We start from the raw sequence: 132,726 nt of genomic DNA on the forward strand, positions 1-132,726 counted from the left end.
AAATGTATGTCCAGAATCAAAAAAAAAAAAAAACAAATCATTAAAGTAATCATTGCAATTATGTTCATAAGTACTTAGTACTTATTTAATAGAGACATCATTGAAATAATTTGGGCAGGTCCAAGGTTATCAATAAACCATGAAAATTGGAGTATATTATTATTATTTATTATTATTATGTTTTTAATGATATTAATATAATAGGTGTAATAAAAATAATAATAATCTATTTTTTAGCAAACTAAAAAATTCAAATCATGATTACATTTTAAGTTGCAGATTACAGTGTTATAATAAATCTATCATTTAATCTAATGTTAAAATAAAAATATATATCAGTGATGAATTATATTGGATAGGTCATATTACATGTTTATGTTTGGTTGCGTCTGATTAAAAACAATATTCGTATAGTTTTTTATCATTTGAGCTTTAACTAGGAGAAGTACCGTAGCTAGACTACTTGAGGCCTGTGTGCAAACTAAAATCTAAAGACCCTATTTGGCCGTATTATACATTTTTTGAAAGCCTTCAATATAGTATGAGGCCTATGGTTCGTGTGCGGTACACACTCTGCACACCTGGTTTTTACTTCACTGACTAATAAAAGACTCTCCCTTGCTCAGTTTATTCGCCATCCCACTTGAATGTGTTTTTCGTGAGCTGAAAGTTTAAGACAGTACAACAAATCTGAATGAAAAAGAATAAGAATATAAATTATTAACATTAAATAAAATGTATAGGTAATACACAATATTGTAATGTCACGTCGAAAACAATATTTTCAATTGATTTTTCTTCACATTTTCACTCAATTCTGATTCTCTCATCAGCCAGGACTTTTATAAAATTATTTAGGAATTTTAATTTAATTTAAAAATAGGTATTAAAAATTACTTGAATACCTTATAACTTTTATATAGTTAATATTTGATATCTGCTTTTTGTATTATGCGCTAATATTTGAACATTTGAATATTACCTAAATGCGTTTGATTATTATATGTGGTCGATTTTTATTAAACTTTCAAAATTTTGTTAACACGTATTATTTATTGATTGGTAACATTTTTGGTTTACAATATTAATTTAAAGTTTGCTGATAACGATTTTTAAGAAAATATACAATACAGTATTATTTAAATTGTTTTGTAATGTGCTATAAACAAACACTTTAATACTGAATCCTCTTTCAATTCATCACAAAATTTTCAAAATAAGTATAATATTGGTTGCCACCGTAATTATTCGTAAAAACTATTGCTTAAAACTTTTTTGTTTAATCAAGAGAAACTATTTTATGAACTATTTTCTAATGTCTGAGTATTTTATAATTTAAAGTAACACCCAAATTTACATTAAAATAACCTACTTTTACTACAAACCTACTTTACTCGTACAACGTAAAGTGACTTAGTGGTGTTGGTGAATGATAATTTCAAAGGCAATTTTCTCCGAGATTTTTTTTTAAATAGGGGAATGGGTGGTGGTCCTGAGTATTATAATAATTTATGGCTGATAATAAATTGATTTATTTTTTTCTATTTATTTTATTTTAATTTAATAAAAAAAATTTTAAAATAAAAATAATCCAGTGTGGTTTAAAAATATTGTAGAGACATTCCGCCTCAGAGTTCAAAATTCTCAGTTTATAGCCAATGGCATGTAATTGTTTTTTTTAAGCTCGAATTTCAACTATTATTAATGAGACGAACATATTATATTATGTTTACTCAAAAAAATATCTTTATAAGTATCGAAAGTACTAGACAATATGTTATTTTATAGAGTTTATGTACCTTATATGTATAATAGTTCAGCTCAATATAGCTAGTTTTACTTTTTCCTAAAAAAAAATAATAATAACCATGATTTTAGTGTTATATTAATATTTGTATTTTATACAATCATACATCGGCAATACGTATATATTAATTATTTAACTCAATTTTACAGACAAAGATGTAGTGATATCTGGTGTTTGTAGCTGAACATAAATACTCAGTATATTCATGACGTTACCTACCCCTATTGGTAATCGTAAAATTACATTATTGTATCTAGTTATCTACTTATAATTGTTATGATGAGTCAGCGAGTCATTTATACAGTATGTAAACTTAGAAAGTATTTTATATTTAAACAGCTTAATATTATGAACTGAGTTTTTTATATTATTACCTGTTTCATCTTAATCAATATTTCAAGTATGAAAATTCAACGAGGAAACCAGGAAGCAGTGATATAAGAGTGAGAATAATTGAAGTAGTGCATGTAAAGATACACGGTATGCTATTATACTTGGCCCGGCGCACTATTATACACTCAAATATCTGTGGTTTTATTCCTTTTGTTTGGAATACCGTTTATAATATCAACCAACTCGATGGTAAAAATAAAAGTGGGATCTATGATATAGAGGTGATGATGATGCAGACAGTAAAATTTACGTTTCCATGCTTCATATCGACTATAAATATCATAATATTATTTATTTTTAATACAAAAAAAACACATACGTCGAATGTGAAGAATGTCTACGATATGCAGGGATTCATGCGATTAATTTAAGAAAAATTAAAAAGTACACAAATAATTAAGTCACAGTTTTCCAAATTAAATTTGAAATATGGACATAATATTATTGTTCTCAGGGGAATTGTCAATTATAATATTAATTATTTAGCCATTATTATCAATATCATAAATCGTTAATTTGTACCTATTATATTATAATATAGTACAATATAAATAATATTATATTGCTGTATATAATGTATACAAACTTGACCCATCTACATATAATTATTAAGAACAATATTTAAAAAGCAATTCATAAGAATTATCAAATTCATTATCGATGTTTGGAAGTGAACAGATCTAGCATAAAATAAAAATACGAAAGGGTAACTTCATGTGGTTTTCAACAATTTTTTGAATTAATACAAATCGTATTGGTGTATACAATCTGCCTTGTAGACACATCTATAAATTAATTAATTTTACTTTAATAATTTAGGTATTACATTAATAATACATAATTATTATTATTATCATTAATCAATAATCATTATATTTTTTTGGTTAAAGTACGGTACAAATTAAAAACCTATTTAAATTAAAAGTTTTTATTAATAATTTTTCACTATTGAGATTTATAAGTAAATATTTATTAATTTATTGATACTTACACAATTATTAAAATTGCATTTTATGTGTGTATATCTAGTGGTATAAATAAAATAAATAAATTAAATTAAATTTTCATTTTCATTGGAATTTTATAGTAAATTTAATAATTATTTATGATAAAATAACTTAAATTATTGAACTAAAATCAAATAATGTCAAATAATATTATAATATTAATATGTTGGATATTTGACAGTATTTAAAAAAATAGAATCCTTTTGTTAAAAGTTTTGAAGTTTTGTAATTTTAGTATCAATTTTGCAGGTACATATACAATTTATTAGCCAAAAATTTACAACTGTATTGAATTTTCTAACCTAACCTAACCTGTTGGAAGTTTTAATATTTAAATCAAAATATTCAGCAATGGAATAATAAAAAATATATTGTGTATTTTCCTTTTAGATGTGAGTTTAAAATGTTGTGGTAAAACATAACAAGAATTTGAAATTAATTGATAGTTGGTAAATTTTAACATCCACTAAGTGTCTACCACAGATCCACAGTTATTATACCTAAGAATAGTATACAGTGATATAAATAGTGTATTAATATCTATGTTCTATCATATAAATTAAATTCGTAACACCCAGCTACCTTCTATCATACAAATTAAATATGTAAGACCTAAGTCCCAATACATTATGATGTGGGCAGAATTTCTGACAGATAAATTTTCGTAACGTCTAGTTAAAGATTAATAATACTAAATTTATACTATAAAACGATTACTACCTAATATTATTCTATTTTATCCACCCAATATTTTCAAATGTGATGTTTCCAGCAAAAATTAACTTAACCAACTGTATTATGAATAGTAAAATAAATTGCTTTACCTAATAATTAATAACAATATAAAAAAACATAATATGAATCATATTGAGTGATATAGGCAGAAAGACTATGTCCATTAAGAATCGTATTTTATGTGAAATAATATATCATAGATTTCTAATTTAACCCGACCATTATCCATCACATTTAATTAACATTTATTAATTTAATTTATAGATTAATATTTATTTCAGCATACGGTATCGGTTGCTTTAAATAATTAATCAATTTTTTAAATATAATTTTAACATAAAATTATAAATTATCTATTATTAGAGAAAAAATGACATACAAATATACTTCTTAATTGCTTGTATTCCAGAAAATTATTTCGTTTAGGTAACATTATCGTGATTTTCTAGAGGACTGGAGGGAACGATACACAAAATTTCTAAGAGTTCTAATTCTAAATAAAATGCATAATATAAATCACAATGACTTACTATATAAAATAATGTTTCAAAATTATGAAATTTTAGTTTCAACTAATTTTAATTTTAAATGAATATTAAAACTTGAATACAATAATATACAATAAGCACATGTAACCAATAATAATTCATAAACATTAGTATATAGGCGATTATGTTTTGTGGTAATATTAATAAAAATGTATCAAATCAATAAACATTTTGAATTAATTATTAAACGCAACAAAAAATCCTAAACAAAATAGTAGGTTAGAATAAACTATAAACAGCTTAATACAACTAACAATTAACTTTAATTAAGTAAATTTGTAAAACCCAATGTCTTATTAAAATATCTCTGTTCGTTTAGTTATGTTGACCTAAATTTTTGGTTATGTTGTTAGTCGATTGATTATATTCAATATGAGTGCATTCAATCTTTCGAATGATTAAAACACTTCAACGCTCATTAAAAAATAAACTGATAATATACTATAGTGACTGTACGAATATACCATTTCTTTTAGAATAAAAATTCCAAGTGAGTGTATATTCTAGAATTATTATCTTAGTCACACTAACATGTAGGTGCAGTTGCAAAACGAATAGAGTGATATTTTCTTAGCCCAGTGGACGCTGCTATAAGACTTACAGAATAAGGTTCATTCGCTTATGAACCTCAAAATCGCCTAGAACAATCAGGACGTGTCCAAATACAGAAAAAGAATTTAAGAATCAAATATATCGGTACTTAACTAACTAAAATAGTAAATTAGTTTATAAAAATTAGTTGTATTTAAGTGATTTCAATTCATATCTTTTATAAAATATAGATAATATATGCATCTATACTGCTCAATAATTCATCATTATCGAATTTCGCATTTATCACAGTATTATCATTATTGTAATAAATTGTTTTCGTATTTTATTATTTTGTATGATAAAAACGTAAATTCAATATAATACTTCATTCATACACTTCTTATAAGGTCTACATCAAAACATCAAAAAATGGAAATTTGCAGTCCGTGATGGTCTGGAACCAGACAATTTGGAAAAAACTAGACTACCAAAAATATTTAAGTTTAATATTAAATTATATATATAGAAATTTGTATTTTAGATTCTTCATTCGTAGCAAGTAGAAATCAATGATTGTAAAATTTTAGTTTCTAATTGTTTATTAAATTGAATCATCTATCATAAAACATTGCATTTTTAATAAATAAAAATAAAAAATATTGGCATACGGGTATCACTTTGCTGTACAGTAAATTTAGAGTGGTTCACTTCTGTGATGGATCATGGATAAATTAAATTAGAAATCAATGATATATTATTCCACAATAAATACGATTCTTAATGGACATGGTCTTTCTGCCTATATCATTCAGTATGATTCGTATTATGTTTTTGATATTGTTATTACTTATTAGGTAAAGTAATTTATTTTACTATTCATAATATTATAATAAAGTTGGTTAAGTTAATTTTTGCTGGAAACATTACATTTTAAAATATTGAGTGGATAAAATAGAATAATATTAGGTTGTAAAAGTTGTATGACCCGACAAACAATGTTTTTGAACTATAACAAAATAATTAATATCCTTATTCATAGTTTGAATATGTAATTTTAATGAAATTTAAATTTTAAACATCTAAAACAAAAAGAAAACATGCTTTTGGTTATTTAGGTATAAGTATGAACTACTTATGGGAAACTTTGTATTAAATTTTCAAGATTTTTAGAAAAAAATATTCATCCACATTTAAAGAAATAAAACTAAAAAAATGTAATAATTCAAAAAAAGTCTAAATAATTTCAAAAATCTATGATAAGTAAAAAATGATCATGTAAACATTTAGTGAAAATTTAAAGTATCTGGTTATTCGTTTTTCAATTACAACAAAATAACAAAAACCGTTTGAGAATAAAAGTTATTTTACGGATGAATAAATATAATGTCAAAAAACTTAAAGCATTCATAAAAAATTAATTTGACTTTTTTAATATAGGTTTAAAAACTTATAAAGAATCTTCTATTACATTTTCTATCTCAGATAAAAAAAAAAAATTTGAATTTCTAACCAAAAAATAATTCTAATAATGTTATATTTTCAAAATGTATCATTATTAGATGACATTAAATGATATTATTTAATAAGTATAGTTTTTTTTTTATATAAAAATTAAATTGTAATAATGGTAATCAAAAAAGTCTCCCGTGAATTGTATTGTTATAACATATTTTATTTACAACTATATAATAGCACAATAATATATGTCAGGTACCGAGCCCACACAGAGAGATGATGTGGAAACTTGAAAAGGGAAATCTGCAGTCTGATTATTATACAATTAGTGCTGTTCCAAATCTTCCTCTCATCGTTCGATTATATGATGACAAATTGACAAAGTCCGTTGGTAGTCAAAATTATATGACATAACATGCAGTTAGTAACATTATATTATGCAGTTTTTTTTGTATCCATGTAATACGTAACATCAATATATTGTACATAATGTAAAAAATTGCCTTACATAAATGATAAAAATAACTTCCAATGTGCAAAGAACAATATACAGAATCGTATATCATATAAAAAATATCTAAAATTATATTGTGGGCGTATTGTATAATAATTAAAATATCTATCATAAATAAATGTTTTGTTATTTAATCCAAAATTTTTAATAAAAGGAACGTTTATGTATACATATTTTATTTTTTTATCAAAAAATTCAGCATCACATAATAATACAATGTTAACCTATATTAACTCAAATTAAATTTTTATTTTATTTAGCTCGTTTATTATTTAATTAAATATTGTAATAATAACCACAATAAATATAGGTAATTTATTATTATATAATGTGCCTATTTATAAGGACAATTAACACTCGCAGTATGTAATTCTTTAAAACCATGCGTGCAAATTCTACAGTAAAAATATAATACATGCATTTCAAACTAAAATCTAAAAACATATTGCCTATATAGCATTATGGCTATATATTTAAGAATATGTAAATAAATAATACTTTAATACATTTCACAGAATATGGTAGAGTAGTAGAATTCCTGTGAATCTTTTGTCAGTATACACAGTTTATATCATCGCATTATACCCATCGGTATTTAATATGGATTTTATTATAAAGTTTTGTAATCAATTTCACACACGACACTATTAAAATATACCCCATGTACAATATATAGTATATATGTATTAAATACAAATTACTTCTTTAGAGAGTTGCAGGATTTATGTAGTAAATTTACTAAATTTTAATAATCTATTTTAACAAGGTTAATTTACTACACAATTTGGTTATGCAGTAATTTCTAAACAAAAATTAACAAATATATTATAGTGAATATATTCATGATCAAATAAATATAATAGAAAATAACAAATCATTTATAAACAATTCTTTGGCATTCATTCAAAATTTGTATACCGTACAAAATATATTTTAGTAATCGATTGAACTTGACGAAATGTTACGTATTTGATATTTATACATACTGTCATACGTTGTAAGATTATTCTGTTTTTTATTTTTTTTATTGAAATAAGAGTAAAATATCTTTCTAACTACAATTTCTAACAAACAAATAAATTATTTGAATCGTAAAATATAATTATAGGTGTTGTTTTATACAAGGACAATAATTCAATAATTTTACTTAGGTATATTATTAAATCATTTAAAAATATTGTTACTATTTAATTTAAAAAAAAAATTAAAAACACCAAAAACTTATTTCGAATTGAATGTATTTTTTTAACATAATATGAGTATATAAGCTACGTGGAATATTTATAAATTCATTGTGATTAATAAACATACCGTTTATCGTTTAAGATCTTTGTAAGTAGCCTGCCCTAACTGTACCTATTATATTTATATAACTAATTTTTTGAAGTTAAATCAATTTTTTTAGTTTTATATTTCAACAACTTTAATATATGTAATCTTACGTAAGTATTTTGTTTGATTATAGCATGAAATATTGAATTGTAAGTATATGCACTGATGTATTTTATTACCACAACTGATTATGCATTCGCGGCATCTATGACAATGCATTTTTATATCAAGCTAATTGGGCAACAATTGATTCAGCAGATTATTCGCATATTCAATATAATAAACGTAATTGATATATCTTGATAAATCATGTAACGCGTACCAGTGTAACATCACTGAATTGAGAAACATTTCTCGAACTCGTACAGTCTTATAACACTTAAAAATTTGGTAATGAAATAATACTTTTTTAAAAACATATTGTTCTCAATTTTTTTATATGATGAGATGCATATTAAAAAACTTTAAGCTTTGGCGTTTAAATTATTAAAATATTAAAATTCAACTCTAAGTAGGTTTTTATACAAAGTATTATGTATTATTTAGTAGCTAGGGTATGAAACGTAGAAACATATATTATACATTACCAATCTTACAATTAATAATTTTTATTAATTGATTCTAAATTTCTAAAATATTCTCTGTAAAGTTCAAATATTTTCATGCATAAAAAAAGCTTAAAATTGGAATTAAAATTACTATGATTTGTAGTTAAACAGCTGAGTTTGGTAAAATATCTACGAAACCATGCTATAGAGTATAGACGTTATGGTTAACTTAAAAAATGTTGATGGTTTTCGGTATGGTTATTTTTCTTACACATTCTCGAGAACAATCATAAAATTAACTCTTAAAAGTACCTATTATAACGCAGTCTAGATTACAGCCAATCTTTAAAGGTGCCAGATAAAACTTTTTGAATACTCAAATAACTATTCTAGAAAAAAGTGATAAAATAAAAATACCACAACAAACAAATACATTCTTGAAATTTCTCAGAATCTGAAACTTAATATACAATATAATACATATTATCCACAACTATTTATAAGTAGAATATATACACCTAATACTTTTAAATAATAATAATATATTTCTTTAATATTACACTTAATCGAGTTAATACATTATAAGGGGGTTCTAAGCGATTAAATTTAATTATAGAAGTTTTATTCATAGTATTCGTATCTAAAAAGAAGAAAAAAAATCTATTTGAATTTTTTTTTATTATTAAACTTAAACATACATCAACAATTAGAAGTGTGCTAAATTTCTAAATATTGTACATTTAAAATGTATAATTTGATAAAACATTCGTAATTATAAATATTTAAATTAACATTTATTATATTTTTCTATTGGATAACAAACTGTCTTAAATCATAAGTCTATAATAGCACTAAAATAATAATAGAAAAAACATTTTAATTTGCAATACAAGAATTAAGTAGACATATATCTTTAATTTATAATAATTTTATTCAATTGGTTAAAATACAATTCTCCTCCTAAAAATAGGTCTACCAATATTATATGTGTTAAACTGTTAACGATATAAAATCAATAGTTTCCGTGCTTCATTTAAAACTTTTTAATACAAAAGTAATGTCACCTGACAGATTAAATTAATAATTTTCTGGTTTAAGTTTATTTTAGACATCTCTGTGTGTTATTTGGAGTTGTGTGGGACGACAATGGATTAATAAGCGGATTTTTGTGATAGGTTAACTTTAAATAAAATTATATGTAGTATGATTTGTTTATTTATGAGTTGACATTTTTAAGTCATTGAAGATATTATTATTTCAAGGTTTCATAAAATAAATCAACTAGAAAACCTGAATCCTCCTTAGGTTGGAAGGTTGAGCAGAGTCCCATATCAGAATGCCATAGAAGCAGTAGAGTACACTAGTCTGATGAATGATGATAGATTAACAAAATAAGAATTTATTTGAACAGATATGGTCTAGACCATGACTTGTACAAATGTACAATGATTAAATTATGTTAAGATGATTATGGGAATACTCTCTAGAGGTTACTTTTTGGTGTTATCAAACATATCTCAGCGTATTATCGAAAAAAAAACAAAGTATATAAAAGGAAATATGTTGCATCCTTAAGGGACTATTATAGCTATTGTTGGAAAATGTACTGAACGTCTGAAAAACTTATCTTAACTCGAATTGAAAAATTATAATTTTTAAGGACAGGCTTGCGAATATGGAATACGAGGGATTTTTTTGTAAGTTTAAAAATGGGCCTTTTGTGACTTATGATAGATTATATCAAAAGTTTGAGCTACATTGAAGACTACTACTGCATAATATTGCTTTATTTCCATTCTTAAAATTGATAGACTAGTGTGAAGGATTTTGTATACACTGATTGTTGGCTTGTGGAATCGTGGATTCATGGAGACCTAAATCTAAATTGTTAATTTGGAATTATGTTGGATTTGTCTAGAAATGATACCTAATAGTTTTTTAAGGACAACAAATTTACGTTTCTCATTTTCAAACCTTAGTTGAGTGTTTCCTCTTTTCAAAAGTTAATATATTATATATTATTAATATTTATTTTAATGATATTTTTAAATGCGTTTAATTTAAATTGTAAACTATCTCTGCATATTTCACATAATATTATATATATATATTCAATATAAAGAGCGATTATTTTGTAATTTATTTTTATATTTAACCCTTACAATTTAAGTTATTATAGATAAAAATATCAACCTATCGCAGTTAAAAAAAAATTGATTCATTTTTCATTTGCGCTTTATTATGACTGTGCTACATTCAATTTGTGTAAATACCTAATTAACTATTATATACAAAATATACTTGGTATAATATTCCTTCTTATTAAATATTTTAGTATTCAAGACAGTTATTTATTTGGAATCCACTAAGTTATTAAACAAAGAAATCTACTGTCTACAGCGTGATTAGATTAAACAAAAATATACATTTTTTAAAATTTTAATCACTGTTATAGATTTGTATAAAAATTATTTTAACTTATTTCTAAACAATTATTTTTCAAATTAACAAAATAAAAGATTAAATTATTACAATTGTTATTTAATCTTACTAATTTATTAAGCTAATTAAACCATTAACTAACTATAGTTAAATGAAAAGTCTATACTAAATTAGTCTGTCGAAACTCGGAAAAACTTCAATTATTAGTTCAAACACATTAGCTATAATAAGCTCATAATTTATTTTCACTTTTGAATATTTGAGATTTTAGAAATTGTTCTTTTTATAGTTGAAAATGTTCGTTATAATTTATATAATAATATGTATTATGATTAGCTATTTACTAAATTTTATCTTTCTTTAATAATAATCTTAATATAATATTCTCATGTTAATTTTATTCACTATTTTCTTAGAAGGAAGAATTAAATATTTTAAAACTACCTCAAAGATTTTAAACGTAGTCTTTATATTGAAATTATTTGCTTATAATCATCTTAGTAGATAAATAAATAGTAAAAATTAAATATAATATTTACGAGTTTAAAAACAAATAAGAATTTTTTAAATCAGATCAATTTGACTGTGAAAAAAGATTAATAACTTATAACACTATATTATAAAAAGTTTACTATGTATATAATAATATATATATTTCATTTTAAACAACTTTAAAACATTTTAACCACATTAACTGAAAGTAGGTATATAGTCTTAAGTTATTACCCACAATAGTCAATAGAATAGAGCAATTTATTAGTCGGAACCACTTGAAAATACCATAAATATATGAACTAAATACACAAAGAGATAATGTATTGGTTACTCATAAAAGTATCTAAAAAATAATATAAAATTGTATATATACATTATACATAGGTAATACATATATAATATAATAATGTAAACCTCTATAAAGATTTCTGTTTAGTAGTAGACAATTTAAGACTTAATAAGTTTGTAAATTCATTAAATTATGTTATTTTAATAAGCTTTTAAAACATGAAGACTGCAAGTACTTTAAGACTAAAATTATAAAATCTTAATAAATTTATAGGAATGTATTTCTAATGAAATACACTCAATAGAATATAATTAATTTCAATTTTGTGAAAATAATTAAATTCTATGTAGATATTATTGAGTTAGAATTATTTAATTTATGTACTTTACAATTGTATAGTATTCAAGTCGAGATTGACTTAACAGTGTATCTAAAGACTATAATGATTGAAAGCTGGACAACGTTCAATAAAAATTGTTAAATTATAAACAAGATTTAAATTGAATATCCATTGTAAACGTTATAACTACCTATATGAACCATGAACCTGTTGCATCGCAACCTGGTTTAGTTTCCTTAGCGAAGCAAAGAGGTATTTCGGGCATCAAGTTTTTGGATAGATTGTTACGAGATAATATTGGCTCACCTGAATTACTTTTATTAATATGTTTTAAAGTACCTTAATGTTCGCTCAGTAGTTATTTTTTATGTTCTCCTTGCCACCAACAATTCTTTAAAAATTAACCTATCAGACGTATTGTGATCAATGACAATGTGAAACCTACGTGTTTTTTTAATCTTTTTTTATAATACTATTTAACTATTAATACATTTATGTTATAATTTTTGTAAATAATACAAACGTAAAATAAGAAACAATACAAATTATAAATATTGTTCTTATCAACCACGAACATCAAAATAAATCTAATTATTTATACAATTATCGTATTATTATACCTTTATAATTTAGATATTTTTATTATGATATCATCGGTAATATACTATTTATGGAATATTTATACATAGTTTTTATTAAACTTCTAGAATTTAAAGTAAATACTTATCATCTATGATAATCTACTGTTTGCATAAATATATTTTATATTTTTAATATAATATTTAGTGTTAGCATGTATATCTGTATATTTTTTAATACACAGGTCTCTTGTCTCTTAAATATACGAATACTTAATCATTCTTAAGTCAAAATTCTTGATTAATTATGTTTTATTTTAAATACAATACTTATATTTGCATTTTCCACTTTTTACATATACAATTTTTAATCATCAAGTCAAATAAATATCATAAATATTTATAACAGTTTATTATTTTTCAACATATTGCAGGGTTGTATATGGTATCAATTAAGTATTAACCAAGTAACCAACAAGAACAAGTCAGATGTTAATTAAAACATTTAAAACTGATAACAACTATTATAGTCTATAGATTTAATTTAGTTGGTTCATAAAAAAATTTACCACTACAATGGTTAATCGTAAGTACCCTTAAATAACATAAACAAAGTACACAGAAATTTAAATGTATTTTATTTACAAATACTATTTAAAAAAACAGAGCAAGCAATGTTTTTAACTGATGTAAAATATGAATTCATGTATACATTCACTTTACTAGAATTGCGCGTGTTTCTTTACGGGGGACCGAAATGGTAAAAGAATATATTACTCTTGGCTTTGACCATTAAACTTGGTAATAAAATGTATGTAACGTATCCAGTCATCCAGACGAAGATTATTTGTACCAAAGGAAAATGTCAAATACGTACATAACAATGAAATACTTATACGAAAATAAGATGATAATAATTTCTGGAATTATACACTCGTCTTGCTCGCTAACCTCGGCCAAGGTTTGGTAGTGTCATAGGAATTATATTCTGGAAGATGATCACTTGAATAGATATGATATTTTTAAATTAAAAACTTACATTTTTTAAAAAACTGTTTGATCAATAACTTAACAAAAATCATATTAATTTGTCCCCGAATATATATTTATTGAAACTTTGTAATGTTGTCAAATCCATCAATATAATAATATAATATAATGTACAATAATTCATTCAATACAAATATGTAGTTAACTTATTATTTCCAATCAATTACGCATTACAGAAATGCATCTTATTACGGCTCGTTTATACGACGATTGGTTCACTACACAAGATCTAAACCTAAACCTAAAATCCGTTTAATTAGTATTATCAATTTTGCGAATAAAATTAAAATAAAAACACTATAGATGTATAAGTATAACGTTTTATGATTTTTCTGAGAAAGAGTAGATAAAGAATAGAGATATTTTTGGATTTTTTTCTATTCCCGTGATAGGCATAACTCGAACGTTACTTAACAACGACATTTTATCGGTCGTATATTAATATTATGATCGGTACGAGTTGTCCAAGAAATTATTCGGTCGAACCAACGGTCGACGGACACGCCGCGACGATCGGCGACTGACGATAATATTATTGTCTGGACGGTGGCGCGGCGAAAGAAAATATAGAAATATTGTTCATAGATACACGTCAGAAGTACATGGTGTATTACGCGAGCTGCGTACGGAATAATTGGCGCGCGTGTAAGGTAGGCTGCGGGGGTCCGGACCCCTCTCCCGGCCAACGCGTCGGCGGCGGCGACGGTTACCGCCGACGCCGCCGCGTCACCGGCAATCCGTTCACGAGCTAGTAGGGTCCAGCCACCCAGTCGTCAGTCGATCGTTTCGCCGATACGTCGCGTGTCGGTTCGTTCGCGCTTCCTTCCTGCGTGTTATTTATTCGTTTACCGTCGATTTTTCTACGCGTCTTTTTCTCGCGTATAGTAACGACTAACTATAATTTATTTCTGACTGTTCGATAGTATTTTCGGTTTTTTTTTTTCAATCGATTAGATTTATTATTATTTTTTAATTTGTCCGTTTAGATCGTCAAATAAATTGTCACAGAAATTAATACTAATTAATATACGTCGTTCGGATCGCGCGATCTTACCGAACAATTACAACGAGTGTTTTTTTTTTCGATCACCCATACGGAGTATAATACACTTACGCTGCGTATGCGATTCGTTTAGAAAACAGCGATAGTAGATATTAATATTAATATTATATTTAAATAACAATGAGGACTCGTATCATGTTCGCGATATTGTTGCTGTGTTTTGGTAGCGCATTATCCCAGTCCACAGGTGAGTGTCTAATATTATAATAATATTATATATCATGTACACTAATTATAATCTTGTATGCGTGCCAATAAAAATTGATTTTATGATATCATAATATTTGTATCCGTGTTTTACCTACCACATATTATAAGCATTTCGGTTTGGTTATACCACTGCACGGCGGCATTCGGTCTTCAAAAGATTCTTATTGAGCAATAATAATTTGAGTGCATAAAATTGCTTGATTGGTCTTCATCGAATGCTTAAAATATGTCCACGGTTGACAGTACGTTTGCATAGATACTTACTTATGTATAGGTATGAAAAATCAAAACAATATTTTAATAACACTTTAAAAACGATTTATACTAGGGCAGACAATGTATAATTCTCTAACGAACGCGATGACCATCGTATATATAGTCAAAAATATATTATCAACCAAACCGGAAACATAATTATTAATCAAATAGTCAATGAGACATTGACCATTTTTTTCTAATAGCCGCATTAAAATGCATTGCAGGTAGTGTACATGTAATGTGATTACTCATTAACAAAATGTTATTGGTACACTTATGGTTTTTATTTCATCTTACAACAATAGTACGTTAATATTCTATCTTAATGTTTTGAAACATTTTTGGTGAGAATACAAACGCATTACTAAGCACTTGGCTATATTGGGTTTTACGATATATGTATATACGATATAGTTATTGACACGTGCGTTTGTCGTTTTCCCGCGGTTTTTGAGAGTGCTTTATTATTATCATTATTATTATTATTGTAGTTATTTAAATTATTTTTTTCTAAATACCTAACTTAAAAAGAATAACATGTTTTCTTGAGTATCTATTGCAATTTTTTTATCTAATAGGCATGCAGTTTTAATAAATGTATACATATACGGTCTATTCCTTATTAGCTATTATTACACATATTATTTACCCACGAATATTAACCTACATCTATAGATTTCGAGTAAACTCAGGGAACGTTAGATGGTGTAATTTTGCTGCAGTAGAGCGGTGGTAGGTTAGGTAAAATACCCAAAGGCTGTCTAATGGGGCAAAACAGCGGAACTCGGGATTTGGCGTGTGCGGCGTGGGTGAAATTGATGGTTCCCTATAATATATTATATACACTTCAGGTATATATACACCACAAGTATTATATATGTATACGATATTATGTATTATATATGAGAAGAGGTTAGATTAACGCCTCTCGACTACAGATGCGGAATTCAAATTTTATCCGCTACCGTCTTAGATAGTCACATCAGCGGGTGATGAATTGGCGTGGGCATGCCAAAACGAGTCAAAAAATTACTTACACCGCACTCATTACATATTATCGAATAATAATAATAATGCGTGAACTGAAATTCACTGTTGAAATATATCACGTTGTCTAACAGAATTTTCTAAAATATCTTATCCGATTAAATTCTTTCTGTTTTTTTTTTTTTTAGTAAGGATAGGATACTATAGTCATAATACATACGGTTCACCAGCATGCACCTATATAAATATTTTAAAATAATTGTAACAGACTAATAAAGTACATATAAAGTGCCAAATATTTTGAAATACTTTTCATTAGTTAGTGAAATTTCAAAATATTTATTTATAATAATATAATGTTTAGGTATCTCAATGTTTAACTCATCAAAAACCACCTTAAAAAGTAAATTTTATAGCCCTGATTTTTCTTATTTATTTCGGTTACCAATTATAGTATAAGATTTCATTATTAGGATGCATGCATACTTTCGAATTAATAGTTCTAATTCGAAAAAAAATACTTTGAGAGTACAGTGGTTAATGATTTAAGTCATAAATAATACCTTAGTAAATACTTAGTAAACATGTTGAACATTTTGTTTGTCGGTTCAAAAGGATATGATATATTATGATTTTCATAGGATGATCATTTATACGTAGGTACTGAGCTAATTATTCATCGAGTTCTAACTACCGATGACAAATATACAGTATGCGTTTAGCAAATGACAGGGGACTCGCGTCCCCACTCACTTGACATAATATATTGGAATTCCGTGATATTATATTACCTTAATATGATTATTACATGTCGACTTATTGAATATAATATGTGCTGGATATTCTTCTCTATATGTGGTCAATTTCCTAGTAAGTTATGACTTTGAAAAGTTTACCGATATCGAGTCTTATATCTTTTGGTGTATAAATAAAATATAAAATACATCTATCTGTTTTATATTGTAATCAAAATGGTCGAAATGTTTTGTCACGAGGTCGGCTATAAAGGGGGTGACATACCGAAGTATCAGGGAGTTTTGACACATTTACCATTAACCGTGACCCAGGTATATGTGAATACCTATTTATTTTGTTTTCTTCTTATATCGTAATATACCTATATAAGATACACGCACCCTGCACAGGCACAGATCATCGGTAAGTACTTCATCAATCACCGTCTTAACTCGACAGCTTCCTCAACATCATATACCTACCTCAGCCTGCAATATCGACGTGGTGAGGAAAAAACCGCTTGGGAAATACATCAATAATTAATGTACAATTTCTTTCTTGAACCCTCTCGTCTTTTGTCCATCCAGTAGAAATTTTTATTTCAGGAACTTTTAGTGTGAAGGGAGGAGAAGAATAGTACAATGAATTAAACGTGGTGATGCACATTTCCGACATCCTTTAAACACACTTTGTCTGTGTTCCGGTTAGGCTATTCCGTTTATATGCAAATTCCGTTTATTCAATTTTCAATTTTAAGTCTGTTATTAATGCATTATATCCAATCACATACTTATTATAAACCATCAACCTATATTCTGGGTATCAAAAAGGTACACATCGTGTCAATAAAAAAATGATTTTTTCAAACAGTATACGCAAATAGTTTTAAATATATTTTTTTAATTATTCAATGTATATGTATTGTAATACACATATAAAAATATATTAAGTGTTTTAAAAACTGAAAATATAAACAAGAATTAAAAATAGTTGTTTTTATACTACAATAGTACATAATATTCGAATATTCCTAAAATGTTTCTAAATAATGATAACTTACAATTAATATTCTCGATTTTTTTAATGCTTTATTGAAATATACAAATTATTCATCCGTAGTCACTAAATAGTGCTATAGTCTAGCACTAACTGACGTTGCTAGCTTTTGGATGAGTAACCGTCTGGATTTTAGCGACGAAGCTATGTCCTATACGAACGGAAACGTGTTCTAAAAACCTCCAGTACCACCTACAGTAACAAACATAGTACATACAAATCCAATAACTAATTGCCCGAGTTGCCAAAACTTAATTGAAATATATATATAAAATTGTAAGTTATTTTTCGACACAACTATTTTACGTTTAATGTTGTTTTTGATTTTATTATTATTAAAAAAAAAAAAAAATTTAAATCGTTGAAATTTGATTAAACAGTTTTTTTTTTTTTTGATTGTTGATAATTTTATTTCAACTCGAATTCCGATGAATAATAAAAACGATTACTTTGTGTAAAATTCATATTATATACCTATATATTATATGTGAACATTTGATACCTATGTATTTTACAAACTATTTTAGTATTATATTTTGATATTAATGACACATTTTACTAAACTAAATATTTTATTTTGACATAACGAAATCTAATACGTTACCTAGCTATTTTGACGTTAATAATATTTGGACTTGTGCCCCGAAGGGAGTGCGAATAATATTTACGTTTAAATGCGCCTTTGAATAAACCCATTATGATGTCTATCATACGAAATCTCAATCTTGACGATGGTAAAATATTATAAAATAAAAGTTGTTGACGTAATTTATTATTGTCTGTAATACTAGCTTTTTCAATAATATTTCTGATCAGCAAATTTTATACTTCAATAATGTGAATCGGTAATCTTAATATTAATTAAGAACAGTTTCCATTTAATAAAAAAATTAAAAATGAATAATTCATTGTAATCGATAAATTTTAGAAAACTAGTTGTTTTTTTCAACATATAACAACTATAAAAAGAGTGAAATGGAGGTGAGAGGGAATTTATCCTAGAAAAATACATAAAATAACTATAACTTTTTTATTATTTAACGGAAATAAATAATTTATTTTTTAATTATTACAATGACATGATAGGATTAAAGTAATTTCAAAATCTACAACTCAAAAAATCAAGAAATGGATTAAGGTTGGTTTTTTGGTTTAAAGTTTAATCACTACTTGTAATGACTACTTCGTCGCATAAGTCGTATAATGAAAAAATAATTTATAATATATAGGTACGTATTTATGTATTATATATAAATAATAGTATATATAATATTATTTCACTAATGTAGTTCATAAGTATAGTTAGTCGAAATCCGTTATAATATTATGTAGCTAAATAAACTTGAGTTTAAAACAAAAAATGATTAATACCGATTTAAAAGAGTTCTTTATCAAAAGCACAAAAATATTAACATCATTAAAAAATATATATAATCGTAATATGTAAAGACTATATTAGACTATAATATTATAGTAAATAATTATTTTCTTTCATTCACTTGTCTTATGATATGATAAATAATGTATATTCATTTTTTTTTTATTATTATGATCTATTGGGTTAACCATAATAAAATGTTCACCGTTTTGTGAAAAATTAGTTTAGATATAATAAAAACATACGTGTGAACATATAAAACAGGAATGATTTATTAAGTATTAAATATTTTTAATTAATTTACAATGTTGGTTGTATAATATTATGTCATGAACAGATATTATATAATTATTTATATGTAGGTAGATTTATATTTATTTACACAGATATAATGTATATCTATAGATACAATATATATAACTATGTGAGTATCAAGTAGTTTATAATTGTTATTTAGCAAATATCACATACCTAAAAACTATGTAATATATAATATCAACAAAAAATACTATTTTTGGCTAAATACAATATTTGAAAAACACTGTCTTTACGACCCGACTTTTTGATATAAATGATAGAAAACAAAATATTTTTAATACCTTATATATTTAAACATAAAGAAGAATCTTTAATGACTTAGAAATTTTAGTATTTTTGGTATGTCTTTTTTTCTAAACAATCAACAGAGATAAAATCGAATTCCGAAGGAAAAACCTTTGATTAAATCGGTGAAGGTGTCGTCGAATGTCGTTTGCTTCCTGCCCACGGGAAAAAGATTGCCACCACCGTTGACTACGCACAGCTTTTGGTGAATTACATTTTAATGCGGTTAAAACTTTCGCAGTGTACGTTGAACTTTCCCTTGTTCACGCGCGGAAAATCCGATTACTTATTTGGTGGATTTTATTTTGAGTCTGCTGCTTTTCCTTTAAATTTTTAAAAATATTTTTATAGGGACACATGTTTAAAATGAGTAGAATGAAATCCATTATTAGTGCTGATCTTTTGTTTTCGTGAAAATCACATATCGCCCATAAAACGGTTTTAATTGACTAGTGTTGAAATTAATTTGCAGTCATGGTCCCGTTTTAACAGAAATATTATGCAAAAAAATATGTCTATTCAACATTTCAACTTGATGGTATCAATGAAATTAATAAACATGAACATAAAACAATCATTTTTTTTTTTATTATTTACGTATAAGATCATCATTTAAGATGATATTATATATATAATATATATTATATATTATATTGTATATTATATATTATTATATTATATTATATTATATTATATTATAGTCTATTTTTACCATACATTAATGTATAAAATTAATTTTATAAACTTTATAAAACTGCTTATATGGTGATCTTTAATATTTTGTAAACATTTCAGGTACAATATTAATAAATTAACTTTCTCGGAAAATACTATATACCTTCTTGTAGTGGCTAACATTGCTAAAAATTAATAAAATATCTAAACTAATCATCGAATACAGCAGTGAGTTGAGTTTTAAATAACATTTTATTTTTTAAATTTCCTTGATTAATTAGTAATATACGATGAAATCACGCAAAGATAATAAGGATAATGCAATTCCAAATATGTTATAATTTATCAAAGATTCAAGTTTAAAAATAATTGATTTATGGTATATTTTTATTTAAATTTAAATTGAAATAATAATTTATAAACTTGCAAAATCATAATCATTTAAGTAACAAAACATTCTAAATAGAATCCTTTTAAAATAGATTTGCATTTTTGTAGATTTTTAGAAAAAATTGACGCCATAAATTAATAGAAATTAGTAAATTGGTTTGACTTTTTTAATATTTTTTTTTCTAATAATACAATATTTATGCTCCATGTTGTTTATTCGTCTATTTTTGTGTTGTCTATAACCACGTTATCACTAAATCTGATAAAAAATTACGCGTTTCTTTTAAGTGCCAAAAAAACGCAGGTCACTAAAAATATTTGTCATACATGTCACAACAGAAAACTTAAATATTAAAATAGAACTTTCTATTGATTGTTTCTAGCATAACATGAATAGATATGTGGGTATAATTTATAAAAATGTTTTATATTATTCTACGTTAACATTAATATATTGTAATCGAATCAACAAAATATAATCATGGTTTATATCATTATAAATTTTAATATTATAATTACCTTTTATAATTCATGGTCATAATTAATATTTTAAAAGACCATTGCCAAATTCTATATTAAATTTTTTGTTTTTATTTTTAATAATAATATTTTAAAAACAACTTTGAAGACTTTGTGGTTAGTATTGTGATTTATGTTTCTGTTATCTATAGGAAGTGTCTTACATGATTGTTTTAAAGCTACCTATATAATGGTGTCAAACTGTGTCTATTGTTAATTTCCTATTAATGTGTATATACTTTAATCAATTCCAAGTAGAAGTTTAATAAAGGTATACAAACTATTGGTAAGAATCATTAATAGTATCTATTATGAAAACTTACTTAAACGAACAAATCATTTTTATTGATCATATATATCTAGGTAATTAAATTTATTATATCTAGTATAGACTTCAGTGATATGTTTACTTATTTGTATACAATGGTAAATAAAAAATTAATTACCCAAATAGAATAATTATTTTGTTTTACATTCATTCTAAAAATAATTTTCACAACAGACTAATATTATTATATTATGCAATACATATACTAAACAATATGTAAAATATGTTTAACAAATGCATTATGTATGCATACTGTATAAAATGTATAATTATATGACTAAAAATCATACTCATTCAACAAGTATAATTTTTGCAGTCAAATGTATAAAATTATAAGAATGTCAGAAAATTTCTTAAGATTTTTATTTTTTTTTGCCTCACTAAATATAAAATCACGGAAGCTAAAACTTCAAATGCATTAGTATCTCCTAAGTTGTTATCCTTCAATAATATAACTTAGTAGTTTAAATTATATATAATAAAACATTATATTAATTTGTTTTAACTGTACTAAATAATTATTATGGATGGAAACACTAGCCAATATCTATGTATTAAATGTAAAAAAACATCAAAAGCATTTTTATTTATTTATTTAAATATGATAATATTATATAATTTAGGCATATAAATATATTAGTACACCAAAGTTTTCTCGTTATATATTACTTACAAATCATCTGTATATTTTCTGTGATACAATAATTATTTTATTGTAGGTACCTACATAACTTTTATTTTTTAACAACTGTGCTTATATTATGTAGCTATTTACTTGTTCTTATTCTTATTGCAATACTTATTTTGAAATGTTTAATCGTCAACTTGATGCCTTTAGGCTTTAATTTTAGGCTTTAATTCTATTAGGAATTTGGTAAATTTAACTTATTATATAGTAAAATTAAAATTTTAGGAGCTTAAAAATAATAAAAAAATTAAATATATTTTATTTATTTATATTATATTAGTATAGTTGTTGTAGTAATTACATGTATAATTTCATCTTAAAATAACACATAAATGGTGTAGTCCTTCGCCAAATATTAGTACTTACCTAGATGGATTTTTTTTTTTTTTTTGATGTAATAATTTATGTATCAATTTTCAACCAAATTATTATGTTTTTCATAATTATTTGATTTTGAGCATTATAATTTCAATTTTAGCATATTACTTCCTATCAACATAATTTGTTTAACAATAATCCGTACTAAAAATTTAGTAAATAAATTAAACATAACAAACATTGACTTTAAATATTTGGTTATTTTTAACTTATTTTTTTAAGTGTTATGTGTGGTGTGATCCACTGCTGAACATTCTAGTTAATAATATTTAGAAAAACATGTTAAAAATAAATAAGTTAATTTAAGAAATTCCTGTTATACTCTTTCGAATGAATACAATAATATCAAAATACGACGTAAGTAACTTATTACTTCTTATCTAATGTCTGTTAGGAAAATGTTAGTTTTCACCCATTATAGTCATTATACAATGTACAAAAAAATATGCTATATGAACCATCCACCAACCAAAAGAATGTTACATTTATAAAACTATATACACTTACTAATACACCGCTAAAAAACAAATGTCTTTTCGTTTCGTTTAATTTCGTTTAAAATATACATTTTGAAATAGGTGATGCTGATTGAGTTTGATTTCTCATTGGACTAAATAATATAGTAAGTAGTATATTAATATACTAATAACAATAACATAGTGGGATGCCAGAGACTTTGTAACTTTATAGTTTATATTAAATAACTAATTCATATTTGATCAAATTTCAAGAACACAATACTCGATGGCTAAATTAAGTTCCTCTACTATGTGTATAAGACGAAACTTATGCTTAATGCCCCTCTTATAATATTTTTTCTCTGTTTATTGTCGTTGTACATGTTATCATACGACTTACGTTCATAAAATACCGTCGGTCTTGGGGATGAAATTGCGTCTCAGGGGATGATTAATTCGTTCTGACATTTCGAACAGTTATTCGTCGTCGCTGCCGTTTCTCGCAAGTTTCTCCGAGAAATGATTCATCGTTCCTCCACTTATAGTTTATCCAATTTTTATCCCGCCAAAATATTTTTATTCTCGAAGAAACCGCCTCCATCCTTACAGCTTGCAAACGATTAATGGTCAGAAGAGATGGTTTTAATTAAATTATACTGTCTAGTTATTTCTATGAAGGCAAGGATTTCTCTACATTCTGTCAAAAGTTACACTAGCTACTATATGTAACTTAACCAATATCATAGTGTTAAACGTTCCACCGTTATCGTCATTATACTAGATTAATACTCGTAAAATGTTTTATTTAATATCTGTCAATTTAAGTTGACTTTTAGTAATTAAATGTATTTTGCCTCACTTAATATATTTTTTTATATTTTATATTTACAAATATGTACATAATATTATAGTAAGTTCTTCAAAACTTATGAACAAAATCAAGAAAGTAGCAATACATTTTGGCTTTAGTCTTTACATTTAGAGTTTTTATTGTGTTACAGTTTTATTTTTAGATAATGTTGTATTAGGTATTCAAATTAATTCATTCTACAACGCATAAGCCTGTATAATTTATATAATTTTATAAGTATGTATATAATACAACCATAACCATGTATACACTTTACACTCCAAGGAATACATAATAATACATTCATATTTTTTGTACATGTATCTCATATCAATGTATTATAATAGTATTACGTCAATGATCTTATCAAATCTCGTGATAACCTAAAAATTGTTATGGTTACTGACAGATTCTTCCTGTTAGAAATATAGAATTGCAATAATTAATGATGATTAAATTAGCAAAGACGTATAATAATGATAATCTTTAAATATAAATAGTTTAATGATTATATGCATAATTGTTTTGAATTTTTTTATATAATATTTACCTACATAATAATTTAAAAAATGTTTATATTATTTAATAAACTTAAATACATTTGATACTAGATAGATATATATCCAAAATATAAATAACTTAACATTTTAATATTTTTAGTATAATAGGTATATAACAATTAGTTATTCTTTATTTTTTATATTTTTGTCTTTAAATGATTTGTGTTAAATAATAATAATTAGTCACTCTAATGTAGTGTCTGGATATAGTTCCAAGTACTTGTCCAACATGAGAGCTACATTAATCGTTTTATCTGCATTTCTAAATTGATTAGCCAAATCTCCTAGTAGTTCAGTTATTGCTACGTTTTTTAAATTTCCAAACGTTGACATAAACAAACTTAACTTCATAGGTTCTAAATTTCCCTCAATTTTCATTTTTAGTAACATATGACTATAATAAAAATAAATACATTAAAGTAACTCAACTAATCAATTTAATATTATAAATTAATATTTTACTCATTATTTATTTTCCAAAATACTTAGCCTTTATGGGTAAGTTATAAATACCAAAGTGCAACTATATTAAATTGTATTGGGTAATATTTTATGAAAGATTATTATCATTGAGATTGAATGAATTATTACGTTAATATTGAAATATTTATAAGTGTATTACGAGTTTTAACTAAGAATTTAAGATAATATATGAAAATTAACTAAATTAAATATAGTTATTATGTTAAGAAACGTAGTTAATATTGTGTAAAACTAACCCAATATCTATTTTTTGATTTTTTTTTTTTGGTTTAGTAACACCCAAAAAGTGAATTCTTTCTAGGTACAATGTTTTCATATCGACTTCAGGATCAGTTTTTATGCCCGTATAAACAGCCACTTTAACATTACAATTTGATACTCGTGATTGAGCTTTTGATATTGCCTATATTTAGCATATAATTTTTAAAAATATTTTCAAATCATACGAATTTATTTTAACTTTATTACTTTTTCAATGTGTTCATTCACAAATACATGTTGTATCCACAAACTCCTTAATGAAGTAGGATTCACTATACCATTCAATATATCAACAATATCTTCGTCTGTTAACGGATTGTTGCTCAGATCTAAATGTTCTAATCTGGTTGTTTGATTTATTCCTTGACCTAATATTTTACCAACATCACTGAAACTATACAACAATTTTAATTGCAACTTTGTATGTAATTTTTAAAATAATGCATTGTAATTCGTATTAATTAAACTCATCGTTAGAACTGTGTTATGCTTTTCAATATTCACTTATTCCAACTTAGATCCAATATTTTTAAGTTTTTCGATCTAATCATAAGGTTTTTAATTATGTTTGTACAAATTTCACCAGATATGCCATTCCATTGCAATCTTAACACTTCTAAGGATTCGTTTAAATTTCCTATAGTTTTCGTAAGAGCTGACAAAGCTTTAAGAAAACAAAAATTCTTTTATAACTAATAAGATAATATAACCATTAGGTTTAATATTATTGAATAATGTTTATCAAACCAATTTCATTATTCAAAAAATTTCCAGACAAATTTAATTTTTTTATCCTATTGTTGGACTCTAAAAAAGAAATCATGTTTTTGACATATTCACCTCTTATGTTGTTGTTACTTAGATTCAAATCCTAATAATAAATTTAATGTTTAACACTTTTATTTGTATATGAAATGCAATTAATAACCTCAATGTATGTATATTTTGGTGCATTTATTTCTAATGCTTTCAATATATTTTGAAGACAAGCACTATCCACAATATCAATAAAGCTTAGATTTATATTTCTTGGTTTTGTGATACCATATTCTTGGACACTAATTTTGTCGATAGATGAATCTGTTAAATAAAAATAAATTATACAAAGAAACTAGTACTTGAGTTATTAGTTATACTCCGTTATAATTATTCTACTTATGGTTTAATGCGAAATTGTATCTTAAAATGAATATATTATATTAAATGAGTGTTTTTTATCAATAAACATTTCAATTTATTGTTCAAAATTAAAATCAATTCAATGAAAACAATCGGACTTAAAGTATATGACAAATATTTTATAAGTATTTACCAAATTTAATATTAGCAGCGACACTAATATCATGATCTTTTAGTTTTGTAAACATGTCGTCTCCATATTCTGCTATTTCCTGATCATCATTATCTGCAATAATGGTTTTAAAACTATTGATTTGTATAATTGTATTATGAGACTCGTTCATATTAAAATTTCAATTTCAATTTCAAAATTTATTAGATTGTTTAAAATTAAGCTAACCAAAAATTACAAAATATAATAATTTAAATATCGCTATTATTGCGGTTGTTATAGATACACACCGACGTCGTCAATTATCCCTAAATCCTAATGCTTCTATATGTATATGTATTATAGATTTAAACTTAAGCAAACTTCTAAAAATTTCTTTTTGAAGAATTTAATGAATTTTTGCAATCAGCATTTAAAAATTATTAAAAAGAAAATGTATTGTAATTATATTATTGTTTTTCATTCATAATAATATTGATAACTTTATAAATAATAATAAAACAAAAAAGGAAATATTGTATATCTTGACCATAACGGGTAATATCTCACATGGTGATTATCATAATTTTTACGATCAAAATAACTGGCAGGGGTAGTAGAACTCAATAGTGTAGTATTCAGTATTGTAGTATTGGAGGACACTCGGGAATTGTTGTCGCCAAATTACGTTTGAGTGATACTCAAACCTCGGCTAACACTACTGGGTAAAAAGAGGAAAAAACAATTGAACATGAACAATTTTTATTTTTATTTTTTTAGTTATTTGCAAAACTTTTTTGCGGTCGGTATTTAAAACTCTCATAAAATCTTTTAATATATCCAGATTAAATTTATATTTATTTTAATTTATAAAAAAACCATATAATATTTATATAATATTTTTTTATTATATAATATATATATATATAGATTATTTAGTATTTATAAATAATGTATATTTTAAGTAATAATTTTCTTGTTAAGGCTGTAGGCTGAATTTTTTCAAACATTGTAAAATCTATTATTTATAACTCAAATGGGTGAAAACTTAATAGATACTATAAATAGTATTCTAATGAAATAATCTAATAAAATAATTTCCAACAATCCATTTTAACATTACATTAATATCTTATGAAATGATGCCACCATTAAAAAATAAATACATGATAGTATACGGTATACCTCATTCGACAAACTAAGTCATATACTCGTAGTTCAAAATTAATAATATTAATGCCCTTTCCTGCGTATAATAATTAATTTCCAAAAAGAGTATTAGGTACCTACTACAGTGAAGCTCGGAGTAGGTTTAATCGAAATATGTCCGATTTGTCAAAATTGTATTTTTGATGGATTATGATTTATAAAATCCCCCATCGCTCTTTTTTAATTCCATGTAACATCATATAGGTACAACAAAAAAGTTTTAATACTATATAATATTTATTATTTTACACCGCACCTGTGGTTTTTCTATTTTATTGATATTACGGATGTACGGTACCTGCGAAATATATCGTACCAACATTTCATATACATTGTTGATTAATAATTGGAAATTGAAACAATGTGATGGGTTCTGTACAGTTATGAGATAATTCATTGATGATATTATGCTTCACTTGGTACTTTAGTTGCAGTGACGTAAGGCGTCCTTCAACGTGATAAACTCGGTTTGATCGACCTTGCGTAATCGTTTGAACTGGTTTATCTACCTGTTTATATTTTTTTTTCGTATGTTTTATTATTGTGAGTATTTACAATTATTTTGTCCCGTATAATGAATGTTATCGTTTATAATTAACCTATGCAAAATATGATTAATTCAATCGAGGACATTGAATTTAAATACAAGAACATCATAGTATTTATTTTTTACTACGATTATTTATTGGCCAAGTTTAACAATGTTGTATTTTGGCTGAGCGTAATTCAGAAATTTGATGTCACATATTTATACTCTAAATAAAACATAAGCTCTGCATTTTTACACAACTGCAGTTGTACCTATATTAGTAAGTAAACACTTTAAAAAAATTTAGTGTGGAATGTGGAAATAAAATGAAATTAGATTTATTTTATAACAATGTATATTAAATAAATGTTTAATTATAACAAAAAATAAGCTCAATACGTGTTACACTCTAATACAAATGGCAGTAAAGATAAAATCGATTTAGCATGAGCCAGATGAGTCAGTAAATAAAATAAAATTACTTTCGTCGCCAAATCATTCAATTAGTTGAGTTGCAGTTACGATTTTGCTGACAAAAGTAGACGGCATTTTTCTATTGTCACATTTTCAACATATACCTACAAGACATAATCAAAAAAAATTAACTAACTTATAGTTCCCGTTTATTATAATTTACATTTGCTTAATAATATTAATTTTAATTTTAATATATATTTTGTATTAACAAATGTGAAAACCCCAGAAAAAAAGGACTGAATACATTTTATTTAAAATTTCTAAGATTTTGCATTTTTTATACTCTAATTAGATAATACTTATTTTAGATTTTTTTTAAAAATTGTTTCTTCTAAACTTCGAACATCTATTACTCATATTATTTAATTTGTTGTAACATTTATTTATGAATCGTATTTTTATAATAAATATGTATTCAAAAATTATGAAAAAAAAATTAAACATACAAATACAATATAATTAGGTATAATGACATATATCTTTCATTAATTAATTATATGGTATTATAATATAATCTATATTCATTTATTTATACTATTATGATAATTATATATTGTAAATTAGTAAACATTTAATTATATACTTCGAAATTGCGTATACATCTCGAATCTACTTAAATGTTAACTATAATTAACACGTTATTAGGTACCTATACTCATACTTGTATAAACTATATTTAAGTGCAATTTTTAGAAATACAATTAAATAAATATTTCTATGAAAAGTAAACATTTAAGTCTATAAGTTAAAAAGTATTAAAAATGAATCAATAAAATAATTTTGACATTTTTTCAAAAACATATTTATATGACCTTAAAATTGAATTTTATACTTAAATTATTTTAAACGCACCATTTTATACTTTCATAGATATAGATATCAGATATTAGATAGTTTTACTTTTATCGCTTGCATGTGAACATTTATATTGTGTAGTCATTACCTACCTAATTACATTGGTCTGTTTTATTAGCATAATTTTACCATAAATTATGATTGCGTCACATGATTTGTAACTGATACCATTTATTCGTTTAAAATAATTTAATTATTTCTACTCACATTTAAATCTTTGCTTGTGATTTTTATCTAAGAATTTCCCCATTACATTAGCACCTATTACTTCTAAACTGCAACTATTAAGATTTAGGTACTTTAAAATATAATTTATTTTATCAAAAATTTCCCTACATGAATTTGTCTATTTTTCATTAAAAAACTATTGATCATCTTATTTTTTTATTTTAAGAATGAACAATAATTTTACTTCTCAGTTTTTAATAAACTTTCTTTCTAATCTTTATTAAATTCTCTATTCAAAATATTTAATAAATTAAATTTCTGTAAATAACCTATATTGGATAAGAAATATACTTAATGCAATTAACATTCACGTCGATTGCCATCATCTCTTGTACCATTTATCGTTAAGAAGATTTAGGTGTTGACTTTAATTCGAACAAAAATGTCGTGAAGGTGTAGCCTATGTTGAATATTTTAGTTGAATGTTTATTAAAAGCATGTATGTCCTAGGTATATACAAATAGATGAATTCCAAAGTCCAGATAGTAATTTTAATTATAAAAAATTAAATTTATGATTTATTACTTAATTATAATTAAACAAAGAATATTATAATTTTCGTCAACTAGATAACAAGTTTATCGATCATACTGCAAAATGGTTTGTACGTATAAATAAATAGGTCATAGTATAATACATTTTCTTTCTTACTCTAATTTTAGTTTTATAAACACTTAATTATTTTTAGTTCTATATATAGGTATATTATATAGGTAGTGCTGTACAGCTACTGCAGTTTTTTAAAGACATTTTCCAATATTTATTTTTATAGATCTACAAATTAATCACATTAGTAAGTAACTTAAGGTTTTTTAAGTAATCATTTGATTACGATGACGCATTATTTCTTTAAAATTATATATATGACAACACCTTTTTAGGTACCTACTCTAGTAAACTTATTCAAGTGGCCAATTCGCAGATAGAGAACTTCTTCGTAACGTATAATATGATTTATTTAGATATTCTAGATTCATAGAATGATTTGTATGTATTGTGTAAAATTGTTGACATCATCAAATGATACAAAACATAATATAATATATAATGTATTATTATTATTTGAGTCTATAATCGTAGAAATTATATTAAATTATTGTTATTGTTTTACTATAATTAATTATTAGTTTTTTAATTATAAATTAATGTATTTCAAAAACAACTGAAAGTCACAAGCATCTATCTATTTATCAAAATTTCGTTCTCTGTGATTTAATAAAGTAATTCATTATATAAATAGAACCTATTATATTTAAATACCATAACTGTCTGCCCGTATGTCTATATAGATAATAAATGAAACAAAATTTGTTATAAAACGTCGAAAATTTGGAGCGAATCATGAAATCAAAAATACTTAGACTATTTACGAATATCCTTCAGTCTACGTTCATTTTATTTTATTTTTTTAAAATTCACAATACAACATTATATTTATCTTAAAATTGTTTGATTGCAGTTTCTTCAGATAAGCCGGTTTCGACCACGACCAGACGGCCAATACCTCATGTCGAATGTACACTACGACAGCATACTTGCGGCAATGGTAAATGCGTGCCACTAGCGTGGATGTGCGACGGCGATGACGATTGTGGCGATAACACTGACGAGCTACCCGATTTGTGTAAAACAGGTAAGTAGTAAATACTGACGCAAAACTAAATAAAATAACATTGTTAATCGTAAAGACATTTGACCTTCTGTGTGGTAGTCAGAGTTTTTAATTTAAACATATACAATACTAAAATAATACGATATAAGCTCAAGTTCATAGGCCAAATCATTGTACTTTGTGATAAGAAAATAAATAAATAATGCAGAGACGCGAATTATATACCTATTATGTATACCTATTACCTACTGCATCACTTTGTTTACGTTTATGACTATTGACTGCGTATATAGCTTTCTCGTATCCAAAATGTGAATGTTACAGTGTTGCACTTAAATTTGATAATAATTATGCACATTCCACGTTAATTTCATACATGCAATCTTAGGTATTACTTTCTAACAGACATTATAAACTGATCTGGTTGTATAACGACCATCAAAACGGCCTACGATGCTTACTGTAGCTGTCTTATATTGGGGAGTCTTAGCACCCTTTGCTTGTTACACACGACTTATTTACTTCAGCCATACACGCATAGCTAAGATTAGTATAATATATTGTACGAGTATTGTATACGTTTTAACTTTAAATACGACTATAATTATTATTTCAATAGGTGGGAAAGGAATTTAAAAACTTCGTTAAGTCATATAGGCGTATTCTAGTTTTTCATTAAACGATTGATAAACGACTATCATTCATATGTTACGAGAAATTGCGACTAGTGTGTTGGTTTATGGTTATAGGTATATCTCTTATCAAAATTAACTGTCTGTAAAAAATAATCGAACGAATCATAATAATCATCGAAAGAAGTTATACTTACTTACGTTATTGCATTGTGCGCGGGTACAAACGATCCTTAAACAAAAATTCAAATTTTTAAAAACCCCTTTTAAACTGATCTTACCTATAGAGTATAGATCTTTGTGAGAGTCTTGGATGATGAGTTGTTTATGTGCCTATTATAACATATATTCGACATTTCCAACAAAAAATACATATTTTGTAAATTTCTCGACGTTTCCCGACGTCCCGGTTACCGACGTACGATAATCTTAATAATAATATTATATACTTTTTACCTGCAATTAAATCTATGATGATGATGATGATACGTATTAAACCGATTACCGTTCGCGAGCGCCGCCGCGGTACAGGTGTGTTTTATTATTATTGTTTATTAGTTATTACTTATTATATTATATACTGCTATTATGTTATATTATTATTGTACATCAACAATGCGACACAGCCGCTGCCGCGACGGCGTACGACGACCCAAAACCGGCAACGATGACGACGGCGCTACGCACGTGATCGCTGATTGGTCAGCAATGGGTCATGTGATATGGCGTGATGTTGAATCGGCCACGCGTATGTGTGCGTACGAGTATGACGGCGGCAACGACAATGTAGTTTGTGCGTACGTATACAAAACTCGCGTTACCGGCGGCAGCTGCTGCCAGGAGATATTTATACGGACCTACTCTGTGTCTCTGTTTAGCAATAATTTAAATGAAAATAATACAATTAATATTGTATATTATAATATAATTTATTTTATCATACCCACTGCACAGAAATCTAACGAAAATAATATATTTTTTTTTCATATAAAACATGATACACTGATCCGTTGTACAGACTACAGAGCGTTGCCCAAAGTAATCGTTATATTATAATGAATATTACTATAATTTTGCTCGGCCCCACCGCCTAATCACCCCATCTCACGAGGGTTACAAACATTTGGAAGATTATTCTACTATTAATTAAAAGAAATGGATAGGTTTTTGTAAATCACTCCGTATGCACGTCAGTCCACATAGTTTTTTATACAATAATATTATTATAACATGTATTATTATCATATTATGTTTATTTATCAATTTTTACACAGCTGGGCTCTAGCAATTATGACTACTAAATCTTATATTACAATATAGTTTGAGGTACTTATCTGGTCGAGGTCGCGTCATCATCATCGTCCCAACACTCATCGGAAACGATTCGACCAGTACCCCCGAAACCTTTAATAGAATCTAATCGATAATAAATTGATAATATTTAATCTAATTATATTTATAACAACATAACAGTGATTTATTATTGTTTTTTTCATCCGCTCTATTTATTATAAAATTTAGTATGTAGTAGGTACCAATAAAATATGTACGTACCAAGACGGACTTCCGTGTTTAAGGTAAGGTAAGGTGAGAAATTAGGTACACCTTCAACTTCTCATAAATTATATTATTATTATTATTTATGGTATTAATAATTAATCAAGTAATTTGATTTTTGGTTTTTTTTATTTCTATACCGCAGATAAGGTGAACCAATATTCCCTGACCAGTTATAGACTATAGTACCTATATTACTGTTTTAATAATATTGTATCTGTAGGTATACGTAAATATTATACTAACTTTAGTTATTAGGTACATGTTTTTGAACAAATTTGGCGGTCTTAAAAAATTCCAAACGAGAAATATAAGTTAAACGTCCGGTAAAATATTATGTACACTACAATATAATGTACAACTAAATGAAATATCAACAGTGGTTTTGAACATAAGTAATCAATTTTATTTTAAATTGTACAATCTAATAATGGAAATGTTAGTAGTAAACGACCTTGAATTCAAAGCAAAGTCAAGTCGAGTATTTCCCTTATAACGTGTTTTGAAAAAAAATAACCGTCGTAAGTAATAAACTAATAAAAAAAAAATTATTAAATTATAATAAAAAATATATGGTTATAGATATTTTTATACAATATACCTATATATAAATATTTAAATCAAATTATTATATTGTCATAATTTTCATCTGGTTGTGTTTTTCAATTACTTACATTATTTTCATTCTATTCCGCATATACACTTATAAATTATTTGATAATTGCGTTGTTTGGATCTTGATGATCCAAAATTACCTACATAAATTACTTACACATTATAATGTTTTATACTTTAATCGTTGTCGTTAGAAATTTAAAAATGTAATTATCATTATAAAATTATTATATAATCAGCGTCAACAGCAAATAAATTGCATTCCGAAAAATATTACATTAATATGAATATTTATCATACTATCTTACCACTTTTCCATCAGTTTACAGTTTTTTCCTACTACAAGTTCAAATTATGTGCTATTGTGTTGCCAATTACTTATTAGTCTCTACTCTGACTACTCGATCGATATCGATGTAATAATATTATATGAATATCAATATTTTTACTATTGATAGCTATATCTATCAAAATTATCCATTTAATCTATCGTAAAATAATATGTAAGACGTAAATCTTTTAAATAATGTTCCTAAAAATATCAAATATTGTCTTTTTAATACATTTTTCTTGTTCTCGAGATGAGATTATTGACCGAAGTTAATTGGTATTTGGTACATAATATCATTAATTTTATATTATTATGATGTATAATCAATGATAATATGAATAATGACTTATATAATAAAAATAACTCACAGGGATAAGAATAAAATCTCGTCAATTCACGATTGACTATTCATTTATTTTTGTACGTATTATCTTCAAGAAATCAAATAATGTGAAAAGGTGTGGGTTTAATGAGGCATTCCTTCTATAACGAGAAGATCTGACGCCTCTAGTTTTCCGCTGATGAATAATTAAATCCTCTGTAGTGCGGACCCATGTACGTGTGAAATTGTTTGGCTATTAACGACGTGTTAATCCGTGTGTCTAATTGCTTAACACCCTTTACTTTGTATTTATGCCGTAGACATCTGTCTCGTTTTGACATTTTGAAAATGATTATGCGATAGTTATATCATAATAGTATATGAAATCGAAGTTTTCTGCAAACTATAAACACATTTTAACATTATAAACTTTAATTAAAATATTAAATACGTGTCACTAATCGTTTTTACTTTATTTAACCGGACACGTATGCGAGCGTTCACTATGTTTGATATGTATCTACACATTATGATAACAATAATTCCGTATATCTCAAACCAAAGTAACACAATATTATTATTTCAAAAATATTGTTATCTTGTTGAACATACAATAAAGTTATAAAGATTTGTTTTAAAATGTATACTATTCCGTGGTTCCTAACACTTTTTATCCACGGATGACTAAATTATGCTTAAAGTGTAGTAGGTATATACTATATTATTAGAACGTATTTCTTTTATTCACATAATTTTTGCATTGGAATATCAAGTTCACCAGAATTTAATTTATGTAACTTAAAATTCTTTAATTTTAAATTTTTCTTACGTTTACTTTCTTGAAAACACTTAATTAAATCCCAGCAATTTTACTGCGCTTAAATTGTACTTTATATTTTTTCATTAGTTTATTCTTAAATAACTACTAATTTATTTATTAATTTGTTCTTTAATTATGTCTAATTATTTTATCTTATTATATGACCATAAATCAAATTAGATAATTTTACGAAACTCCGAATATTAATGTCTAATATTATAGTATAATATTATTGTTTATCATACAATATACATTTCTTGTTTAACTTAATATAGGAATAAAAAGTTTTAGCATTCAAAATCCTTTGAATTTTAAATTTAAATATCTAATAAGGACTTAACAATATATGAAAAGTTTTTTTTTGTTTTAAATTAATATTTATATAATTTAAAATGAACAACTATATAATATACTTTTTTCCATACATTAGCATATCATATTCATTATTTCTTTGATGGTTTTGACTTATGTAACTGGTTGTTGACATGTAATTTATAAAACTGCGAGATTCACATATTTTTTTATTTTTATCCAAAATATAAATCGAAGTGCTAAAAATGTATTTGTAAGTTGCATTTGCAAGACTTTTTTGAATATCTATATGGTAAAAGTTGAGTTTTGAATTATTAGTTTTCTGAAAAAGTTTAGAATACGTCATCGGTATGTATACATAAATATATTCTATATATTGTCTTAAAACGTTTTATTTTTATATCTTCTATAACGTAAGGATCTTACATAGACATATGGTGTATATATTTTTTTATTCGAAATTTAAATATTTTTGTATCGGCTGGGCACGAACGTTTACCCAGTGCGGCACTTAAATGGCTACAATTTAAAAATATTCCGAATCCCCATTGATCGTTGATATTGGCGTCCATTCAAAAGGGTCGACTAGCCATCGGATTATATTATATTATATTTTGTAGTCATAAAGGCCCCTCGAAGTAACTAGTGGAAAGAAGTACCTCTCGATTCACAATGATATAATCGTTTGTAATCGTATACAACCTAGTCAATATGACAACACTTTACGTTAAATTAAATTTATATGTATTATAAATGTTGGTACTTTATTTCTGCTAGTTCTATAAAAAACAACAATTTCCTTTTTTGTTTTGTTTTGTTTTGTTTCTCACCAACCCTGGTTCTTAGAACAATTAAACCACAATTTATGACTTTTTCGGTACCTATTGTTAGAATATATATATATATATATATATATATATATGTTGTTTTTTAGTACCTACCTATACATAAAAAAGAGACCGATTTATATCTTCAGGGAGGTTAAAAAATAAATAAAAAGGAATAAAGAAATGTTTATTTAACCGCATATATTTCATGTCTAATCCCACGTTGGGCAGCCGATAAACGTATTCATTCTTTTTAGCATAATATGCAGACAGTTTTTTATCTGTTTTGTCGAGGCTTTGCTATATATTTTACTGACGCAATCTCGATAAGTACAAATAAACAAGGTGATTTTTGAACGAAGTGTTCACGGATCTTATGGTAATTGTATGCCTATCTTTTAGCGCCTATATAGGTAAATGGATACATATAAAATCGATAAAATATAATTAATACCTTGTCAAATATTTGATGTCTCGCGTGTGTATTTTATAATTATAAGCTGAGCTGGATGAAAATTTTCAAACTATTTTATGTTGAATAATAAATATTATATATTATTATGTTTATACTTATATATGTATGTATAGTAATATTGTTTTAATAATTTAATTTATATAATAATAATATGTTAATATGTTACTGTAGATTGGCATAATTGTTTTATGCTTGTTTAAAATGTTTATCTAAATAAATAATGTATATACAGTTAAATCTCTTAATGAAACTTCTATAAGTGGACTTTTCAACTTGTTTGGTCAGTAAAATAAAATATAACATGTGATTTCTATAAAATAGGTACATCATCATATGGTCTCGTGGATGTGACAAAATGGGTTTCGATTATTTTCAGAAAAAAAACTATTTGTTCAACAATTGGTTTTAGATTTACAATAATAATATTGATACATTATATATAAATACATTTCAAAATTGTAGCGGGTATTTTAAAATATGAAATCAATAATAATAAGGTATATTACATTAGTTACTCTTTATAATTTAAAATAAAGATTTTCTAAAAAAAAATAAAAAATATTAAATAATAAACAGATTTTTGTTCTGCTCATAATTTAAAAAATTAAAACTATTTCATATTATATATTGCAGTACCTATATCCTATAGTCTATATACAATACATATATATATATATATATATATATTATCATCCTGTAATTATGTCACTGTAATTCAAGGACATATATCTAAGTGACGATGGTTAATAATACATACAGTTAACAAATTATACGAATAGAAGTTGCTATTTTCTACTCAATAGGTCAAAGACAACATACAACAGTAATTTAGCATTATAAGTTAGATTAAACAAAAACTAAAATCAATTTAACAAAGCATAGCAAAGCTTAGTTATCCAAAAATGTCACCTATAATCTATTGGTGTGATACAATACTTATCTTCACAGTTTTTCTTGATTTCCACAAAGATAACATAAAATCATTAAAAACAAATAAATAATATTTTGTATTATAATATTCTAACATGGTGCGTTTGATTTACATCAAACGCACCATGTTACGTATCTACTTATAGATACTACATAAAATATTTCCAGTTTATTTTGTTATTCCCAAAAAATGTTTTAAATTATAAATTGGATTTTGAGCGAAATGAAAGATGACAATATTTTAACATCAGAAGAACTTTTAGATTTGTAGCACTTTTCTTTTTAAATAAAGAAAAACCGTATTCATTTAAAATGTATAAAGTTGCTTATATATTATACTCATCACTCACTAAATTGATTTATAATATCTTATTAAAATTATAATAAATGAAAATAGTATGATATTATAACATGTTACTGAAAAACATATTCTATTTTATAAGCAATAGTAAATTATCTCACAGTTTATTCATTAAAATCTGTTATAGTTGCTTATCAAATATGCGTTGCGTATACCTATTTGCTATTTTGCTACTTGTTTTAATTTAACCTTTGTATTCTGCAGTGACTTCAATATTTTATATTATACCTGTATCCAATACCACATCTGTTAATGGGCCAATGGACCTAGGTATAATAAAATAAAGCTTTGGGATGTATCTAAAAAATATCAGTACAGTGAAAAATATAGTCGAAAAAGTAATAAAAGCAATGAAATACAAATCTAGGTACATAATACGACGTGTATGTGGTGCCTGGTGCATATTTTTTTATTAACTATAACCAGTGCAGTGCTTTATAATGTATAAAATAAAAAAGGTATTTTACCGCATTTTTAATCGTCAATGTTTCATTACATAATTAATTCTCGATTATTAAACATGTTTGAAATACATAATTTTGTTAGTTTTTTGTGTCTTCTTAAAAAAATCCATTCCGTCTAATTCAGTAATACTATTTTTTTAAACAATGAAAAGTGTTTTTTGTTTTACATAAATGATATGTAAATATGAGGAATATTATAAAAGGTTAAGTATTATAAATATATTGTGGAATGTGTAGATATTATAATATGCTACGGTATGAAAAGTTAACATAATATAAAATATTTTAGAAATAAAAATATAGTGGTAAACATAAAAATATTGTTATATTACTTTATACGTATTATAGGTAGGTACGGTATAATTTACGTATGCTGTGTATCACAGCAGACATTGCCAATTTTAAGCTGTTTATGCGGTTGGACAAATTATTTCCGGAGTTTGTAGGGTTATGTGTTCATTATGGTTGTCGAGGAGTGTATTGAGAAGCATATACTTACTGATATACGGTGCTGTTTAGGTCTCGTAATGGTTTATAACCCACGAAGCCACCTTATAGAACCTCGCAGCAGTTACCAGTAAATGCATAACGCATTATGGAGGTGTTAAACTACTACCTAGTAACGGGCAATAAACCCTAAAAGTCCCCAACACTCGGACCGGAATCTTAACTTTGTACTTAAGTATGATGTAAACTTTATTCTCCATCTAATCAAATCTTAACGGGTTTTTATGCCAAAACTACAATATAGACTTAGTGGTCGTCACTACAAGATTATATGTACCTATAATTGTAACTTGCTTAATAACAATCGATATGAAATTTACTGGAAGCTTTCTAATTCTTAACGTGTTTAATAAAATTTTTAAACTTAGAATTAAATGTATTACTTGTATGTAGGAACCTATTATAATGTTTTAATAGTAAATGCGCATGAATATGTTTTAGAATCTACCGGATTCCTAGCTCTGCTTTTATACAAAATCGTTAACATATTTTTGTAGCATACGGCGTGCACGTAATACATGTATTACAGGTACATTTCATCGATTGATAAAAATAGGAACCAATTTGAACTCTGATAACACTTATTGGCTATTAGCTTGTCATTATTTCATTAATTTTATTTTTATTATTAAACATTGAATATAAATTGTTTTAGTATTATTCACTGTTACAGTTTGTATAAATTTACATCTTTGTGTTTCCCTAATTAACTCCTACACAGCATCATTAACTTTCATAATAAACGTCGAAATCAGTTTGGTTATTTTTTCCGATACACTTTAACCCAATTTCACCGTACACAATTCCCGATGCGTAATGTTTATATTAATTTTATTACTATTACTTAGCTATCTCTGCTACGGTTATTATTATCGATTGAGTATGTATTATTATACAACGATGTGTTGTTTTCTATCTATTATAACAATGACCAATTAGAAATATTTTGTTTTTTGAACTTGCACATGTGTCCCTCTACTTGTGGCAATCAATCGTACATAATATATAATAAAACAAATAACAATATTATTATGTGTATATCAATGTTATTAGGCTTGCTGAATATTTTTAATTAATGCATTTGCCCTTGGAGATCTTAATATCACGACATACATCTTCAATACAAATACTCATTAAACTATTAATAAAGAAAAAACAGTGAACGTTCGTTCACAATTCTATATTCTATAAATTAAAACATTATTCGGTATTCATAACATTCAATGTATTTTTTTAAATTTCGACTTTAGTGTGAAGATGTAATAGACTTTAGTTATTATTATATTGGTGTTTACTTTTGGACGTTCACTTATGTCTTTGTATTTTGTACTAATATATATATATAAATAAGAAGAAAATGATACTAATAAACGTAAAGTATTTACTTCATCTACTTATATAATATTATAATACATACATTATATCCTAATTGAACTTAGAAATCATCATAGCGTTTCACACAAGAGCACCACTAAAAAAATTAAATTTATATTGTATTGTATTTATATTAATATATAAACATTTAAATAATTACGTAATTGTAGATTAAGTCCGATCAAATATCAAGTATATTCTATTAAAATGCATATTATGAAATTTATGCATTACATATATATTATATATTATGTAGGTACTTGCATTTTTAGTACATCATTAATGTACTAAAATTATCTATATTTAAATTAATTCTATTGAAAATATATGTTAAGTCTGTGATATGATGACAATGTCTGAGGTACACGTTTTTACTAAGATACAAATCGAGTTACAATATTACATTATTCGACGAGTTTTGCATAAATAAATCAAATATCTGAAATAGAGAAATACATTTAGCACAAACAAATCCAATAGTTTATTTTTCATAAGATCTTCATTTTATACTTACCAAATTGTTAGTCAAATTTTGTAAAATATAAGTAATATTATGTAAATCCGATGGTCTCTGTTGTTGAATCTATAGTGTTTAATAATAAAAAAAACAAAATAAAATATCTGTCATTTAATGTTTCATAGCTTTCAAAATTTGAATAGTGCTTTTATTGTATTTTAACTGTTATTTTTATTTGGCATGATCGGCAACATGTAACGACAATTTCTGTACTTACAGCTTTGCTCGCAAGTATAATTTACAGCAAGTTACGCATAGATATATATTTTTAATTTGATCAGAATAATATTATACTTTTTTTATAATATATGAGTCTAATAGTTGTCTAGAATCTATCACAAATTTGATTAATCGTTTTAGTCGCTATTTTAAAATTAAGTGGTATGCCTGTTTTGTCCGGTACCTATAAGAAAAAAATATATACTTTTAAAAGATAATTCATACAATTTCTGTACACGCTGTTTTCGAAATGTAACGTTTTTGTATACAAAAAGATAATATTCAATCGTAACAAAACCTAATGCCTGTGCTGAGAAAGAGTCCTCAGGGTTATTAATTATTATTCACATTGTGCATGAATGTAAAACGTCTAGCCCCGGGACGGAATTGAAAAACTTAATACATACAAAATAAAATGTTATGTTATTATAATATGCATATTTCACATGCGTGGAATATCGTATTATATTGGGCGCAGACACCGCACCATCTCATGTACAGGTGTGCATGAGTGATCAACTATATACCAAATGTGCGTTGAATACTTAACGCGTGCGACCACGATAATCGTATTCGTATGATAATAATATTATGTAACTTAAAAAAAAAAAAAAGAAAAACAGCACACAGTTTCACGAAGATTTTTTTTGCCACTCATGAATTTAACAATTTTCCACAAACTCTCCTCATGAGTTTTTAACGATTTTTGAACGGCGTTTTAATTCACAACACGTGCGCGCGGCGGCTGTAAAACGAGAATCGCGCGCGTGATGTATAATATTATTACAATTAAAACCTAAATGAAAAACGGCAAAAGCATGTGGGGGTGTGTAGTATATATAGTAGGTAGGTAATGGTGGTTCGGACAAGACGAGCGTATTTCGCGGGATAAAAACCGGAGAGGTGAAAAACGCGCATAGGTTCGTATATATAATTATATAATGTAATATGATCACGCGCGCCGTATAATCAAATTACGACAAACATTTTCATTTGATTAGACTATTGTGTGTACTTTCAATTTCCCGAGGCCTGTTGTACCCGCGTGCACACACGGCGGTAATTATAAGTATCAGGGACCGTGATAATATATTTTGTACACAGTTTGTCCGGCCGGCGTAATATCGCAATATGATGATTCGCCGAGCATGATATCCCCTTTTCTTCTTCAATAATGCAGTTGTTCAAAATTTAATTGTTCGAATTGTTATTGATTATACTTAAGTCTTAAAAATAATTTACATTTTCCAAATTCTTGAGATTTTGTGTGTAAAGGCTCGAGGTGTGGAGACACAATCTTCTGTCAATAAATTTAAAACTTTCTGTTAAAATGAAAAAGTTAGATTGAACATGCTTGCAGATGAATCATCCTGTATAATGTTGTATAATAATAACAATATATTATAATGCATGGTATAATATTATGAAAAGGTCACGACTTCACGAGGTTTTTACCGTTCCGCCACGACGCGTCTTATAATATATATTGCAATGTGTGCGTGCGGACAGCATTTTAGCCGTATTCTTTGAACTATTCGTCCCTCGCGAGCACGTGCGCTATGAAGTAACACCTATAATAACATTGAAATGTGTGTGTGGTGAAATATACGTAGTCGATCATCGGCGGACAACTTACCCAATGTCCATTATTTTATGGTAATTTTCTGTTTTTATTCATTATTTTAATACAATATTGTGACGCGCCTTCGCGAGTCATTCAAACGATGATCATTCGTAATTTGAAAACGAGTGTGATAATACTGATAATATAATTTTACATTTTATAGATTGTTTTTTTTTGGGCGTCTGCATGCACTTTCTTCACGCATTCGTCATCATACGTAATATCTGCCAACTATTCAAATAGGAAATCATTATTATAATTTCATAGACTTTAAATATATTTACACACAAATGATTGTATTATACTATAGTGTATTTTTACTTTTAAAATATTTTGTTTGCATCATCTTAATACTAGATAGACACATACAGGGTTGATTACGTATTAGGTTTGTCTTTAGCGATAGTTTTGTATTAGAAAATATTAAATGTTTGAAATCTAAGGTACGTTTTTTATTTATTTAGTTTAAAATATCCAGTAATTGACTTATAATTATAATGCGTCTATATATTTATCAATTTTATGACGAAACAAAACTTTAAATTTACACATTATTATTTTTATTATTATTATTATTATTATTATTTTAAATATTATGACGTGCTATACAATATTATTTGTTATTGTAAATCAAAAATTCTTGCAGATTGTTTTACATTTATTATGGTCAATTAACAAAATAGTATCATATATTATTGCTGCTATTATTTACATAATATATAAAATATATATTGTATATTATAATAGGTATATTAAATAATACTATTTATTTGAACAATGTACCTCTAGGCCTATAGCTGTATAATTATTATATATATACGTCATACTCGTACATACATAACTATTGAACTTTTTGTTGATTGAAATACATATATAAATACAAAATATATATGATGAAAAAAAATTAATGGAAAATATAACATTTAGAATTTACATTAGTGCGATTAAGTTTATTTTTAAATCATACGTATGTATATAAATATAGTATGTACATAGAATGCACATACAATTAAATTTAAAAATATATAATGTCAATTCATCCATAAAAGTAAAAAAGTTTTTACTAATATATATTATATAGTATGTATATTGTACTCGAATGCATTTTTAATTAAAAATAAAACTTCACTTGCATGAATATATCGACTACAGTTTTGCAAAAAATAGAAATAGTTTGCATTTAAATCAGCAACAAATATAATATATCCCATTTAAAAATTATAAAAGCAAAAATCAATATAATATAATTATTATACAGTTTCGTATTGTAAAATGTAATTAAATCAAAATTGTATTGATAAAACAATTAAATTAACTGCAAGTTAAAAAAAAACAATATGAATGAAATCTTATCTTAGTAAGTACTTTACTATCTTAAACTTTCAATTCGTAATAATAGTTTCATACGTAACTTTGAGTAAAAACGAACATCGAATCCAAATGTTTATTTTTGTATTTTCGTAACGAGTTTTGAAAAACAAATAATTATAGTGAGCATTGAACTGTTTTAGATTTGATCAATATTAAAGTGTCTACCCGTGATAATGTGTATTAGGAAATAAATATCCTATAACATTTACATAACTATCGTCTATCGGTTTTGTTTAGTTAATGTATATTAACTGAACATATAATAATATAAAGGTCAGTTGTTGTTATACGTACCATATTCTATATTCCTTGTAAAAATAGATATATTTATTTTTACATCAATTTACAACTGTTGGCAGAGTATATTATTTTATGGTAAACATCGTTAAATTTTTAAAACGAAACCCTGTAGTGTTAGTATTAATTTTTTTTACACACACACAATATATTATATTATTATCAATATTGTACTTATACTTGTATTATATCTACGGTGAAAAATTTACTAGAAATTTATAAAAACCCGTGGTAAGTTTATCTTTTGTAGCTGATATTCATTCCCTGATATATAAGGGAAGCTCGAGCACAAACCTTTGTCATTTCAATCGTCGGGCTACCTATATTATCACAATTTGGGGATAAATGTATTTAGCCTCTATTTACAATGTACAAAGCATGGAGGTTGTCGGGAAAATTCTCAGGGAACAAGGAAAAAAAAGATAAGAAAGGTTTTAAACTCTTCATCGTTGCTCATAACTTTTCATTTATCTTTTGTGTACGCTTGTACTCGGTAGTTTTTGAGCTTTTATCACATATCTATACTAACGTCGAAAAATATGTTTATTTTTTATGTAACATTGTTGTTCATTTGCATTGCAAAAGTTTTTACACACAATGACCTTCCGGCATCGGCCGATAGCCAATGGTGTTATATATATATATATATATATATTTATAAATTATATTTTTTTTTCCATATGATATATATTATACATGTATTCTTACATTTTATAACACACATAGCCACGTAGGTATTCAGAATCTTTGCAGTGTACCAATCATTAATATTGAATATTTAAAAAGACTATATTACTTTGAAAAGTAATGTAGTAAATATATTTATATAATATTTATATCAACCATACCAATGTTCAAAAATACGTTGCACTAATTAGTAGTATATATTGTATAGTTTGTTATTATGTTTATTAAAATTTTAATTTCTACGTGTACAGTAAACACAGTAACATAAAAAAATACGTTAATATTGTTTTGACGAAAGCCGCTTCCTCCCTTATTTAACAATGCCATATTATTATGTAAGTATCTAAATAATATTCATTATTTTATTTTTAATTTTAATTTCCTAATGTTACACAACGAACAGAACAGAACTTATTTTGTCACATTTTACCATACCATGTGTATTTGCTACCGTAAATGTAATGTTGTTATCGACTGCAGAATGCAGATTTACTGTTTTCAAAATCAAATATCTACCTATATTTTATGGTCGATTTTTATTTTTTATTTTTTTATTTCCTTTACGGCGGGTCTTTGTTTATGTAAACGATATAAAGTTTGTAAAAACTTAAAACAGATCGGTCTTGGGAATAGTATACACAGTAATACTGAATGAATAAGTACAAGTGATCCATCAACATTTTTCCGAGGGTAAAAAAGTAGAAGCTCTACAAAATAAATAAGGGGCCATCAACCGGGTGGATCCGAAGTCGTAAAAGGGGACATCACCGTCGCCATTTACTAAAGAAATAAGTGTTTCTTAATTTTATTTTAAACTGTATCTAATTGTTTCTTTTAATATAATTTTGAATGATATTATTAAAAGTAATCGAATAATTTGTGATTCTGTAATACAAGTATAAATGCGTAGAGTTATAATTTGAACTATTATTGCTTTTTAAAATCGTGTTACATATAAAAGTAGTATATAAACTTCTTTAAGTATTTATGTAAATAATATAATACCTACCTAATTTAAATATATTATTTATTATATTGTGATTATGTCGGCAAATGGTCTAAAATATATGACCAAGTATAAATCTTAAAAATATGATTTAGTTTGATGAGAATTATAAATTATTGTTAAGTACATAATATTATATTCATTAGGTAATTAAACGCTGTAACATAACTATAATTTATAATTTGTTTATATTATAATACTATTTATATTTAAATTGTATTATAATAAATACAATGCTAAATTAATTTCAAAAATTTTTCACAAGACTTGTATATAATTACATATTATTGTTGTATATTATGGTATATATTTATAATCAGCAGTTACATATTTATATAGATAATTATTGTACAGAAAATTAGTTTATTTACCATCTTGTGAATAGATAGGTACACTGTGCACTGTATAATATTTTTATATTTTATGAAACATTATCTGGCTATGAATTATGACTCATATTATTATATACCTACATCATTATTGTATTACCTATAGCCTAATTTATATTTAAGATCAAAAAGGATATAGACAGCACGTAGTATTTCTGCTGCCATCATCATGCCATTATTTTATTTATTAGATTCTTATTAAAATATATTTTTTATAATAATACGACCGATTCTATGCAATCATAATATTAGGTAGGTGTATTGATGGCGTTGACCTTTTTTTTATGGGTTTTTAATTTTCGTTACTGATTGGTTTTAAAAAAATAAATACAATTTTCGAACAAAAACTCGTAAATGCGCGCATGCACGTGTATAATAACACAAAATAATGGCTTCACTGCTTCAGGAAGATGTTTTTTTTTATTTTATCAAAAATGATCTACAAAAAAAATATAAGTATGTATATAAATTAATCTTAAAAATTGAAATCCGGTTGATGACATCTGATAAACAATGTTACATTAAACTCAGTGCACGAAGGGTTCACTCTGCAGCCGCGTGGGGATGCATGCCATGTATATACATACATATATATATATATATACTATACGCATGATACCGTGGTTGTCACGAACGCCACTTTAGGCTTATATCCAACTCAACGTTTCTAGCAAGAAGTATGTATTGCGCGGTCGAATTAATAATATTATAATAATAACTTTATGCCACCGTGGGATCGGCCATTAAGAAAGTCCATTGTACAGCCGCTAACGAAACAGCGAGCGTTGCTCATATTTGACATCAAGCGCGCGGGTCGCAGTGGTGTCAGTGGTGGTGGCTGTGGCGGTACGGTGGCGAAAAGGGTTTTTGTCGTCATTAAGTTGTCCGTCCGTCAAACACGTTATTATAAAGTTCCGATGGCGTTGCCGGGCACAGCTTTACTAATTACTACAATCTGCAACCGGGACTAGCTGCAGCAGCTAGTGTTCTTTGATTAAGATTAATTATTTTTAAATAATGCCGAGAGAGTGTGTGGTGGGTGATGCTACTGCAGCAGACATATTCTAATACAGCTAAAATAATTCTAGAGCGAATATCAATTATCATATTCTCTTTGCGTAGTCCATATTATAATATATACATGTATGCCATATAATATTATTTTACGTATTCGCTGGTGTAACGGGCTGAAAATGATCGCTCTCTCGCCAGTTGGTATGATAATAATACTTTAGGTAAGCACACGAACATTTAATAAAAAATGTAATTACACATTTTACGAGTTCTACACCGTAAATTAAATAAAAATAAAAATAACAATAATATAATTTTATTGTTATATACTTATATAGCAATAATTATTATAGTATTTTTGATTTTTTTTTTTTTTAAGAATTTTGTTATGATTCAAAAATATAAATTATGGACATTTTAAAGTTTAAACATTATACCTACATTTCTATTATTAATTTAATAACAATAATAATATTATAATAATAATTGTTGTATAATATATTATATGCGATGTTCTTGGTAAAAATAAGTTTAATCTACTGTATGGTTAAATAAATTACTCATAGTAATATAAATAAGTTACAAAATATCTCTTTGTTATAATATGAATTAAAATGTAATACATTCATTATATAATAATGAAGTACACTCGAAACCTACGAAAACTATCATTGATTATGAATAGTAATTATGTAAAAGATAGATCATTGTCTCTATTAACACGTTGCACGGAAACTTGATATTTCCGGTATGACTTATGAAGTGCTGTGATATTTAGTTATAGATTGTGAGTTGTGACATAACAATAGTCGTTCAATATTTATATTATCGGGGTTTTTAATTTTTTTTTTTTTTTATTAATTATTAGTAAATAAATAATATTTATGTTATTAGAAATATTTTGAAATAATAATTTTAGTACTATTTATTGCTTATTATGTATGGTATAATAATATACTCACATTAATAAAATATTTTGTTGAAATCATATCCATCATGTACTAAAAAAGCATATTATATTACCCGAAGTATGATAATAATTATTATTGTTATAAATATACATGCGTCTGTGTACATTGTTCGACTGAAAGTATATCCGCGTAGACGTTTTTCCTTCCGAGAACATTTTTCCTTGTCTCCCGGGAAAAACGGTAGGTAACCGTTTCATACAAAAGTTTGAAATCGATGTCCTAAATAAATATTATTAACGTGTAATGAATTCGTAGTTTTCATTTGAAAAACGTATTTAGTATTTACTAACTATATAATATTATTTTAACCAAACAGAGAGTGTATATGTGTATATAGCGTCGAATCACAATTAAAGCGGCCAATGCATATTATATGATAAGCAACTAACAAGCGTTCACTATTGAAAAACTTTAAATTTAAAATTGTTTAAATACACTTTTAGAAAAAGCCTTTTCTAGCTTTGTATACCAACATAACAAAAATATTTTATAGTGATATAAGATCAAAAATAATTTCAGTGAAACTGAAAATAATGTACAGCTACAACCTAAAACAATACATGTATAATTAATATAGTATAAAGTTTACATGAAAATTTCGTTTTTAAACCTATTTTCCTTCCATTTTTTTTTTTTTTTTTTAAATTAATATATAATTTTTTCACTACAATATGAATCCCATACAGTTTTTTGTAAATGATTCAATAATGTATATATTATACTACAACTACATTGCATATTATTTACATATTAATTGAAATATAAACAATAGTAATTTTTCACGCACCTACCTATCTTTATTGTATAAACTATTAAAAAAGTACGATAATTCGACAGTGGATTTTATTTACAGAAAGTAAGTATTACATATTATAGTGTATGTATAATTTTGCAGTCTATTATTAGCGAATCACCTGTAGTACTTTCGAAACATTGGGGTATGGACTTGTGAATGAGATGAATGACGAGGAAATAAAATAAACGAGAATTTACAGTTGGATAAAATATTGTTATCCTTCAGCCTTACGAAACTCATTAGTTACTGGTTAGGCACTCAAATAATGATAGTTCGTTATGAATATGATTCTCGAACTATACATTTGTAGATTATAATTATTTCCAATTTCATAATAATGTACATTTTATTTCATTTAACGTTGTAGTTTAAAGAAATTCTTATTCCAATTCAAATGTATATACATTTTTTTATATTTATATATTAATACTAAAAATTACTTTAACAAAAATAAAACATTTTGCCTACTTTTAGAATTTAATTGTTCAAGCGATATAGGTAATCCTAATTTATTATATAATAAAACAATATAATAATATGTATTTAAAATATTATTCTATAAGTACTTACCAAACCCTACCACCACGTATTTTAAATTTATTAAAACTTTAAAATGTTATTTATGCACGTTTTTCATTTTTTATTTATTTTGTGTACATGTTTATGATAGATATATTTTAGTATTCCAAGGAATAATTTTTTTTTTTTTATAATTTACTATTATTCTCGATTACAGGTAATTAACTTCTCAAGGTAATCCAAAATAAATCGAACGTATATTTTGTATGGATTTATCATTACATATATATAATAATAAGTATTAAATATGTATATTATGTTTATAATAAAACACGTTTTTCCGCATCGCAATAAAACTGTTGTCCGTAAACTATAATAAAAGTCTAATATTGTACATTTGTACCCAGCCCGATGTGAACAATAATAATATTATATAGGTAAGCCTTTCAATGTGAGATACACGTGTTAACTTTTGAATGAGCTTGCAATATGTACCATTTAAAAATCTGTTAGATGTATGCCGTAAATGATTTACATTAATCGAAAAAGAAACGTCTAAATATTCTATATGTGAACAATGTCTTGTTTTTGAAGTTAACATTGCCAAACAAACAATGGTGAACTATTTACCCGATTTATCTATAAATGAGCGCAAACTATACTCATATATGTAGACTAGTAATATATACTATATATAAATTTGTAAAAAGATTATAATGTCAATCGGTTCACTTATTATTAGATATGAACAATAATATGAAGTTATGATATAACATACATATCATAATAGTACACATTATAAACTTTCGTTAATTAAGTAACTAAATTAACCGACATTCCAGTCCACGCGTATTCAGTCAATATTTAAAATAAACATAAAATAAATACTATTCGTATAATTTCCCCAGGGTAAATCATACAATAAAAAAAACCTAAACAATTGAATGCGTGTATGTATATATGAAAGGTGAAACTCCGATTGAATTGCAACCTAACCCATTACTTCCCCTTTCATTCGTGATTTTTCGGTTCATTATTCTTTATTTTGTGCCTTTAAAACGATTTGAAAAATTTTGCGCGTTATTCAGTGCGACGGTTCATTTGTTTTATACATATAGTTGGTGTATGTTCGATACGAGTAGATAGTTCATAAATAATTTTATTGATAAATAAAATAATAATAGTAATACTTCTATGCCTTGATGAAAATATATATTTATTTACCATCAGTTACTATAATACACAAGTTATTATATTATTATGCTATATACTCGTACTTATATGTATTAGTATTCATTATAGTTAGTGTATATTTTTTTCACTATGCATATATTTTGTATATCTATAATAAATTAATATAATTACAATAATCACAGATACAATATGTTATATGAAATATTATTATTCATTATAATAATATTTTATATTTTGTTATATATTTTATAATAGATACAATTTCAAATGGCAAGATACACAAATAGTGTAGAATGTAGATAGACATTAGATACATAAGAACTTAGGTATTAAAATATTATAAACCTTATTACTGTTTTTATAATGACAAATTTAGGCACGACTCTTATGTATAATGCAATATTGCAATAGGTAAATATAATAATAATTAATTGTACATTTATATTATTTGCTGGCCGTTGCTCGTAAGAATATGAAACTTCATGTTCACACAAACTTGTAGAAGCATAATATGTAATAAACAATAACCGTTGTTTTTAAAGACTTTTCATAAACAATAAAATAAAAATCTATTGATAATGATAAGGATATTAGAATATTTTAATAGTCATAAAAATAATAAGTTTAACGTAAGTACTTTCTTTTATAATACGCTTCATTTTATACTAAGCTGTAATATCTAATCTATATTAATCTCAGTATCACAAGTAGGCAATAGGCATTATTCGTTCTTTGGAATATTCTTTTATATTTTGGTTGGTCTGTTTGGACAGTAATATTATCTTCGTGCACCAGATCTTTTATTCGTATTATATTTCATAGAATTCATACTCACATTAATATAAAACATTCTACTAATCTGAACTTTATATCAAACAAAATCAATATAATAGAATTATCAAAGTTTAAGAATAAAAATCAAAAACATTGTTGTATTACTCGAGTATTTGGATTTAAAATTGTGTTTATTAGAATCTTTCATTGAAATATTGAAGTTTGAAAAAACTTTCTAACGTAGGTACATAGTATATTGGACTTATACAATATTTATGGTATAAAAATACAGACTTTTAATTAAATCATCATGTTATTTGTGTATAAATAATCAAATAGATAAAACTTAGGAACAACCGTCGTATTTAATGAAATCTTGTGATGTATTATGATGTCACGAATTTCATTTTCTCCCTTCTTATCATTTTTTTTTTGTTTTTTCTCTGTTTGAATATATTTGACGATGTCATCGACCATTTTATAGTATAATATTCCGGCTATTGTACTTAGTATAAGAAACATTTCGGTCCATTTCAAATCGGAACAACTATAAATAGATTATTAAGTAGCATCATATATACATCGTCCTGCCCGAAAATGCCCTACGGACAATTTACAACAAACGCCCGAATACGAAAATTTATTAATATATAATAGTACCTAAAGCGTTGGTAGCCAGGTATATATAAACTACTCTCAAAAACTTTTCTACAAAAAAATTTTCTATTAACAAACCTGCGTTCAGGTGCAACTCGAACGAGACGGCGGAAATAGATCGGTTAACTGTATTATCACTTTTTACGGTATTCAAAAATAAAGGAAATAAAAAATCGTTGTCGCGAAATCAATAACGGACAGACAAAATATATTTGCCTTATTTTTATTTTTCCCGCATCGGGCGCGCGCAATATTTTGTGTGTGCGCGCTCTCCGCGGACCAAAACAGCCAGCCACACGACCATCGGTTGCCATGACGATAGCGTACAGTCTCTCACTCATTCTCTCTCTCTCTTCTCTCTCCTTTTTCCTCTTTTCTCTCTCACTTCCTCCCTTTCACCCTATGAATCTCTCTCACTCTTTTTCGCTGTCTCCTCTCTATTTATCTCTCTCTTCCTCTTTTTCTCTCCATCCTACATCTCTCGTAGCTTCCGTGGTGGTCTCGTATGGTCCTGCCCTTCGCTGCTGATCCACACACGCTGCAGTGCACATGTCCCAGCCCGTTCCTGCACGTATACATATATATTATATATATATATATCCATCGGAGTTCCTATCGGCGAATAAGCTTATAATTTATGAGAAACTCGTACGCTTTATATGTATAAGAGGTTGGCGGCGACGGGAGTGTATATATTGTGTACGCAATACGCGCACACATACATGTACATTATATATAGAACTATAAAGGATCGCGCCGTATGAGTTTCGGATATTTGGAAACTCATAATCCTCTCGACGAACTGAAAACCCGTGTATACGTACAATAACTCACGCGTATAATATACCGCCGCCAAAGTCTTATTCTGGCTACTACAGTATATGTATTGCACATGACGACACGTCTTTACTCAACGCACTTCGCTAACGTACATAATTATATAATATTATGTTTATCCCACCGAAACGATTATTATATTATAATATATTACATCGCCCATGTACTTTATAATATTGTTTATCGCGAAATAATATGATAATGTTCGTTTATATTTTGACAAGTATTTGACCGGAATACGGTGGTTACAGCTGTCAATTTCATATATTATAGCCATTAGGTATTCACATATACATTGGAGCCGTATAATATTCCCATACATATATGTATGTAGGTGCATATGTATATGAGCTTGCACCATTATCCTTCGTCACTTTCTAACCACACTACAGTATATAATATAGTAAATATTATACGCCGCCGCCTTTCCCCAGGGAAAATAATCGTCTATCCCGTAAGGATTTCACCACGCGTCCTTCCATCATTCTCGTCGCTGCGTATATAACTATTATATATCTACGCAGCTCCAATTATAGCACCTCCAGAAATTTGGATCGATATATATATATATATATATACATACGCTTCTATAATATATATTTATCATTTACGTGGAGTGTTTATAATTTAGTGAAGTGCATGTGAGTCGTATGACAATTGACAGGTTACAGGTACTAGGACTGAGATGAACATGAACCTGTATTATTGGAGAGATAACATGAAATATTTGACAGATATCTTTGACCTAAAATATATTGTATCCCTACACTTTTGACTACTACATATAAATATAGTACCTATATACTCAGATATTTATACTTTTTCATCATAAAACGGCTTGATGCTATTTCTCATATATTCAGTTCTTTCTAACTCGTGATGTAATTATTAGTACCTTCTATTTAGGCGTTTTGTTTTCAAAAGTGTAGTAATATAAATGTTTAAAACATGTTTTTAGTATAAATTTTTTTTCGGTGTAATTTTAATATTTTACAACTCCGAAAAAAGTTATAGTCTTCCATAATATTGACATTTTAAATTGATGACATTTCTTTAGAGGTTATCCCTCCAAAAAACCTTTTGTTTCTAAAAACTGACGTTGGCGTTTTCTGGTGAATGGATCTTTTTCTAGAAGGTTTCACAATTCATATAAACGAAATAAAATTAAGTTATCCCTAAAATATGATAAAAATGTTATTTATTTTCATAAGTTCAAAATACCTACATCCTACCCGATTTATACCTACACGAGTACATTGTGCAAACTATTATAATTTATTATACTGGATTTCCTGTAAAGTACTTGCACTTTTCGAACGATGCTAAATATAGAAACACAAAACAACAAATACAGTATATGGTACAATTCATCATTTTATGTACACTATACAATCATTTCTAGTCTTTTGGCTCATCTCATTTATGTATGTACATTATAAAAGTATGAAAAACGAATTAAAAAGACTATTTAAGCTAAAAACGATAATTTTTGGATCAAAAGTTATATGTGAACTTTTGCAGGAGTGCCTGTATAGCTAATTTTCAATTAGAATCAGATTCTATGCCAAAAAAAATGTTTATTTAAGTTTTTGCTATTCTTATTCAGTAAATATGCATTTAAACATACATTTAATTTATATTTTACATTTTGCTGTTACTTAAAGGTTACGATATCATTTTAAACTCGTGTTTTGAAGTAAAAGTATAAACTATATTATTGTCTTTAAATATTCGCCAATCTATAACCTATAACCTATAATTATATGGGAATCCTATTTATTTATTGTTTTTCCCATTCATAACTTTATTCAACCTTTAGGGATGCTGTGATATGCGTTCAAGCAAAATTTCCTGAAATATCTATAAAAGCATTAACAATATTGTACTACCATTCTCCACATCGTATCTCTACGAACAAGGATTCTCAGGAGTCAGAACAATAAAAAATAAATAAGAGAACGACTTAAATCCGTAGAAGAAGAGCTGAATAACTGATAGTATAAGCTTGTCGACAGTTCGTCCTCGATATAAACACTTTTGAAACATCCGTAAAGCACATATATCTCATTGATCAATGTATTTTTATTTCATTGTACAACAATATTATATATATATATATAATAAATATTTCTGCTAAATTCTAATACATTTTTTCATCATTGTATATTAATTTATTTTACAATAATTAATCATCTAAGATAGTAGACTGTAAATGGTATACGTATGTATGTATAATATATTATATGAATTAGCGTGCCGCGAAAATTTGGTAGGAGTTGAAGTGTGCCGTATTGTTAAAAAAAAAATGGAAAATCACTGATTTAACTGTTTCACGTTAACAGTTGGATCATTTAAATCTGTTATAGCCACTCTTTTTTTACTAATTTTGTGTTTACGATGACTACGTTGTCAGTTTGTCTCGTCGAGTAGTCGTTGACAATTTTCGTAGAAGCGCTATGTCGGCATTAGATCGTCGCTGCGGTCTATCACTACATTCATTTACCGAATATTGAGTAAGAACTTATTACCGAATGTATATTGAATATGCTTTGACGTTTCGATAAATAGTAAATTTGCCTAAATTGACAAGTTCAAAACCTCAGTAATATTTTGTCATTTTTTTCAATCGCACATCAGTTACAGATTTGTAATTATTCGTTGTTAGGTACCTACCTACTATTGATAATATTTTATCAGATCTTGATTGAGAAATGATCTGTTCCAGTACTTGACTTGATACAGAAAGCTAATATACGTAAAACAATTACACGATACACATACCTACGATAATATCTAAATGAGAATTTGGAAAAAACTTAAGGTAAAAGATCGTCTTTTTTTTTGCAAATTTCTGTTGAAATCGTAACACCTAATTTCGCATTACTCACATTGATTTAGCCATCACGTCCAACTAAAATATAATATTATTATGTTAAGTGTCATAAAAAATATTGAAATTATGGTTTTTTTATCTCCTTGTAATCCTATTGTGTTTACCAACTCGTCTTGTACATATAATATATTAATACAAAAGCCACTATTATAATATAATATATATAATATAGACGCCGCTCACAAACATCCGCTTTAGACTTATCCAACACGCTATAATGCGTTATTATGTTTAGGACCTTTGTGCGGCGATGTCTCGGCCGTTCGTATAATTAATTCTCCGTCGACACATCCGCTGCATTCGCCCCCTTACACTTTTCCCCAAAAATGGTAGATATATAGGTAGGTAGGTCGACTGGTTGATAGGTAGGTAGGTAGGTAGGTAGGTGGTGCTGACGGCAGTGGCTTACACAACCACACAGTAAGCAACACACACAAACGCGCTCACCACAACCAAAAACACATCCGTGATGTGTGCATAATGTATGTGTAGGGAAATAATCATTAACTGTTGACGAAGAAGAAAATAATGCGTCATTCTATTATAACACTAATATTACGTACAAAAAAATTAATTGTGTGGCTGCAAAAAAAAAAAAAACAAATAATAATATTAACTTCAAAAATCGATTTTATACTCTGAAAATATAAATAACCCATCATGATTTGTATCATATTGGTAATTTCATCGTTATGATTATGTGTATATACTTTATAATATACGAGTGTATTATAATTTGAAACCGTTGTAATTTTAAAACTCGCCGTTATAATCAAATATATTACATATTTACAGCAATATTAGCTATTATTAGAATATCGCAAATTGACATTTTTATTTTTCTCTGTTTTTTTTTTTTATAAATGTGCAAAAAATATTCAATGACGTTTTAATATACATTATCCAACATGAGTGATTTCCTCAGGAGAACCTACATTATAACGTTGTTTTTTTATATAATTTTTAAAAGATATATCAAAAAATAAATCTATGGCACATTACCGAGAAAAAAATAATTTTATGACTCGCGTATGACTGACAGTTTAGTAGTCTGATTTTTACTTTTTTTTTTGAAAAATTAATCTTGTACATTCCTTATAAAAATATTAAAAACCATTTAAGAGGATGCGATACCCGCATGTGTTGTCTCTGTCTTACTAACGTACATCATAACGAATTTTCGTTCAGCAGAATATATTTTGTGATGATAGTTTTAATATTAGAGTAAATTTACCTATTATCAAATTTAAAGGTAAGAATATTATCTAGGCAATGACCTATACTTTTAATGATATTATTATTTTAAAGTGAGTTACAACTATGCAAAATATTACAACTTTAAAATGTCCATAACTCACTTTAAAATGATAATATCAATAAATTCATATGTCATTGTCTAGATAATGTTCTTAACTTAAATATGATTATAAGTAAATTTACTCTAATATTAAAACTAACATCACAAAATGTATTTTACTGAACGAAAATTTGTTATGATATAAGTTAGTAAGACAGAGACAACACATGCGGGTATGGCGTCCTTTTAAATAAATACAAATATCAATACAGTATACTATCTTATATAAAGAATAAAGACACAGGAAAAAATTATTTACTTTGCATAGAAATTATTTAAGCATGAACTTAAAGCATTAAGCACCGTATATAAGTTAAGTTTAATGAATATATTTCGTGTCTTTGTTGTTTAAAACTTCGCTTACTAAAAAGTTTATGTCTATACCAGAAAGTTTATAGTATTAAATCTACACATGTTATCCGTAAAGGCCTTTAGAATATTTAAAATTTGATAATATTAATACACCCAAATTATTACGTAGATATTATTTAATTATTTTTAATTTAACGTTTTAATATAATATTTTAATATTAATTATAATTTATCGCACTAATATAAACAAATACGATTAAAATTAAATTGATCGTCACCACTCACCACCCACCAATAAAATAACATGTTCTGCATAAAAGTTTATCATAAAAATATGGTATATATAGATACGTAAACGTCAGAAATATCGTATATTTATATTGCATTATACTATATAATTTTATGGTGTTTTCATAAATTTAATGACTGATCAGACACGTTTTATTTTTTAAAATATCAAACGCTATAAAGAAACAAAATGAACAATTATTTGCTTTATTTATTTCTTGTACGGAGTACGAAGGTAAATACATTTTAAATTATATAAGAACTTACGTGAGTTGTAAATATAATATAAAGTAGTATTTGAGTTTTATTATGATTATGGAGAGGATATAATTAAAAATTCACGGTCACCGTCCAACCCCTACCTTCTTGTCTTCTAAACGTTTGTTGTCATGGATATATATATCGTTATTTGTTATACTTATTTAACTATAGATATAGCAATATAGCAGTCATACTACCACACTAGCTCTATAATTCTGGCGATTGACAGTAGAGGAACGTCTTAGATCAAGGAGACTATAAATACGTAATATATATATATATATATATACAGTATAACAGTATCGAAAGGTTATGCAGTTTATAGCATGACCGGAATTGTATATACCAATGTAATACATTAGTATGTTATGTTATATATAATAGTTTTCAATTTATCTATGACCAATGACCATATTTACTGATTTCCACAACATTCGAGTAATCGTAGATTGGTGAGGACGCGCATAAAGCAGACGTTCAATCATAGAATTTTTGTCATTGATTTCTTCATACACCAACCATTTAGTTACTACTTTACTAGGCGTAAGTCTGCTTCTAGTAATTATTATAGCCCCTAACGTGATATAGGCATACTATAAGGAATACTAAAAGGAAACCAATCTTATCATAGGTGCATTTAAGGGCCATTAACTGAGTGCTAGCACGCCGTCAGGGGAGTTTTAGCATCCAAATGCGAAATTTAATTAAATTTTTTAATTATTCTTCCATATGTCCACATGGACCCAGACATATTATTTAGTGTTTTGAAATGTTTTCATTTTCTAGTTTCCTTTACTAATATTTTGGATTAGAATAAGTACACAACAGTATAACTGTATAACTGCAGTAGGTAATATTATGTAGTATAATTACTAATTATACTAATTATAGACAAATAAAAATGTATAAAATATCGAATTTTGGTTAACTGTATATAAGTTATCTAATGCAATTTTAGAATCCCCTACAACGTATAAGATTTATGAAACTAAGGGACAGCATAAATTCTAGATGGCATACCTATAAATCTATACTTAGGTATATCGCATATATTAAGACATTTAAAATTTTTAATGAATAATTGATAATTATAAATATATATATTGTATAAGTATGCAGTATTATTAAGCTTAATAATAATTAATAATTTACTGAAAATATTCCGATCGAAATATTCCAATCAGTGTTTTCTCCCGTTATTTTATAGATACGCTGTATGTATAATACGTATAGGTGTACAATGTACAAAGGCACCTATGCCTCGCAGCTCGTGAATCGTTATGTTCTCTCGCATTTTCCGAATATACCGCTGTTATTCTCCTTGGCTATCGGACCCGAAACATGACCGTGGGGCGATACGGACTTGTGTATGGGTGTGTAATACGCTCGCGGCGCACATTCGTTTTGTTTGCCATCTCTCTGCAGGACCGTGTGTACGCGGTGTTCGGTCTACAGGCGCACGCATGACCACATCCATCAACCCTGTTCCGCGTGTATTTTTTATCCAGTTTTTATGCGCCTACAGTATAACGCGGTTACCCTTTTTATACCGTATATATAATACATAGGTTTGTGTATATATATATATATATTTTTTTTTTTTAATAATAAAAACACCCCTAATCTCAAATAGTGGAAGAATGATAGTGCGTTGGACCGGAGGGTGGCTCGCGAAAGAGTAATGGATGATGCGGCTGTGGTTGTTTGCTTTTTGAACGAGCGACGGCAGCGGTCGAGTTTATCTATAAACCGGCAACAATAATAAATCGCGTCGACCACGGTAGCGTTCCTCGTCGTAAATTAGAGACCGTGGCGGGCGACCCCCCCGCTTTAGCGGCGGCGCGGTCTTGTCCAAAGTTTGATAACGTTTTGATAACACAATTATTCGAATACGCGCTGTGTGTATACTATATAGCAAAGAAATCGATATCTGTGCGTATATAATATATAATATGTATATAAATATTAGGAGTTGATGTTGCTGCCAACTATATACAGTGCGATTCGCAGAGCATGCTCACCCCATTTTTCTTATCGTATTCACAAATGCAGTTATTGAAAATCTAATTTTTTAAATTTTTAAATATTATAATTAAAGACCATACAATTTTCAAAATCTTGTGACAATAACTTCTGTTTTTTAATTTAAAACCCTCCGTTTCTACTGTAAATTATTTAGTGATTATTTTTTTCAGAAAATCATAACGATGTATCAAAATTAAAATTCGAACGAGTAGTTTATGAGTTATTTAACTTTGTGTTTTAAGAATATTAGGTCCATAATAATGGGTTTGGAAAATGTGGAGACTGGTAATTAAAAAATGTAATAATTTTTATTAATTTAACAATATTTATAATTTATAAAATATATAAGTTTACGTGTATTTGTGTATGTGCGTGCGTGTATATAACAGTAGTATACAGTATATACATATTACATACTATAGAAATATATAGAGAAAGAATAAGGATGACGCGCGCGGCTAATGGTACGATGTCGATCGCGTGGTATGTACGCAATATCTGTATTGTATATAGAACATATATTATGACGTACGCGTATTTTCGATATTGAATTTTTGAAGCTGTAATACATTATATGTATGTACATATTATTATGTATCGTGCGATCGGCTCGTGTAATAAATTATGTTATATATATATAGCCATAGTCATTGTATAATATATATATATATATAATACGTATATATTACATAATTTAATATGTATATATATATATATTATACAATGACTATGACTATATATAGGTGTAGATGATGGCGAATATACATGGTAGGCCGATCGGATTAATATAATATTACATACCTGATATTTGCTCATTAGCTATTACCTAATATAATATAAGACGAGCAGATTAAAGCTATAGCTGTGGATTATCCGTATGATAAAATTTAATGCGCGTATAAGAGGGTGGGATAGAGAAGAGATAAAAGCTGAGGCATCCCTCCCTCTTAGAATCTTAAAAAATTATAGATACTATTCCAAAGATGTACATTTCTCGTTTTAGTTAATTTATATAAAATATTTAATATAATATAAGTATACCGGGTATACATTACTTTTTATATAAGATTTAAACTAATTATTTAGATTAATTTTATCTTATGAGTTATTATGACTTACCTAATAAATATTAATTATTAGTTGCATTTTATTAAGTCGTATTCGCAGTAAGTACTGATGACTGCATTTTGAATTATGGCTCGTGCCATGGTTCATGAATGTCATGACTACCTTTTACTTAGGTATAAATAAATATAGGTACTCTTATCAAAATGAATTAAAACATTTTTTTTAAAAGAGGAAAAAAATGATTTAAAAAGAACTCTATGACGTATGTAATATGTTATATGTATGTGTACAATGTTCATAAAATAATGATTTATAGATAATATTTTAATGTTTTTACTTTTATGTAAAAATAATGAGTACATAAATATTAAATAAATTATGTTTATATTAATACTAAAGTTTTTCGTAATTCGAATTGAATCTTGTAAGATAATTTTCTGAATTAACAAGTTTTTCTTTTATTTTTTTTCATATATTATCATATTGACTTTAATAACTTAAAAAAAAGAAGCTTCCAGTACAAAACAAACGATATTTTAATTTTGAACCTAGACCTGAATTGTTGTAATGCACTAATGCATATATCTTCCCATCGAAGGCTCTGGGAAGACTTCATTTATCTGTATAAATACTTACATAGATATATGGTAAAAAAACTCTCGTATCTGACGTCCTAAAAATATAAATTGTGCCCCTAAATGCTAAAATCCTAAATATAATATAGATATAATACAAATTTACCCTCGCTGCTGTGAAAAGTAAAAGTAAGCACAAATGTTCATATACTACGTGATGATTTTCAGTTACTCGAGTATTATATCAGTACATTAAATTTATGTTTTGTATTATAAATGAGAGATTTTATTAGTTTTTTTGTAAATCATTATAATATATACCACACGTCTTTATAATATTATTCACGTAGATATTTAAAAAAGCCTACACTATATTTCGACGGGTTTTTTGTACCTATTTCACGTAAACAACTTATTTTTGATCGTTCATGCAAGTATAAATACGTAATTTATGTCTAATAATAAATACGGATTTGCGTTGCGTAGTAGTGCGGTAGCCAGCTTTAGAACTTCAAGAACTTGTGAAAGTAAAGCTATACCTAATGGCTAATTGAAAACGATGCGCTCATTATTTTTATATATATATATATATATATATATATACATTCTATGTTGTGTATAGGTACATAAAAAAATTATATTACATTTTTATTTCAATAAATAAAAAAATTTAAATTTATAAAATCTTCATCTCCCGTAATCAACACTACCGTAGTACCGTAACATTCTATAGGTATTAGATATTAGGTATACTGTAGTAGGTACCTAATATAATAATATTATTATTAGGTATGTTATGATTACGGTGAAATAAAAATGCACCCGTCACCATTATTGTGTTGTACGGTAAATATTATGTTATATGGTCATACTGTAAAAGAAATCGATAGTTGTAACCGGGCGCGCCGCTCGTCCGGAATCTGGTAGGTTACTGGGCTTGCTATTAGCACAGATAACCTTATCGTCTCGATCTGTACGGTTCTCTAACACGTGTTAATAGTTTTAAATATTTTGTTATTCTTGTGAATGAGTTTAATAATATATTAAATTATAAAAACAGTTCTATCAAAAAGGCGATCAGTTATAATGTGTTGATTTGGAAAGCATGAAATTGAATCACTTCCAGAAAGTCTTCATTGGATGGTAAGTCGTTTATATTAACATTAAGTTAGGTAAATTATAAATATAATATAATATAATATAATCGTATTTTATAATTATATATATCATGTAATATTGTTTTTTATATATAAAATAAACTAAATAAAATATATTTTGAATAAATTTCGAATAACACAATAGTTGTTATCAATTTTAATGTGTAAGTACAAATATAGTGATAACATAATAATATATCATAGTGATCTACAAAAAAAAATGTCGATTTATTTCTTATTTAATGATTTAATAACTAACTATATAGTATGTACCTATCATTTATCAATTATAATATATAAAATAGTTTATTTATCAGTCAAATTCGTTTAAACTACAAAATTCTTTATTCAGTATACCTATATGCACAAATATGTATATTTAAAATTAATCTTTTAATCTATCAATTTATTTAGTTGTATATAAATGTATTATAATAACAATATAAAGTAGGTTATTTATTTAAATTTGATTTAATAGGTAATACTTTTCATTATATTAATGAAAAACTTATTTGGCATATATTATTGATAACAAGTAGGTAATCATGCTAAAAAGTTAAAATTTGTTTTGTACCTACCTCATAGTATTATGCAAGGTATTATGGTTATGAAAATAAATTCTGAAATTTAATTGTTGTAGGTACTCAGTAGATTTTTTAATATAGAAAATGTATAGTATCATATTAGTCTGCTCCTTAGTCATTATAATTATAACTTAAACTATTAAATAATATATTGTGAGAATGAGGAATTTAATTAAATCATTAATTTCTATAAAAAATTATTATTTTATTTTTTAGGTCAATTGTTATTACTGGTGGTCTTTATTCATTTGTCCTATCAAAGCGATATGTCGATTCCAAGCGTTATGATAGTATGAAAGCTAGAGAACGTATACGATTATCAAACATAGGAGAATACGATCAGAGTCCAAGAAAATTCTAATTTCATCTTTGTGAAAAAATATATAATCATGGCTGGAACTGTACAAATACCACAGAACCTCACTAACTTGCAACAAGTAGAATTAGACATGATGGCTGATATGTATGGACGTATGACAGAAACATGTAGAAAGAAATGCGTCAAGCCAGAACATAAGGCGGGTGAACTGAATAAAGGAGAAAGTGTATGCTTGGATCGATGCATTGTCAAATATTTCCAAATGCACGAGAATGTCGGCAAAAATTTAAGACTCGATTTTAATGCCAATGCCAAATAAGGGAAAATGTATTTACATTTCTTAAGTATAAGATCTAATTGGTTGTAAATGAAATTAAATAGTTTAGCTAGATAAAATGATTTATTTTATATTGTAATAAACTTATCAACAAAATAAAATTAGATAATATAGTCTTAGATATTATACTAGTCTTCAAATTATCTAAGAGTTATAATAAAGGGATAAAATTTACAATATATTGTTATTTATTTTATGGTAAAACAATTATTATCTAATTAAATTGTTTTAAAATGTTTAATGATGAGAAATATTGGTAATTGTGTTTTATGTATAAATTAATGTCTTAAAATGTATTCTTCTGTTTGTTTTTATTAAAATAACAATACACTAATTGTATTGTAACGAACATCCACTTACAATAATTGTGAAGGCTGACTAATGACATAGATTAAAATTATATGTATACTGGTAGAATCAGATATGTATTGTTGTGTTTTATAATAATACTTTGACAAAATGGAAATACAATTTTTTCACATTAACAATGTGTAACAACGCATTATTTAAGTTATGATGTGATATCAAGTAAACACATATTACTATGTTTAATCTGAACTCTTTAAACTACTTGTGTTTCAATGTAACTTACAAATAATGAATAAATAAATACTTTACAATGCTTTAAAAAAGAAATTTTCTCTGGTATTGAGGATAATATTTAAGTATGTAGTACATAGATACTTATAAACGTTAATTGGTTAATTCCATCTTAATAATACATAAAGCAAACTTAAAATAAAAAAAAAAATCAATTTTATTCTGTCATTTTAAAAATTAGAGTGAAAAGACAGTTTAAAGTAAGAATAAGTTCTACAACTCCGTGTAGGTTTTTTTATACCTTAATTTAAAAGTAAACAAATAATTTGTCTTAAAATTAAAATATCAAAAAACTTGCATAGGGCTGTACACAATAGTCTTATACTCTACTTATAGATAAATATTTACTCCAATACTAAGAATAACAGTTGCATGGAATTTTTCTATAATATTTAAAATTTACTTAGTGTAGATGTGTAGTTACTAGTTACAGTGATAATTGTTAAGTCTAATATTGATAAAAATATTAATTAAAGAGAGTATGAACAAGAACATAATATTATGCTAAAAATAATTATTTTAATTCTTACAGAGTAAATCATGGGACTATTCAGATACTAAGTATACAATAAAGCTCAGTTTACCAATGTTAATATTTTGGTATGATAGTTTTAAAATATTTAAATTTTTATACTTCATGATAAGATGCGAATATACAGATTCTAAATTATAGGTATCCTGTCAAAATAAGTACACTGATGAATAGTTATCTTAAAAGTAACCTTGAAATTTAAATGCTTAAGTTGGGAAGCTACAATCATTTATATATTATTAGTGTAATAAAATAAGATACCTATACATGTTATAAGTTGTAAAATATTTTGTAATTTTATCCATTTCATAAGTATTTTTCAGAATTTATAGTAATTCTAATGAAAAATTATCAGTCTTTTCGAAAATTATAATGTAATATTAAAATGTACTTAATATTAAAAAAAAATAATTTTGACAATGAATTTTTAAGAAGGTAATTTACTTATATATATTTCAGGATTTAAATTGCGCACTTATTAAAATCAAATAAAAACTTATAAAATTCTTCAAAAAAAAAAAAAAACATCAAACACAATATTTTTTATACTTGGGCAATTACTAATTAATATTTTAAAAAATAATTTGTCAACATTTGCAATATTATTACGATTAATTTTATATTAACGCGCTTAATTTCAGCATTTATATAATATATTATATATATTATATAAATAAAAAATCATAACTTTGGAATTCGAATGCAATGGTAATAAACAACAAAAGTATTTTATAGTTTATTATTATTCAAAACGTATAGTCGAGCTTAAAATACTTTTTTTACGTAGTATAAACACTATAGTCAAACGCAATCCCCGGAGAAACGTTAAAAGTTTAGTCCCCTTCGCAGTTCCAGTCACTTTTAAACATCGATGTCGCCGTTTTTTTTTTTTTAGCGTTTCCTCAAAACATCACAGATCTGTCCCGTCCACCAGCTACGCGTTTCCATTTTGGTCAATTTATCGGATTTATCCGGATATTACCTATTTTTCTTTTTCACGGTTGATTTGTTTTACGATTTGTTTTTTTTTTTTTTATTAGATAGCGAACAATTTTGAACTACATTAAAGGTTTCAAAGTTCGACTCTAAAAAAAAAAACCTAATTGCTGCTGTGTAAATTTCCGTGTGTCTATCTCTTGTATTGTCCTTTAAAGAATAACCAAAACCGACCGACCGTTTAGAATTATTACGGCTGTATAATCTGCTGCTTTTTTCCATTCTGTTTAATTAAAATTATGGTCCAAATTCGAATGGTTATTAGTTCCATGCGTATAATAATATTCTAGTGTATATTATATAAAAGTCGTTTCGTTTAAATACAATTACTTCGCGTAACAGACATTTCCCTAATGACCATAGACATTAATTTCTTATTTAAGACGTACGCGTTACCCTACAGAAGAAAAAAATATATATATAGAGAGAGAGAGGTGAATAAGAAGAAAGTTCACTCGGTTTTCGCATAATAAAATGTTCATTAAGATGCTAATGAATGGATGGAAATAATTAAATTCAGCAGGGGCAAAATAAATATAATTATATATATATATATATAGTAGCTACTGCTTACCTATGAAGAATATAATAGTAGGGTTACATATACATAATATTATACATAGATTTACCTCGACTTGCACTTACCGGCACGTTCTTTTTATATTATTTTAACTTAGAAACTCTGCTTCAAACAAAGTTCGATGTAAAGCGTCTATATCATTGCTGACTGTTGTGTATATGAAAAAACTTAAATTGCTGTCATCCGATTACCTATATAAAATATATTATGATTATTGTTTTAATTTATTCAATACTCTATTAATGCATAGAAATGATAGCATTTTATAGATACCTATGCGTATTTATATTGGTATTATATACCTAACCTAACCCATACCTATAAATATTTTAGTTGTACGTCGTTACGAAGAGCTGTCATCATCGATAGCCTCGCGGAAAAGCTGCACTTTTGGTCTTCTGTAGCTATAGCTATATAGCCTATATTATGCCACTATATTACGATCGTTACTGTTATATTTGTCGTATGTATATTTTAATATTTAGTTATGCCATTTACTCATTTTAAATGGAATGATTTATTACCGTCGCGTAGTAGACCACTCAAAGGGCATAAATTATTTTATTTTATTTTTTAAGTCTATGGAAATATTGTCCACCGACTTCGATGGTATATAATCAGTTGTGACCGGTGACCCAAGACACGGGCAAACCGAGCGAAAGCACATTTGAAAGTGCTCAATAAATTGTAAAACCTTATGAATTTTTTATATAACTAAAAAAAATTTTAAATAATAACAGTGTGTAATAATAATAATACATTCTTCTACAATAATGAACCGTGTAAAACAATAAAAATGTTATAAAAGCTATAAATTTAAGGGCGGCTTTTAAAAATTTGGCCGTGGCGCCATAATAATTCGGGACGGCACTGTATATAATGTATATGTTACGCGTAAGGTCCAAAAACGGTTAGTGTACATATTACCCGGGTAATGTGAAACTTATCCATATGAACAGTGTAATGTATACATTATCCAATCAATTTATACATTATCCGGTGTGCTGTGGATAAACTATTTGTATTACTATAATCGTAAACTGATAACGTCGGTACAATATGACCAACGCATCAAACACTTAAAATGGTTCAATTATACAGTCTTTCTAATAACAAAAACCAAATTATACTAATCCAAAAAAAAAGTTATTTAATTAAAATTTAAAAATGAAATACAATTATTTACTAGAACAATTTGAGTTCGAATGACATTTAGAATTACAAAGTATTCCCCCGGATTTGAATTTACATTTATTTGTTAAGCATTTTTTTACATGGACATTTTTTAAAACTTTGACCACCGGAAAAAGATTGTACATTAGCTATTTCACGCAAAGATTTTTTTGTGACTAAAACGTCTAAAACATCTATTAATGGTTCAGAACATGCAGAAAATTGATTTCTGGAATAAAGTTGAGGAAGAGTGCCATTCTTATAGCCGATTTCTATCAGACACAACTGCAAAGAGTAAATTCTGTGGATCACCTTTACACTTCCGTCTACTTCTGGTAGTTTGACTCGAACTGTGTCGCCAACATTGCATGGTGGGAATTTGTTAATATGTCTAAGCTTGTAATATAGTACAAAATGTCCGTATTACCTTCCAACAACGGCAATATTAATTTATTTTCTTCTCCAATAGTAATGAGGTCGTACCTTTTCAAAATTCGATATGCCTTGTTACTTTTTATTCCACTTGATCTCACATTTTTAATTTCGGAAACTATTTCATTATACTTAACTGCCGATAAATAGACTGAATCAAGCACTATACTAAATATTATGTGTTTTAACAAAAACAATTATCTGCAATCGTTATTTTGTCGTCTACATTTTATCAAAGTACTTTAACCACTCAGTCGTAGATAATGTATAAAATACCCGAGTAATGTACGAAATAAACGTTTTATGAATAGTATTTTACTTTATCCAATAGGTACAGGTAGTGTTCACATTACCCGGGTAATATGTACACTAACCGTATACTATACTTTACCCGTAACATATATAATAATACTTACCTAATATTATAATAATTATTGTAAAAAACGCTGGTGGTGTCGGACCGCATCGTTTATCCATTGGTCAGCTTATATAGTAGGTATAGGTACTCGGTTTTATATAATATATTAGAAGAGTTTCCGAGTTTTCGTTTGAACGGTTCTTTCTATTCTACAATTAGTTATTATTGCTGTAGTAAATTATCGTCATCGGTTATCACGCTCGCGCACAAATATAGGTAATATATTATATACGAGGTTATACCGATATATGCAATAAGACAATATAATTATTACCAAACTTTAGATGAGATCGACAAAGGCGTCTGCGGCATCGTTGTCGTAGGTATAATATTATAATATACAGCGCACTACACGACTATCATATTTATAATTCTATATAAATGCATGAAAAATCATGGCGGAAGTAATCGAAATTCGTTTTGATTTCCGCCGCTGACGTCGTAACGGTTGCGTGCGCGTGCCGACAGTAGTTTTGCGCACGGAAAAAATGAACTCCCAACGTGTAATTTAATAATATATGTGTGGATGTGTGCGCGTGTGTCGTCGACTATCGAATGTTCCAATAGGTGCCTTATATGTTATATTATATATTACGATATCAAATCGTATCGCGATCGTTCAATTACACATAAACGTCCTTTTCCCGGGGCTTCTTCGCTATGCCCCAAAATGTAATACAGGATGTATGATACACTGCTGCAGTTTGCAGAAATATGGGTACAGCACAAGTTAAAGCCTACAAGTATTTATTGCTTTTATAATATTGACGAATGACCCGATTATTTCGAGAATGGAATGCCGGAATTGAAAAGTTATTTGACATGTCAACGTCATATTATGTATATATTCCCATTACCTATACACAGGATAAGTATTTCAGTAGCAAAATATCTGATTCGCGCGTGAGTATGAGTATGTGACAGTGTGACACCGCCTGCGCATATTCCAATCCGATGTCACTTTTATAATTTCAAATTTGTATTGTTGGCGCGGTGGGTAAGAAAATAAAGAATATTTCCTGCCGTATCAATTGATGATCAAAACGACTAAAACCTTAAATCTAGATAAAAGAAAAATGTACAAGAGTAACTACCTACATCGATTTGATCACCGATTACATCAATTGCAATCAATACAATTCTAGTTTAAGGGAAGAGGACGTGAGATTCTTAAAAATGTACAAGGGGGCAGCATGGAATAAAAAAAGGTCGGGAATCACTGATCCAAGGCTATATATATATATATATATATATATAGTCGTGCGTACAGAACAGTACCTGTAAATATGACGTGAGAATTTGGTACGCGGGGCGTTTTTCCTTTTTTCAATATAATTCACCGTCGCGAATTTGCATAGGTGTACCCAACCCACGGCCGTGAATATACTGCACCTGTCCCACGCATAAGCACAAACTTAACCCTCTCTCGCCGCCGCGGCCGAACAAAGTCCGCGGAGGTTATTTTATTTTTATTCGGGCGCGCGAGTGTGTGATGTGCGAGTGTGCGCGCTCAATTGACTGCGCCTGCCGTTCCCCGGGGAAATCAGGTGCCGCGAAATGAGGTAAATGAGATTACGGACCGCGAGGTAGGGAGATGGGCGAAAATCGTGTGTGTGCAGAGTTTTCCAGAATTCCTTTCGGGCAAATGGTACCTATTTATATATATATTGCTCTACACGTTCGGTGTACGTATGTAAGATAATATATATATATATATTGTTATGGCCGCCGACGCAGTTTAATTGTTTTCCTATGCGATATAATATTTTCTTTTTCATTCATTCGGGTAAATCGATTTTTGAAACGACCAAACGTTGTGAGATTATCGTGTGTATAGCAGGAGGAGCACAACACAAGTATATATACCTACTTACAATAATGTTATAGTCGCGTCGAATAAAAAAGGCCTCGTGCCGATAAACTCGATTTCACGTAATGCCTGTCTACGAGGTCTTTCAAAATATAGTGTGTGATAAAATCTTTGCCTATGTATGTAAATTTATTTCTTATGTGAACCCCGACCAAAATAATAAATTGAGCCTCGTGACATTTGAACGACCTTTATTCCGTATACCCAGTGATTCACCAAACATGCTCCAACTTAAATTCTCTTTTAAAAATGACTATTCAAATTTTGATTTTTGGAATTTTAAGTATTTTTAAGGACCATATTTTCAATTACTTATTTTTTTATGTACCGTTAAGAAGTATCTTGATGTGACGATTCAACATTTTTTTCTTAAATAAAGTGTTGATAAGCAGTTATCTTATTAAATTTTAATTTATTTAAACCAAACTACGAGTAATTTTTAAGTTAATAAAAATGTTAAATTTAAGATGAGAATTTTTAAAAATTATTTTGATGGAATTTAAGAAGGAAATTTTTTTTTAACCTCCCCCCCCGAAATTATTTGCTATATACACCACTGGTTTAATCATGTATATACCTGCATTATATACATATCTACTATGATTGATCTCAAATTCTCAAACGAATTTCAACTCGAGTACACCGCATAGACATATTAAGATCTTTTATTTATAATTGTATGAGATACGTCCAATATATGACGATAAAACCAAACAACACTGTTCGTGGTTTCGTGCATATTATTTACTATTTTATAAATTGAATCGATTTGGAAAGCTGTATGTAGTATACAGTGTCTCGAAACGTGTGTTATAGAACATAGAACGCGCATGTCATACAGTTATGACGGATTAACACTTTATTAGCACTTTACTTTTCCCTGAGAGCACACCCGGTCAAATGTCGGTTCAAATTTATTGTCGTTTGCGTGATTCGATGTCGTTATTATATAGTGTAGATATTAATGGTTTATATTTTTCGCAGGAATGGCAAATGTCACGTGTTCAGAAAATGAATTTCAATGTAGAAACGGACACTGTATAGCGCTCCACTGGCAATGTGATAACGAAGCAGATTGCAAAGACGGCAGCGACGAAGACCCAAAAATATGCCGTAAGTGTCCACAAACTCGCCATTAATCGAATATAATAATATAATGTTGTAGTATTGTGTACATTTAAATAATATTGTACAACACTGATGACGATAATATTTATCGACGATTAGATATAGGCAGTATGCATTTAATGTTTACTGTTTAGACAGCAAAAATACCGAATCCATCTTTACAAACAAACAACTCATTCCAATTATTATATTCTTGGCGAAAAAAAAAATAAATATGTATGCTGGCAAACATCTAGGTTGCTCTGTCGTATAACATTCCATAATATTATCATTGATTATATATCAATTATAAATTGCCATTTATAATCAACGCTTCTGTATATAAATTAAATTATTATGTCTATCGTTCAAATCTACATAAAACCAATTTAACTTTTAAATGTTTATACAACTTTCCTATGCCGGGCTGCATTCGTCTCCTAAATTCGTTCAACCCAGTATAGGCAATAATTGTGTATATTGGTATTTTTGATCTAAACCTCACTTATTGTCACAGAGTTTTTATCTCATCGGTAAACATTTAACACTGATAAACCTTAAATTTCTATGCTTCTATTTTTTTTTTTTTTGTAGTTTTTCAAAAATGTCTAGGAAATACTTAAAACTACCGGTTATATCATGTTTAATAAAAAATTATGAAATAATCCATTTCTTATATACAAAAATGTAATTTGTAATGCCCTAAAAAAGTTTTACTGAAATAACATATCATTCAACAAATAAATTACGTATGAATCACGAAAGTTCAAAACAACATGAATCTCGTATTATAATATGGTATATTTTATGATTGTGAAATGTAAAGTTTAAATTTCAAACGAGATGACGTATTAATAAATAAATAAAATGAGGTATATAAATTATTTTAAATGCAAATAAATCTATTTAAAAATAATATATTCTATTTCAACGCCGTGTAGGGTCCAAACGAATACCTAATATATACACGGTTCATTTAATTGGAATGTCAGTCTACTCGTATATATATAATTGCCTTAATATTGGTAAAAAAGTAATAGCATTTTTGACAAAAAAAAAAAAAACATAAATTTTACTCTTTTTTTTTTGCATCGTATACAAAATTGAAAATACGATATTTACATGGACTATTACATTGTTATACCACCAGTAAAGTCGTGTGAGTGTATTTTTAAATTGAGTTGGTCGGCTTATTATTATACATGCATAAAGTATAATACAATTAGACAATATAGTAGCTATAGGTTGTAATATATTTCCATTTACAATAAGTTTTTTTACCATATAATAAACTTTATAGACTTCTTATAATCTATTTAGTTGAATATTTCGTATTTTATATTTCTTTATATTTCATTTGCTAGTAGTTACTATTGTTCACTATAATATGATCATTACTGATTGGCATAACATAATATTATTACACTATATAACTTAAATTAAATTAAATATTTTTCCTACAACTTCGTTCTTATTTTTGCATTTAAAAATAATTACATAACAATCTTATGAAATAACTATTTTTTCTAAAAATGTATATCTTTTTTCATTGAAATACCTAACGTTTATTTTATGCGATGAAAAAGCCATTAAGCCTATTTTTTTTTTTTATATTTTACCGTATTTTGTTGATATTTTTCGGAGATATAAATTTCTAACGTTTATCATAAAAATACATCACAACCGGGCGAATACATCTTTGAACACAATTATTATTATTATTTTTTAATTTTCTATTGAAAACAGTCCACAGGTTTAATATTTTGTTACCAATTCTATCGTTAAACGTTTTTTTCACCATGTAATATGATTTCCTTTTACTTATATTTAAAACAATATTGTATTTAATTTATTTTGATTGTTTATTTTAGTTATTTTTTTCACTAAACCATTTATAAATGTGCAAACATTATTATTATTTATATATTATATACAAAAGTATTTTTCCCAAAAACATTTTTATGATTGAAAACTATTGTAGTTTGTCACTCCAGACACGATTTTCATCGCAATGGTTGATGAAATGATGACAGGTTTTATTTACTTTTGTTTTTATATGTTATTCTTAAAACGTCCTTCACTCCCGTTCGTGACTGTATATAACAACTGTATAAGAAGGAATCGAATGTTTTGAAGAGGACCTTACTACTTGAAAACATTAAGTTATTTTTTTCCTTGTGCTTACACGTTGCTTTATTTTACAACTGAAACCTAATACGAAAATTTCCTATTGTTGTTCTCAACAACGATATAAGTATTTCAAATAAAAGCTTTACAAAAATAAAACGTTTGCTTATGAACGGTTAGGTTATTGATATTATTTTTGTTTCTCAATTTTCCACCTAGCATGACGTTTTGACATTGATTACAGGAAAGTTTATTATTCGATTTCATTCTACCACTTGAGTATAAAGTTGTATTTAACTAAGCCATACATGATTATAACAAAATAGTTAGTAGTTAATTTAATGGGTCGTATTAATTATATTATTAAATTATATCAAATTTATTTTGCCCTTGTATATAAATAACTATTTCAAACATTTTTAACGTACCTTGTCCTTAGACCCTAAACTGAAATTTCAAGCTCTAAATTGTAAATATAAATGTATGTATTTAAGCATCGTCTTTTTTAATTTAAATCTCAATGCAATACATTATTTTACATAGGTACCTAAATTTCATCCAAAAAATTATCATCTATAATAATTTTAGAAAGTAATATGATTATCAAAATTCTATTAAAATAACAACACAAAAATAGGGTTTTTTGAAATTTATTTATATATTTATTATATATTAGTTACTTGGAAAAATGGTATTTTTAATTTACTTATAATATTTGTAAGCAGAAACTAAAGAATAACTGTAATTTTACTATTTTATTTTTCGTACCCAATGCTGGTACTCACAAGTCAAAACGCGTTGCGCCCTAGCTGTTGCAACAACCAACCTCCACATTCCTCGATCACAGTTGTATACTTATACGTGAAGTAACCACAATATCTCGACAAACGGAGTTCAAATATATTCACTACATTTATAGTATAAAAAATATGTCCATGTACTGGTAAATAAAACAATAAATTATTTCTCATTTGCTCAAAAAGCGTAGAATTTATTATACTATACTTGCTTTTTAAATTAAATTTTTTACGATGTTTGCCGTTCATACAATTCCATAGATAGGACATATTATTTTTCATACAAATAATTTCTGTTATAATAAATCTTTATTACCTAACAAAGGTTATTATTTATTATTAAGCCTTAATTTTTTTAATTTAATAGTTGTAAATATGATGATTATTATTTTTTAAGCATAAAATGCAGGAATAATAGTGTGAACGATAAACTTTTTTAATTTGTTATCTTTGATCTTACTTTTTATAATATAGGTACAGGTTATTCTTTAAATCAGATGATAAATTATGTACAGTTTATTTATCTCAGAAAATATTCGTCATTTTTGTTTGATTTAAAACAATATATTGCGGTTAAGACATAATATAAATTATATTCTTACTAATTTTTAATAATAATAAAAAAAAAGTTTTTTCATAAATTATTCGTAAAATTGTTGGGTTTATTATTAAATAGACTGTTTGCACTGTTTTAAAGCCACGTTTATTGTTGGTGGATAGATCTGTTTGATGGTAAATCGTTTGAAATATTTAGATACCTATATTTACTACGTATCTATAGGTCAGAAAATACGAATTATATTTGACATCATACAATAAGTCGTTTCACAATCAATTGATTTCTTGAAAATCCCAATTCGAATCCGGATTAAGTTGTTTGATAGTTTCCAGAATATATTACTGATGTACTAAAAAATACTTATTACAGTGAGGGAACATGTTTGAACGTATAATTACATATGAAAAACAATTTGATTTGGTCTTACGACTGTGTCTCTTTTCCCTAAGTCTAAAAAACACATCGGCCGACTGCCGTATATATGATATCTTGTATAGAAATACTAAATATACACAATCGTATAACTCTTACATATTGTTATTTTATGTATATTTATATATAATTTGATCATTTTATTAAATAATATTACATATATGTTTTGAACCATATGAATGTATTTATGTCATCACATGTACATTCTCGTTTAATAATATAATGAATATTCATAAAAACACTTATATACAGTACACTAAATCTCAAAGTAACACAATAACACACACGCTCACACAAGCATGACACACAGTATTATAGATATATGTAGATCATTTGAAAATAATATCATATAATGGTAGTAGTTATTGAATCACCGTTGGCGTCCATCATTTAACATAATCATTATTTGCATGAATCTGTACGAACGTCTTGTCGTGTTGTGATTTCAGAAAAACGAGTATGCAACACGGATGAATTCACTTGCCGTAAGGCCAAAGGCGAGTGCATTCCGCTGACATGGATGTGTGACGGCAATCCCGACTGTTCGGATGGCTCAGACGAGAAGGAGTGCAGTAAGCGACGACACGATAACTTTTTGATTTTTTTTCCCCATTCTTCTCCCTTCAAATATGACGATTCGTTTATACATACCATCACATCATAACTGCATATTTAATATGTATCATCATATTTATATTTAATTTTGTTATTATTCTTACGTATATTTTATAATATCGGTTTTTCTTGGTGTCGGTTGGATACAATTTTCTTCTTATTATCTTTGACTTTAATATCCGCTACTTATCAATTTAATATCATAATAAATTATTTTTGAGCCCCTACACATATATATTTTTTTACTTACAAATATATACATATATATATATGAATTGTATAATATAACCGCCGTAGCTAATTGCTTGTTGTTGTTGTTGTTTTTTTAACATTATTTCTGTCTACTGTAGACGAAACATGTAGAGACGACGAGTTTACGTGTGGCAACGGAAAGTGTATTCAAAAGATTTGGGTGTGCGACAGAGACGACGATTGTCAAGACGGCACAGATGAGCTCAACTGTCCCAACATCACCTGTTCCGAGTCCGAATTCGCGTGCGTCAAAGACAACACTTGCATCACGTTGAACTGGCGTTGCGATGGCGACTTCGATTGTACCGACCAAACTGACGAAATCGTAAGTGATAAACTGATGATTGTTGAGTACATTTATTGTATAGTTGCCTCAAAAAAAACTTCCCGAGACAATTAATGGTTTTGTGAGTTAGATGCTATTCTGGAGCCATGAACCTTATCAGTTATCGAGGTATAAAAACAATTTATAAAATTTATAATATTATTATTATACGACGATAATCTTATAGTGTTCATACATCCTATCGCGTATCGATACATAAATTTGTCACATGTAAGGTTTGATGTGCATTTAACTTTTAGTAGGACCAAAGAAACTATGATATGACTGTATGAGTATACATGTACATATTTAATAATCACACGATATTCATTAACTAAATCATTATATAATATTATTATAGGTTTGTTATTTATTTTTTATTTTTGGGAATTTGACTTTTTTGGAAACTATTATTGTTATCGTCGAAATATAACAATAATTATCGTCATAAACATAAAAATTATCTTCATTGAAATCGTTAAATAATTTATACATTTTCATTTTTCATTTTATTTTTTTCCTATCTATTATTGTGAGTGGCTTCAAAAACTGTAAAAAAATATTAAGTGACACAGGAATCCGTTTTAATATTTATTACAACGGAAAACAACAATTATTATGATGTATCAAAATTAATAATTTGTATTCATTGTTATTTTTAAAGCCTAAAAACAATTTTTTCGTGAATATTACGACCAGCTATACTCATATACATATTATAAAGGAAAATAGGAAATTATATACTATATCAGCAAAAGTGAACGCAATTGTTATGCTTATTTGAGTGTTTATTAACATTATGAAAATTCTACGTATACATTTAGGATTTTTACATTTTCGTTATAATGATTTCCGACCGCAAGTTCAAAGAATTCAACGCCCAAGTTCTCATCATATTTGAAATCATTGAGACTTGGAGTAGGCTCTTTTCTTTTGATGTATGCATAAGTTCTAATGAGCGTGAATGCGAGAGTTCAAATTTCAAAGATCGTGCAATAATTATTTCTATAAACGGTTCGTATTAATAAAGACATTTCGCGTTTTGTACACGAGAAATGGAATGGCAAGTAGTTCACATAACAACTATTGACTAAAATCACATATTTAGTAAATTATATTACGGCTGTATGACGAGTATTTGACATCATTGTTCCTTCATTGTTCATCACGTAATAATTTACACCTATCATGATGACAAAAATTTTGATTTGCAAAACGTTTAATGATATAATAGAATATGCTGTTTAAATATTGTAAGTACGTTCGTATAAATTTCAAAAATACGTAACCATCGTGGTAAAACGGTGTTCTGGATAGGCTAATTCGCTACACCAGTGTCGTGGATGCATCATTCGGTATCCTACAATAAATATTATAATATACGCATATTACCGATAGTTGAAATCCTATGAAAAAATATGAAATACCAAAAAGTTATTGCACTTCTCTCGCGACTACGGTGTAGATACAAACAGCATAGAATAAAATTAGATTATTTTAACCACGAAATATTATTGCCGTGATAAATATTTAATATTTATAGTAATTATACATTATCATAAATCATAATAATATTTTTATACACAACATTCGCAACATCTTTAATAATAATTCGAAAAACCTTTGAGTTCTTCCGTGTTTCTTGTTTTAACTCGTAATTTTAAAAATAAATAATGTAAGACTTCAAAAATTTGTGTCTTTCTATATGGTTTAGTTTAACCAAATAAATCATTTGTCTTAACATAGTTTATACGTATGTATTTTATTTATATATATACATAGTTATGTGTATAGCGAACCATTGAAATAGATTGCGAATACAATTCAATAAAAAATGTTCTATGATTATCAATAAATAATTTATATAATAACTTAAATAACTTAAATAAATTATAAATTTTTATGTAAATTATAATAATCTTTAATTAATTATGATTTTCAATTTTTTATTTAGAAATATTGGTAAGTTAAATTTTGACGAACTTTGGACAAAATAATTGGTATTTAATTCAATACTTTTAAGTAAACATTCGTCGACCAAAAAAATATTTATTTAAATGTAAGCTGCAGTGTTGGAGTGGGGGGTGAATTTATTTAATCTCTGGGAATAACGTTTAAACATTGAACAATATATACATACGAGTATTTATATATACATATACGTTTATCGATCCAATTCGGATTCGAGGTTCAAAGCAACTTTGAAATGTTTTCAAACAATGTTTTTTGCTTCTGCAATCCTATTTAAGATTAATTTGAATTTGTCTTACCCATGAACTACTCCCCCCGCGCAGCGACCACGTCGGGTTCTGATCGAGTGTATTGGCGCGTATATAACAAACTATAATACCGATGATATACCACAGATTACGATGCACAGCGTCTTGTCGCGATCGGTTCTGATTTATACATTATATTATAATATACTTTACACGCACAGGGTTGTGCGGAAACTACCAGAGTGTCGCAGTGCCGTTCTTCCGAGTTCGAGTGCGACGACCACAGCCACTGCGTCATACAGTCGTGGGTGTGCGACGGCAGCGTGGACTGCGCCGACGGATCGGACGAAGCGCCGCACCGATGCCACAACACCACTTGTCGGTCCGACCAGTTCCGTTGCCGGGACAACACGTGCATTCCCGGATTCCTCCACTGTTCCGGTACGCCCGACTGCGCCGACGGTAGCGACGAAGAAAATTGCAGTGAGTCCGCCGCACGTTATAATCATATACTATTTAAATCGCACCGCCATACCGGTTTAATATCAGTGTTTCGCGCGCGACCGGCGTTCGTGAGCGGCTGTCGGTTAAAGCATTTCTTTACCATTATTGCATGTATATGGTAATGCACACACGACGATGTTATTATTTATTTATTTGCGATCTTCTGTTCGGAATAAACGAAACGAATATCAACAAACAACTACTACACATGCAATATTATCATACAAAGATCTCGGCCGGATTCGGCGGATATGCTTTAAATGAAACGTTCGGATCGTTCTGAAAACGATATCGTATTTCGTACAAATATATTATATTATAGATACCGCCGAATCGGACGAAAAAACATATAATCTAATACACATTTATAACAAGACTTAAAATTAGTTTTTAATTAACTTATTCCATTTTAAAATTAATTTGAGAACTCGGGTTGTTGATATATAATCGCTAATTTCTTTGTTATCATTGACCCCGAAATTAATGCACCAAAATTGTTCTTAAAGTGATTGAACTGATGCAATCACCTTAAATCACACTGATTAAGGGCCGCGATATATAATTATTCGTTATGAAAAACTTAGTTTATAAAATTGCTTAATCAACCGTGTTCGTTATCAGAAGAACCAGTGCACAAATGCGACCCGTTCACGGAGTTCGATTGCGGCAACGACGAGACGGGCGGCATATGCATACCCTTGGAGAAAGTGTGCGATAAGAACATGGACTGTCCCGGGTTCGAGGACGAGGAACAGGAAGCGTGCAACGTGAACGAATGTTTGATCAACAACGGAGGCTGTTCGCAGCTCTGTATCGATTTACCACACACGTTCCGCTGCGCCTGCAAGCCCGGCTACAAGCTCATCAACAACAACACATGTGACGGTTTGTATCGTAATTTTCTTTTTATTATTATTATTATTATTATTATTATTATTATTATTAATAATATCATCATTGTCGACGTCGTCCTATAGTATAATGTACAAGTTCAACCCTCGGGTCTAATCGTCGGCTTATGTATACCTCGAGTGTGGTATAATTTAATTATAAACGCTCATCTGATATTTTGCACAGTACTTATCCCTACCTATTTATTTCCCCCCCCCTCGACTTGGGTTTAGAGCTAATCGACAGGTGGTCTCCCCCCGAATACGTGATTATTCGGTGTTTAACGTCAATTTCTTACGATGCTGCGCCGTCAGAAATCTGCTATATACGCAATAAGCCTAAGCCATGTATGATCGGTTAATGATTATAGTCGCTGGCCTTCAAAAACGGCGTCTGATATGTCACCGATTATCGTATTATATCGATGTTGCAGTTTAAATTAATTTCAATTTTGAACAGTCTCGTTTATTTAAATATGTTTCACAATTTCCGTTTTCTATCACGTATGGTTTTCTAAAGCGAAATCTTAAGTAAAAAACAAGCGATGAAAACTCATTGTTAATTACACCGGTTTTATAATTTTAAATACAATAAGATTCGACGAAACCAAAAGTAATTAGAACGATTATCGATGTACATACTATGATAATAATATTATAATTATTGTTCTACTTACATTTATCTAATAAATGTGTCATTCACATTTGTCGTGATTTGATTCAGTAGGTGATGATTTATCTTATACAATTTTTTTTTAATATAATATTTTTAGAATTATAACGCTTTAAAAAATCGTATATTTTAAAAGTAAATAGTTCCTAACAGTTATACTAGCTGCAACATGATCACCTATGAAATATTATGAATATGTATTGAATATACGTATTGTAAATTTGTACGAGAAAAGTAGTCTGATAAAAATCAAATTGTATACAAATTTAAATAGATGAATATAATTTATAACACTAAGGTATTTATATTATACACTGATGCCTTAATATTTTTATGGCGGCACTGGGAGTCGATAATGATACACGTATAGGACCCATATAGTCATCATATTGGTTCGTATTGATTCGTGTAAATAAAAAAATTATATCCAATTGATAAGAACACAAATATAACAAAAAACTATAAATACCTATCTAACCTATACATAATTTCTGGTTTCGCCCAAACTCGTTATGTGCTGGAAATGATAACGCTGACAACTCCCGTTAAATGTTGGTTGGATTTTTACAGACTCTACTTTATTTTTACGTGTCCGAGATATTTATTTGAACATCAAGGGAAACTGGGTTATCTCTATTTTTGTAAATCCATTTGCGTGACGTGAAATAATATATATTCATAATATTAGTCATTAAGTCTTGTCTCGAATATGCAAAAAATGAAAAAATCGGAATTCATTATAATAAATTAAATTTTCAGACCACGGTCTCATACTGTAAAAGCAAAAATAATAACCACATACAATATTATGATGATACCGGGGTTTATAGATCCGATAAAATATTCATAATATCAGGATGGTAAAGTTGAACCTGTACACATAATTTATTAACCTACAGGAACATATTTTGAAACTCAGTGTGTGTAACACTAAATATTTTTATATCAAACCAATAAATCTACTTACTGCAGTGTCCCCGACATGATTATGGTCATTAATCGTGCAATATTAAAATTTTAGACGTGAACGAATGCGAGATCGAAGGCAGTTGTTCACAAATATGCATCAACGAAAAGGGTACGTACAAATGCGAATGCGAGCCGGGATACCTGCGGGACCCCCAAGATCACACTAGATGCAAGGCGATGGAAGGACACGCGTCCCTCTTATTCTCCATGCAACACAATATACGGAAAATATCGTTAGATCATCACGAGATGTCCGCCATAATCAACAGCACGAAATCTGCCACCGCCATCGATTTTGTATTCCGCACCGGGATGATATTCTGGGGAGACGTATCCGAAAAGAAAATTTACAAGTAAGTGATAATATTATAACATGGCCATACTTCCGCAATATTCTTACGCTTGTTTTCAAAACGTCAATTATAAAAACACTGGTATAAATAAAACTGTCTACCGATTTTGGTACTTCGATCGGCCGGTGGCTATGTCACTTCAAAATCCATAGTGTATATTGTAATAAACAATTGATTTGTTTCGGTCGTCGACGTGTGGATTTTATTTTTATTGTTCTTCGCAGAGCGCCGATCGACGAAGGTCGAGAACGATCGATCGTTGTGGAAAGCGGCTTGTCATCAGCCGACGGTTTAGCCGTGGACTGGATTTACGGGCACATCTACTGGACGAACGCGGACAGGGATTCGATCGAATTGGCCAACTTCGAGGGCAACATGCAAAAGACGCTTTTCAGGTCGGAACTGAAGGAGCCCAGGTCTATAGCCGTAGATCCACTCAACGGGTAATTTACACAGACAACGCTATCTCTACCCCCCCCCCCCCATTTAAACAAAACGCAAACGCCGCCCATTTTTCCGTCACACCACGACGACTGATAATATATTATTAATGCGCAACAAACGCGTTCATTGCGGTAGGTGGCTGTACTGGAGCGATTGGGGCAGCAACGCAAAAATTGAACGGGCCGGAATGGACGGCACGCACCGCGAGGTGATCGCCTCGTTTGACGTGAAATGGCCAAACGGCATTACCCTGGACCTGGTGTCCGGCCGGCTGTACTGGGTGGACGCCAAGCTGCACACCATATCGTCGTGCAACTTTGACGGCAGCCAAAGGCGTTTGGTCTTGTTCAGCACCACTTGGCTACCGCACCCGTTCAGCATATCCACGTTCGAGGACTCGCTGTATTGGTCCGACTGGAACCAAAAGGCGATAATCAAGGCTAACAAGTTTAACGGTTCCAACATCACCACGGTCACCGCCCTGCACATGGTAATGTAATCTTTATATTGTATATAACCAATTAAACCAAGTTTGAACCACATAAGAGGCGTAATTTTAATACGTGACGAAGTGCACGAGCTCGACTGCTGTTATTTGCTCCCGTGTAAGCTCAGAAAACGATTTATACATCCATATTCTATACCCCTCTTATTATAAAAAAGAATTATAAAGTTTACAAAAACATATTGGATAATCGATAAAAACTTAGAAGATTACTTTTAAAAAATTATTTAGTCTGACACGGGCCGCCCGAATGAAAAAAAAAATATTTTTTAAAAAATGCAACTTTAAAATATCAAAAACATTTTCACGGGCGACGTCAGGCGGGATAGCTATGTAAAGTTTATATATCGGAAATATCATCTACACACCAAGTCAGAAAACCAAATATATTATTTATACACACTTGTTACGCTAAATGTTAGCATTATACAAGCAAATTTAATACGAATGCATTCTGAACGGGTACACTAAGTGCACGAGAACGCTAGTATCTATATACATTAAAATTTATCGTTTCGTTTTAAAATTATTATTAAAAACGACAACGTAGCGAATTCAATATAGTCGTCAAAGGCGAACATCTCACCTCGTCGTAACGAATATCTAGGGTGTGGAGTGTAGTGGGCTGATACCTGACTTTCTCTCTTACACGTTTTCCTTTTCGTATCGGTGATATTATATTTTATAATATGTGTCGCAACGACCACCTAACGGTCTCGGGGTATACTCCTGTCCTACAAATACCGATCTCAAATTTCGTTCATATCATACGATCGCGCGGCGACCTTAGTCAAAACGATGTCAATTTATATGTATTATAATACAGCAACGTTACAATGTCGTTTCAGACTCAGAACCCAATGGTGGTGCACGTCTATCACCCGTACAGGCAACCGGACGGCGTTAACCACTGCGCCGCCGTCAACGGCCACTGTTCTCATCTGTGCCTGCCGGCACCGCAAATCAACAGCAAGTCGCCGAAAATCTCGTGCTCTTGTCCCAACGGTCTGATGCTGATGTCCGACGGTCTGATGTGCGCCGAAGAAGGTAAGCGTCGTAACTGCTATTACATAATTTTGTTCGATATATACACAATAGGTATTATAATTTGTACTACTATCGCGACACTTAAAATGTTCGTCGCTTCGTACACGCAGTTTTGCGCCCGCCAAGAGCGTGCGCGGTAACGGTAATATTGTTTTTTTTTCAACCATATTATAATATTTTTATTTATATATTTTTGTAACACTAATATTATAGTATTTGATTGATTGATTGATTTTTCTTCCGAGTGGACATTGCTGTGATGATAATTATTATTATTAGTTAGAATTACGTTTTTTTTTTTTTTTGATCGTTTTTATTTTTTTGTTTTTGTTTTTCATCGTCTTTTGTTTTTTTGGTTGAATAATTTTACAGTTAAGAACAAAACGGTTTTATCCAAACACACGAAACACAGACATTATAAAAAAGTCAATATTACGCTGTTAAGTGAGTACATATATCAATATCCGTGGACGAAAACCTGTGTACATATTATTGTATATCTTCTTTCTTCTGTGCAAAACTTCTACATAATATCATAATGCAATATGTGTATATATATATATTATACTACAGGAATGGGCAAAGTATTTTGCTATTCATACCCCAAGTACACAATAAATACATTCTATGTGTCTAAAATACTAAATATATACATATTATAATCAAAAAAAATTAAATACGTACTAAATTGTTGCAGCCTTTGATCTAACCACATAAAATATTATAAAAGGTTTTTATTACTCGTACCTATTATATAGATAATAATATAAAACAAATTCAATTTCTCTGTTGCAGTCGCACATAAAACATATTTCTTATTCACTGATGTAATTAATAACAAAATGTACCATAATAGCTACTGAGAAAACGTTGTATTTATTTTTATGATATACCACGTGTATAGTCTTAAAAAATAATATAATAGTTCATATTGGGTATAGTAAACAATTGAAAAAAAGAAAAATTTACGTTTTTGATTTAGTAAATGTATCTTTAATATCTTCAAATGTATTATGTGCATTTACAAAATATATTTTAAAAATACTTTATTTGCCCATTCCAAAATTATATAAAATGTATATATTCATATTATGCGTTATAATATACACACGCTTGCGGTGGTTGGTTATACCTTGTACATTTTTGTGTTCTCTTCGCCTGTCTCTATAATATATTCTAATAAACGGGTAAAACGTCGTTTTTCTCGTTAACCACTTAAAAATATTACATTTTTATTACCTATAATGTGTTTACTATCCGGTTAAAACTAAACCGATGGTGTTGAGGAAAACCGTGAATCGGAATAAATTCGTGTATATATTATTATATTATTTATATTTATAACAACGCGCCACGCCGATGGGTTTGGATTGTCTCAATACATTTTAAATCGGGAATTGAACGGTCGACAGTGTTTTGTGTACGCTTTTCTGTAGCTGCTTAAAGTTTGCCACATCAATGCAATTTTGAAAAATAAAACTTTATATTTTCCTTCAAACCAAGTACGTGACAGTAATAACTGCAGACTACTATATTATATTATTATACTGATCAATATGCGGCAATATCACTGTGGGTTTTGTTTTATGAGTTTCGAAGGATAGCTCTCTTTCAGCTCACACCATCCCGAACAATCAGAAAACTTCCCGAGGTCGCAAGAAAGTAATAAATGCGTGTTAAGATCTCTTGATCTCGCTCACCGTTAAACTTTATTTATTTTCATCACTTCGAGGGTCATTTTAATTTTCCTTTAAAATAAAAGAGTCACTATATTATTTTCATATTTGAAGAATTCACTTAAAACTTAAAACTTTGAGCTTCAGAAAAAATAACTTTGAAATATTTAAAAAGTATACTTATTATGCAGTAATATATTACAATTTAGAATGTTAAATAAGTGAATTCCATCGGAATGATTTATTGTTCAATAATTTACATGTTATTAGCATAGAAATTTTTTTCTCTTTGCGACTGACTAGCTTTTTAACTAGAAATCACGTATGCTGTTATAATAATATGCCTTGCCACAATTTAAAAAGAATTTATTTCAACTTTTAAATCAAGAACCCAGTGATGCCCAAATATAAAATATGCATTCGCATTCTTTCGAATGAATATAGGATAAAATAAAACATCAACCATAAGCCATAAAGAACTCGTTTACAATATTCCTTTGTGAATCAAACTTCAAATTGGATAGTACCGTATTGGTTTCGTCTGCTCGGCGACCGGTAAAAACAATAAACCATTTAGGATCGAGTGTCATATAGCTGGAAAGATAAAGTTTAAGACACAGGCGGATACAGTGATTTATGAAATTCTGTTGAAAAAAAAATTTCGCTGACTGTATATGCGCTATATAATTCAACAATATAAAATGTATGGACCGCGAAATATCTCTCAGTTCCGCGCACACGTTTTAATATAATATAATATTATCATTACAATTTATAAACTCTGCGACGCGTAATGCATACTATTGAACCAGCATCAGCAAGGACGAAATTAACATACACACGGCTGTAATAACGCACTAAATACGTGTATTTAGTTATACGTATTTACCGCATACATGTTACATATTAGGACTTGACAGTACGGTACAGTCAAACTTTAAAACTTAAATAATACTCAATAATAAGTCAACAGTCGACTTTATAACTCAATCCACTATATAAATGTATAAATTATGTTTTACACGTATTATAATAAATACCTTATATCAAAGTAAATTTTTATTATTTTTATTTTTGCTTATGGTTCAAATAAGATTTTCTCTGTACTATAAAGTCACTGCAGTATTCGGCGGGAGTCATCTGAGTATCTAATCTGGCGACGTTCGGCGTTCCGTCCTGTATATCTTATATTATATATAAATAATTTGCATTTTTAAAAATAACAATAACACAATACACGTCATAGGCCCTAGTACGCACTTCTGAAAATGCATGAGCACGCACAGTACCTATATATGTATACATGCACACACATTGCACGCATTGTACCGAAATAGAAACCCAACGAGTCGGGTGCGACGTCATTTCTCCGCGAGTTGCGCACTCTCGTCGCTCTCAGAAGACACAAAAGTAGTAGTATATCTGCGGTATGCGACACAATAATATTATGGCTTATAATTTGTTTGATAATTACACGGTAGACAAATATCATATTATATCATTATATATATATACTATACGCGTATCTTCTGCAGGTGGCGGTTCATCGATAAAGCTAATAGCGATACGCGTATAATATATATATTATAAACGTATAGTTAAAAAAACGTCGTATATTGACAGCAGTCGTGTATAATAATGATATTATATAGATACCTATAATAGTAGTATGTATTTTAATATTTACGTATATATTTGTGCGCGCGACTATCATCGCGACTGTATAATTTATTCGTAATAGGTATAATACGTACGTTGCCTGTTCGGAGAGATCCGCATAACTGCGGAGACCGGTGAGAGAGACTGTTATGTAGTAAATGCCCTTGGAATCCGCATCGGGAAGTAAAATAATAAAATCGAATCGCTCGCACAGGAGTCCTTGACGGAGCCGACGCTGCGCGCTCGTGTGCAGTATAGTATTATGATATTATTAATATTATTGTGCATATATACCTACGCATTATATACACGCGCGCCTCGCCCGCAGTCAGTGTATTCTTCTCGTCCGACAGTCGTAGTGTAATGTGCATAACAAAGTCACCGTAACAATATAATATTATAATATCTGTCGGGAGATCTATTTTGTTTGGTTTTTGAGTGAAACACGTGTAATAACGACAACAATATTAATAGTAATACATAATAACTTCCATAACATATTTGCTACTGTGTATTAGGTGTTATATATATATAGTTTTTACATTAGTATATACCAGTCGTTTCCACTGTTTGCGGCCGAAAACACTTAACAAAAAACCCGGTAAGTGCTTTGTAGATAAAGAGTCTCGTGATCCTCTATGAACGGCTTTTCGTCATCGTCGGCTGTACCTACGTACATCGTATATATTATAATACGTATAAATATATTGCGTGTTATAATAGAAGACGCTCTGCCCGCGCTTTCTGGAAAGGCATTTTTTACATTTTTTTTTTTTTCATATTGTCTAAAAAGCGCGCAACCGGTCATCGGAAACCTCCTACGAGTTCTATAATGCTGACCAGATGAGATTTCTCACCTCCAGTGCATTCGTTCGTTGTACCTATATTTTATGCGTATTATATTGTTGTTATACTGTCTTATAAAACATATTGTTTTATTTTTCTATACCAATAATTACCAATAGACACGATACGTTTTATTTTTCTTCGGTCTATTATTATTGATACTGCGTATTACCTACCTATACGTGTCCGTCGTCATCGGCTGCTTTAGTGCACTATATAATATTATGTATTATTTTTATTACTATTTATGTTTTTCTTTTGGTGGCGGTGCTGGTCATAATAATATATTGTACGATATATTGACCGACTTCATTCTATAGCTGTATAAACATATATTATAATACGATCATGTTGTTCGCAATTCCCCGCACGTCCATTGGCGATACGTTATAACGCCCGTCCGCTCTCGTTGCAGATACGAACAGAACGATGACGGAAGTAAACGTCAACGACCACCCCGAACCAGAGGACAGCGGACTCATAGCCGCCATAATAATATTCTCCGGCTCGCTATTGATCACTCTCGCAGCCCTGGTGAGTGAACCCGCATTCCGTCCGACCCCCTCGGGCCGTTAGGTATATCGCAGTGGCCTGGCTATGTACAGATACCGCGGTGTACCTACGACGCGCTACACGGTCATCACGCCATGAGCGCCTCTAACAATCGATCATTATTTTTTATATATTCCAGGGCGCTTTCCTGTTGTACCGGCACTACTTGCATCGCAACGTGACCAGCATGAACTTCGACAACCCGATCTACAGGAAAACAACCGAAGACCAGTTCACGCTGGAGAAGAGTCAGTATCAACCGGCGAGGGTATACCCCACATCTGTCGGCGAGGAGGTAAACTTCAACGTTATCATTTAAAGACCCTGAAACACCCTCTCCCCACTCATCACCATGGCCCATCCGCCCCTCCCCCCGACAACCACAAGTACCCATATTTATATGCATATTATCGTCGATGCAACACCGTTAAGCTATATTCGATCTTTTCTGCTCTTAATTTTTTTGCATTTTTACACGCTGCGTGTTAGTTCTTTAACGACAACTCGGTAAGTCCACCGATCAATATTATATTAAAATATGATGTTATGAGAGTACGACGTCATATTCATTCATGTTATACTAGTAGTAGTAGTAGTAGTAGTAGTAATAATAAACTAGTAACATTTACCACACGTGCAATTTTATATTTACATAATATAAGCGACACGCGTGGGATGGTGTTTATCATACGTAATTACGCAATGTTTATTTGATTAATTTTTTTTTTTTTCAGGCCGAAGAGCCGTTGACTCGTCCTGGCACGAACGAGTACGTCTAAAGTATAGACCGTTTTAGTTTCTCTGCACACAACACTAGTCAATGAAAAAATAAAAATAAACAAATTACAAATCGCGTTGTTCACGACGGAGCGCAATTTGTGCCCAGCCCACAACGAAATATCTGGCGAGTTACCAATTTCATGCGCAAATGCGCTCAAATAGTGTTCAACTTACCGAACGACTTATTTCTTCTCCGTATTTTTTCTTTCTTTTAATATTATTATTATTATTAATTTCATGTTGTATAACTTTGTTCAAAGTCTTCCCAGCGTTTTTCGTATACATATAATAATATAATAATTATTCCTCACGCCAATATTTAAACGAAACAGTTCCTATTGTATATTTTTTTTTAAGTTATATTATTAATGTTTGTGTAAAAAAAAGAAAAAAATAATATTTTATTTAAGCTATGCGGTTTGCCTTTAACGACTGAGGTGTAAGTGCCAAAATTTATGAATTGAGTTTTTTTTTTTTTTTAATTTATTATTGTTTGTTGCTCAAAAGTAGAAATCCTTTGATCTGCATCAGTTCGCTCGTTGTTCAATTATTTTAATCAGTAAATTTGTTGTCCCTTCTGGTTTGTTTGGAAAAGTAATATAAAATAATTATTGTAATTATAAGGAATTTACAATATATGTATGTGTATAAATAAATATATATTATATATATATATATATTAGCGCCATTACTGTCGAGTAGTCAATTTAGCAGCTAATAATATTTAATTATATATATTATAGTTCCGTTATATATTGAAGATATTTTTTAAGCTTAACGTCTTATTATATATCAAACAAATCGTGTTTTTAATTGGATATTATATAAAAAAAATAATTTATTATAAATGTACATATAAAGGGATCAGTTATAAGCTTAGCAAATAGTGATAAGCGTATTGGATTTATTTCATTCGAAAACTGTATATTGTTTTTCGCTAAAATAAAACGCACATTCTTCTAACGAAGATGTACACAAACACACACTCATGTCTCGGTTTACAAAACGATGTTGTGAAGGAAGACCTATTAACATTTATTAGTCATCGAGGTTGTAAAAATATGATAAAACATATATATTATGTATGTGTAACATTGCGTTAGATAAATATATAGTTTATATTATTTATAACTGTGATTTTTTTGTTTTTAATTATATTTAAATTTATTAATTATTATAAAATTATATAATATAAATATTAGTGAGTCCCATTTTGTAAACTCAAACATATAGTGAAAAGTGGTTTGTTAATTTTTTTTTTTTTTTTTAATCGATGGATAAACAAAAAAAAAATTAAATAAACATGATCGATATACATTATGGTCTTATATCTTATTAATATTGTACATATCATATCTATAAAGTGTAATATGTTTCACCTCATACGTTATACGTATGATACGGTTGAACAGTGAGCACACAAATACGCCAAATTTTTTTTAGGTATTGTATACGAGGTATGAAGTAGCTCCTCGTAGCTGGTACAGAATGAGTTCCACGTCTACGAGAAAAATTTCACACCCGATCCTCCGTCCAGCGTAAGTATTTCTGCCTGTTGACGTCGCTCCAACACCCGCAACGCTTTGGTCAGTACAGCATCGTCAATACCATTCAAATCTATACTCAAAAAAAAAAAAAAAAATATTAATAATAATAGTACTTTGATAAACACGCATGCAAGTTACACAACACTACATTCAGTGACAAAACGGAGGCGATAATCGTGATCGGGTTATAGATTGCTTCCCGTGATTTTTTTAGACCGCTAACATGTCTAATTTACTGTCTATAAGCAGGTGCTTACTTGCAGGTAAATATTACGTGTGCTTGCGAGACATTTAAGTTCGTTTTGCCACTGCATACTATATATTTTCATATATTTAGTCATTCTGGTATATACAGGCACATAATTTAGGGGAATGATAGGAGCGATCGCCCCCCCCCCCAAAGATCGTATTGTAATAACTAATAATTAATAAAAAAAAATTTTTTTAAGCCTCAACTATTCTAAAGAAAGTTAATCTCTCTAATTACAAAAAAATAAGCAACTATTTACGTGTCTGCGTATATCCTAGGACATAGTTACGTACACACGTTTTAAACTGAGCGTATGTTGTATTATTGTACCTATATTGTTTATTATATAATACAGTGATTTCCAATCTATGGGTCGTGACTGGTCGTAAACAAACTCATATATAAATATATGAAAATGATTTCAGTCGTAAATTTATAAATGGTTAAGTTATGTTTCATTTGAAACATATTTGAAAATACAGCGTATCCTACCACCATACACGACTAAAAAAAAAGTTTAAACTATATTACCGCCACTGTCGCTGGCTATCTCGTAGAACGTACACACCGTATTGAGCATGGCATTGTCCTGAGCCCATTTGTACACTATCGACGCCCATTCGTCCAACGTGTGCCAATAAATATTCCACCTAAAAATGATATGTTTTATTTTAAACAAACAGCGTATTTACGTTACTACACTCCAGAACACCAGAAGTATAATTTAATATGCGAATACGTTTGATAGTTATATAAAGCAAGACTCAATAAATAATTTACAGCTCTAAAAGTCTAAACAGCAAGCATTTGTATTGCTATGCGCGTGAAATTCCAATGCGTGTAATCATGTCAAGATGATTTGGAATTTTAAAGAATTTCGTGCAAAGACCCGAGTTGGCATTTAGAGACCGGCCAAACACTAGCCTATAACGCTCGAATTCTCGAAAATATCATTTGGAATTTTATTTTAGTCAAACTTTCTCGACACACAGCATGTAGTATAGATATCTATCATAGAATAATATGGAAATGTCCTCCCATGTGTGGATATGATAGCAATATAAAACAGTAAATTAACATACACCAATACGGACTAGGAATGACCGAAATGGATAGTAAGTAAGTAAGTTTTTCATATATTATACTGACTCGTGGTTGAAAAAAACCAAAATCTCATTCTAAATGTTTGTAAGTACATATATATCACCGCGCTGTGTAATATAAGAATCAGTGTCAGTGTACCTTGTTTTAGACTTGTCAAGCGGTTCGGCATTTCCCGTCTTCTGTAAAACTCCTAAAACCGTCATGATCGCTTCGGATGACAGTTTTCCTGAAAACGAAAAATATTTTTTTATTAATATTTTATATTTTACTGTGTACTACATTACGCCACTACTCATTATAATTACAACTCTATGAGATGAGACAGTTTGATAATTTTTATTTTAAAATACAGTGGTCGCCGCTTATAGTGTTCACTGGTTATAAGAATCAGCCGCTTATAGTGATCAAAAATGCCAGAAACGGTGCATTTTTCGTCACTTACAGTGTTCAGGTTTTCGGTTATTGTGATCAGAAATATAAAATATAAATATAATTTACAATAATATCACCTCTTTTTGTGTATAGGGAAAACGATTACGAATGACAATTATCTTAATCGTGAACTTTAATCGAGCTAATCTTATCTAATGTAACCCACGTAATGAGCGATACTTCATATCGTACATTCGTACATATTTGAAACCGACTACTTTGCTACGTTGAACAAATTGGAGCACAATAAGATTGTTTACATATAAAAAAAACTAGGGCACATTACCGACTTTTTTGAAAAAACCTAAGTTTGATAAATCACGTATATGTATTTTTACATGTTGCAAAGTCTATTTAATGTTATTTATAAAGTGTTTAAAAAATTAAAATTATAATAAATAAAATAAATAAAAAATAATAATACATAAATGTATAATTTTAATATTTAATTATTTTTACGTTATTTTCTACTTGTTTTTCGAGTCGCTGCTTATAGTGATTTCCGGTTATAGTGATCAAAGTACACTTGAACGAATGTGATCACTATAAACGACGACCACTGTACAACATATTTTTTTTTAAATGTTTACGATAATTATTACAAGGATAAAATATTTAATATCCATGCAGAAAATACACAGTACACGACTATATCAATTATTTACGTTATTAGAGTTAAGTATTAAAGAAATTCATTGTAATAACCAGCCAAGACAAAATAAAAGACCTGTAATTTATCTTAAAGAATATTATGGGCGTTACTGACGTATAATATTACTTTTGTCACATTTTAATGAGGTACCTACACCGTACACGGCCGGGGTTTGTTAGTAATACGACTCATTCGGACGGGTACCTAGTTATAAATATTATACAATTAGAAACAATACTAAAATATTTAAAAAATTTTATTCTAGTTTTTCGTCATCAATATATAAGTATATAGAGTGGAAATTTGGAAATTTTCCCTTCATACTTTTTTAAAGTTTACAATTTAATAATTTTATATTATTATTTAGTATGAAATTATTATTTTTTTTTGCTTACTATCTATAATATTTCCAAATATTTTTAAAATTATAATAAATTATAGATGTATATTTTTGATCAACCGAACTAATTACTGAAATAATAAAATAATATTAATATTTAAAAGATTGCCTATATACTATTTAATAAGTTATTATATTTTATGTAAACACAATCTTTTAATAACCTATTATATTTATGAAAAAAAAATTGTATATTTTATTTATTTTAACATAAACCATTAACTTAGATATTAAGTTGTATGTGTATAAATGTCTAGAGATTTTATTAAACTATATTTATTTCTATAAGCAAGTTTAGTTTAAATTTAAATACAATGAAATAGTTTACTAAAAAAATATATATACATTTAGCTATTAGTTTGATGCAACACTAACTTGACAAATAGTACATATTGCAAAATTCAAAATTGAGTCAACAAAGTTTATTGCATAATGCAAAGAGCAACCAATGATTTTAATTATATTTAAACGCTTTATAATATGTATATTGTATATAAATAATAATAATAATAATATTTCACGGAAAAGCGGACTGTATGTATATAAACACAAATATAAATTTATTAAAGCATAATATTATAATAATAAAAATATATTCGATTATGCGAAAAGAATTTTTTCTTTTTTTTATGAACGATAGTAATAACACCGATCAGGCTCAATTACAAGTAAATTTTAATTTCCTTTTATTTTTATACATAAAAGTTTTAAATAAACACGTGATAATATATAAAATAAATCATGTTTTTTGTGTATTACAAAATACATTATACTATAGATAATATTTTTCTTTAGTATATGTACAACACTTTTAGAACACATTGCAGTTTATAGTTAAAAACGTAATGTAAATGTTGAAACAGAGTTGGCTAAAAGTTTACAGCATTTAAAAATGATGTAGAACTACGAGACGAAAGCTATACTATGCAATACACAGGTAAATATGATTTATCGTTTTTAAGCGTACCTACCAATGTAATACCTAAATACCAAATAATTTGGCATTGACAGTCAAATACAGTTTAACGTGTAACGAAAATTAATAATATAAGAAAAGATAATATATTAACATACAAAAATTAATCGCACTATTCGCACTTCAAATAGTTAATAGTTATTACTCATTACTTATATTCTTCATAAAAATAAAGACATAACTTTTTGCAAAAACTCCGATTGAAAAAATATGTACATTGTACATTAAATAAGTACATATGAGTATATTAATGGACTAATGTGGATAACTGATGATTATTTAACGAATTCGTATAATGATTTGTATGTAAGTTATGTTAATTATTTTATGAATTATAATTAAAAACAAGCGAGAGCCGCTCTTATATTTTTCTATTATATATTTATAAATGTACGAATTAATGTATTATATACCTGTTAGGTACCTCGTACCTACATAAAAGAGCAAACTACTTTAAGTCTACGATATATTTATTTTAGTTTAACATCGCCAATATACGACGCGCAGAACCTGTTTGAAATAATTTAATAACGTTTCAATCCCAACTATTTCCGCATTTCATACAAATTTCATTGAAAAGGGGCATTGGTATTATTAAGAACGACCTTAAAGTAAATATTTTTAAACCAGAAAAATGTTTTATTTCATTTTAAATTCTTCTACTGACTACTATTATTGTTGACACAATATTGTAAAGTAAATGAATTAACAGATGAAGTTGAAATTATAAATTATGCACATAACATAATACCAGACGCGAACACAGGGGGGTTTTGGGTGTTTAACTGCCCCCCTCTCCTAGAAATAACAAAAATTAATAACCTGTCCTACAAATAACTAGTATATTTATGAATATATTTCGATCCCTCCCCTCACCGAAACTTTTTCCTGCGTTTACGCCTGCATAATACCTATGATGTATATAATAATATAAATTTATAGCCCATAGACTCACAATATAGTCATGTAGGTATTTACACCAAACATTTAAATTTGTATTTGACCTGCGACATTATAAGTTATAATATACAACATTTTCTTATTTATTCAATAAAATAAGTATTTCAATCATAAAAAAAGGTAATTGTTTTGTTATTAATTTATACACAAACAGAAAACAAGTTTTATATATTTATTTATTTATATTTGTTTACTCTAGGTGAAATCGATTACACAAAATATATTGGAACTTGTTTTATTGTTTTAATTAAAACCCCGAATATATTTTAGAAAAGACTGCACCTGGAAATTTTGACATTGAACTTGGTTGAATAATATAATTGTGTATGTATATATGTACATTGGCGGAAATTAATAATTATTGAAAAATACCATCTATATATATTATATTATATTATATATGTATTATATTATCAACTGAAATCTGAATTGCCCATTAAAACGCAGATATTACTTTGGCACTTTATTCAATATAATCAAATAACTACTTAACAACATTAATAGGTACATCATTATCCAGTCTACTACTATAATTTTATTTTTCTATTACTATTCCACTAAAGTATCACTATTGAGTTATAAATTATTGCCTTCAGAGTCATCCGCAACCAACAGAATATGAATGAATCTAATCTATCATTATGTCATTGATACTGACTATATTGACATTTTATTCATGTTTAATCAAAAATAAAATATTTTAATCCCGGCTATATGAAATATACCAGTCATAGAACTATTTGTTAAAAGTAAGATAACACTTAAAAGTTGTAAATTACAACTAACTAAGGAAAGAAAGTAAAAATGTAGATAATTGATTACTATTTTATTATATAACTTTAAAATTGTAGTAATAAGAAACATTTAAATTACTTCTATTTTTTTAACTTTTGTAACATGTTTCAAAATAATGGAATGCAAATATTTAACTGGATACTAGTACAACGAAAAATGCTAATTGTAAATTTAAAAAAAGTATGTTATCAATACTAGTGCCTATTGAGCCTAGATTTTAAAAGGCTCTAGAGTGCTATAGAGCCCATAAACTATGTTCAACAGATTCTAGTAAACTTTACACCTACTGGATATAGTAGTATTGTTGAAAACTGGTAATAGGTCTCCTTCGCGTACATCAATAACTGACACTTTCTGCGTGCGACAGTAATCTAACACCAATGTCCTCCAAGCGTCTAATTGCTTCTGTCTCGTCTCCGCGTTTGGCTGGATCCTGTTAACCGTATTCGACCAATAGTATTAGTAATTGCAAATATATCTAACATTATAATAATGTTATTAATGTCGATTTCAGACACCTTCCCAACTTACGTGAAGAACGGTGGGAAACTGTATTGCCACGGCCATTGAATGTCACCCATGTCGGTGTTATTTATACATATAGATAGTTATCGTTATTTACAAATTTTGAATTATAAAAGAGGAAAGAATAAGTCGATAAAAATAGAAAAAATTATAAAAACTATGGTCGCATTTGCCTAGTTTAAAATAATAAAAATTCAAATTTCCTATTTTGTCGTATCGGTTATCGTTATCAGACAAAATAAAAAATAAATTACTGTTATCGCTCTGATAATAATACAGTGCAACCACAGAAAACTCTATAATGTAGCAGACGATTATTATTGTAATGCCCATTGACTAAGATGAGTAATATCCACGAATTAAGATAAATATAGATATATATATATATAATATCTTAGTTCGTGGTAGTAACTAGTAACAACTAACTGCTTAATTACAGCCCCACACGAACGAATAAGTAATAATCATTAATCATGATATAATTAACAATTACATTATCATGGTCCATGGTAATAATTATTAAATACTAATTTGTATGTTTTTAAATTCAGAATTCTGATTTCAAGGAGACAATTTTAAAAATTTGAAATGAAATAAATTTTACTTGTAACTAAGTAGTTATACTACTTATACTTAGTAATTCAATTTGCCAAAAATAATTCCATTACTAGATCAACCACTATGGTCTTGAACATTGGGGAAACTAAAGACTAAAGAGCATCAAACGATAATAGGAAAGGGACAAAAAAAGAAATTTGCACTTCTGCAGATATTTTAGGATCAAATGACAATGCACCTAAAATTAAATATAGGATTGAAACAAGTTCAAATTATATTAAAATGTTTTTCTTATACTGTGCATCACTGGTTACCTACCTCAAACCACCAAACCTAAACCTAATATTGTGACTTTTTAAATCTTAACAGATTGTTAGTTTTAAATAAAAATATGACATCACAAATGTGAAGAGCATGTAAAATTATATATACTGTTTAGAACAGGTAAATTATGATTTAAATTTTTATATTAGCTATCTGTTGGTATGGGAAAAAAATTTAACTTGTGTTTTAAAAACAAAATTAATCAACCACAGAAATTAGATAGAAATACAAAATAAAAGTATTATTAAAAAACTAAAATATTTAGATAAATATTTTGTAGATAAAATTGTTTTTTTTTTAATTATTAAGTTGAACTAATATTAATAATTTTATTTAATTATGTTGAGAAGATTTTTAATGCATTATGTGTGCAAATTTGTAAACCTGCCTAACCCATAAGTTATGATCATATGTGTAATATAACTATGAAAAACAGTCCAATCGACAATTGTAGCAGTTATAATTTATTTTAATCCAACTCCATCATAGATATCTTGCTCAATGTTGAATATTTTACACAAATAAAATAAATCACATTTAACTATATTAATATAGTTCTATTATAATAGTTGATAATAATATATATAAATTATTAATTTATATACTATATTAATATTGCATGTTTTTAAATGTATTAAAAATAATTTATACACTTATGTACTTAGAAAAAAAAATCATACTGAGGTAACCATAATAATATGAATTACGTCTTTCTCTCCCATTTACAAATTAAACATTTGTTTTAAAATTTAAATACAATTTGTCTACTATAATTTAGGAAAACACAGTATTAATAAGCTCAAACTGAAATTACGGCAGTATGGCCAGCTCCAAGCCAATTAGAAACTTTTGTCATTGTTTGTTGTTTTTTGCTAAATTATGAGATGCCCAGTTAAGTGAAGTCTTCCATGAATTACCTAAGGCTTCTTCAAACTTGGATCTAAAATGTAGTTTAGCATCATTTTCTGATAGGTCCATTACAAGTGTCTCACGTAAATAGTTGAGATCTTTTTCGGAACCCAATTCCGGCAGTCCAGTTGAAATCATCATTGCAAAAAGAGAAAGTATTAATGAACCATGGCGCCTTAGTATTAGAAAAGCCTGAAATAAAAACATTTATATAATATTTTTCAACAAACGTAACATATTATTTAATACTTATATAGTTTAAAAATTAGTAACTGCTGAATTACCTTCTCACAGTAATTCTGGAACATTTGGAATTCAAGGGCCTCTTTTCTAGTCTGGCCTTTATTAATAACATGCACAAAGTCGTGAGTCAAAACAAATGGTACACGTTCACGGCGGAAACCAAATTTCTCTTTAAAATGACCAAGAATGTGACCAAAATCAATGTGAAATAGCTGGAAAAAAATAAAATAATTTAAAAATAACTTTTAAGTTATGATATTTGAATATACATACTTGTCCTGTTTTTTTGACCATTATATTGTCTGAATGGCGATCAGCAACACCCAGTACATAAGTTGCTACACAATAACCAGCACACGAAAAAGTAAATTCTTCGATTGCTTTTTGCAACGACTGCTCTGTTTGATTGTAATCTTTTAACCATGCTAAAAATGTTATTGTTGAATAAATTAATAACATTATTAGTAATTATATTTTACAATATAATCTTACCTAATAATGATCCCTTTTTAAAAGCAGATGTTGCTGAAAACATCCCTTTTTCTTTTTGAATATTAGCTATGGTTTCTGCATTCAACACTACTTCAATCATACCTACACGGTTATCTGTGGATATGCATTGGTACGGATTCATCCTAGAATAAAATTAAATTGTAGGTAAATTACTGTCCTATAATATTCAATCAAAATATTTATGAATAAATATTACACTAATATATAATATTTTTTCTTTAATAATTTTAGATTGGTATTACTTTATAAGTTAATAACAAATAAAAAATGATATCACATAATATTAAATTATAATTTTAAATTAATAATTAATAATATAATTAGGTTCATCAAATTCAAAATGTATTAAATACAGGTGTGCTGTTATGCAATATATAATCTAGTTTATGACTTAAAACTTTATGTGACTTATGCTTGTAAGAAATGAATATATTTAAATCTAGTTTGGCAAATGTATTTAATGATTTGTATACTTTCATTTAAATATCAAATCAAATAGAAAATTTAAATTTTTTATATTATTTTATTGCCGTAATACAACTAGCAGTGTGTATATATGAATTTATGAGGTAGACGAAAAATGAATTAAAACATCTGTGTAAAGAATACAATACAGGTATTAGGATTATTCCCAATTTTCTTAACACTTTTCTGGATATTTTAATCTAGAATAATATTTATACGGCTTTGAACTTACCTTAAATCCAAACCTTCGTTTTTCCATAGTTTATCCATAATACGTATCATCTGTAAAGCAAGCATATCTTGCCTCAAGTCATCACCATTTTTAAATATAACGTAAATGTCATCGCCATGTGAATCAACATTTTCAAAAACTATCCATAAAGGTTTCATTTTACTATCCATCACACGACACTTTTCAGTCCTATATTATATAATTTGATAAGACCATTGTTTTATACTATAATATTATAAACTTTGACAGAGCAAATTCAACATACCTAACTCTTTTGTACTTATAACTTGGATCTAAAGGACTATTTACAGATGACATAGCTTCAATGCAATGTCCTTCTTGAAAATATTCTTGTAAAAAAGACCGTGCTTTTTCTTTGTCACGACGCTGCCTCACTAACTCTGTGGTCTTTTTCAGTTTTTCCAAAAAATCCATTTGTCTTATTAATGTTTTCATGTGTTCAATAGACCCTCGGCAATATGCTTCCAACATCAAACCAAAGCGTACAGAGACAGACGCAACTTGCATTTCTGATCTAATAATAATGACAATAATGCTAGTGATAAGCTATACTAAAAAATATACATCATTTTAACATACCTGAGATGCCAAAATAAATAATGGCCAATTTTTTGATTTTGTAATGCTCTTGTAAGCAAAAATTCAACTAGGTCACAGCATAAATATGATTCATGTTTTAGAGCTTGAACCAGTTGTAAAAGAAACAATGAAAGATCTTCATCACTAAAATAATACAGTTTTAGTTATCATTGATTAACTATTAATGAATACTAATAAACTCACCTTAGTATTTGTAAGCATTTAACAGCAAAACTTCGAACTACTTGGTCAGCATAAGCATAGTCTAGTAATTCCAGAGCTTGCTGTGGTCCCAAAAGAGGCCATCTAGAGACCAATGAGGTGGCTTCTGCGACTTCCCACCGTATACCCCATTCCACACAGTCTAAAAGCTTAGCTAAAAGTCCAGGCACTGATTGCAATATGTGATACCTATGACGCCACAGTTTCTTTCGATCCTGTTCATGCATTTCATCTAAAGGTTCTCCGCGCTCAGCCATTGTCCTATAAATTAACAACATCACAATGAATATTATTATAATAATATTTAAATGTTCTATCATACTTTATTTGATCTAAGTAAGTTTTTAGTGATTGTGAATCTCCAATTGCTTGATCTTTTAAATCTTCTTTTCCTTTTTTATCAGCATACTCTCGCAATTTATCCAAACTTGGATATACAATTACGTGCTCAGCTGGTTGATAACTATAAATAAATAAATCTATATTAGTTTTTGAGATACTAAAAATAAAATATAATTTTAAACCTATGAAAAGTTATAGTTAGTGCTGTTGTTTGTTCAACGTTTGGGTTAGATACAACAGTACCAAGTGGGTGTAACAAATCTTCATTTTGCAAATCATCAGCATATGTCCACATATATAGAGTGATTGACCCACTTTTCAGTTGATTTTTAAAGTCATATACAGTTGTGTTGACCCAGTCCATTGGTGTTACAAACATTTCCTACAAATTACAATTAAAAATAAAATTTTCAAATAATAATTTATTATAATTTAGATTTACTTGTTTTGATTCTTTAATACGTCTAGTTCTTAATCCTTTTGAAGTTTTGGAGACTTCATACACAACTAAACATAAACGAGCCATTCGCGGTATGTCAGCTATACTCATGTCAAATGCTAGTTCTTCGTCCCAAGTACAGTCACCGTTGTTAACAATCTTTTCAGATGTTCTAACACACTCACATAATGCTTTACCCCCGTGGAACAAAGCTGCTTCAATTCCAACTTCAACAGTTCTGGTATCATCACAGTTTAATTTACTAATGTAGTTCACTTTAAACTTAAATTGTTCATCAATATCAAATGACAATTTGTGTTTAGTTTTTTTACGTAATGTTAATGTTGAACGAGTCTTATTTAGCTCAATGTATTCAGTCTGATCTTTATTTACTTCTTCTGGAACTAAAATATTTTATGTTATAAATTTATGATTAATAATAACAGTAACAATAATAATAATTAATAACCTGGAGCATTAAACTTGGAAACAGCAATCAAAATGGGGTTGAGATCTTGAGACAGACTATCTTGTATATAGGCGAAATCTATTAAAGGATGTTGACCAACGATATATTCTTCTCGCCCACAAACTTTTAGAGTAAAATCTGAACACTTTTCATTCCTAGTTTTTAATGTCATTGCACGTTTATTTAGTATTTGCAACATCAGTTGATCAGGTGTTGTCGTAAGACCCACATTAAATGTAAATGTAGTCTAAAAAATAACATTGATATTTTAATATGTATGATACTAAAATACACATTTAACTTTAAAATATACCTCTGTATTATCAAATTTTATTACAACTGAAAAATTATCATCTCTTAATCTTCTGGTTACTGTAGTAGGCAAGACATTTGATGATAAAGTAGATGCAGCTAAGCGTGGTGCAAATTGATACATAAGTCGTTCTAACCAACTTTGCCGTCTTCGATTAGCTTGCATTTGATCAGCTAATGCTTTCATTTTACCACGAAACTGATTTACTTCTGAACTTTTCAATGAATCAAATTCCATTAAACCTAAATAAATAGTACAACGCAACACAATTAAAAATGTTTTTATACCATCGAAAAATAATAGCTATACATACCTTTACCAATGAGATTACTTATTTGGGCATTAAGTACATTATCTGCTTTATCTTCTTGACGTTCTACAATGTTAAGAACTGCTAAAAATGGGCGTACATCACATAGTCTCTTATTCTCGTCCACAAGCATTTCGCGTTGGGCCATTGCATTGACATAAGATATGCTGTAACTACTTGAGTCGTGCAACATACCATGCAATGGATATTTGACTGCTTCCTCCCATAATTCCTATTAAATAATATTATGTAAATTGTGACACCTAAATACTTCAAGGGATACACGCATATACAGTCATCCACACACCTCTTTTAACTCGTGGAGTGATGTGCTTGTAGAAACAGTTAAAGGTATTGAAATACTATTGGGCATTAAACAAGTGACTTCCACGACAGAATCATGGTTGATGTCGTTCCAAAAATCGAAATGGAAAGCTGGATTTTCACACACCATCTTGAATTATTTTGTAAAGACTGTTCACACCATAATGCTAATTATTAAACATCTTATACTTCTCGGTGTGTGCCTAAAAGGCCTTGTAAAATAACGAAATAAAATTAAAAAACAAAAGAGGCAATAATAATTTTTAATTATGCATGAAAAATCGGTAACAAACCCGTATGAGATGTATTCAACTCACCTTATTTACTAAAATAATAATTCATTATTGCATGAATTATGCCATTATTACTCGTTATTATATTTTTTGATAGGTAGGAAGTCAAATTCAAAGGGTGTCAATCAACGCGATTAGACGTAGGCAGACAGTTTCTTTCAAATTACTGGAGGAGTGCTGACTACTAAGTAATTACTATTAACAAATAACAAGTAGAATTCTGAATTACAAAAACATTAAAAATAAAAAAAATATATCACTATTATCATCGCAGAATTATCATTTATCACTGCATTATGTACTAAAATATTTTCACTATTTGATTATTATTTATTGTTCATTTCTGGTTTTTTTTCTTCCCGTAATTTCGAAAAAAACTACTGCAATACTGCGCCTGTATAAGAGGAAGAAACAGGCTCTTGACGGCGCACGTGGTAACACTGATCCAGCCTCAAGTGCCATCTATGTGCGAAGATAGATAATAATAATAATTTCTATATCTATTAAAAGCATAGACTAGTTGTGAATTAAGTGTTCTGATTGCCCATAATTTTATGACGGTAATTTCAAAACTATAAAAAACAAATTAAATAATGTATTTATCATGTTAAAATGTTTATTGTTAATTGTATATCAATACATTATATATTTTACTTAAATAAATGATAATAAAAAGATATACTTACAAAAAAAATTAAATGATAAGTCATACTATATATTATATAAAAACATTTTTCAAAAAAGAAAGATAAGTATAAACATTTAAACATTTTTGATAAATAAATAACGAATAATAAACTTTTAAAATTATTTTTGTGTAAAACTTACAATATTTAATACATATTAAATAGTCTATATTATTATCATTTTCAGTAAAACTACGTTGTGTGATAATAATTTCAATATTTCAACTCGCCAAGATTAAAATTCTGTTGAAATACATTATGTTAATTTTGTTAACGATACAAAAACAAATTCTGAAACGTTAAATTTTTCGTTTTTTGTAATTTAATTTCTACTATTTTATTTTCTGTAGTTTCATTCACTAAATTTATTGTACGGATAACTAACGTTCGGTTCATTTCATTTCTAGTAAATTCCAGTTTCCCAAATCCCAAGTTTCCTTATAGTATTTATAAATGTATAATCATTAATCAATAAAAATGTTTAAGACATGATTACAACTGTAAAATAGATTTATGATTGTTACAACTTTAGTACATTACACGCTCCGTTGTTAGCGCTAGCATTGAACAGGTATTTATCGAATTTGATAAGAATATTTCACGTTGTTATTCATTTTCCCTGCTGACGGCGTCAGCTGGCCAACACTTTGTGCCGCCACGCAAGCTTGCAACAGTTGCAACCGTATAATTATCATCTATATTCTATAACCGCGCTTCTCAGGCAGTGTATTTCTGAGTTTCCGACAGAAGCTGTGCGTAAAATTGAACGTACATTTAATCTTAAACCATTGATTAAATATATTACGCTTAATCAATGACTCTATAACAGTATTCCGTTTAATCATAATCACGCGTGCGATTACATTCATCAATTAACACGTTTGTGACTAATGCAGCTCTATCACGCATCGCAGACCGCCGAAATGCTACAATGATGATCATATAGTATATACTATTATGACTGATATAACGAATAATAATAATAACAATCGCAATCTCGATTTTCGTAGAAAAAGTCTAGGCACGACGCGTTATTGCTATAGCGAACACCTTCCACGCCGTGTTAGTATGTTATCATCTCGCTTGGGCCATAGACCGTGGACAACTGCACTTTATCTGAGGCCGTGGTTTTGGTATTTATGCGCGTAAGAAGGGGCGGTGAAAACGTATTACATTATCGTGAATTGTGATACCGCCATACGATATTATTATTATTATATTTATATGCCATTACTACTACTGTAGTCTGTAATATTGTGTAGACGTCAACAAAAAAAATCCTTATCAATAATTGTGTGCTCTCGCCCTCTCGGAATTCGCATTCGCGTCAAAAACGCAGAGAGCGTAACCCTTTGCACGACAACGTACGTTTTTCAGTCAATTGGGTTTGGTATATTTCGCGGAAATTTTGTTTCCAACACGATACCCGAGTGATTACAGGCGAGTACCCAAACACGGTCCGCCGAGATGATGAGCCGCGCTGATGGTCTGGTTCAGAGGCGCAACGTCAACAGGGACAACACGGACGGCGTGTCCAAGGAGAACGGGCAGTCGGCGGCAGACAAGCTTGACTACGAGGAGGACATCGACGATGGTGACTCGAAAGAGACACGGCTCACGTTAATGGAAGAAGTGCTACTGCTTGGTCTCAAAGACAAAGAGGTATATTGTAGGTGTACGTTAACTTCTATTGAGATTCGTGATCGGCTTATACGTCTGAAACATTTGTTATATAAATACTCAACTAAGCGTACTAGTCATAATATTGTTTCGAGCACATAAGTGATGGATTAAGTATCCATTCAGTGGTTCAAATCGACTATTTTATACACTTTCTAATCACTACTGAACATGTTATTACTTTTAGAAAAATGATTCGGAAATGATCATTAATAGTAGGTACTTACAAAATAGTTTTATCTATTTTATTTTATTCTTTAAAAGTACCTAGGTATTTCTTAATGATAAATTATATTTATTTTTTTTTTTAGCTTTTTGGTCTCATTTCATGGGTCTAATATCTTGTAAATATTTTTTTTACGCAATACAATGTATAATTTTGTTACAATGTTAAATTCAAACATTTTTCATAGTAGTAAACTGATAATTTTTCCAACTTGCCTCGTACACAACTATCCATCAGTCAGCGGGTTAGTTAGTATCTAAATAATAAAATTCTATTACCTATTTGTACTTAATTAATTTAAATAGATATATGATATATTTTAAACAACTATACAAAATATTTTAAGAGTTAAAATTAACAAAAATATTTTTAAAAGAAATTGTATACAATTATGAATATATTTATTTAATATATAGGTAGGTACTTTCTAGTTAATTAAGAGGTTGCAGACAACAACTTTTTAGTTTTACTTCAATTAAAATCCAACAAAACTACATCTATACCTTCTTGCATAAGAGTAGGCATATGCCTAATAATTATTTTATGTATTTATAATAATTATTTCTCTCACATTTTCATGTGCCTATATAATTCTTAGTAATTTTTTATTGATACATTGTTTACAATGCCATAAATACTAAAAGAAAAAATATTAAATATAGTTAAGTGCCTATTGTTACATGGTACTTGGTAGGTAGTATAACATTAATTGTGTATAATGTAAATATTTAGCATAATACAATTTTTGTAAAGAAACTTTAATTTTTATAAGAATTCTAAGATTTAGACTTCTGTTATGTCCTAAATCCTTGATATTTTTAAATTTTTTTTCTTGTTTTATGCAGATTATTTATTGTTTATAAAACTGCTTTTCATCATGGATTTATATTTATAAAAAAAATAAAAATGTGTTGAGTAACATTTAATCACTTTTTTGTCTTGCAAAATGCTCTTACCTATTTATTTAATATTAACATTTATTAAAACTTTTGTTAGGTATTTATTCCTGTAATTGCTTTATTTTAATCAATCTATAGGTACAGTATTTAAATAAAGATATTAAGTACATTTAACATTTTTGTTTCTTAATCCCAATTTTAAATATTATAGATATTTAAAAAAATGTAGTCAAATACATATTCTAAATATATTATTTTTTATTTATATTTGAATGAATACCCATTTATTATTTCCAGAAAAAAATGTTTATTTTTTACTTAATAATTATTAATTAATTCATAATTAAAAATAATAAAGTATAAATAATAATTATTTTATATTATTCAAAATGTATTGTACCTACTTGTTAGTAATAATATTACATAATATATTAATATATTTGAATATGTATTCTGAATACAAAAAAAAGTATTCTATATAAAACTGAATTATCTAATGCTGCTAAGTATTAATATGCACTTCTTAAATTTATTTGTAGGGCTAAAAATATTTTAAATTAACAGTCAAAGTAAGTAGGCAGTAGCAAAATAAATAAAAAGATTTACTTAAATAATAATATTATAATGACTGGTGCAAATAAGTGTACTATTTGTTATAAACTTAAATAAGGCGAAGAACTAAAATAAAAATAATTTTATTTGTTATGTGATAACTTATATGTTTTCTACCTTCATATCTAATTTTACAACATACATTTGTTATTGATGGCCAGTTACATACAGTTGTACAAATATAGTAATTTGTATGGTTTATTCGAGCACCATATTCAGTGATTATTGATGTATTCATGTATAAATCCGTGTATCAATATTTAAGTAATTCATAATTTAGTATACTATATTTGATATTCATATTAAATTAAATTATGCTTGTTAAAAAATATCTACTAATAAATGAAAAATATTATTATGATATAATGAAAATAATATTTATGTTTGCTCTTTAACTATTGTTGACAGTGTTAAATGTAACTTTTAATTATTTGGAAAATAATTATGTAACACATTGATTGTTTTAATTTTGAGAACCCCAATAAACATTTTAGATACAAATATCAATTGCTAGATAAACAAATAATATATATTATTTTATTATTTTATATGTATATTGTAAAAGTGTTTTAATTTACTGTAATATTTACCATAAGCCTAAAACATAATAATCGTATGAATAATAAAAGATCAAACATTTTGTATATTTTTAAATATAGATAGGCTTATATTCTAAAACTTTAAATTTAAAATTTGTCAAGTATCATTAGTTTTATAAATTTATCTCTGACTATTCTTTTAAATTATTAATAATTTTAAATAAATGATTCAAAATTAGCAATATGATAAGTACCTATTAGTTATTATTATTTATAATTCTCTTCAAACACTTGAACTTTAAGAAATTAAAGTAAAATTTAAGTTAGAATTTAAATGTTCAACAGTTTCAATACTGTTGTATTTAACAATACTTTTTTTTATTAAGTGTAAACACTATTTCATTACTAATACATTTTTTTGTTAGTAGACGTTTTAAATTGTAATTAATATTCAAGCTTGATTTAGTAAAAACTAAAATTTAACCAAACTCTAGTTTTAAGTATTATTATTTCTAATATATTATTCAAAAAATAAGCATATCATTAACATTTGAGTATAGCTGTGCCAGTTACACTTTTGTTGAAGTTTATTAGTTAGAATATAAATTATTTAACATACTTTAACATATACAAAAGGTTCACTTTTATAATCATTTTACAGGGGTATACATCATTTTGGAATGATTCAATTTCATCTGGCTTACGTGGATGTATACTTGTCGAACTTGCACTTCGTCAAAGAATTGAACTAGAAAAGGCAGGTATGCGAAGGAAAAGCCTACAAATGAGAAAAGTAGTTATAAAAAATGAGACACCTACAGGTGATGTTCTATTAGATGAAGCTCTCAAGCATATCAAAGAGACCAATCCTCCTGAAACAATACAAAGTTGGATTGAATATTTAAGTGGTGTGTTGTATATAATCTCTTATAGATAATTCAGTATTTGTTTAATGATTACAAGAACATAATTAACTTGATTTTTATTTGTAGGTGAAACGTGGAATCCTTTGAAAATCAAATATCAACTGAAAAATGTGAGAGAACGATTAGCGAAAAATTTAGTAGAGAAAGGTGTTCTTACCACTGAAAAACAAAACTTCCTTTTATTTGATATGACTACGCATCCATTAACAGATAATGAAGCTAAAGTGAGACTAGTTAAAAAGGTAATTAACTCAGTATTAAGTTGTTTTTATGTACCTATTCTGCAGTTTACATAACAAATTTTTAAATATTAATTATTTTTTTTATGATGTTTTAATATAAATATTAGGTACAAGATGCTGTTTTGTCTCGATGGATTAATGATCCACATAGAATGGATAAACGACTATTGGCTTTATTGTTGTTAGCTCAAGCATCAGATGTACTGGAAAGTGCATTTTCTCCATTAAATGATGAAGATTATGAATTAGCCACTAGAAGACTAAGAGAATTATCAGATATGGATTTAGAAGTTGAATCAATGAAAAGTTCTACTAATGACGTAATTTGGGCTGTATTTGCCAATTTCAATAAATAAGTCCATTTAAGACCAAATAGTTAACCAACATTCTTAATAAATTTCTGGGGGGGGGGAATATATATGTAATAAAAAATATTGTTGTATAATCTTTTGCCATTTTACGATTTATTGATTTTCGTAATGATATTATATTTTTTATCTTAAATACATTGACTAGATAAACCTAATGTATTTGCAAAAATGTAAATAACAAGAAAGTCAACAGACTGTTGTATAAAAAATAATGGTTAAATATCAAATGTGAATGCCTTGTAATATACGTATATTAATTATTTTGTAATACCAATTATTACTTTTTTGGTTATTATGAATTAAACTAAAATTGTGAGTAGTTAATTTATATGATACACTTATAAAAATATAAACTTGCATCTTATAGTTCAGTAATTATACTGATCATATAGCTACAATTTTAGTGCCATTTTATTCTTAAATCCGCTATTGTTATTAAAAATGTATTTTTAGTTAAATTTTTATGTTGAGATTTAAGATAATTTTGTTTTATAAGTATGAAATATATTATTCCTTTATTAAAACTACCAATTTGCATAATTATTTTCATTATTCAATATTTATATATCATACTTATCAAAATATTTATATTTCAAGTGTTTTTGGATTTAATTTTAGTTTTAAAAATATCACAAATAAAAAAGTTTTTGTATTCACGATCATTTACTAAGCTTTGATATAAGCATTTTAACATAATACATTTTACTCCATTGGAATTATTATAAGTTTAAAGTTCTACAAAATTCTCCAATATCATGCACCATCAAACATTGTTAATTAATTTTGGTTGAAGCTACTAGTAATATTTTTTTATTGATCAATTAGCTTTGGCTATTTACATCTAATATACCTTTTTTATTTTGTCTTCTAAGTGTATCTTAAGTTAAATTTTATCTTGTTGTAGTATTATATTCATTTCTTACATTATATATAAATTAAATAAACAATATTCAACATTATTGCAGTATGGGTACCGAGTATAATATGTGTTAACAATGGTTGTATGAAAAAATGCTTTATTTGGCTGTGATGGGTTTTCGTATAATTTGATTAATTTAATTAGGAAAACATTGAATATAATTAATTAAACAAATTTGATTAGAATATAAAAATACATTTTTAACATATTATATACCATACAATTAAAATGCAAAATTATTATACCATCAATAATTATGTACATTAACTTCATCTAAATTTATTTATTTTGATTATTATTGTGTTTATTAAAATATATTGTTTTCATTTTATGTTAAATATTTTAATATTTTTTTTAATTATTATTAGTAAATTTATAAGAACTCTACAATATAATATAATTTGTTAAGTATTAAAATTGTTGCTTTTAAAAATCTATTAAGTTTATTATATTGTGAGGGCTAGGCTATGGGTAACATTCTTATAATTTTTATAAATGGCTATAAAAAATAATAATATAAAACAATATATTTACCATCATTATCTACAAGTGTATGATTATATAATGATATTAAATTAATAATTTTGGAAAATATATAATACATAACAAAAATAACAATCACTTAATTTATAATGACACAAAAAGTAAGTAGTGATCAAGCTGTATCACAACCACAACTATTGGTTCTATCTGTAATCATAGATTCTCATCATATTTATCTAATGCTTACTGTAATGTTGAATGCACTTGCCTTTGTAAATAACTATATTTTTAGTATTCATTGTTTTCATTTTTAATATTCAAAACTAGGATCCAGTTGGTCACTACTTACTTCTCGTAGCCCTGATTTTAGCGCCTACATAAAGTATTTACACATATAATTTTAGTCTTCCAGCGCGCTGTCTACTTAAACATAATGACTTGTATAATTATATGTTTATAAATATAATAATTTTAATCTTATACAAAAAAAATGTATGTGGACTTTGTACATCATTTAATTTTTTTAATAAAATAATGAAAAGTACTCTCCAGTGTGTGAATATTTAAAGCAATTTAATAATAATAAATGTAGATGGTGTATGAATGAATGCAAACTAAATTACACTCAAAACTGTCTACAATTCCATGACAACTGAATATAATATATATATTTGTTAAAATATACTTCTCAGAATTATATTTATTTGATAATTTTGTATTGAACTTGTGCCGTTTTAATTGTAAAAAATAATGTTTACATTATTCAAGTTACCCGTAAACAATTGTTATAGTAAATTATATTCAACGTAATATGTATGATTAATATTTTAGGCTGCACTGTTGTTTCGTACAGATAAAACATTTATGAATATTATTATTTATTATTACTTTGTATAACCTAGACATTATATATTATATATATACATATTACAATACCTAATATTGTATTAAAACATCAGGTGCTCAATATTTGCAGTATATGTTTTTCTTTTCACATGTGCTGTCCAATAAATTGTATTTGTAAAAAAATATATATCTATGTTGAGTTTAAATAACAAATTTAAATTGTAATTTACGTGAAAAGTGGTAGTCCCAGATTATAGTGTGTTTTCTGAACTGTACAGTTAATTTATTGTTTTATGTAATTGTATAATTCAAAAATATATAACAAGATTATTGCTTAAACATTGAAAACAAAAAGTCTCCATTCGGTTACTTATTTTCAATGATCTGCATTAATAATAATTTATATTAATTTATATAGCAGTCCAATATATCAAATTATATTTTGAAGTGTAATATTGATGTTTTACTAGATTTGGTGAGAACATTAACCATGATCCTTAAACTAACAACAAATTATCAATATTATACAAAGTATGAGTTAAATCAGTAGCATAATTTGAATTATATAATTTAGTGGTTTCAAAATTTAAGCACTAAAAAATTAGGATAAATATTTAAGTTAAAAATGTATTTAAAATGAGGCATTACTATAGTTAAAAAAGCTATTACGTTTATTTAACTGTAATTTTATTTTTTATGGTGTTTTTTTATCGTGTGTTTTAGTATTTATATTGTTTATAAATTATAACCACGATAAACAGTTAATTTTCACTATTTTCAGCGTTAAAAGTGGTTTTAGATAAGGAATCCTATCTACTTTGTATTCTAAAGAAATTAAAATTGAATGTTTATATAGTATTTGTTATATTTGTTTTAAAACAAACAAATATAATTTTTATGCTAAACCAGCTTTCGACTAAATTGATTATGGGGTTATACAACTAATACAAACATATTATATTTTCATATAATATAATTTTTCATTGTCCATACGACCATACTATTGATATTTTGAACGTACATTTAACTAAAAATTATAATTATTTTACATGTGGCCATATGGGCTGGGCTGTGTATGGTCTCTTGCGCCTCAAACTGAATTATATTTCTCTTTACCAAACGTGTAAGTTTTACATTAAAATTGGAACATTAAATAAAATATAAGAACATAAAGTCTAAAAATAGTTTAGTGGGACCGACTGTATAATCGTTTTATGTATTTTATCGATTGGTCTATCAGCTATTTGTAGATTATTTGAATTGGTTTTTTAGTGGTAAAATATGTACCTACTATATTTTATATTAAAATAATAAATAATACAAGTATAATGAAGTCTTTTATATTTTGTATAATTAATATGTACATAGGTACCTACGATAATAAGGTCATCGTTTATTTTTTAAATAAGTTTATATATCTATATATGCTTATACGGTTTGCTTTTCTCTTTCGTCAAATAATCAAATAATCAATATATTATTAATAATTACTAACCTATAATGGTATTTATCAAAGTTATTATTATTTAATAATAATAAATAATTTATTTACCTATAGTAAGTATGGTAGATACTCAATCAATACATTTCCATGGCGTATTTTCGCTCAAACGTAGCACATAATAAAATATTTATAGGAGGTAGTGAGGTATCACAGTTTATTACAATATTATATTCTCAAATAAAATAGAATACAATTATGATAATACATATTAGTATTATAATAGTCATTATTTTTTAAATTTCGAAAATCTGAAAGAAGTATAATTCAAGTCCGAATATAGGCCTCACTGCCTCAGTACACCAAACACTTAGTGGACCCCTTATTTCAACTCAAACTTTAAAATAATAGTTAGCTATATTTTAGATTCTGAGCGAAGCGATGTATGTATCATCGCGATTTTACAAAAATTTGTGTTTTGTTTTTTTTTTGCGACTGCGAGTGTACACGATGATAAGCAGTCGAAAGAAACTTCGATTTTTAACTTTAAGGGTGGTTTTGGATAGCAAATTGGATGTATATTGTACATTATAGAAATCCAAATTAAAAAATCTTATAATAATAAAATATTTTTTTTTATAATTAGGAAAAACAAACAAAATACATTTGTTAGCGTTGAGAGTTATACCGTCAACATTGCACCAGTTAATAATAAAACTAAACGATCGAAGAACTTCGGATCGCAATCACTGTGATTAAGATTACCCGAGCTAATGACTTAGCATCGTTACGTCAAATAAAGTACGATAAAAAGGAGTATTGAGAAAAACTGTGTTGATAAAATGGTGGAAAAATATGGAGAACAGCTGTCCCTAAGCCTTGATGACATATAATTCCGATATAAACCTTGAGCATTTTTCATGGAATCCCGAATAAATGTATGACAAATTACCATCTATCGAATATCATGATAAGTGCGGAACTCCAATACCTTATAATTTATCTAAGACGTGTATTCAATTGCCAATTGCTATGATCTGCCGAGTTGAATACCTTAGATTTAATCAATGAAAATATTATCGACAATTAAAATTATATAAATTATATATATTTATTTTTCCATTTTTCATTTATTTTTATACACTTAGTATAATAGCATAATTGCTTTCATGCCGGTCTAGCGAGCTTATCCAGTAAAAAAATTATGTCTATCTAATCAGTAATAACTCGCATATTTAAATAATTATTTTATACTTTAAGTGGTAATTGTCGGAAGTCGGGAGTAAATATATTAATATATTATGTGATTATGTGAGGGTGCCTGCATCGTATAGAATTGTATTTAGTATTTAAGTCGCAGCCCTCTCCGACCGCCATAAACGAATACCGACCCCACTTCACGTTATATAAATTATACACATAGTAAGTACGGCATAGTCGTATAGATAGTCTTTTAATTTTTCATATAATTTCAATACATTAATCAAATATCAGACCTGCAGTACATACAGTAATGCGGGCTTCTTTATTATTGGATATTATATATTATTACGCTTGTCGCGCGTGTGTCGTACAATTATCATAGGCAATCAATATTAAAACTTCAAAGGCAGTCAAAAAGGTTAATTTTTTTTTCAAAATTGAATTAAACGTTTAACTTTTATATCGTAATCTTATAAAATATTATCATACGATTTCTGTAAGACTGTAACGTCTGTAATAATTTATAGTGTTTAATTAAATATACGCGTTATACTAAGAAATAACATAAAATATTTTTCAACACTTATATAGTTTAAACATATAGCTAGGTAGATATGTACCATCGTTAGTACGAAGTAGGAGGTACCTTAGGGTGGCCAGACATCCCGTTTAAAACAGGATTGTCCCCTTTTTGATCATCATGTCCTGTTGTCCCGACAAACTTCGAACGGGATGCTTTTTATCCCATTTTTATAAGATGGTCCCGTTTTAATCCGTTTTTCATCTCTTGGAAAATGTATAAACAGCGACTATCTTAGTGTTAATTTCTAGTGGTTTTTTAATATCTTATAGTAGTATATAACTTAATATAACTATATAACTATAGCTACTATTATATTATTATTATTATTATTGCTTAAAAGTTTTAACTTTATTCATATTCTCACTCCCAGTCGCAGAGGTTAGTCGTAAGTCCAGTGGCGCCGATCTATATTTCATGTTATGGGGAAAATATGCTGTGTTAGATCCACCTACTAAAAAAATGTTTAGTTAGTTACGTTCGAATGGTACTTTATTTATTTCTAACTATATACATACAAGATACTGTATAACAAACTATTTTTGATTATCCCCCAACCACCCATAAATATTTCTGGGGAATTTTCCCCAGTTCATACCCGTTTTTGGCGCTGCTCTTAGTATACACACCAAATTTGAATATTGACAAAACAGGATATTATAACGAAAAATAACGATTATAGGTATAGTTATCTATTTTGTTTTAAGTTATTACAAAAATATTATTTAAAGACACCAATTCGTGTATTATTATTTAACACTAACAGAGAAGTATTCTACAAAATATTATGTAGATTAGTTTTAAGCTGTTTATGCCATAAACTTATTAACACTTGCAGTGGCGGCTCGTCAGGGGTCTTTGAGACGGCGAATCACTATAAAAAAAAAGTAGTAAAGCAAAAAAAAAGTTTGAAGAAAATTGTAGTATAATTTAATATTTTTATCTATTTTGAAAATAATTTTGATGGTTTTCGATATTAATATTGATTATTGATAATATAATATTTCGTATTATATTTTGACATTAATAATGAGAAAACGGGTGTCATTCAATAATAAAACGGACGAAAAATATCGATAACAACAACTTATTACTAATTTATGCGATGCCAATGGTAGAAACTTTGAATGAATCTAGTCTCAATGTACCGAACAACATCTATACAATCTGCGTTGTCGTGCATATAAAATTTGTATAAGTATACAATTGAGTCTCTTGAACGACAGACTCTCAAATAAATTTAAATTTCTGGCTAATAATAATATTACAATATAATAATACATTATATGATCTATGGATATGGATCTATCATATTAATCTATCATCTATGGCAATCATCAATCTTCGCTCTTTGTTGGAGACGATTGACGGTTGTGTAATAATTTTAACGGAGAAAAAAAATAGACATACAAATCGTTAAACCGTACTTGAATATATATAATATTTTACACGCATATGCCGTTTTTTTCAGCTTATTTTTATGAAATATCTCAATATCTTCAATTCGAAACGCGGTAAAGACGGACGAAGAAAGGTGTTCCTGCGATGTGGTTACTGAACGTATGGACATTAAATATGACACAACTAAGTTTCACAAAAAAAAAAATGGATATTTACGTGAGTTTGATTTTCTATACTTTTGGAGCTTTAATTTACTTTTTTAGACATAAAATAAATACATACTTATTGCACCGGACAATCTTCTACCCGCCGGGTGACGTATACGTATACATATTTTATTCCCGAACGCGCAATGCATAAAATACATGAGACCGAAAATACATAATCGTCATATTATCAGACCCATTTTATAGACTAATAATTTATAATTATATTAATTGTGTAAATACCATTTTTCATTTTTAACCGGCCGAGTACCCGACTAATATAAGTTTTTTTTATCCCAAACAAAAATAAAAAGTTTTCCGAAAAGACGCATTAATATTTTTTTATAATTGTCTGAATTTTGAATTTTCAAGACATTGGATATTCATTTCATATTTCTGTGATAACTGTTTCTGCTCAACCGATTTTTGTTTTTTTGTAATAATTTAAAAACGAATAACTGTAGTTAATGTTTGCATTTCTTAAACATATTATAATTTTCAAAATATTTTAACTATACACTTATAGGATAAAATAACAATATCATTATACCATAAATAGATTATTATATATATATATATTAATATCGCAAATTATCTGAGCATATCAACATTAGAACTTATTGATTATTTTAAAATCAATAAAAATAGTATCAGTAGGTATGTATTATTTCTAAACAGGACGGTACCGAAACGCCAATGATATAGTCACATGTGTATACAACGAGTCGAATGTGAATAACTGCTTGTACTTAGAAATTAATTTTATTGATTTTGTAAGTCTTTCTTTATTATACGTGGATCATAATCTATTAACTATTTAGTATGTAATATTAATTAAATGATTAAACTTTAAAATATTTTTAAAATTATTAATCATTTAGTTCAGCCAAACTGGAAACTGCTGTATAGCTACTATAGTAGGTGACTACAATACTACATGTAGACTAGGTTAAGTATGTCACTATAACGAATTTGTACAATTTGAATTCAATTTTCTATGTATAATACATTAATGCATTGTGTACAATGTAAAATTATGCTGGTCAAAGATGGTCTTATTTTTTAGTGAGAAATTTTACCAGACAACTATTAAAATAATAAAATTATAAGTTTAAAAAAAATTCAGGATAATATACAATCATTATGATTTTACGTGTGAAATTAATTAGATACCAAAATTTCGTATGCAAGACAGCTGAAATATAAAAATAAATCCTATAATATCACAAGGAGTTCTATAAAAAAAAACATATGATCTATCATATTATTATAATATATATATTATATATTATTATCATCCATGGCAAACGAAAATCGTCGTCATTTGTAGGAGACGATTAACAATTCTAATAATTTTATTGAACAGTCGTCAAACAACAGTCTTCAGTACATGACAAGTACTCTCATTTTCATAAAATATTTCAATAATTCCATTCCGAAGTGTAAAGAAAACAAATGAAGAAATAAACTAGCTGTTTCTTCGGTGACGGTGCACGTTTGAACTTTAATATGGCACAGCTTGATTTCGCTGAAAAGCGTCGAAGGATACTTGCGTAGGTTAATTTTCCTATAATTTTAGGGTAGTAATAAATTTAATTTTTATACTTTAAATAATGATTTGTACAAGCTGCCACCCCAATTACTTAGACCTATATTTTATTTCCGATCGTCAAATGCAGTTGGTCGGCAACTGGCGGGTTATTGTATACGACCCGTTATAAATTCTTAAACGATGAAATCTTTTTTTTAATATTTTATTATTTTAAAGTTCTAGATAATATTTATTTTCAGAGTAAATGATTTAAGAAAATACAATTTTTGTCTGTTCCGCATACTGTTTTTAATTTGTGAATATGGCATGAGAGTTCTAAAAGGTTAAAGTTAAAAAATAGCCAAGAATAAAATAAATTCGTCAATTATACCTTGGATCCTGGACGTAGAAATGAATGTATATTGATTTTAAAATCAAATTGATTTTTTTTCTATCTATTATGAATTCTTGTAGCAAATATGATATATTTAGTACTTTGGGTGGTTAATAGTAAAATAAAATAAAAAAGTTCAGATCTTGTCATAATATCGGAAAAACTGGAATCATTACTTGTATAATTTCGACAAAATTAATTCATTTATTAAGTTTTAATTCAAAAATGCTAATCATAGAATGTTGAAAATTTTACCAACTGTCTACATTATGAAATTCAATATTTTTTGACTTATTGAGTATTAATTTTTCATTCCAAAAATAAACTAATTCTTGTAAAACGATTTTTATATTATGTTATACACTATATACTATATAGTTTAAAAACAAATAATCTTAAACACCGAAAACTTAAAGTTTTAACTAATTTTTTATGAGAGTATTTCTTATTCATGTTATTATTTTAAAAATATTTCAAACTATATACATACAATATTCTTTATTTTTTTATTGATACAAATTTTTAAAATGTTCACATTTTTTTCATTAGTATTCATATAAATATTTCCTTTTTTTATTTACAATTTTAAAATGTTCTATAAGAATTCTCATTAGTTTTTTTAATGCAAAAACAAAAATGAAATGCTCACCTGAAACTTATATTACGACGGTTTGAAGATCAGTATTTTATAATTTATAAATCAATTAATAAAATATGCGTCTACATCGATTACATCATCCGGGTATTTTAAGTTTAAAAAGTAAATTGATCCTCCAGAGCATTGACTAGTGACTAGGTACTATTTGTTACAAGAAACCACAATAAACGAAATGTTTGAATTTTTTTCTATTATGATAGGTGTCTTCAGACACAATAATTATAACTTAAAACATAACGATATTAATCATAATTTTTTTTTTTAAATACTTAATAATATGATTATTTTTATTTAGTTCACTATTTTCATAGATTAAATTAAATAATTTGTAATCATCTTCATTAAAATAAAATATTAATACTTTGCAATGTAAATATTTGGTCTAGTTTATATGTTTCAATTTTACGTATGTCAAACAGCTAAAATAGAAAAATAGATAGTATAATATTACAAAGAGGTTCTATTTAGATTTATCATATTATAATATTCGTCATCCGTGGCATACGACAATCGACGACATTCGTCGGAGACGATTAACAATTCTATAATAGTCTTAATGAACAGTACTTAGGTACATGACAAGTACTCTCGTTTTCATTTCGTGCTGTTTATTTTCATAAAATGTATTTTTATTCTCATTTAGAATCACGATGAAGATCGATATGAAGACAATTTGCAGTTTCTTCGGCAGCGGTGCATCACTACGTATATACTGAAGATTGACACAACTCGGTTTCCCGGGAACAGTCGACGATTACGTAAGTTTTTTCCTTATTCTTTTTTAGGATTAAATTTATATTTTAAACTTAAAATAAAATATATTAATTTATTTAAACAATCGGCTACCCGGACGATGTAATCGACCTAAGCACATATTTTATTCTACTATTCACGCCGGGTGACATATACGTATGCATATTTTATTCCCCAACGCGCAGTGCATAAAATACATAATCGTCATATTAGTATATTACCATACCCATTTTTATAATAATTTATATTTATATTAATTATATAAATAGCATTTTTCATTTTTAACTGGCCGAGTACCCGACTAATGTAAGTTTTTTATATCCCTAACAAAAATAAAAAGTTTTCCGAAAAGACGCATTAATATTTTATAATTGTCTGAATTTTGAATTTTTATGACATGATTAGATTTTAAAAAATGTTAAAGTTTGCATTTCTTTTATATATTATAATTTTCCAAATATTTTGACTATACACTTAATATAGAATAATAAAAAACATAGCATAAATGGATTTATTATATATATATATATATTAATTTTAAAATTAGTAAAAATAGTATTAGTATGTATTTTTCCTAAACAGGACGGTACCGAAACAGAAATGATATGTGACTATATGTGTATAACGAGTTGAATGTGAATAATTAATTTTATTAATTTTGTAAGTCCTTCTTTATAATATATAATAGATCATAATCTATTAACTATTTAGTATGTAATATCAGTTTAATGATTAAACTTTTTAATATTATTAATCATTTAGTTCAGCCAAACCGTATAAAACCGTTAATAAATGATATAAAATTATAATTTTAAAAAAAATTCAGATTAATATACAATTATTATGATTTTACGTATGAAATTAATTAGGTACCAAAAGTTTCGTATGCAAGACATCAGCTGAAATGTAATAATAAATACTATAAAATCACAAAGAGTTCTACAAAAAAACATTATTATAATATTTATCATCCATGGCAAACGACAATCGTTGTCATTTGTGGGAGACGATTAACAATTCTAATAATTTTATTGAACAGTCGTCAAACAACAGCCTTCAGTACATGACAAGTACTCTCATTTTCATAAAATATTTCAATAATTCCATTCCGAAGTGTAAAGAAAACAAATGAAGAAATAAACTAGCTGTTTCTTCGGTGACGGTGCACGTTTGAACTTTAATATGGCACAGCTTGATTTCGCCGAAAAGCGTCGAAGGATACTTACGTAGGTTAATTGTCCTATAATTTTGGGGTAGTAATAAAGTTACTATTTATACATAAAATAAATTTTTATTGACTTCTATAAGCTTTTACCCCGATGGCCCGATGACAGCCTATATTTTATTTCCGATTACCCAGTCCAATGAAGTGGTCTGCAACCGGCGGGTTATTGTCTATACGACCCGTTTTAAATTCTAAAACACTGACATTTTTTTTTATTTATATTTTATTATTTTAAAGTTCTAGATAATATTTATTTTCAGAGTAAATAATTTAAAAATATAAAATTTTTATTTTTATCTGGTCCGTAAACTGTTTTTAATTTGTGAATGTTGCCTGAGAATTCAAAAAGGTTACCGACCACGCATTAATGATGAAATTGCCAAGAATAAAATAAGTCGTTAAGTACACCTTAGATCCTGGACGTAGCGAAAAGTGTATAATGATTTTACAATTATGTAATTTATTTTCTGTTTGTCATGAATTCTTGTAGCAAATATGATCTATTTAGTACTTTGGGTGGTAAATAGTAAAATAAAACAAAAAATTTCAGATCTTGCCATATTATCGGAAAAACAACAAAACTGAAATAATTCCTTGTATAATTTCAACCCGGAGGACGATTGGCAGCATCAATAAGAAGATCATTTGAATAACAAGTGTCGCAAGGCTGTGTTTGTTTAATACTATAATTTGTTAAACAGTAGTACAGTATATTATGAATATTTACTTAAATTATACTTAATTTTTATGGTTTTTTTTCAGATAATATACTGTACTACGGTTTTAGGTGTTCTTTTTATTTCAATAATACGTTGATAAATTACCAATTTTTTTTCTTATTACATAGCTAGTTCATCTTTGTGTATGTTTAAATTTATATTTTTTATAGTTATTGTGCTGTTTAACTTTCTTATAAAAGAGAGTGAGGAATTTAAAAGGTGGCCACCGAACAGAAAGTTAAACTACAATATACTATAATCTTCTTAGTTCTTTTTTACATTTTTAAATGATAAATTATGAATATAAAATTTAAAATTAATTTAAATTCAAAAATAAAAGAACACCAACATATATTTCTGAAATATTAAAATTGTTTTTTCTATTGCATTTAATCTGCACATTAGTTTGTAGTTTTATAGGAACCAAACATTTAGCTGGATCATGGACTACTCACCGACGATGAATTTGTCATTGAGCTGATGGAAAATGTGTCGGCTGTATTTCTACATGGAGGACGTCTGGCAGCAGCAAAAAGAAATTCAACTGATAATCAACTGTCAAAAGGATTTGTTTGTATTATATAATAATTTTTAGAATCATAGTAGGTACAGTATACTTTATATAAATATATAATATTTATATTTATTAGTGAAGAAGAATTTGTCACAAAGTTGATGGAAAATGTGTCGGCACTCGGCTTCGTTTCAACCCGGAGGAAGACTGGCAGCATCAATAAGAAGTTCATCTTAATATCAAGTGTCGAAAGGATTTGTTTGTATTACATGATAATTTTTAGAACAGTAGTAGGTATAGTATACCTTATATAATATTTATTAGTGAAGAAGAATTTGTCACAAAGTTGATGGAAAATGTGTCGGCTGTATTTCTACATGGAGGACGTCTGGCAGCAGCAAAAAGAAGCTCATCTTAATATCAAGCGTCGAAAGGATTTATTTGTATTATATTATAATTTTTAGAATCGTAGTAGGTACAGTATACTTTATATAATATTTATTAGTGAAGAAGAATTTGCCACAAAGCTGATGGGAAATGTGTCAGCACTCAGCTTCGTTTCAACCCGGAGGAAGATTAGCAGCATCAATAAGAAGCTCATCTTAATATCAAGTGTTGCCAGGATGTGTTTGTTTTATAGTATAGGTTAGGTTAAGTTATTATATTAGTATATTATAATAATGTTTATTTAGTTGTCCCCTTACGCGTCAACGCTCATCTCTCATTCACTCATCCAACACATTGACTATCGCCGGCCGGCAACACACAAATTATACACATTACCCGTTTTTGTAGCATGTACTATAGCGAAAATCATATTTTTATTCCTAGGATTCCTTATTGAAAAAATTTATTAAGTATTATTAGAATCTACATAGTTTAAGTTATTGTATATTTTTTTTATTATTTGAATGCATTCACATGATCAGTGGCGTACTTAGGAATTTTAGGATAAAGGCAACACATATTTTGCTGCCTCTCCCCCCCAGTAAAAAAAAAAACTTCTACGCCTCGCAATGGTGAAACTTTTAATACCATAGAACAATTTATGTCATATAAATACTATAGTATTTTATGACTCTATGGCACACATTTGTTGTGAAAATATTAATGATTGACGTAACTCAATGCCCCTACCTAACTACGGCCCTGCATATGATGCATTCTCGCTTACGATGTGGATTAGGCCTACTGGGGACACCACAATAAAAAAAACGCGCCTCGTGTAATACCTCATAAAGTTATTAAACAATACGGCCAATGTTGTTGTACGTCGTTTAATAATAAAGGTGGTGTGGAAAATTACCTAACACTGTTATTCTTATCTTATGGTTTATCTTATTTTTTTATTAAATACCAATTAAATAATTATTTATATCAAGAAACAAGAAATATTAACGTTTCATAAAGTATTACAATAAAATAGTTTTGAAAAAAAAATATATTCTTTGACTTGTTATAAAAAGACTCCAAGTAGTTATTATATTATTCTTATTTTACAAAGACACTAACAAAAGCTGGTAAAATTTAATATTGCCAGAAATATTGTATGTATCTATTACTTTACTTAAGACATTGAATTTACACATATTTTTATTTACTAATTATTGTGTATTTTATTAATGATTTTATTTTTATTTCATGTAAATTAGAAACTTCATATTTTACTAATTTACTGACGCATTATTGGTTACGTAGTTATTTGTGGGTTATAATAAAATACAAATGTTTGTATGAGAATATGTGATTGTACACATTTGGATTTTATTAACCATAGGCTACAATTCTTCTAAAATCATTATGTTCTTAATCTTTTACGCTAACCAGTTTTCAACAAAAGTGATTTTTTATTTTCTTAAAATTCAAAAACGAATAGCCGTAAAATTTAAAATGTTTACTAAGTATTTATATTATCATTTTTTCTATAAATGGTATAGTTTTCAAATAATTATAATTCATTTTGAGCTCTTTATAGACAATTATATTTGCGTGCTTTATTAGTGTTTTTTAATAGCAAAAATTGATAAATGGGTCCTTGAAAATTTAATTAATAATTCTTAATAAGTTGTTAATTTACTCATTAAAAATATTAATTAGATTTAAATTCAATACACCTATAAAAGTGACCTACTCGTCACCAAATGTATAGACGTCTAGCAGAGGGTAAGCGGTCACTTTGTACGGTCCATTGTTTAAATTTCATAACGCAGACACTTTGTACGGTCAGGTAAAATTTTAGATCGCAGAACAAGGACACTTTGTACTATTATATACATAAAGTACATATTAATGTATATAGTAATATACTTAAATGTTATGTGTATATAATGTAAATTATGAAAATGTAAAAATTAAATATAAAAAAGTAAATTTATAAAAAACGTTATAAAATATAGTTTATTACTATTAGTAAAAATAATCATTTTAAATCAATTAAAAATGCGTACAATATAAATATAAATAAAAATAATATCAAACAAAATTCCGTCAAAAATGAGAAATAATGTTAAAACCGACATGTATAAGTATAATATTATATTATTTCTTTGTTTTGGTGCTGGTTACATAAAGTTAATAGCTTATTATTATCACCAGAATTAGATTTTTGCTTCTTATGTAGCCTATATTGACACATTCATCCAATTGTATTGCCCGCAAAACTGTCCAAAAACTCGGAGAATGTATAAGATACTAAGATTTACCAAATTTTTAGTAAAATTGTATTTAATAATATATACGTATGTATATAATAGTAAATAGTACAAAGTGTCCGCGTTCTGAAATGTACTTCTTTACCCGACCGTACAAAGTGACCTAGAACCATAGCAGAGCATACCATGTTATAACATTTTATTATAATTATTTATTAGGGCACTAATTTTAGAACTGAATAAAAAAAAAATTTTAATTAAATTAATATTATTTTAAATAAAATACCTATATCTAAATATATAAAATCTAGTTTTCAATGAAGCTGACAGTTTATTTTCTGAACTCAATCAGATTCAATTACTAATTAATATATATATATACTATAAATAAATGTATCGTAGTTCAATTATGAATTAGCTATCAAGCCGCATAAATAGTAAATATAATTAGATATTACTTGGCAGTTTGGCAGTTTGGCACATACCTATCGATAATAACACATAATAGTATAATACATTTCCATCGCGTGTTAAACAGAAATAGATACTCCTAATGTATTCGTCATCAAGTCATCTCATTTTAACATGCTAGCTTGGGCTACAATAATCACAATACGCGGTGAGCATTCCACTTATTGTATTCTAACTTCTAATCCCTAACCTATGTTCAATGCGACAATTCATCGATTATATACAATATACGTATCTACCTATACATTACATTAAATTATTGAGATACAACCTACCTACATATGTATATACTAGGTATCTAAATAATAAATGTATAAAATTCAAAAGTATGTTTTAAAACAATAACATCGCCATTGTCGCACATGCAGTCCACGGGAGTGCCGGAGGGTGCTAGGCGCTTAGCACCCCCAGCTTATTTTGAGCTAAAATATTGTTAAATGTGTAATTTAGCGTTTATAAAAATAAGTTTAATAAATTTGTATTATTGTTTTAGTAATGCACGAATACCATGGACGGTGGACGTACTTTATATATATAATTTACATGGTATATATATACAATATTGGGTATTTGGGTTTGCGATGTTAGTATGTTACCTATTTATAATTATAACGCATTTGGATTTTGGAAACGAGACCTTAACATCATAAGCTATCGGCTTGTCAATATTTAATTTATAGGTAATTTTATTTTACAATTTGGTTTTTACGAATTAAATGTTAAGTACCTAAATAAATCCCACAACAATTTGGTCAATAAAAAAGGTCTTTTAATAGTGATGTACTGATGTCTTATTATGTTCTAGGAGCTTAATATAAAAGTTTAATAGCATAGATGTCTTATATCAACAATGTTCATAAATACATTAGGAGGAACGGTTAATATATAATACATACTATAATAGTTTATATTATAGTCTGCAGTTTTAATTTTGATTATAATACATAGTAAAATAAATTATCAATTTATGAACTAAAAATACAAACACTTCACTAAATGTGTAGGTATTATATTATAAAGCTGGATAGGTGTAAGTACCTATATTTAATATGTTACTAATAGCAAATTGCAATATATATTTAATTTTTTTTAAATTTTTTTTTTAAGTAGTAAGTACTTACTTTTCTTTATCACATCATTATAGGTGAGCTATGATCAACGTCAACGTCGAAAATCTTTTTAAAATTATGGGTATTCGACCCACCCGATTGTTTATTATTATTATAATATACTACGCAGTATAACAACTTTAGACAGATGGGTAAAATACATTTATTTGTAAGTAGGTGTCATTGGTGTCAATCTATAAAAGTTGATTTTTTAATAAAAATTTGAAAATAACGTTTAGTCACAAATATTACAACAGCTAGTGCAATGTATGTAGACTTCAAGTCTCGTAGTTATGGTATAGACCATGTGTAGGATCACATTATGTTTAATCATATAAAACAATAAACCTACAAGTGTTTAAAAATTTTCAATCAAATTATTAAACAAGCGCATAGACTTAATTTTAATTTAATTAACTTATTAAGTAGTATAACATTTGTAAAATAAAGTACTTGAAATAACTTGTTTAGTATTAGTAAGTACTAAGTACCTATACCTATAATAGTATAACCTATACCTATTATAAAAAAGATAATAAAACGTTTTATTAAATTATATTTTCTTTGATAGGTGTATAATATATTGATTTATTAATATTTATTATGATATTAAATATAAGTTTTTTTATAAAACATATTTAAAATATTTCATATAATTTTATAATTTCAAAATAATTGATACAAAATTAAAATTTAAACGTATTTAGAAGAATTATTTTGGGTCTTTCAGTCTCTGGGTAAAAGATAATAATTGAACTAAATAATATATTTAACTTATTACATACCTATCGATACAACGTCATTTTGGTACATAACGGTATACGATGTACTCGTGCAGCGTACAGCTATGACAGCTCTGTACAGCGCCTCTGCAAATAAAAATTCAGTTGGAACAAAATTACAATTCAATGAATAGGAGTATTTAAATACCTCAATGGTTTGGTACCTAACCATATGTTTATAATAAACTATATTATTGTAGTTGACGAAATATCGGGGGTGGCAATGGCCTTTTTAGCCTTTGTGGGTGCCATTGTGATTCATGGACATAAAATAACAGAGTAGGTACGTAGTATGTTCACTAACCGTATAATACGTTTTTTCTAATTAATATTTCGATTTTAAATCTAACAAGGTATATAAATTATAACTACATATTCTTGTGCAGAATAACGAATATGTAGTGATAAGTCTCGATAGGTAACTATATTTGTATGGGTCGTAAGTTTACGACTTATGAATTTATGGTAAACGCGCATTAATGCGATGTAAATCCATGCTTAAATTGAACTGTTTATTATAAATTATAATGATATAGGCAATTCGTATATGTAAATACTTTTCGCGAGAGTATAAATTACGCATAAAATTGTGTGCGCCGCTGCACCATAAAACGAGGTGGGTATCTATATAATCTATATAAGTACAATTATATAAAGTGTATGTATTTTCTTACACCGGCGCGTTGGACTCTGGTAGAAAACACGTCTGCAATCGTGAAATATCATTGCATGTTGTAAATAGGTACATTAAATTGACGCGATTGGTAATTTATTAATAATTAACAGCCTAGAGGTCGGAGGTTGGAATTTTATGATTTTACATATTATAATGGTTATGAATCTGTGCTAGTGAATGAATCTCCCAGAATCAACACGATTCATATTATTTCATTGAATTGAAAGGTAAAAATTTAATACGCACATAAAAATGGATAATATTATAAAAATAATATATTTTAATAAGTCGTGGAAAATTTTTTTTATCATAAGTAGAAAACTTATGGGAAAATGAGGTATTTTGTATTAAATTTTCAAATCTTAAAAATAAAAATAAAATTTGTTTATAGTTTTAACCTATAATTTTAAAATAATATTATTCCATCATTTATATATTAGATGCTAATTTATAAGCCACTAAGATATATACCAATAATTTGGTATACAAATATATGTTATTTTATTTTTAATATTTATACTAATCGTTTAAACGATTGCCTAGTAGCGACACTATAGGTATTAAGCGGTAACAATTACCCTCATAATAATAATAACAATAAAAAAAATGTTTATGTTAATTATATTATATAACCTATGATCTATACTCTATGGACACAGGAAATCCATTTGTTTAGGTCGTCTCTTGTCCTCTTTCGCAATAGCTTTAGTTGGATGACCGAGCGAGGGGCTACGTAATGCTACGTATATGCACGTGCACTGGAAATGTTAGGTACTCTGCTGGGACGTAAGGCGGAGACGCGCGTTATTATGATTTACGATCGGTTTATTCGATTAAAAACAAACATACAATACTATTTAACAAATGCCACTAGCACTTATCTATTGTTATAGTTATTTATCGCATGTATATTATGCAATAGTATAATAAATTAATAACAATATAAATTATTATAAATAACTGTAATATGGTCACGTGTACTTATTGCTTACTTGGGTAAAATACTTCTTACATAATTTTATGCAGAATAAATATTTAAATATTTATAAAAATGGATAGTTAGAATATATGAATATGAGTTAAATTGAATAGGTATATATAGGTATTTATATGTACCTATACATCGTACATTCATAACCATATTATGTGCGCCTGTCCTATTGCACGTGTAATAATGTAAATCTACATTTTAACCAATTTTTTTTGAAAGAAACAATAGTTATATCGATTTTAAAAACCAGTTATTCATAGTAAAAGTTATACCAATATAAGCGGAAAAATGTGGATATTAAAAAATTGTTTTTTGATTATTTAAAAAAATAAGTACGATTTTTAACTATGCATGTAATAAAACAAACAAATTATGACCATCTTGCTTATTTTTTAACTTATATATAATATATTACTGTACTTATAACTTTACAGACATTTTTGGTAAAGTTAAAAATGCGTCTCCTCTGAAATAAAAATATACTATTATTTGTATTACATTTTCAAGCTTGTTTACTATTAAACAAATAATGTTTATGTATTTAATAATACATAAATTGATAAATAACTAAAAACGCGAATATTTTAAATCTCTATAATTTGAAAAACATAAAAATAGTAGAATATTTTTAAAATTATCATGTCTAGAAAATTCTAGTATAAATATATTATGATGAACAATCCTATCTCTAAAAAACTAAATTTAAAGTTGAAGATTAAAGTATATATTTTTACTACCTCCAAAATTAAATACACACACACATTTCACATACATCATTCTAAAACGAATATAGCTGTGATCAGAATTTAAAAATCAATTTATTCAACCATAATAATATAAACTTATATCTAAATTTAAAAAAAAAAAAATTAAAAATGCATTCAACTTTTTTCAAAATAAAAAATAATGTAATAATAATCTATTAGGCAACATTGTCTGAAAACCTTAACTTTTTAACATTGGAATATGTTTTATTTTAATGTATTATCTATTAATAATATTTAAAATTGTAATTAAAGTAGTGGATATAAACCGTATACGTATATTTATTTAACTATGAAAAATTATACGTTTATTGAATTATAATAATACATTTCAACTAAATATAATTTATGTCATGTCACATGATGTATGTGTATAAGGGAAGAGGAGGTAAAAAAA

At 27.5% G+C, this 132,726-nt stretch overlaps 6 protein-coding genes across 9 annotated transcripts; 4 read left to right on the forward strand and 2 right to left on the reverse strand.

Moving 5' to 3' along the window:
- Window positions 1–14,839: 14,839 nt before the first annotated feature.
- LOC113552275 (low-density lipoprotein receptor-like) lies at window positions 14,840–92,303 on the forward strand. Of its 4 annotated transcripts, none has more exons than XR_003405169.1 (15): window positions 14,840–15,317; window positions 31,975–32,148; window positions 73,288–73,416; window positions 77,775–77,897; window positions 78,291–78,517; window positions 80,958–81,219; window positions 81,862–82,125; window positions 83,825–84,125; window positions 84,350–84,568; window positions 84,705–85,059; window positions 85,923–86,121; window positions 86,494–86,565; window positions 90,718–90,836; window positions 90,994–91,361; window positions 91,589–91,677. XR_003405169.1 is itself a non-coding variant. In XM_026955072.1 (15 exons), exons 1-15 carry the CDS (start codon window positions 15,251–15,253, stop codon window positions 91,631–91,633), a joined length of 2,712 nt encoding a protein of 903 aa, XP_026810873.1. In that variant the 5' UTR covers window positions 14,840–15,250; the 3' UTR covers window positions 91,634–92,301. The 4 variants fall into 4 exon arrangements, 3 of the variants coding, with proteins under 3 accessions (XP_026810873.1, XP_026810875.1, XP_026810874.1); XM_026955072.1 differs by having other exon boundaries at window positions 90,994–91,149; window positions 91,589–92,301; XM_026955074.1 differs by lacking the exon at window positions 77,775–77,897 and having other exon boundaries at window positions 90,994–91,149; window positions 91,589–92,303.
- Window positions 64,277–65,436, forward strand: LOC113552278. Its single transcript, XM_026955077.1, has 2 exons — window positions 64,277–64,448; window positions 65,263–65,436. Exons 1-2 carry the CDS (start codon window positions 64,411–64,413, stop codon window positions 65,405–65,407), a joined length of 183 nt encoding a protein of 60 aa, XP_026810878.1. The 5' UTR covers window positions 64,277–64,410; the 3' UTR covers window positions 65,408–65,436.
- LOC113552277 (mitochondrial import inner membrane translocase subunit Tim10) lies at window positions 65,403–65,881 on the forward strand. Its single transcript, XM_026955076.1, has one exon. The coding sequence runs from the start codon at window positions 65,436–65,438 to the stop codon at window positions 65,682–65,684; it is 249 nt and encodes an 82-aa protein (XP_026810877.1). The 5' UTR covers window positions 65,403–65,435; the 3' UTR covers window positions 65,685–65,881.
- A 620-nt stretch (window positions 92,304–92,923) lies between the features above and the next one.
- Window positions 92,924–99,463, reverse strand: LOC113552276 (vacuolar protein-sorting-associated protein 25). The gene is made up of 5 exons (XM_026955075.1): window positions 99,282–99,463; window positions 99,038–99,183; window positions 94,674–94,761; window positions 93,963–94,081; window positions 92,924–93,251 (listed from the first exon to the last, which is right to left on the reverse strand). Exons 1-5 carry the CDS (start codon window positions 99,329–99,331, stop codon window positions 93,136–93,138), a joined length of 519 nt encoding a protein of 172 aa, XP_026810876.1. The 5' UTR covers window positions 99,332–99,463; the 3' UTR covers window positions 92,924–93,135.
- A 1,333-nt stretch (window positions 99,464–100,796) lies between these two features.
- Window positions 100,797–106,118, reverse strand: LOC113551287 (phosphatidylinositol 4,5-bisphosphate 3-kinase catalytic subunit delta isoform). The gene is made up of 16 exons (XM_026953448.1): window positions 105,856–106,118; window positions 105,522–105,750; window positions 105,218–105,446; window positions 104,905–105,146; window positions 104,592–104,838; window positions 104,126–104,526; window positions 103,866–104,065; window positions 103,664–103,804; window positions 103,324–103,602; window positions 103,120–103,263; window positions 102,785–103,054; window positions 102,520–102,708; window positions 101,802–101,944; window positions 101,583–101,734; window positions 101,351–101,521; window positions 100,797–101,258 (listed from the first exon to the last, which is right to left on the reverse strand). The coding sequence occupies exons 2-16, from the start codon at window positions 105,666–105,668 to the stop codon at window positions 101,010–101,012; spliced, it is 3,204 nt and encodes a 1,067-aa protein (XP_026809249.1). The 5' UTR covers window positions 105,669–105,750; window positions 105,856–106,118; the 3' UTR covers window positions 100,797–101,009.
- A 1,106-nt stretch (window positions 106,119–107,224) lies between these two features.
- On the forward strand, window positions 107,225–112,167 carry LOC113554111 (Golgi phosphoprotein 3 homolog sauron). Its single transcript, XM_026957807.1, has 4 exons — window positions 107,225–108,179; window positions 111,135–111,381; window positions 111,466–111,641; window positions 111,749–112,167. Exons 1-4 carry the CDS (start codon window positions 107,985–107,987, stop codon window positions 111,995–111,997), a joined length of 867 nt encoding a protein of 288 aa, XP_026813608.1. The 5' UTR covers window positions 107,225–107,984; the 3' UTR covers window positions 111,998–112,167.
- The last annotated feature ends 20,559 nt before the right edge of the window (window positions 112,168–132,726 follow it).

The sequence above is a fragment of the Rhopalosiphum maidis genome, chromosome 2 (assembly GCF_003676215.2).
Source record: "Rhopalosiphum maidis isolate BTI-1 chromosome 2, ASM367621v3, whole genome shotgun sequence".
NCBI lineage: Eukaryota > Metazoa > Arthropoda > Insecta > Hemiptera > Aphididae > Rhopalosiphum > Rhopalosiphum maidis.

Excerpts from the sequence above, each read along its gene's own strand:
- LOC113552276 (XM_026955075.1), bottom strand. The coding sequence starts at position 99,331 with ATGGGTGACATTCAATGGCCGTGGCAATACAGTTTCCCACCGTTCTTC. Across the intron at positions 94,762-99,037 it reads CAACAATACTACTATATCCA|GAAAACTGTCATCCGAAGCG; the intron begins GTAGGTGTAAAG and ends TTTCGTTTTCAG. Across the intron at positions 94,082-94,673 it reads CTTGACAAGTCTAAAACAAG|GTGGAATATTTATTGGCACA; the intron begins GTACACTGACAC and ends TATCATTTTTAG.
- LOC113552278 (XM_026955077.1), top strand. The coding sequence starts at position 64,411 with ATGAAATTGAATCACTTCCAGAAAGTCTTCATTGGATG. Across the intron at positions 64,449-65,262 it reads CAGAAAGTCTTCATTGGATG|GTCAATTGTTATTACTGGTG; the intron begins GTAAGTCGTTTA and ends TTTATTTTTTAG.
- LOC113554111 (XM_026957807.1), top strand. The coding sequence starts at position 107,985 with ATGATGAGCCGCGCTGATGGTCTGGTTCAGAGGCGCAACGTCAACAGG. Across the intron at positions 108,180-111,134 it reads TTGGTCTCAAAGACAAAGAG|GGGTATACATCATTTTGGAA; the intron begins GTATATTGTAGG and ends ATCATTTTACAG. Across the intron at positions 111,642-111,748 it reads AAGTGAGACTAGTTAAAAAG|GTACAAGATGCTGTTTTGTC; the intron begins GTAATTAACTCA and ends TATAAATATTAG.
- LOC113552275 (XM_026955072.1), top strand. The coding sequence starts at position 15,251 with ATGAGGACTCGTATCATGTTCGCGATATTGTTGCTGTGTTTTGGTAGC. Across the intron at positions 15,318-31,974 it reads CGCATTATCCCAGTCCACAG|TTTCTTCAGATAAGCCGGTT; the intron begins GTGAGTGTCTAA and ends GTTTGATTGCAG. Across the intron at positions 85,060-85,922 it reads CGGTCACCGCCCTGCACATG|ACTCAGAACCCAATGGTGGT; the intron begins GTAATGTAATCT and ends ATGTCGTTTCAG.
- LOC113552277 (XM_026955076.1), top strand. The coding sequence starts at position 65,436 with ATGGCTGGAACTGTACAAATACCACAGAACCTCACTAACTTGCAACAA.
- LOC113551287 (XM_026953448.1), bottom strand. The coding sequence starts at position 105,668 with ATGGTGTGTGAAAATCCAGCTTTCCATTTCGATTTTTGGAACGACATC. Across the intron at positions 104,066-104,125 it reads GTATTAAAGAATCAAAACAA|GAAATGTTTGTAACACCAAT; the intron begins GTAAATCTAAAT and ends TGTAATTTGTAG. Across the intron at positions 103,603-103,663 it reads ACTTACTTAGATCAAATAAA|GACAATGGCTGAGCGCGGAG; the intron begins GTATGATAGAAC and ends GTTAATTTATAG.